The sequence below is a fragment of the Carassius auratus genome, chromosome 25, assembly GCF_003368295.1.
Source record: "Carassius auratus strain Wakin chromosome 25, ASM336829v1, whole genome shotgun sequence".
Classification (NCBI taxonomy): Eukaryota; Metazoa; Chordata; class Actinopteri; order Cypriniformes; family Cyprinidae; genus Carassius; species Carassius auratus.
In genome coordinates this window covers 3366512-3510690 of record NC_039267.1, presented here as the reverse complement: position 1 = coordinate 3510690, position 144179 = coordinate 3366512, and the positions used below count along the sequence as shown (strand labels likewise).

At 35.6% G+C, this 144179-nt stretch overlaps 4 protein-coding genes and 1 long non-coding RNA gene across 5 annotated transcripts; 4 read left to right on the top strand and 1 right to left on the bottom strand.

The window, feature by feature from the left end:
- The first annotated feature begins 35755 nt into the window (after window positions 1-35755).
- On the top strand, window positions 35756-74274 carry spg11 (SPG11 vesicle trafficking associated, spatacsin). Its single transcript, XM_026202055.1, has 41 exons — window positions 35756-36080; window positions 36659-36822; window positions 37030-37257; window positions 37937-38108; window positions 39044-39181; window positions 39548-39924; window positions 41370-41515; window positions 41643-41775; window positions 42801-42956; window positions 43707-43870; window positions 45094-45270; window positions 45379-45450; window positions 45564-45691; window positions 46189-46364; window positions 48189-48384; window positions 49211-49405; window positions 50378-50484; window positions 50593-50738; window positions 52024-52176; window positions 53868-53934; window positions 54019-54184; window positions 55008-55225; window positions 55295-55403; window positions 56167-56326; window positions 56479-56751; window positions 56842-57042; window positions 58025-58132; window positions 58209-58377; window positions 59590-59804; window positions 60914-61063; window positions 62334-62871; window positions 64231-64376; window positions 64823-65027; window positions 66014-66151; window positions 67568-67701; window positions 67779-67886; window positions 68849-69017; window positions 69147-69223; window positions 71766-71921; window positions 72747-72898; window positions 73931-74274. Exons 1-41 carry the CDS (start codon window positions 35866-35868, stop codon window positions 74109-74111), a joined length of 7083 nt encoding a protein of 2360 aa, XP_026057840.1. The 5' UTR covers window positions 35756-35865; the 3' UTR covers window positions 74112-74274.
- A 2021-nt stretch (window positions 74275-76295) lies between these two features.
- LOC113043005 (neuronal acetylcholine receptor subunit alpha-7) lies at window positions 76296-102654 on the top strand. Its single transcript, XM_026202087.1, has 10 exons — window positions 76296-76542; window positions 79715-79854; window positions 82090-82134; window positions 85572-85681; window positions 87851-87930; window positions 90656-90823; window positions 93483-93677; window positions 95596-95682; window positions 97127-97236; window positions 101793-102654. The coding sequence occupies exons 1-10, from the start codon at window positions 76482-76484 to the stop codon at window positions 102369-102371; spliced, it is 1575 nt and encodes a 524-aa protein (XP_026057872.1). The 5' UTR covers window positions 76296-76481; the 3' UTR covers window positions 102372-102654.
- Window positions 102655-107232: 4578 nt separating this feature from the next.
- On the top strand, window positions 107233-111444 carry LOC113043001 (uncharacterized). The gene is made up of 2 exons (XM_026202080.1): window positions 107233-110069; window positions 110849-111444. Exons 1-2 carry the CDS (start codon window positions 107270-107272, stop codon window positions 110983-110985), a joined length of 2937 nt encoding a protein of 978 aa, XP_026057865.1. The 5' UTR covers window positions 107233-107269; the 3' UTR covers window positions 110986-111444.
- A 2863-nt stretch (window positions 111445-114307) lies between these two features.
- Window positions 114308-116982, top strand: LOC113043017 (uncharacterized). The gene is made up of 3 exons (XR_003275657.1): window positions 114308-114523; window positions 114785-114904; window positions 116835-116982. It is a non-coding gene; the product is annotated as an uncharacterized LOC113043017 (long non-coding RNA).
- On the bottom strand, window positions 114876-118402 carry LOC113043012 (uncharacterized protein CFAP97D1). The gene is made up of 5 exons (XM_026202104.1): window positions 118175-118402; window positions 117264-117344; window positions 116991-117109; window positions 115478-115661; window positions 114876-115085 (listed from the first exon to the last, which is right to left on the bottom strand). Exons 1-5 carry the CDS (start codon window positions 118367-118369, stop codon window positions 114951-114953), a joined length of 714 nt encoding a protein of 237 aa, XP_026057889.1. The 5' UTR covers window positions 118370-118402; the 3' UTR covers window positions 114876-114950.
- Between the last annotated feature and the right edge of the window lie 25777 nt (window positions 118403-144179).

Below are 144179 nucleotides of genomic sequence, written 5' to 3'. Positions count from 1 at the left end.
CATTTATATGCAAGTGACCAACCTTTGGTTCTTGACCAATAAATATGTGCACAATTTTCTGCTGGAGCCTTATTGAGATCCCAATAACCATGCAGTGCCTAGGATAGCAAAAGAAAAAGCTTTTTACGAACTAAAATCTAAAATATTTTAAATATATTTAAAACTTCTTGTGTCACAATCATGCAAAAAAAAAAAAAAGTTTCCCCCCCATTTTTGAACCATCACCTTTGGCGTGTAATGCAACGAAGATTGCTAAAATGTTGCTGCCATCTTTCTAAAGTCATTTTTAACCCTTTTAATTTGGCTCCAAGTCTCAGGTGAAAATCATAATTTTTCTGCCCCTCTACAAAATAGTGGATTACTCCATAAATACCCTTTGTATTTAATATTTTGGCTTTCATTGCTATTTATGTTTGAAAATAATAATAAAATCAACCATTTAGCCATGTTTTGATTAACACAACTACAGTTAATTGAAACAGTGATAGTATTTTACAATAATACTGTATTCATGGTACTTTTGATCAATTAATGCAGCCTTGGTGAGAAGAAAATACTTTTTATTTCCTTCAAAAACATCTTACCGACTCCAAACTTTTCAATGGAAGTGCAAAAACAAAACAAACAGCATGTCGTCCATTTGTCAAACACTTCATTAAATCAATTACCAGGAATAAATACAGATGTCTGTCAGCTCCAGGTCACTTTATGGTCTGCAGAGCTGATTGTGCCACCTGTTTGTGCTAATCACATATTTACAGGACCGAAGCTGATTAAAACATGAACAAACCAGCGTTATTAAACACATTATCTGTCCCAGTCTGTTCTATAATATATAACTCATAGTGTTTACTTCAGCTGCGGGGTCAGGGCTACAGCTGTGACCCAGTCGTGACCCTGAGGCTTTGCAGATTATTTGCAGGTCAGTGGTTGTTTTTTTTCCATCGTTTTCAGACAGAAAGTCCCATGTGTTGCTGTATTCACACTGACAGGCGTTGAGTTTATTCTTGTGCTTATTTATGTAATACAGAAAGACGTGGTGGGATTCTTCGAGCACTTGAGTCTGGGATCTGACTGTGCAATTAGCATGTGGCCATTCATTATTGAAACATGCTGTGTTCAGCCACTCAACGATTTTAATTTCCAAACAATAGCTCCTGCTGTGCTAAGATGGCAGACCTTTAATGGTTTCTCTCAGGTGGCATCATGGGAGTTTATTAAGACCACTGTGGGTTTCCACTATGCAGTTCATTTCAAGCGTATGCCGATGTCAGACCTGCATGTGCATATACTGCACACAAACCAAAATTAAATATTTATGCATTTAGCAGACGTTTTTATCCAAAGCGACTTACAGTGCATTCAGGCTATCAATTTTTACCTATCATGTGTTCCCGGGTAATCGAACCCCCAACCTTGCGCTTGATAGTGCAATGCTCTACCACTTGAACTACAGGAACACTAATTATAATGAGACAGAAAGCCCAACTGCATTTGAATTCTTGGATGCAAATAACTGTTTTAAGTCAAACTTTGAGTGTTGGATGGATAGATACTGTAGAGTAAGAAAAATATTAAGAGATCTACTAGTTGTGCTAAAGCATCATATGTTGTGCAGGTTATGAAATATCTTCAGGTCTCCTAAGTTCGGGGTAGAAACTCCGAGACCTTTACCTCCGGCGGTCCGCTTGGAGCCTCGTGTGTCCCTCATGTGCCTCCGAGGACATATAAAGTGGCGTCTTAAACTTCTCCCACCGTGAGCGTTGTATTGACATTCACCGTCCAAAGAAAAGCCTTGGATGAAGCACTGCCACTTACAATAACAAAGCACACACAACAGAACATAAAGAGACTTGTGTACCTTCAGCTAAAGCAATTTCCTGTAGAAGAAAATAACCTTTTGAAATGTTTCAAAGAAATGTTCATTCATTCATCAAACCCTAACCATAGCATACAGTATTAGTCATGTATATATTGCTAACTTTTTGTGAACAGGTTTACAAGTGTGTCCTCAGATGGACTAAAGGTCGTAAGAGTTCATCTCAACCCAATGGCAACCACTCTGTATTAAATATATAGTTACTTTGAAGTTGTAAAATAGATCAGTTATTAAAAAAGTCTTGATGGATGGATGCATAGATAGTAGGATAGATCGATATTTATTTATAAAAAAAATTGTGCATGCATTATTATCATTGCATTATACTGTAGCTATGCATTAAGCACATTATGCATTGAATTAGCTCACAGCTGACTGATGGCTAGTTGTCTGTGTGTTTACCACTGTACCTCCTCCTCTGTGAATAGCTGTTTCTCTCTGTATTTCTGGCTTTAACTGGCTCCGGGTGTCATTGTGCATGTAAAGCATCCACTCTGCTGCAGACGGTTAAGCGTGTCTCTCCGGGCAATGCAGCGGCACCTGTTCACCTCCTCGATCCCTCCAGCTCCACTTCAGCCTTTCATCATCCTGCTCTTCATCAACAAAACTGAAAGACTGCATAACAAAGCAAGCGTGTGTTTGTTTCGAGAGGGAGAAAAATGCATTTTAGTGTGCCCGTCTCCTGTCAGTGTCGGGGTAAAACTTAAAACACTGTTTTAATAAAAGCCATACTGCAGACAGCAGTGTGTGTGAGGACAGAGGATTGGAGGAAGAGAGAGCTATTGATGCTGTTTTTGACGCTGATCTCCATTGCTCTCTTGAAGGACAGTCTCTCCTCCATCCTTTCTGATTAGGGACCTTTGCCTTCATGGAGTTTCATTCGAACCATCAACTTTACCTCCTTGGAAGCACTTTCATAGTTTGGATTTGAGCTTTGAAAGTCATTGTAAATGAAGCACTGACATTTGCTGGCGATGTTGATGATAGTAGACAAGAGCACGATGTCTGGAAATAACAAACAGAATATAAATTAAAGGAATGAAAATGTACTGAAAATGTCCTCACCCTGAAGCCATTGAAGATGTCGATGAGTTTGTTTCTTCATCAGGTTTGGACAAATGCAGCATTGCATCACTTGCTCACCAGTGTGAATGGGTGCCGTCAGAATGAGAGCTGATAAAAACATCACAATAATCCACACCACTGCAGTCCAACAATTAACGTCTCGTAAAATCAAACGTATAGACTTTAGATTATTGTGATGTTTTTATCAGCTCTCATTCTGACGGCACCCATTCACTGCTGAGGACCCATACCTTTTTTCTGTATTTTTAATCAAATATAAAAAGCAAAACATTTAAAAACCTTACCCACTTTAAACATTTGAATGGTATTCTTCCTCCTACATTGTAAAATACACTTAATTTCACTTGGTCTCGGTCTTTTCTCTGTTATCGCTTCTTGTATGAAGTTTCGAGATTCTGAAACATTGTTTAGATGGTCGTCATCACCCAGACGGTGAAAAACAAAGACATTTAGTCAATCCTCTTTTACTACAGAACAGACAGACACCAGAAAACACTCAATTTAGAGCTGATGTGGAAATTGAGCATCTTTACATAGCCTCACGCTGGAATACAGAGCATCTTATGAAGTCATACATATTGAAACGTCTTTCCTGTGACAGCATCTGGTCACGATCACAACATTGCAAACCAGCCAGGATTCCTCCTTCTGTTGTTCCACTGGATAAAGAGCATCACACGGGTTTGGATGGACATGATAGAGCTATTGAAAAACCCTAAAGCATCAAACTTTCCCCTCTCCGAGTGTTTGAGGACAGTATCTCTGTTGCTCATCACTGCGGCAGTTTTTCTCTTAGCATGCAAACACTGTACTACACAAATGATTAAGTCAATGCACTGCTCCCCTCTGCTTGATCCATTTCAATTGCTATGACTTTTCAGTGCAATTAAAGGATTCTCCCTAGTGAGACGAATCGAGTCTGTTCTTATTTAAGCACAGAGATATAGACAGGTGCTCTGGGATTAGTATCAAACAAAGACAGCTAGGTTGGGATATACACTAATATTTACCAATGGCGTGTTATTTCCTGCTAGTTTAATGGGAATTTAATGAAACCCATTTTTCTCCATTGGCTGACTCAAGCCTAATTCTATAATAGACTTTAAACTCAGCAGGAGATAATATTTTCGCTGCACCATTAGCAAGATGATTGTTGGCACTTGGCAGGGTGTAAAATTAAGTCTTCGCCAATGGTGAATGAACTGAGAAAATGTAGCGGCCATAAATATTTTATACATCGCTGCTCACGAGTTTAATTCTCTCTCTATCTCTCTCATATATATATATATTATATTATACATACATTCTGAGAATCAAACTTGTGACCTTAGGGTTACAAATCTGGCTACACATAAGAGGCCTCATTTATAAAACGTTGTGCAGAAACCATCCTAAATTTGCTCTTACGATCATCTCTCAAATATGCGCACATGAGATGCACAGAATAAACATACACACAGAAAACACACGTACTGTACGCCTCTCTTTAAGACGTGAAATCCATGAATCGCAAATGAACGTGCGCACAACTGAAACGTTTCAGCTCTGTGCCTTGTAAATGACTCCTAATTAATGTCATTTACATATAAATCATCACAGTTGTCGTCCAAATTCTTTAATTTAATTTAGAACAGCGAGCTGCAAGAACAGCTTACATTTCTGAAAACCTGCAGTACTCCAACAAGAAAAAGTGTGTATGTCTGCTCAGTTTCTGACGTGACACTATGCACAGTTTTTAAAATATGAGCGTTGGCGTATATTTAAGTGTATGCACACTCTAAGATCAAATCTGAGCGTACGCACACTTTACAAAATGAGGCCTAAATTTCCATTTTAAATAAATGCTGCTCTTTTGAACTTTCTATTCATCAAAGAATCTTGACAAATAAAATGTATCACAGAATCCACAAAAGTATGCATAACTGCAAAACATTGATAATAATCAGAAATGTTTCTCGAGCATCAAATCATCATATCATTCTGATTTCTGAAGATCACGTGACACTGAAGACTGGAGGAATGATGCTGAAAATACAGCTGAGCATCACAGAAATACATTACACCTTAACAGAGATTCACATAGAAAAAAAGTTATTTTAAATTGTAATATATTCCACAATTGTAAAATTTTTCACTTTTTTTATTATTATCTAAAAAATGCAGCTTTGGTGAGTAGAAGAGAGAATTATGAGTAATCAACTACATTTAATTACCAATGGCATTTTATAATATTTTATTCAATTAGTTCTTGATAAAGGTTCATTTTAGACCCTGGTTGTTGTCCTGCTGATGAACCAGAAATCCTTTTTGTCATCTTCATTCTACAAGTTTTAAGACAAGACAAAAGATTTCACCTACCAAACCCATAAACCCTTCTCCTTTACACTAAGACTGAATGTTCTTTAAAAAGGATAACAACTTTAAAAGAGACAAAGCGTTTCCTGGTCAGAGAGTGGGCATCCCATGAGGCCGAGCAAAGATGGTAAACGGTTAAAATAGAGCCAGACAGTTTCCAGCCGTGTTTCTTTTCTTTACCTGAAAAGTAGACTTTACGCTTACATTTAGTCCAGAATGAGCCTGCAAACTGCGTCTGGTCTTTAGAGATGAGATCATCTGTTTTATGTGAGTTATATGACTATATGAGTTACACGAGTTATACAATGACTTGAAGATCAGAAATTATTATAATGCATTAAAAAATATTAACAGATCTAGTTGTGCCAAAGCATCATATGTTGTGCAGGTTATGAAATATCTTCAGGTCTCCTCAGTTCGGTGTAGAAAGTTTGAGACCTTTACCTCCGGCGGTCCCCTTGGAGCCTCGTGTGTCCCTCATGTGCCTCCGAGGACATATAAAACATTGTCTCGCACCGTGAGCGTTGTACTGGCATTCAACGTCCAAAGAAAAGCCTTGGAAAAGCAATTTCCTGTAGAATCGTTTTTTTTTTATGTTTCAAAGAAAGTTAATCCTTTCATTAAACACTAACCATAGCATATTAGTCATGAATGTATTGCTTACATTTTGTGAATAGATTTAAAATTGTGTCCTCAGATGGACTAAAGGTCATAAGAGTTCATCTCAACCTTTATATTTTGGGGGGATGTTTCGTAACATTTAAGTGAGACACAACTGGCACTGGGCCAAACCATGGAATAAGATCCAACAACAGTCAGGCAATGACATTCAAGGCAAAATCAATTTATTTTAAGAGGTGCAGAGTAGCACTCCTTAAAGAAAATGACTTTAAGGACTGAGGAAACTGAGTGATGCCAAAACTAAGAAATAATCAAGAGCAGAAACAACCCTGATAACTTAACCCCAACCCAACTAATCTTACTACCAAACAGAAAATGTAGAAATAAAACGGCAAACTTCTGCATATATCCGACGCCCAACATAAACTACCCTAATTAATAACGTAACGTACTGTGATTATTAATGTAATATTGTACAACGGAGATGTTCAGTCTAAGATTTTCTGCATCTTACCCAGTTACATCTCGACATAATGAATAAAAAACTGAGGCAAACACATTTGTCACTCTTTATATAGCACATAAATATATGTGTTATTCAGCGAGTGCTGCGGTCTTCACTCAGCTCCGGTGATGATGTCAGGATGTCAAATCATTCTCAGATAAACTGACATTTTAAAAGCCATTAGACCAGCCGACAGGACGTGATGTGTCCGGTTATGGTCCACTGCACATTTATGTTCACTAAACTGTAAAGCACTTCAGAACAAGAGTGGGTGTAAAATTCAAGACTGGGGAGCGTGATCAGCAAAGAGCACTCACCACAAGGATATCAACACCGACATAAATAAAAATGTAGTGTATGTCACTGAGTGCGAAATTACAACAACAGTGGAACCATATGATTCCCTAATCTGAATCACAAGATTCACAAACTCACTCAGAAGTTCAGATCGAAATCAAATGATCTGTGATACACGTTCAAAAATGAACTAATCTTTTGATCAGTTTTTGTTGCTAGTGAATTTCTTGACCTAATTATTGAAGTTATTAGTTTGAATTAATCTGATGTGTTTTAGCGTAAACGACTCATTCATTTGAATATATATTTAAAATTGATATAATCGTGTCCGAATTATAAAATGTTAAATAGTCTTAGAATAAAATACCTTAAGTTGTAAAATGTTAAATATATAATGAATGTATATATTTAATTTTATATAGTTAATGTTAAATAGCATTAATAGTTTTAGAATAAATCACATTAAATTGTAATTGTGTGCACATATAAACATATATAATATTAAAATTTGTAGAATTAAAAAAAAATGTATAGTGTATGTTCATAGTATAATTTATTTTATTTTTTTATGTTTAAACCAGGGGTGAGTCAGAAGTATAACTTGAGATATTAATTTAAAACGGGGTTATGTGGGTGTATTTTTGCATTGGTCTGAACAAAAACCACAGACTGGATTATTGAAAATGAACATCCGTTCTCTGCCACTAGGAGGCGCTTTCGGGAACATTTCTTTGGTAACGGCTGTAAACAAACCAAAGCATCTCTCAAAAACACTGCTTTATCGGATAAAATGAAAATGCCATTGAAATATTTTCTGAAGACAGTTGGTTCCATTCAGAGATTAATTCTTACGAAATCTTGAATTATTAAGTAGAAAAGTGTGAGAAAAAAAGCCTATGTTGATGAGGAAAGTCATAAGCCTGTGTGCAAAGGCTGTCTAATTCTAAACTTTAAAATACATTTATTTATACTACAAGTTTACATTAAACTGAAAAAGTAATGAAAAGGCAATTACACAAGGATTATATCAATCAAAAAAGTAACTGCGTATGTGTCCTCTACTTGGTTCCTTGGTTCCGGCATTTAAAACAATTATAAACATATTACACACTGTTTCTCAATATTTAATTACAGCTCCAGATGCAGGATATTTTCATCTTCAAGCACGTTCACCTCGTATGATAATCAACACGGCAACCGTTCGCGTGTCAGCGCTTAATGAGCATCTCTTTTATGTAAAGCTTTTTTTTATGTAATGCAGCGGTCGCCTACCTTTGTCTGATGGGTAAGTTCACCCCGTGTCTGTCTGAGTTATCTTGAGAAAATAAGAAGACTTATAGCTCCATAGCAGATCAGATTGAACAGACAAACATTCATAATGCAAATATAAAGCATTCTTGACCCATAAGCGCTTTATAAAACTTGACAGAAGCTCAGACAGAAATAGACGTGATCAACATGACATGAACCTACGCCCTCGACAAACACCATCAGATCTAAACGTGCAGCTGAGTTAAACAATGTTATTGTTAGAAAAATATTTTTTATGCATTCTCGAAGTATTCAAAGTGTCCTCGCATGGAGCTTTTCATCCGATTTAAAGTCAGCTTGTATAATGCATCAGCTTTCTGAATCATGACTTTATAATAACGACGGAGGATGTGACCGAAGAGCGGAGACGTCCCGTATTTTGACACCAAAACCTTTCTATGCCTGTTTTATTCAGTAGGAGGATCTGGTTGTGCTTCTATATGCTGATGTCCCTAAACCAACCTTGAAGGGCTTTTATCAGTGGCTTTGATTTGCTGTTTGGTTTCAGGGGAGTTTTGTTCTCTTTATACAGGACCTTGATCAGTCACACAATCAGGATAGACATTAATTAAAGTTAAGTGAAAGGAAAATGACTCGCTTTTAATCACGACTTAAACTTGGGTTTAATTTGTGTGAAATAACAAACCAAAACAACTGACAGACATTATATTCAGAAAATGTACACATTCGTGTTTCGGACTTTACTTTTGTCTTTATTTTATCTCTGAGATGTATGTTTAGACATAGATATGCAGTACAAACTATAATCTGTGACTGATTCTTAATCACATGCCATGAAAAGACACATAATCAATTAGAAAACATACAATCTGACCACTTGTAGGTTACTTTTATATTAATTTTGACCTTACTAGTTTATCATGATTTTAATGTAAAAACTACAAACCACAAAAAGCATTATATTATATTATATTATATTATATTATATTATATTATCAACATCTAAAGTGAAAAAAAAATTGTCCAAAAAAAATGCTGCCTTTTCTTAGGACAACTTTGAATTTTATTTTTTTTATCCATTTCTGATGTTGACTACAACATCAGAAAATTACTTTGTTGATTACCTTTTATAAAGAACTTTCTTTAATGTTTCCATTAATGCACTTTTATGCGTTATGGTCTATACAAACACAAAGTAAAACAGAAAGTCATTTTTAAACACTATTTTGATTAAGTCAGACCAGCACAAACTGAATATTGTATATCACAAGGATTTCTGAAATAAATAACAAAACACCTGAATAATATATTCAGAATCAAAAACTAAAGTGGCTTCTGCATCATAAAAGCTGTTGTGTTGAGCCCTTAAAAATGTTCCTTTCACAGCTTAAGTATGAAAACTATCAACAATGGACAACACAACACAAAACATTTTGAAATAAATAAATGAAAGCAATCTGAATTATTCAGAATCAATTTCTAGAAACATACATTCAGAAATTGATTTCTGAATAATTCAGATGCTTTCATTTATTTATTTCAATAAATAATCAAATCAAATCAAATCAAATGATTCACACTCCGAACTGCCAAACTGACTCGAATGATTCATACCCCGAACTCCCGAACTGACTCAAATGATTCGGGAACCCGCTATGAACTCCCGAAATGATTCATATGATTCACGTTCCGAACTCCTGAACTGACTCAAATGATTCGCGAACCCTCTACGAACTCCCCAACTGATTCAAATGATTCACGATCCCGCTCCGAACTCCCGAAATGATTCAAATAATTCACGTTCCGAACTCCTGAACTGACTCAAATGATTCGCGAACCCGCTACGAACTCCCGAACTGATTCAAATGATTCACGATCCCGCTCCGAACTCCCGAAATGATTCAAATAATTCACGTTCCGAACTCCTGAACTGACTCAAATGATTCGCGAACCCGCTACGAACTCCCGAACTGATTCAAATGATTCACGATCCCGCTCGAACTCCCTAACTAACTAAAATGATTCGCGAACCCGCTCCGAACTCCCGAAATGACTCAAATGATTCACGCTCCGAACTCCCAAACTGACTCAAATGATTCGCGAACCCGCTACGAACTCCCGAACTGATTCAAATTATTCACGATCCCGCTCCGAACTCCCAAAATTACTCCAATGAATCACGCTCTGAACTCCCGAACTGACTCAAATGATTCGCGGGTTTTATCGTTCTGGGTCTGAATTTAGGCTCATGGGGTCTCAAAAAAGAAAAATGTTCAATCTCCAAGGTGAACGTTATGACATAATATAATATAATATAATATAATATAATATAATATAATATAATATAATATAATATAATAAGCAGTAGGCTATATAATATACAACTTATTTTTTTTGATAAGTTGTTATACTCTGAACAAAGTCAGTAGGTTTTAGTCCAGTGTGATACATTATACTAGCAAAGACATAATAATAAAATGTAAAATTGTAAAACTAAAAAAGGATGGTAATCCTGTGCAGAATCATACCTAAATGCAGCGTTTAGAGTCACAGGAGGCAGAAATGATCCGGTCAAATATAAAGTCGTGGTTATATCTCTCTGTGGGATGGCGCTAAATAAGCAGTCGGCGGGTGTTCGAGGGCATAGAGACTCACAAAATACACCCATTTATCTAGATCTGACATTGGTTGACACACCACGGGATGTGATGAACGATATATATTTTTTTCTATAATGGTTTAATAATTTCTGCAACAAGACCTTCAAACCTTTAAAACATTTAGTGAATATTATAAAATAGTGTGACTTATTAATATTAATAGATTCATTGTCTTGTAAGCAATAAATATTTTTTAAATATTTTTGTTGTGATTGTTTGAATAAGAGTTTAAGATATGATTTTTTTTTACTCATGTTATTTAACATAAAAATTAAATAAGTATATAATGTATATGTTTTGCAACAAGAGATTAATATATATATATATATATATATGTTATGTTGCATCTGAAGTAAATGTAGACCTACCTTGATTTAAGATTGTTGAAATATTTGTACTGGAATATAAGACAAAATTACTGAGGAAGAACTATTTTTGACTGAAATGTGGCCATTTCTGATGCTCTCTAATTTGGCTTCTTAACAGAATTTGAAACAAGAGCAGAAACTGCGAGTGAACTATTGCAGTGATGCACCGTCAGTCACCGAGTGTTAAATGGCTGTCCTCTCTCATTCACCTTCTCCTCCTCCGTCTGCGCTGGAACGTGGGATGAAAACAAATCATACAGAAAACCCTGTCTGGAACATGTGACAATGAATTCATCTGAACCATCCGGTGACTTCCTGTGAGGGAATGAAGAGAGATATCTTTATCCAGAACCCCGACTGTGTGTGTAGGTGTGTCTGAGTGTGTGTGTGTGTGTGTGTGTGTGTGTGCTCTTGTTTTTGTGTCATATCAGGACACAACTCTGTATAATGACATGGGTGTGACACAGGTATTACAAGGAGAGGGTGACTTATGAGGACATAACCTAATATAATATATATATATATATATATATATATATATATATATATATACACACACACACACACACACACACACACACCGAAAAAAATTAAAACCTGTTTTTGCCCCATTTTTCATGAGTTGAACTCAAAGATTTAAGACTTTTTCTATATACACAAAAGGCTTATTTTCCCTATATTGTTCACAAATCTGTATAAATCTGTGTTCGTGAGCACTTCTCCTTTGCCGAGATGATCCATCCAGCTCGCAGGTGTGGCATATCAAAATGTTGATTAGAAAACATGATTATTACACAGGTGTGCCTTAGGCTGGCCACAATAAAAGGACACTCTAAAATGTGCAGTTTCACTGTATTGGGGGTCAGGTGGGGGGTGGGGGGGTCCACTATATGCCTCATGTGGTGCAACACGTGTCCTTCACATAGAGTTTGTCAGGTTGTCACTGAATGCATGCACGCTTTATTAAAATGTGCTAAAAGAAATATAAACAGATTACATAAATCATTCAGTCAGCTGTAAAAAAAAAAAAAAAAAAAACATTTATCAGATATTAAACCCAGGTTTACTTTCTTTTCTATGTCTACTGGCCAAATAAACAAATAAATGAAATATGCAATTTGAGTTCAATTTATTTTATCATCTTACCAGAAATTACCATGATGACGGCGACATGCTGTGTATTTGATAAAGCCGTCAGGAGGCACAATAGGTTTTGTAGCAGAGCTAATGTCTAAATATGGAATAAAACACAAAGAATATGCCAACAGCAGCATCCTATCATACATTACCAGACTCTTCCTCTTCTCTCGCTCTGGTCTGCTGAGACTCAAGAGCCTTCTGTATGAACCTCGAGGGCAATCTACAGCTTCACAGAGTCAAGCGGATGCCAAATGAAAACCGTGGCATGAGACATTGTTCTCCTGCTCAGGGTCAAAGGGCAAGAAAAGAATAGACAGGGATTTCCATTAGCATGACTGAAGAGCCATCATGAATGTGTTCATGTGGTGAGCATCCAAAACCAGATGCATTCTGGGCATTTTAGTTCACAAAACTCAATTAGGCTTCATTTAAGTATCAATTTTGGGTTGTTTCTCCCAACATTCCCAAATTCTCTTTAGTAAGAGTGCAGATCTGGAAAATGAATGTGAAGCAGCTCAGTAACGTTCGAGGTCATATCAAGAATCTTTGGTATTTTGGTGAACACTTGTAGGTATTTTATTTTTTAAATATCTAAAAATACACTTTTTCTGAAGCTCTAGAAGAGATGCATGAGTTTATGGGATCTTTTTCTCAGGAGAAACATCTAAAAAACAGAGGAGACCTACATTTTACCTTTAATTTATATTTTAGATGATTTAGTTTGTTTTATTCCTATAGGTGAGCCTACGATCTGTCTGGGCAAGCGAATTAAATCCCAAAGCATCACATTCGACGCGACTGATGAAAAAGAAAAAAAACTGGTTTCTTTAGCTAAAAAGCTCAACTCAAGATTAACATCTGGCTCTTTAAACTTAAAAAACTCCAACCCGCAGATCTCGAAGCTCTCTTGACTTGTCATCTCTCGGAGTCACACACCTTCTCCTCGAGCCGGGCTCCTCACACTAAAGAGGATTACTCAGTCATACATAAACATGTTTGCAGACGTATTAGATCGATTACAGCAGCGAGTCTCACAGAAGGGTAATAATTACAGTCATTCACATCAGTCACTCCCTGGGGGCTGGAGAAACACTTGTAGCTTTTACATCTTTCTAGAATGATATTTGAACATTATATTTAGACCCCTGTTGGATCCCCTTATTGGCTTTCACATCAATCTATAGAGAAACATGTGACTCATATTTGCAAATATAGCCTAAGCATATCCACCTTATTTTGCAATGCAGAAGAAAATGGTTTAATGTAAATGTATGTCTTTTACAGAATCAGACTTCCAATTCCAGTCCATTTGTAACTCGGCGGCCATCTTTGAAATGCCTCTCTTTGAATGGTAAAACATCAAATTCTCCAAAACTTACGATTAAATTTAATATTTAAAACACCAAAGGAATTTGATGACAACGGGACTTATATGGACTTATAAGGGCAGCTGCAATGACTCACTGACTTTACTGATTTGTGATTGGCTCCTTCATTCAGAAGGCGGGGCTTCCTGTGATTGAGTGGCCATACTAAGAGTTGCACTTTTCTCCATTCAAAACTATACGAGTGAAACATCTTGTAGTCTATACATCTAGTCACATTTATAGTCTTTAATAATATCTTAATAATTTATGTGATTATATTGTAAAATGTCATTTATAGCTATGTGCGCAGCTGTATTTTCAGCATAATTTCACATTTACGTTAATATAAATATGATTAAATCACCTGTTTATTTGGTCATTGTTGTCATGTTTAAAGCAAGGCAGAGCCTCCCTGACGCTCGTCTGACGTCCGACCGGTGAATCCATCTCTGTGACTCAGATTACATGAGTGACCTCGACTCTGGCCTCCAAACACATCAGTTTAACCTGTCAGAATCAATTATCCCTCGAGGAGCACGTCTCACACACCTGATGCTGCTCCTGCACAGAGAGACTCGAACACGCCAGAGATCTGCATCAGAGAGAAATGAAGCATCCGCATTTCAGCTCCAGTCCATCCTTATGTGCACTGATTTTCACAATGAAACCGTCAGAAAACTTCATCTGATAAATGCATGAAACACAAACTGCATGCAAGAATAAAAAACAGATTACAAAATTATCAGAAATATATTCACAAATTTACTCAGCTTGAGCCCATTCAAGATGTAGATGAGTTTGTTTCTTCATTAGATTTGAAGAAATGTAGCATTCCATCAATTGCTCACCAATAGAAGTGAATGGGTGCCGTCAGAACGAGAGTCCAAACAAATATCCCAATAATCCACAGCACTCCAGTCCATCCGATAACATCTTAAGAAAAGTACAAAACCATTCGTTTGTAAGAAACAAATCCATCATAAGATGTTTTTAATTTCTAGAATAAGAATACATACGTAATAACACTTCTACCAGTGGAAAAGTCCATCTCCTGTTGTCTCTCACATCAAAATCAAGCCACATATTGGTTCAGAACTGTGTTGTCTTGTAAATGGTGCTTGGTCTGTGCAGATTTCTGTATATATATATAATTTTCTCATTGTTTCTCACTAAAGATTTGGATATAAGTTATATCACACAATCATTTTGATAGAAAACAGTAATACCATCTATACCGTCCTCTACCATCAGCAAAATGAAGAAATTAACTGGAATACAAATATATTGTTGTTATTAGTTCCAATAGTCAGTATTTTTTCTTGTTTTGAGAGAATTTGTTTCCCTTCTGATTTCCCTAACCTGTTAAAAATATAAACCTCACCCTAGTTAAATGTGTTCCCTGAAAACACGTCAAGAAATTGACGGAGAAAATGACAGAGCTGTTTAGATCATTCACTCTGCTTGCATGGGATGTTGTTTCTGAGCGTTTCTGCTATAGCTTTGTAAATAATGGCACCCTGCACATGTTTGTGGGAGGTTTCTGTGATAGCTGTAGTTCAGCAAGAACAGAAAGATTATAGGGAACACTGAAGGGAATCCATCCGTGTGTGTGTGTGTGTGTGTGTGTGTGTGTGGTTCCGGTCAGACTGACCTCCAGAGAGAACAGATTCCAGATGAGGTCAGTGTGTTCACAGCAGCGGCGATGTCTCATGATGACTGAAGGAGTCGAGACACGTCCAGAGGTCGACGTTCGGTACGTGCATTAGCACGAGTCGTTTCGGGGGTGATTTTTGACAGCTGCAGAATTGCTGCATGTGATATTTGCATGTTTTGCCACTCTGATATGTTTACAATTGAAACAGGAAGTAGCCAATATCTTCCTGTTCAAATGGCTGCTGTGTTTAACCTGTGGCCCTGGACATCCAAACACTCCCAGCTCTTTCATTCTGCAGCAGGAAAATAGGCCACTTTCTGAAAATTGTTGTGCTTTTGTAGTGTGAATAAGTTTCTTATTCTGCCTTAATGCATTCCTAGTGCGAAGTCAAGTATTAGAATTATTATCATCTCTATTATTATCTCTGTTTTTGTGCAAATTTCAGCACAAAACTCACCCCACACTATGTATCGCAGACCCTTGAATGCAGTGTCAAATCATACATGTTATTGAAGACAACACTGCATACAATGTTTACCAATGGATGAAAAATCTGGCAAAAAAAAAAAAGATTTAAAAATGCACCAATTGTTGTTATACCCCTGCATCAGAAAGCTGATAAATTATGTCATTTCACACTAGCAACCAATTACAGCATCCTAGACTATTGAAAACGAATGAGATGGATATCTCTGGATCAGAACATTGTAGAGACATGAGGCAAATATCTGTGTTAAAGCTTAAACAATAATTCATATCAATAGCAATAATTATGTAACGCAGCAGATTATTCTTTTATGCTTGTTTGTAAATGTGTTTTATTGAGCTCTCAGGTTGTGCGGTTTGGAAACAAACAAAACATTTGTATTATTTTATTAACGCAGCACTCATAAACTCATAAAATGCAGCAGTATGTCTGAGATCATCTGCAGTAGTTCTCCCATCTTTTACTATTTTATTTTTGTGCACAGTTATTATTGACACAATTTATATATGTTTTCCAAACCTCTGACATTTGTTTTTTCTGCAGAACTCAAAAGAAGATACTGCTGGCAGAATACTGTACTGTAAGTCAGAGTAATTCATGTAGATCAGACATGTTTTATTTTGAGTTTTTCTGTCATCTGCACTAGTGATGCTGAGACGGCCTTCCTCAGTCCAAACCAAAGCCCATAATTATTCATCCAGAGAGCTGAAATCCAGCAGAACACTATTAATAGCTAACACCACACTTTACCTCTGCGATGCGAGACATCTCAAGATAATAATTTTTAAGAAGTGTAAGGAGAATTGATTGGATGATGAAAAGCAGGCTTTCCAAGAACCCTACATTATCCTGCTGCTTCCAGTGGTTTTTCATCAACAGATGGAGAAAAATACGCTTCTGAGGAGATCAGAAATGCTGGTGATGGTTATTAAGAATGAAAGAAGAAGATATAAACCCCATGACATGCTTGCTTGTGTCATTAGTGCTGCATCAAAACACTTCAGTAGAGGACAATGACTAAACACTGCCAACGACTGACACACAACACACATCAAATGCAAAGAGGATTTGACAATTAGACTATTAAGTGCTTGAAAGAGCACATCCCCTGCAGTCTATCATGGGCCATTTGAGTCACATGTTTCCATTTCCATGTGACGGCACTAACACAGACCTCCATCTTTAGATGTCTAAATAAATAAACCCTCACAAGACACAACTAACTCATTTAAAGCAGTTAAAGTACTCTGTAAAAGTCTTTTAACATCACACATAGATGGAGATTTAAGCTGCCTTTTGCAAGCATATTTGCATTTATGTTTAAAAAAAAAACAGTCAGGTTTGACTTCATTGCATCACATAAATTGGAAAAAAAAACTATTAAAATCTGATTTTAACTTCAACTTTGGATGAATTCGATCCACATTTGATTGAAAAAACACTTGTCAAACAGTGTGTGGGATCAAATTAACCTAGTACAAGAAAGTGCAGTTCTACTAAATTTAACGGTTATTTTAACAGGTCACCTGCCATTTATTTGTAATTATTTGTGAAATTAAACTTTTTCAACAAAAGAAACCATAGCAAATTTGACAACACTGAAAACAAACCTTAACCATATGCATTTAAAATACTGATGACATCACCATGTACTCGAACAACTCTGTCCAATCAGATGCTCTCTAGAACAAGAAAGCCCCGCCCCCTCACTCCACCTGATTCTGATTCGAAGAAATGAAGCGCGTAAAGTTAACGGTCATTTGTCTTGTTAGAGTTTCATCGTGGACATCTTCAGGGTAAGAATCAGTTTATCAAAACAGATGAAAGATTACTAACATGACACTCAGAGTCTAGTCAGATGTTAGATCAAATTTTAGTATTTTTTTCCATGTATATATTACTTTCCCCAACCTTTTAAGGGCATGAACCTTTTGCTGAGGACATAGAACATGTTAAATAGATAAGTAATATCCCAAATAAACCATGAACCACCAGAAACGTTCTAAAATAGTCAAACAAACATGAATCCAAAATATCTCCTGATATATCCAAGAGACGCATATATATATATATATCCTTAACTTCAGTTCGTTTCGCAGACAAAGCAAACATCTAAATGTAAGTCTAGTGGGATTTGAACGCTCCCTGGGGCGTCACGCGAGCTTCTAAACCACGCATGCGTGAAGCTCCCTAACAAGTGTGTGAGCGTCTAATGAACTCTGAGGGTTCGTTTCACGGATGCCATTTTCAGTGACATTTGTGGAGGTTTTGAGGGATTATTTGGCCTAAATACCATACGTGTCCATGACGTGGCTGTCTATCTTAGTGAGCGAATGCTTTCTAATTTCACATGCTAAGCTTAATGCCTGAATGCATTAACGATTTCCGGTTGTAATCAGCGTGACGCGCGTGCACAAACGTGTGTCATTAGAGCGGATTAAGCGCAGCACACACCTGCATGATTGCGACCCTGTCTTCATTATACATCACACGTGAAAATGAACAGGGGTCTTAAAATAGCACACAGATATATGGCTCTAAATCAGTCTGGATGGCATTCAGCGCAGTGTGGATTGATTGTCCTGAGACCAATGTGTTCAATTTACCAATACAGCTCAGAAATCAGGCTGTGATTGAAAACACTTCCTTCTCATCAACATTTCATTTCCTCTGATTTATTGGTATTAATTAAATCCAAAAAACTGCAGCTTATTCTGTCCAGCTGACCTGTAAACCACCCTTTTTTAACTTGTTCATAATAGAGCATGATGCAAAAAAGATGGTTTTAAATAAGGAAATAATTTAACATTAAAATATAGAAAGGTACTGATTAATTTAACATACAATTCTGCTTATAATAACAATGTAATTTTCATGCAATAAAAAGCTTGGGGGAATATGGTGAATTAGCTATTGAACTTATAAACCACAGTGTTTATTTTTATTATTATTATTATTGATCAAAAGATACTTTTTAACTATTCATCAAAGAATCCATGTAGATTCAAGGTTTCCACAAAAATATGATGCAACAAAGCTGTTTTCAACATTGATAATAATCAGAAATTATTATATTAGAGTGATTTCTGCAGATCATGTGACGGAAGACTGGAGTAATGACAGCAAAAAATATATAGTTTTGATCTAAAAAATTAATTACTTTCTACTAAATATTCACATTAATAAGTTATTTTAAATAACAATAATATATCACATTTTTTATGTATTTTACAGTATTTTTCGTAAAAATAAATATAGCCTTAGTGACCAGAAGTGTCTTCTTCAAAACATTTTAATTATTCAAACCCGATTGTATCATTCTGAATGTTGTTCTGTGTTTACATGCAAAAGTCTTTGAGGATTTCTTAATGTTTTAATGTCCTTTCTGTGGAACAATGATACCACAAAACAACATACAGCCTCTGGCCAATTACATAACGTATAAATATTATATGCTTCATGCTGAAAACCTCACTTACTGTCTAGTCCTGCTTTAAGAGACAAATCCAAAGCATGCAAATGCTGTCAGTCACATATCATCAAAGTAACAAGGAAATATTACGCACAAAACCTTCGAGATGAGTGGCAGTGGCAAGCGCTTTAGCTTCTTTAATGTCAAGAAATGATGTTTCATATCAGAATATGGTGTGAATGTGAGCGTGCAGTGATGCAGTGTAACCAGCTTTAAAAATATAGGTAGAATAATTAAAGAAACATGACCTACTACAGCAGCAACTTATTATTTACAAGTAAATGCAAATGTATCATAGTTCAATTGTATTTAATGCAATTAAAAAGTGTGAAAATAAGTGTACTGCTGAATGCACTGAGACTTTATAGTAAACTAAAATATACATGACTTCATTGTCATTTCAATTAAAACTTGTAGGCTAATTATGCATTTATAATGATGCACAATTTATAATTTGGAATGATGAAGTTGCTGTTTTTTACTCACAAAATATAAATTTGACATGTTATAGTCTAGAGTTCAATGACATGTGCCTTAGTTAATACTTCATAAAGCATAACAAAACATTAAAAAAAGATTTCAAATGTACTTAAACTTTTAATTTGACTTTTTTCCCAAAGTGAACTTCTTTAAAAGTGTTAATAAATTAGTCATGATTTTAAGTTCACATAAGCAACCTTTTATTTTATAAATTGCATAATCTGCTTTATAAAAAGATGCTTTTTAGGTGAAGTGCACTTGTTTTTCACAAGTTTAGTTTGTTCTCTGCAGTGCTGTTGTCTCTTAACATGAAGTTTATAATTGTTGAGTCTCACTTGTGAAAAACAAAACCCTGCTGCATTGCAGTACTGTAAGTTTGAGGTCTGTAATTATGCAGATTATAGACTGGGGCCATTCGCAGCATCATAATGAATCATATAACGGCTCTGTGCTGAGAGAAACCTGACAACGCATTCTTTCAGTGTTCACCATCCAGAAAAAAACCCTGGAAATCCAACTCCAATCCTCCTAAAACACGTTTGGATCAGGCGGTGAAAGCTCCTTTTAGTCTCATCTCCCAGAACTGGACGTCTCTTCTCAGCATGAAACTCACCAAACACTGCAGATCGATTCATATTATTAAGACTGGACTTTTTTTTTTCATTTGAGACACAATAAAAATATGATTTCTGCAAAATGTGCAGATTGTAAAAGACTGCCATCTAAAGAGAGACTGATTTTCATAAATCTGATGATATTACTGTGTTTTATTATCAAAGTTCACTCAAATTTGCTCTTAAAGCAGCCCATCATGTCGTTCATCACGTCCTCTGGCAAAACTACAAAACTAAACATTGAAGCATTTGTGGTTTGATGAATATTTCAAAACATGACCAAGATAAAAGTTTAGAGTTTGCATGATTTCATTGATTGCATTATTAAAACTTTTATTCATCAAGCGACAGCAAAGACATTTAAAATGTCACAAAAGATTTCTGTTTCAAATAAATGCTGTTCTTTTGAACCTTATTTTCATCAAATAATCATCATAATGACAAATGTTTTTTCTTCTAATTGAAAGATGGAGGACAATATATTAATGTTTTTTAAAATTTATTTACAAAAACATATTTTGATCATTTTAGATTCAATGTATATATGTTTTTAACATCTTAGCAAACTGTGTTTTGTATATTTGGAAAAAACTTTTTTTTAAATGATCACAGCAATGAATTACATTTTTAAATACTCAAATTGTTTTCAAGTGTAATATTTGATGTTTTTTCTGTGCTTTTGATCAAATAAATGCAGCCTTGGTGAGAACAGCATGACAGAGATAAAGGACAGTGTGAAATGAAAGTCTGCTCATGAATCATTTCTGATGTCCTCAGGTGCATCATGAATATCCTCCTCGTGCGCTTCTGAACCTAAAATCATCATTATGAATGTTTTCCTCAGCTCGCACCACACAAGCACGACACGGTAAATAAAAAAAATCGAAAAAACTCTATAGGGAACACGATTCTGATATATATTCTAATGCACACATATATCTTCACACATCCGTAATAAACAGCTCTTTAAACAACTCTTTGCTGTCACGCGCGTGTGATGAAGTGAAAAGCTGCAGTCGTGTGATTGTGAATGGACGCTGTCTGGGTCTTTGCTTTGCTTCTCAAACCTGTCAAACGAAGGCGGAGATTAGAGAGAGCTTTCTGCATAATAACAGAGCTGCTGTTTCACAACGAGAGGGGATGAGCGCTGGATCTCACTGCGATCACATTCATGAGGAAACTAACTGTGCATGTGAACATTCAAACCTGACATTTACTCTCTTAATTCATGTGCCTGGTCAGCACACATCACTGCAAACAAAAACACATGCCTTTATAATCTTTCATCCAAATGTAATAACTCTGAAACAACTTTACGTCATCGGTCACTCGTTTTCGTATGTTTATTTATTTATTGTATTTTACGTGCTAATAAACTGAGTTTTTTGCATGCATATGAGGGTGTATATAAACCTACCAATACGAATCTTATGCAGGCCACAGTTCATTTTCGCATATATGCCAGATAGAGACTGTAAATCGCGTGCACATTCATGAAATCGGTTGCAGTGCTCCTCGTATTCATTTTGGACGTGCACTCTAATGTAAACATGCATTAACATTAGCAAATAATAAATGAAAAACTGACCATGACAATAGCAAAATGCATCATCAACAAAAGCTTTTTGCCAAATGCATGACAGAAATGTTTGCAATGATCTATGTTCTTAGGGTTTCCGCGGGTCCTTAAAAAACACTTAAGTTAAATCGTTTCAATTTATGGCCATGCAAACTAGAGAATGATACAGAGTCTAAATTATAAGAGGTCTTAAATTCGGTGACAGAAACACAATAATTGCCATATAGATCAGTAATGTATGTTAAACTTCAAAAGGCTATGATTTCACTAATAAACTAACAATAGAGTCAGGTGCTGTATTTCTGCACTTCTGGAAGCGCCACCTGCTGGCAGACAGTGAATCTGCTTTTTCAATAAGCCCGTCTGCTTTTTGCTACTTATTTTTAAATGTGAACCAGTGCATCTACAAAAAGCTAACGCATTATAAAAATCTAAACAATTAAGACACTAAGATATATTTATATAATAATTGACTAATAATAGACTAATTGTTCAAATTAATATAATAATTTATACTTTTGACTCTTTCCTAATCTTAAAAATAGTTTAAAGGCTGAAATGTGAAGTGCAGATCTTAAAAGATCTTTAAAAGTCTTACATTTTATTTTAATAATTTGTCATTTACCAGTTATTTTATGGTACCAATTTGAATAACTATTTATTTATTTATTTTTAATAAGCCCTTTATAACTGTCCTCTTATGTAATATTGAGAATGTTCTTATGTTATAGTTTTAATGTCAGTTAAAAACATTTATAATTTTATGAAATGACAGTGCTGTTCTTTTGAACTTTCTATTCATCTGTGAATCCTAAATACAGTCTATCACCGTTTCCACTAAATATCGTGTAGGTCAACTTCGTTCAACACTGATAATAATCAGAAATGTTTTTTGAGCAGCAAATCATCATATTAAACTGATTTCTGAAGATCATGTGACACTGATGCTTAAAATGCAAATCTGATCACAGAAATTACAGTTTAACAGATATTCTCATTAAAAAAACAGTAATCTTAATAATTGGAATAATATTTCACATTTTTACTGCATGTCAATTTGTGAGATAAAAGCCTTCCAGTTTCTCATTTGCCAGTTAAAAAACGTGAATTTTCAAGGCACCAGGCACATAACCTTCAAGACTTTACGTTTAAGAGCACACACCAAGGTTTCCAAACTCTGACTGCGTTTCCAAACAAAGTTTCTTCAAGTAAAGCTCACCACAGACCTTAATTTACTCATAAATTGAAAAGCGCGACTCGAGGGAATCTCAGGCCCGCATGCTAATTCTCATCGGGGTTTAGGACTCAAAATCGAGCTCTGTTGTGCAGAAATATGCCGGCTTCATTTGTCATTCATAGTGTGTCTTACGAGATAATGTGTCTCTGTGTTTCCAGCCAAGGCTTTTTCCTTGAGGAGGAGAGACTGATTACCTGGAATTGGGAATGAGAGCACCGTCAAGATTCACTTTCATAAATTATGCAGAGTTTGTGACTCCAGACTGAAAGCCGAGGGTTATGAGACACATGAATCTAGCGCAGGAAATCAGTTCTGATTGCATAATGATCATCATCAAGCTTGATCGAGAGATGCATTTTGATGCAATGTTTCAAGGACATTTTCATTTATCTTGATGCACTAAAATAACTAAAACTGGCTTGAATGAATGCAAACTGTATAGATTTTTCTTGTTTTTTTGTAAAATGAGTGAAAAATTGGTCAAATTAACTAAAAATAAAATTTAAGAAAAAAATCCTAATTTAAAATATTAACAAACGAAATAACACAGATGGTTGGTCTTTCACCGAGACCAAGTTACTCCATAACAATAGTCATTTTTAATAAGAAATTTAATGACAAACAAAAAAGAATGCAACAAAAAAGAAATTAAAGATTACATTAATTTTTAAAATAAGATATAATTATATTTAACATTTAAATATCCTTGTTTATAATTTTAAATATTCCATTATTTGTCTATCAAATTAATTTGATCAAATTAATTCTGATGTGAAAAATAGCACAAATGTAACAAATAAAATAAACAATTTCTATAGATTTCACTTGTGAAAACTCACATCACTTCTCTTAAATGCACAAAGACATTTCCCTTCTGCAAATAAAATGATTTATTATTAAATGTTACATTTTGAAGTAGACTGAATCTGTATTTTCTTCTAAAATTACTGCAATAATATTTTAAACAAGGTGTCAATGTCTTCATTATTGATTTGTGTACAAGAATTCCTCAGAAATAGCCTTTTGCTCACGCTTTAAGATTGATGTGTGGCTAAAGACGCTAGAATTCACTGATTATGTTTCCATATGATCAATTATCTGAAACGCTGTAACACAATAGTGCTGTAATGTTATTGCAGACCTTCCCAGGCTTCTGTAGATTAGCAGCTATTAGCACAATCAATCTGGTTCCACATGGCTGCCAGCGATCGATGAAACCACTCAGACCGTAATAAACACATTCCTGTTGTTCAGCAGGAGGTTTCTGAGCAGTGCTGATGTATCTGTCTGTCTTCATCATTTATACTTCATCTGCGTTTATGTACATTTGATCCTAGAAAGTGCTGTGTTCATTAAAACAGCATTGAATCAGGGCTGAAGCCTGTTAAACACTGGATGCTTGACCTGCGGGCAGCAGAAGAGCTCTTTAGCCTGCAGTGTACAGTAAATCTGTGTGTGTGTGTGTGTGTGTGTGTGTGTGTGTGTGTGTGTGTGTGTGAATGCATGGAGAATGAGCCTGACACTGTGTCTGAAACTGATCAGTCAGACACTGATGTGCGAGGATGCAGAGCGCCACCATTTGGCATCTTGTGTCACTACAACATCTACCACAGAGGGAATAATATAAAGATCAAGATTAATTTTTATGTTTCAATTTCAAAATACATTTATCAATTTATTATAATTTATTATTATAGTAATTTAATTATATATCATTATCAAATTTAATATGATTTTGTAATTTACATTTAGAAATTTTATTATTAATGAATTAATAAAATGTTTGCCATTTATTTTTAATGTAAATATGCATTTACAAATGTAGTGTGCATTATATATATATATATCATTGTTATTATTAAAACAAGTATATAAAATAATTACCTTTTAAAATATTAGTATTACACTTTTTGTATTTAAATATACATTTAGAATTATTATTTGTAAATGTGTACATTAATTAATTATTTTTATTTAAATATACATGTTATTTTGTGTGAATTCTATTGTTGTTATTAGTTCCATTTAGCAGGTGCCACATCTTTTGACTAATAAAATAAGTTTTCCAGCCTGCTGGGATAATATGAACAAATAATTGAGAGATTTCACTCAGATTATACTCACGATAGACGCTGTGATGAGTTTATTAACTTCAGTGGCCTCTCAGGACCTTTACTGTATAAAACACTAATACAAACATGACTTCTCTGTGAAGGTTTTTAATCGAATTTTTAATTCGAGTTCTACAAATATTGACTTCTGCCTTATAAAATCTAATTATTTACAACTCACTGATTTAGTTTTTTTCTTTCTTTTTCTTTAAGTACTATTTTTTTAATTAATATTATTTTTTTATTTCATATATAACAGAGCTCATCGTGCTTAAAGGGGGGGTGAAATGCTCGTTTTCACTCAATATCCTGTTAATCTTGAGTACCTATAGAGTAGTACTGCATCCTTCATAACTCCAAAAACTCTTTATTTTTATTATATTTATAAGAGAAAGATAGTCTGTACCGATTTTTCCCGGAAAAACACGACCGGCTGGAGGCGTGACGTGTGGGCGGAGCTAAAGAATCACGAGCGCGAATAGGATTTTGAGTTGAGAGCGTTTGGAAGCTGTGACATTACCGTGAGGAAAAAAAAACATCCAAAACAAACCATGGCTAGCAGTCAGATTCAGCGTATATTTATGATCCAGAATCAGATCCCGAGGCTGAAATTTAACAAGAGCAGCATCAGCAAAGGCGTCTCTATGTGGTATGTACTGAAACTGTATATATTTGCTTAGCGGTTTTGGAAAATGACTAAGTTCCACTTTGTCGTCTTTTTTTTTTTTTTTTTTTTTTTTAAGCTGTACATGTGGAAAGTGCAGTTTGATGACAACATCGCATGTTGTTTACTTGATGTGCTTACGCGCCGATAGCTAAGTTAACAACACAGAGATATTTGAAGCAGTTTTACTCACCGCCTGCGGTTCCAACACACGATCGTGACCCTTTTTCGTTGGGATTGCATCATCCTTAAGAAATAAACGATGTGCAAATCCAGCGTCAAACTGGGCCTTGTTTGTAAAACAAGCATCTTCGAAATGCAGGGAACAAACACAAACACTTGCACAACTCCGTTGATGCTCTGTAAAAATAAACTCCATCCACTGGTCCCTTAATGCTGTTTCTCTTTTGGTAATCTGTGCAGGGTTGTCTTGCCCTGGCAACCAAAAACACACTCCTTTTGTGACATTTCGCGACGCTCTCGCTCTGATCAGTGAAGTCTGTTGTGCTCTCAGTGCTCTGTTATACGGGAGCGCGCGCTCTTCCGGCAAACGTGCCCTCAGGACCCATATAAGGAAATTCCGCTCCATCTAACGTCACACAGAGCCATAGCCGAAAAAAACTTTCCGAAACTTGTGACAAACCGGAAGAGGTTTTTTTGGAACAGAAATACTCCTTCAAACGTACAACTTAATTTTTGAAACTTTGTCCATGTTTAGCATGGGAATCCAACTCTTTAACAGTGTAAAAAACTCAGTATGCATGAAATAGCGTTTCACCCCCCCTTTAAGCACCTGGTCCTTTGCCCCTTGGTGCCCAAAGTGCCTTTTTGTCAAAGCAAAATTTCCTCTAATTTATTTTTCTGTAATAACATGCCTTTTTGTGAATGCCTGTCCATGTCCAATCTAAATATAAGTCAAATGTATGAATAATAATTTAGCCGTAAATAAAATGACACACATGATGACCTTTCACCTGACAACGACGACTTCCGGTCGGGACGATTCGTCACGCCGCACGCGCGTTTTTTAATTGCTAGAGGCCGTGGCAGCTGGTAAGTGGCGGTAATGCTCTTTTTAAGAATGCGAACCGCCAAATTATTTTACTGTCTATGCAAATAAGCACGGAGGCCAACCGCCAATAAACACCAAAGAAGAAGAAAGAAGAATAAGCACGGAGAAGAAGAAGGAGCTGGTAAGTGGTGTTTCATTCTCAGCGAAGTGATTTTGATGTTTATATACTTATTATTATTTTACAAGAACGATGTGATGTGAGAACATGCAGATACGTTGTTTATATTGCCGTGTGTAGCCTGTAGTGTAGAAGTAATGTTAGCGTGCTGTTTGAGGGAGAAAAGTTTCACAGGCATCGAAGGGTCTGGTCTTTTTTATGTTATTTGACTAAACTATTATTATATTACAGTACTTTTTTTTTTTTTTTTTTTACTTAGAGTGCCTTAAAAATAATTATCACAACACTGGTAAAGCTTATTCATATTTGCTCATTCTCTGATTTATCATTATAAAAATAAAAACTATTCAGAAATGAATTAAAATATAATAATATTTTAAATGTGACACCATTTTTTTTTTCTAAAATAGCAACAGGGTTTACAACAGCAAGACCACTTTAGCCTGTAAACTCAATTATATCTCTGAAAATATTAATGTCAATAAAAAAAATGCATAATATACCTGACATCAAAGTGCAGTGTGAAGGATATGTGACCCTAGTAGATTTCAGGAAAAGGTATGAAATGTCCATTTGCATTTGTGTGTGTGTTGTGCAGTGCAAAGATGCCTCGCAAAGAGAGGACAAAGAAACAAAAAAAGAAAGTTCATGAAGAGCACAACAGGTCAGAATAACACATGTAGCCTTTCATTTGTTTACATTGCAAAGGTGTTCAATTTTAGACAACTACAACAGTAATAATAATATGAATCACTGTATTCCAGTGTATCGGTTGTTTAATGTTTTGTATCAATATTTAAGGTGGACTTATTGATTAGGTGCAAGAGTAGTACTGATGGTTAACATAATAGATTATTGCTTATTAAAATTGTGTCTTGTTCCTAGATGGACAGAGAGTGGAAAGTAATAGATCAGATGAGAGAGGAGATGGAGATAGAGGAAGAAAAAGAGGGAAATGTAGACGCACAAGCAACAGAAAGAAGCAAGCATGGAGAAAGAGGCTGCTACATAATCATCCATTCCATATCCATACACAAATCAGCAAGGAACGCGTCACAATGTATTGTTGTATTGATATTTAAAGCATTGATCCATGTGCCCCTTTTATACTTTGAGCACTTGCCCCTCCAAAGGTCTCTGCACGGCCCTGGTAGAAACTGAGTCTCAGACATTCTGTGGTTCAAAACAGAAAGTCAGATGAGATCACGAGGGTAAGTTCCTCTCTCAATTCCAGGGTGAAATGTTGTTTCTATTGTGGTTTGATGCAACAGTTTGCTCATCTGGTCAGGAAGCTCAGCAGGAAGTGGCTGTGTTTCGTCTCTCAGCTTGAGGAATGCTGTTCTTCAATGAGCCAAACGAACACAAAGACAGACGGAAAGACCAGAGAGCTCCGGTTTCGTCAGACAGTCTGCTGGAGAAGTCCGAGTCAGTCGTCCGGTTCGGTCAAACACGGCTCCAGTATCTCCCGCAGACCGGGGGTCTCCACAGCGCTCCTCATCATTGATCTGCTTGTTACCTGAGAAAAAAACAGCACCGACTCGTCTCACACTGATTAAATCGCCCTCTACACATGTGCATCTCAAATGATATTCAAAGAATATCTGGAGATTATCATCAGTGTCTAGTGATACAAGCCTTTTGACGGTTGCATTGTCTGCCAACAGGTTTCTCAACGGATAATAAACATCCATTAAATTTAATTTTTGCATGCATCATTTGCCATGATTCTATATTATAATATGCAATGAAATATAAAGATTTTATATACATCTATATATACAGTTATACATATATTTTACATACGTTATGTGATCCTGGAGCACAAGGGTCAATTATTTGAAATTGAGATCCACGCATCATCTGAAAGCTGAATAAATCATCTTTCCATTGATGCCTGGTTTGTTAGGATAAGATTATATTTGTCTGAGATACAACTATGTGAAAATCTGGAATCTGAGGGAGCAAGAAAATCTAAAAATTGAGGAAATCATCTTTAAAGTTGTTCTTTTTAAAGTAAAAGTTCTTGTAAAGTTCTTTTTACAAAAATTTACAAAATATCTTCATGGGATATGGTCTTTACTTAATATCCTGATGATTTTTGTCATAAAATAAAAAATCTGTACAAATATTTTTTTTAAATATTCTATAATAACTTTATATTACTCTAATAATAATAATATATCAGAATTAATCATTAACATGATTTAATTTAATTTTACTTTAATGATGAATGTAATGAAAATAAGTACATAATACTTTTTAATTGATGCATTTTTTATAGAAAAGTTATGAATACAATATATTACTTTATAACCTATTTATAAAATACATGTATAGTATATGTAGCCTGGTGAATACAATTCTATGAATGAATGACTGCAATAAATAAACGAATACAACATTTAGTCAAAAACTAAAATTGCATCAAAATCTCAGAAAAGCTTCGTCTACATAAATTTTACATGTTACATATATAATAATGAAAATTGAAAATTATTTCAGTAATTGTGTGTGTGTGTGTGTTATTTCCTGTAATGAAATAGTTTAATGAATATAGAGTTTATTATGAGCATCATGCCACCCTGCTTCTAACACATCAGTATTAGACACATTTAGAAACACATCGGCTGATGAACACAAGCTTGTGTGTTGTTCATGCACTTGAGTAGAGAGCATCTGAACCCGAGGCTGTCTGAGGAGTTCAAACGACAGAAACTGTTGTAATGAACACTCACTATCCTCCTCGGTCGAGTGCGTTCTCTCATTTATGTAAATCTCCAGCTGGAAGGGAGAGAAAATGTGATCAGAGGCCAGAACAGAGACACCAGGAAGAGACGAGATGCATCAGAGAAACAGAAAGCAGTCGCATGTGCTTTCATTTAACAGCCACATGGCACTCCTAAAAACATCCAGGGAATCGAAATCCAGATGTGCTGAATGAAGATGAGCTTTAATGATGAGGATGTGCCTTGTGCTTGAACGACAGGCAGCACTGAAGCTTGACTTGTAAGCACAGACCTGCAGGAAGAGGAACTTTTAAAGAGTTTAATTAGCAGTTCACCTTAGTTCAGACGGTCGACCGCATCAAAGCGGCTCTCAGGAGATCAAGCACCAATAATGAAGGGATATTTAGAGGTTCATTAAACTCTCCACATATCGACTGGAGCAAAGAAACAAGAGCAGCTCGAGTCCAGGAAAATATATCAACGTGTGCTTTCTGCTGGGAATTCTCGAAACCATTCCTTCTCACTTTGTGTCATAGAAAAAATTTCACATTTATTCTTTACGGGATATTTCTGGGTAATCACATTCTAACAAAATATGGATTCAAATTTCAGCATTTAATAAATTTCATTAATGGTTTTATTTATTTATTTAGTTTGCTGTCGTTCTATTAAGGTATTTACATTTTTATAAATGTTTCATGTGGATGTTTGTCTAGTATTTTTTTTTTCTTTAATGTTACTGTTTGTTTTCAAATGGACAGAGAGCATTCAAAAGTAACACTTCCATAATGTTTGCTAAATGATCAAATGGAATGTTCGCGTAACACTTACGGAGTGTTTAAAAATATAATAATAAATTATTATACACGTTTAAAGCAGAACCATTAAACGATGACGGAGGGAGAATGTGAACGCTGTCGTTCTCTGTGCCGTCAAAATAAAAGTCTCAAACACATCGGCCAAATAGGAAAACGCGAATCATTTGAGTCAGTTTGGGAGTTCGGAGCGGGATCGCGAATCATTTGAGTCAGTTCGGGAGTTGGGAGCGTGAATCTTCTGAACCAGTTCGAGAGTTCGGAGTGGGTTTGCAAATCATTTGAGTCAGTTCGGGAGTTGGGAGCGTGAATCATTTGAATCAGTTCGGGAGTTCGGAGCAGCTTCGCGGATCATTTGAATCAGTTCGAGAGTTCGGAGCGGGTTCGCGAATTATTTGAATCATTTTGGGAGTTTGTAGCGGGTTCATGAATCATTTGAGTCATTTCGGGAGTTCGGAGCTGGTTCGCGAATCATTTGAGTCAGTTTGGAAGTTTTGAGCAGGTTTGCGAATCATTTGAGTCAGTTCGGGAGTTCAAGTCATTTGAGTCAGTCTGGGAGTTCAAAGCGGGTTTGCAAATCATTTGAATCAGTTCGAGAGTTCGTAGCGGGTTCGCGAATCATTTGAATCAGTTCGGGAGTTCGAAGCGGCTTCGCGGATCATTTGAATCATTTCGCGAGTTCATAGCGGGTTCGCGAATCATTTGAGTCATTTCGGGAGTTCAAAGCGGGTTCGCGAATCATTTGAGTCAGTTATGGGGATCGCGAATCATTTGAATCAGTTCGGAAGTTCATGGCGGGTTCGCAAATCATTTGAGTCAGTTCGGGAGTTCAAAGCGGGTTCGCGAATCATTTGAATCAGTTCGGGAGTTCGTAGCGGGTTCGCGAATCATTTGAGTCAGTTATGGGGATCGCGAATCATTTGAATCAGTTCGGAAGTTCATGGCGGGTTCGCAAATCATTTGAGTCAGTTCGGGAGTTCAAGGCAGGTTTGCAAATCATTTGAATCAGTTCGGGAGTTCGTAGCGGGTTCGCGAATCATTTGAGTCAGTTCGGGAGTTCGGAGCGGCTTCGCGGATCATTTGAATCATTTCGAGAGTTCATAGCGGGTTCGCGAATCATTTGAGTAGGTTCGGGAGTTCAAAGCGGGTTCACGAATCATTTGAGTCCGTTTGGGAGTTCGGAGCGTGAATCATTTGAGTCATTTCGGGAGTGATTCTCTGTATGTTTTTCTCATACAGGTGAAACATTGTTGAAAACATGCAGCCTGTCTCTACTGTGGAGTCGCCTGCTTTCAGTCAGCTCCTTAGCATGATAAATTGTTTTAACAGCATTTATATATGTACACATATATATAAATATATGTATGTATTTATGTTTCTCGAAATTGATTCTGAATAATCCAGATTGCTTTCATTTATTTATTTCAAAAAATAAAAAAGGAACATTTTTAAGGGCTCAACACAACAGCTTTTATGATGCAGAAGCCACTTTAGTTTTTGATTCTGAATATATTATTCAGGCGTTTTGTTATTTATTTCAGAAATGCTTGTGATATACAATATTCAGTTTGTGCTGGTCTGACTCAATCAAAATAGTGTTTAAAAATTACTTTCTGTTTTACTTTGTGTTTGTATAGACTAGAGCTGAAACAACGAATCGATTTAATCGATTAAAATCGATTATTAAAATAGTTGTCAACTAATTTAGTAATCGATTCGTCGCTAAATAAATTTTATTTGCCATAAGCGGCTCATTTCGTGCATATTTCAAATCTGCGGTGACCAAAGTGTGGCAGTAATGAGCCACCGGAGGTTTTACTCAGCCAGTACAGCAGGTGAAGTAGCGAATAGCCAATAGCTGGCCTCGTTTTATGTCACGTGCTTCCCGAACAGCGTCTCTGCAGCATTCAGCGGGAAGTGGGAGTACTTTACTTTGAGCCTTCAAAATGAAGAGTAACCTGTAAACTCTGCACTACTGAACTGTTTAAGGGGCCGTTCACATATCGTTTCTTTTGCGTGCTCAAGTTCGTTATTTCCTATGTAGGCGCGCAGTATGCACTCTCATAATGGAAGCGACGCGGTCGCGACACGCACGCGGTGCGATGCGCCCGTTTTTCCAGGCGCGTCCACACCGCATCCATTTATCCTTTGCTGAAATTTCCGGGTCTTCATGGAGAGGGCACGTCATGGAGAGAGCACGTCATGGTTGCTTAGCAAAGGCAGACGCCTCAGGGGCGCTTCTGCCCGAGCGCTTTGGAAAGAAGGAGAAAGCGGCGCGACTAGCGTTTTCCACGCGTTTTTAGGTGCGATATGTGAACGGCCCCTAAGAATTTTATTTGTGCAGATTCTCCAGTACAAGGTTGTTTGCAAATGTTTAGTCGTAAAAGCTGATAACATTGCTTTTTAACAGTTAACATTTAAAGCTTTACAAACATGTTATGTGATCAGTTTGTCGTTTACCAGTTCATAATTCAGACTTGCAGCCTAATTATGACTGAATGAGAGAGGTAAATGTTTGAGTATATTTAAAATGCTCTTCTTTTCTAAGTATTCACTGCTCTTTTTCACACAGCAGGTTTTTTGTGTGTGTTCCAACCTTCTGATGGATTTTACTTCCATTCAGGTTTCATGCCATTGGCACTTTTTTTCGAAGGATTGTTTACAATTTCACAACATAAGCTATAAAGCTTTTTCCCAGTAAATAATAAAATACAATGCACTGCAATTTTATTCTGTTTTATCCTTATACTTCGTGAAAATATGTTCTCAAAGATTCCTTAAGCTTTGTTTGGGATGTTAAACTACTTTAGGAGCTCTAAGGACTGCCATGGTGAAAACAATATTTGAAATCTCCTTGTGAATTTTGCTAGAGTATGGGTCAGTGTTTTGATTGCAGAAGAGTTCGACAAAGGATTACTAACATAATAAAACAACTCCAGGTATATTTTTGATAAGGATATGACAATGCAAAATGGTTAAAATCTCTTAAAAATCTATGCTGAATGATAAAGACCCTTTATTAATAATTTACTTGGGGAAAAAAATGGAAAAAACTAAAATATAAGTACATAAACCGATTAATCGATTAATCGTAAAAATAATCGACAGATTAATCGATTATCAAAATAATCGTTAGTTGCAGCCCTAGTATAGACCATAACGCATAAAAGCGCATTAATGGGAACATTAAAGAAAGTTCTTTAAAAAGTAACATTTAACAGTAATGCATTACTTTTTGGTGTACGTAATCAACAAAGTAATTGAGTTACTTTTTGAATGAATTATTTCTATTAACTGCATATCAGGTGACCACAAAATATTAATAAAACATTATTAAGCAGCAATGTCTGATTGGCCAGGATCACACACACATCATGCTGCTGCTCAGAAAGTCTGATCAGACGGAGCTCTTAGGGGGAAAAGTCACAGATTTGAGGATCACAGTATCCCATGATGCCAATCAATAACGCTTCTGATTAGCAGTGTAGATCAATGACTGAATCACTGCAGGAAGAGCCCTGTATGTGTGAGGAATACACAATAACAAACCTGCCAAGAACATGCCCTCCTCTGAATCAAAGAAAAAAAATTACATTATCATTTACATTATGATAAATGGTTTGCAAGGCTTTCTCACTGATAATAAAAATATATTTAAATTAGCATATTATTAATTTTATTATTATTTTTAATACATTTTTAAATAATGTTTTATTATTATATATTATTATATTTATATCTTATATATATTAATACCATGTTTTATGATTAAATATTTTATTTGTTTATGAAATGTACTATATATTAATATTCTGTAATATAGTAATACTATATATTATATTTATCTATTTATACATCATGTTACTATTTGTTGTTTTTCCTTTATGCAAAAAAAAAAAAAACACTTAAAATATCATGAATGTACTCTATTAATGTACTGTAGAAAAATATTACTGTATTTGCATGTGTGTGTTATTATTATTATACATTAAATCATAATATTTTATGTTATATTAATACTTAATAAAGAGAGAGAGAGATTTTATTTATACATGAGAGTTATTGTTCTTCCTTTAATTTATGCAACTACAACAACAAAAAACTTCAGATGTAAACAGTTCATTTCATTATGCCCTAATAGGCTGCATTTTAATCAATAATAGTTTCTTTAAATATAATCTGTCTTGATACTGTAGTGAAATACGGCGCTTTGTGACATGCACCCTCTTATGCATGCTGTGGATTGAAATTATTAATAAGTATAATGATTTATTCATAAGGTCCGCTGTTAAAGGGTTAGTTCACCCAAAAATCTAAATTATGTCATTAATAACTCACCCTCATGTCATTCCCCTAAGACCTCTGTTTATCTTCTGAAAACAGTTTAAGATATTTTAGATTTAGTCCGAGAGCTCTCAGTAAGTGTCTGTTGTGAGACTTCAAAACACTGAAGTGTAGTGATATCCAGTTCACGAACAAATCATTCGATGTGTCAGCCACATTAAAAAAGTTAACAGCTTAAGTCATATGTGAATTAATGCTTATGCGAACCGTTTCAAACGATTCAGTTCGATTTGGTGAACTGGTTGAAGAAGATCCGGTTACATCGAATGATTCGTTCGCGATCCGGATATCAATACACGGATCGTCCAAATCACATCTGCAAGAACAACATCAACACAAACATCTGTGAATACCATGCTTTCCATCAATATATACCATATTTCATTTAGTAATACACTGTTTGTACTACTGCATAGTTACATATTATGGTAATGATTCTGTACCATGGATCTACTTTTTAAACGAGAAACTCGCAAAGATCTACCAAGTGACAAATAAATAAATAATAAAATGCATATTAATAAACAACAACAAAAAAAAGATTGTTGGGATGTATCTATATATGTGTATATTTTTATATATATTAGTATATTTTTATATTAGCTATTTATATGTAAAGTCTTCACTTATATGTGTATGTGTGCATATATATATATATATATATATATATATATATATATATATATATATATATATATATATATATATATTCAGTAACTTTTATTTTTTTTATTTTACACTTGAGAAAAACGAAATCGATGATCGGTTTTGTGTTGGATTAGCGCCGTGTTTGATTGGTTTTCCTGCCGTGGCTTTGATCACGTGACTGACGATCATGTGATAATCAGCTGTGGTTTGTTTGGCTCATGGAGGCTCGTGTTGTTGAGAGTTTGTAAAACAAACGCTTTCGCTCGGTCCCTGAGGGTTTCTCTGCGGCTGGCGATGCTGGGGACGCGGAGCAGCGAGTGCGGCGCGCTGGAGGTGCGTCTGCTGGCGGAGCGCGTCGCGTGCGGGGCGTTGGAGGACGCCGCGTCGCTGGAGCTCAGCAGAGGCCCGTCAGTGCTGTGCTGCTGTGTGAATACAGCTGGAGAAGTGAAGCTGAGCAGCATCTCTGAGAGTAGAGCAGCTCTCCACACTCTCCAGCACTCCTGCACTGAGTGAGTCTGAGCTGAGCATCCTAGTACACGATCTTCTACAGTTAACAGCAGCTGTTTTTTATATAGTTTTATATAAAATATAGTATTTTATATTTATATATAGTATTTTAGTATTTTATATTTATAAGTATAGTATTTTCCATTGTTTAAGTTATCTGCAGTGTTTTATGTAAAATATATACGTGTGTGTATGTCATATACACTTCCGTTTAAAAGTTTGGGATAGATTTTGAATATAAAAAAAAAAAAACACACCCACAAAAAAGTAGTTTCTTATGCTCAAGGCTGCATTTTTGTAATCAAAAATACAGAAAAAAAAACGTAATCTTGCAAAATGTTATTAAAATATAAAATAATGGTTTCTAGTTAAATATCATTTTAAAATATAATTTATTCCTGTGATGCACAGCTGTATTTTCAGCATCATTCCTCCAGTTTGAAATGTCACATGATCCTTCAGAAATCATTCTAATATGCTGATTTATTATTATTAGAATTGTCAGCAGGTGTGCTGACATATATCTATCTGTATAGTAAATGTTCTGTGTGTGTGTGTGTGTGTGTGTGTGTGTGTGCAGTGTTGTGTGGGAGCGCAGCGGTGCTGATGTGAAGCTGAAGCTGCTGCTGCTGGACTCTGGCTGTGCTCTGTGGCTGTATGAGCTGGATGCTCAGGGTCAGCCGCTGCTTCTGTGTGAGAGATCGTCTGATTCACTGCTGCAGTGTGTTCAGCACAAACACCCCGGTGAGAAAACACATTCATCCTGAAGATAGGGCACGTGTGACACACTCGTATCACACAGACTGTGCTTTGTGTTGAGAAAGACTGGCAGCAAAACATACGAGAAGATGGGCGTGTACTTCTTTAACTTGAGTGCAGTGTTTTTAGACTGACATGTGATGTGTGTGTGTGTGTGTCTCTCTCTCTCTCTCTCTCTGTGTGTGTGTGCAGACGTGCTGGAGCTGCTGTCTCTGAGGCCGCTGTGGTTCGCTGACGGCTGCTGTGTGCTGCTGCTGAACACATGTGTGCTGCTGCAGCTCCGCTGGACGGACGAGACGGAGCAGCTGGAGACCGTGTCCTGCGTTCGGCTCGCTTCACCCCTTCAGACGGAGGACGTCTGCGCCGACTGCCGGCTCTGTCGGGGGACGCTCTTCATGCTGCTCAGGACTGGACTCACATGTATCCTTCAGCACACAACAGTATAACATACAGTACATAGTTAAGAATAAAGAAATATATGATAACATTATTATAAATATATACTGTACATGTAAATATTTTCAAAATATACATGCATGTGTGTGTGTCTTCATATATTCATAATAAATATACACAGAACACACACATTATGTGAACAAAAACTTTAATTTTGGATGCGAATTATTGCAATTAATCGTTTAACACCACTGAAATATATATATATATATATATATATATATATATATATATATATATATATATATATATATATATATATATATATATAAATAAATAATAATAATAATAATAATAATATTATTTTTTTTTTTTCTTCAATTTCTAAAAAAAATTATATGAATAAAAAATATAATATAAAGTCTGCACTTGTATAACATTATAACTTGCATATTATTATTATTATATTGTCTATTGCTCTTAAATAGTGCGAATATTATATTAATATGAATGTAGTACATGCAATTAAGTTTTTTTTTTTTTTTTAAGAAATATCTGTGGTTTTTAAAGCCAGTACAAGAAATGCTTTAATTATAAATGTATAAATAGAGTAATAATTTATTTAGCGTTCCAGTATGAAGAGTTTGGCTGTTAAATGTGTGTAGTGTTCTGCTGCTGGTGTTTCTTTAGCGCTGTGTGTCAGATGTGTTTGACAGCACTGATGGGAAGCTCTTGGCGTCGCTGGACTTCGTCTCGTACTGCAGTGTAGCAGACGTCTCCTTCTGTCTCCTGCAGGTCTCTCAGGATCTCAGTACAGCTGTGAGTGTGACCCGGCAGAACCAGGCCCTCGCCGTCGACCTCAACCACTACTTCAGGTGCACAAGCCTTTCTGGGACACTTACTTCTTTACACTTTTCTGTATTTATTTATTAGTTGTTGTTTTGTTTTGTCCCCCCCCCTCCCCCCACACACACTGTTTTTATTATATAAAACATTGCAATTAATTGCAGCTTTATGACATTGTTTTGTTTTGTGTTGTTAAATAGATGATAGGTAAAAATTGGATAAAAGCGTCTGCTAAATGCATAATTTTAATTTTAATATCATCAAGTGAACTGCAGTAGATCTTCTGTTATTTGTTATATTTTGTGTGTGTGTGAGTGTGTGTGTTTTTCTGTTGTTGTGAAATGTCACAAAGTAAACTGCTATATGTTTTTAAGCATTTATTTTAACATTTTTTAAGCTTTTTTGATGGTTTAGGTATTTTGTTTATGTATTCATTTAAGCATTTAATTACTATTTTTATGATTCTTAAAACCAGCATTTTTTTAAAAAACGGTTTAGTTTTTTTTTTTTTTTTTTTACGTATTCATTTAATACATTTAATAACTTTTTAAGATTTTTAAATACAGCATTTTTTTTAATGCTTAGTTATTTTATGCATGTATTTTAATCACTTAAATCACTTTTTTTTTAATCCAGAATTATTTTAAACATTTAATTATTTTGTTTAGCATTTATTTATGCACTAAAGCATAAATATCTATTTCTTGGGATTTTTTTTTCTTCCCCATCCAGGATGATTAATTATTTTAAATTAACTAACTAACTAACTTTTTTTTTACTATAATTAATTGAAGCATCATGAGTTTGCGTGAAATCATATTGTCATTTATGAAACCGCTTTTGTCCAGATTGTTTTGTTTGGTTATTTCAAGTCATGTTTTGGACTTAAATCCTCACTTTCCTTAGCATCTTTCATGAAACAGACCCCTGATCTAGATCTTATTGGATAACTGTTTTTCTCCAGGAAGTATCCAGATCACCTTCATTGTCGCTCAGCCCCGAATCGGCCTCTTCTCAGACCCACTGAATCATGGGATCAGGACAGTCTCGCGAGCTCCGTCCACAGTCTGTCGGTCCTCGATAAACCTTTCCAAACAGACAGGTACTGTAGAAGACAACAGTTGCATGAAGCTAGATAAGCGTGATTTTCAGAGTAGGTTAACCCATAAAGACCTAGAACATTTTTGGGGCACCCGACACATGGAAAGATTTTTTTTTATTCCGTTTTTAGATGATGCATAAATCTCAACTTCAACAAATGTACCTTTATGATTAGTTTTGTGGTCCAGGGTCACACGTTAATATAAAAAATCTTGTATGTTTGTTTGTTTGCCTGTTTATATTGTATTTGTTATGCTTATATATTTTTGGAATTGTTTTTGCCATGAAAACAGCCTTCGATGGTGACATAGCATTGAATAAAAATCTACCTCTACTCAGTTTTCCGTGGTCGTTGTGATGTGTTCAGGTCGTGGGAGGCGCGTCTGTCTTCTCTGTATGGTCGATCTAAAGCTCCGGAGCGCAGGGGTCATCAGGGGTCACCCTGGTACAGAGATTTCCCTCATGTGGAGTGCCGTCGAGCGGAGGCCACCGCCAAACTCTCGCAGCCCTCCGTGAAGCCAGGGGGCACTGTGACGTGTTTCGACGTGCCGGACGGAGCGACCGCAGCAGGCCTGAACGTCTCGGAGTACTCTGCGCTCGTGACATTCGTCTGTCCCGGAAACACAAACACGGTTCTGGCGTACTGGGATCTGGAGGGTGAAAGCGTGACGTATCACCGCGCAGACGCCCCAGCCGCCCCTGTCCAGAGATCAGCCGAGGAGCACCTGTGTCTGCTACTGAAGCGTGAGTCTGACCTCTGACCTCACGAGACCAAGTATCCACCTATCATTTGTTGTGGTTCAGATGCACTGGATAGAAGGGTGACCAGTGATTTCTTTAGTCTAGGTTATAATTTAGCCCAAAATCCAAGAAAATTAAGCCTGTGTTTAGAACTGTGTACCCCCAAAAGTCTCATTAAACTGACTTTAAAACAAAACTTGTTTCAAGCATTCATAAAAAATATTTTTTATATTTAAGCATTTATTTACTAATTAAGCATTTTGAATCACATTTTTTTAAACACACATTTACTTATGGAAATAAGCATTTGCCTGAATGTTTAAGCATTTATTTATGTATGTATTTATTCGACAGTCTATTTAGGCTTTCTATTTATTTAAACATTTAGGCATTTATTTAAGCATTTACTTTATTATTTGTGCATTACTTAGTCATGATTTATTTATTGAAGTATTATTTTCTTATCTGTAATGTATTTAAACAAGAATTTCTGTATTTGTGTATTTAAGCAGTTATTTATTTAAACTTTAAATGCATATAATTTATTTGAACTTTTAAGCATTCTTTTAAATATTTAAAAGTTTATTCCAATTGACAATATTGTTATTGCTGCTTTTTAAAATAATAATAATAATTATAATAATTTGTACTGTAAGTCTACATTTAGATATAAATTGTATTACTAATAATAATAATAATAATATATACAATAGTATATAATTTTTTATACAAAATAAATCCCATTATAGTAAAAATTACTAATATGTCTTTTATATATAGATTTCTTTTTCTTTCTTTTTTTTGCTTTCAATTGATATGGTGAAAGGTAATTAACTATTTAGGCTTTCTAAATATTTCTTTAGTCATGATTTATTTATTGAAGTATTTTTCCCCCAGAAATTATTTAAACAGGCATTTATGTATTTAAGCAGTTATTTATTTAAACTTAAAAAAAAAAACTTTTAAGCATTCTTTTAAATATTTAAATGTTACATTTAAATTTACAATATTGTTATTGCTGCTTTTTTAAATAATAATAATAATAATAATTTGTCCTTCAAATCTAGATTATATATAAATTGTATTAATAATATTATTTTTTTTGTTATAAAAAATTACAAATAAATCCCATAATAATAAAAATTATTCATATATAGATATAGACTTTTTTCCTTGCTTACAATTGATATGGTGAAAGGTAACCTGGTTGTTTATTAGATTTAAAAATGAGATTCGAGTCTGTGGTTAAAAAGCATTGTGGCGGTGTTATGGTACAGTGATTGTAATACAGTGGTGCATTGAGCATTTATCCTATTAATGAATGAGGGTGTTTATCTCCAGTACACATCAAATAACACTGATGCGTGATCCAGACACATTGTAATGTATTTTGTTGTGTGTATACAATGGATTGGTCTTTATAATGTAATGTAATGTGTGTGTTTTAGCCTCGGGTCTGTCCGTGGTGTTGTTCTGCGTGACGCAGGATGAGCTGTTGAACCGGCTGATGATTTTTGGCACAGCTGGGACGGTGGACTCGCTCTGCCATCTGAACGCCTGGGGACGCTGCTCAATACCCATACATGCCCTACAGGTACATGCACACTATATAAGGCATCACGGCACTCAGAGACATTTATTGTGGTGTTTTATGGTTGAAAAGTAAAGCTTTGGCTGCATTGTGTCTGAGATGAGATGTTTCTGCTCGGGTGTGATTTCAGGCCGGCCTGAAGAACCACCAGCTGGATACGGTTGATTTCTTTCTGAAGAGTAAGGAGAACATCTTCAGCCCCGCGTCTGGGTTTGTTCTGCCCGATCAGACGCCGGCCGTCTCGACCCAGAGCCATCTGAGGAGTAAGACGCTTTAATGAGATCCTCTGATCCCTAACCACCTTCTCCAGCCGCGGCTCAATTAAATGATCTTAAGAAGTCTGCTCTCTGATCTTCTGGGTCATTAAAGGGCAGAAGAAACGGTGTAAATGTGAGGCTGGAGAGTCGTTAATGTGCCTCTATTTTAGCCCATGACCTCATTGGTTGAGTGTCATTAATCGCATCCAATCGAGTTACAATGAAATATAAATAAACAAATTATAAATATTAAAAAAAAAAAAAAAAAAAATATATATATATATATATATATATATATATATATATATATATATATATATATATATATATATATATATTCAAATTTTATATTTTACATACAGTATATATATACTTAAAATTACATAAATATTAATGTAATTATCAAAAATTTTGATTTTTTTGATTAATTATATTAATATATTTTTTTATTAATTATATACATTTTTTAAGAAGTTTTTTTTAAGATAAAATTTAAGATTATTTTTTCACAATATTACAGTTTTTCTGCATATATATATATATATATTTTTTTTTTTATCTTTAAAAAAAACCTTCTAAAAAAATTAATCTTAAATTTAAAATGAATGTTTTTTATGTAAATAAATTGTAAAATGTAATTTATTTCTGAGAAATCATTACTCCAGTCTTCAGTGTCACATGATCTTCAGAAATCATTCTAATATGATGATATACTGCTCAAGAAACATTTATTTAAAATAAACAAATACTTTTGTTCATCACGGATACATTAAATTGATCAAAAGTGACAGTAAAAATCATCATGTGACCCTGAAAACTGGAGAAATGATGCTGAAAATTCAGCTGCGCATCACAGGAATAAATTACATATTGTAATGTATTCACACAGAAAACAGCTGTTTTAAATTGTAATAATATTTCACAATTTTACTGTATTTGTGATTAAATAAATGCAGCCTTGTTGCGCAGAAGAGACTTCTTTCAGAAGCATGTAACAGGTTGTATTGATGGCAGTCTGTTGTGTGTTTCAGATGTGCAGGCTCTGTGTCCGGCTCTGGATCTGCTGCGATCTGCTATACATGACACACACACTGAAGCTCAGAGCCAGCAGTTCTGTGATCAGCTGCTGAGCATCACGCTCACCTTCCTCAACACACAAACCAAAGTGCTCCTCACCAGCTCACACGGTAAAACACACACACACACACACTGCTTTCAATGTCTTCTAGGGCTGCTCTCAACTAAAGATTTTTCTGGTCGACTAGTAGTCCTTCATTTGAAGCATTAGTCATCTAATCACACGTTTTTTTTTTTTATAAACTATTTAAATCATTCTACATAGCCTACATAGCCTAAAAAGCACTCAGGGAAGTCAGGGAGAAACAGTAAGGAGACTGCATTAATATTCAAATAACTTGCACTTTCTTTGTTTCCGGTATGAGAGATGAGCTCGACTCGTCATCTCCACAGTTGTGATGCATCTTGTTTCATACGGATTACATAATCTGAGAATATTTGTTTTCCATTTGAATTGGTTCATTTGAAAGTGGACATTTCTCGACTCTCTGTAGATATATTTGTAATGTCTGAAGGCAGAGAGTTACAGGCTCAAGTTCACGGAGACCGAGACGGCAGAAAGCATGTCCGGTTTGGTTTCTTTATTTTATAAAAGCACGTTTTGTTGTTATTGTGAGTGCACACAAATAAACCTGGAGTCTTTTACAGATTTGATGGATGAATTACTGTGAGGGAGTATTTTAAATGAGCGCACCAGCGCCTCCATCTGTCTGCAGCGAGCTACTGCGTGCAGACTTTACCTGTGCAATTATTGTTATTTAATTTTTTTTCTGTGACTTATAAAATTTTGGTTCTGGTTGACTAACGGTTAGTGGACTGTTTGGTGATGTCGGGTCTCACGTTTGGTCCTGTTGCTGTAGAGCTGGACGTGAACCTGCAGGAGTGTGTGCAGATTTTAGACGGCTACATCTCAGACCTGCGGCAATACATGAAGAAGTTCCCCTGGCCGGATGTGTGTGTGAGTCCGGACGCTCCGGTGTCCACCGCCGACACAGACCAGGAGTGGCAGGCGCTGTCTGATGAGGTCAGTCACCAGCAGTGCATCATGGTCCAGAACTCCTGCATCCTGACACACAGATGTGTTTGTGTTTGACTCATTTCATTTCCCCAAAACACTGATAATACTGACAGACCTCAGCGTGGATCTTTCTTTCTTTCTTTCTTTCTTTCTTTCTTTCTTTCTTTTTTCTCTTTTCTTTTTCTTTCTTTCTTTCTCTTGGTCTTTCTCTTTTTTCTCTTTTTCTTTTTCTCTCTCTTTTTCTTTCTATCTTTCTTTTTCTTTCTTTCTTTCTTTCTTTCTCTTGGTCTTTCTCTTTTTTCTCTTTTTCTCTTTCTCTCTCTTTTTCTTTCTATCTTTCTTTTTCTTTCTTTCTTTCTTTCTTTCTTTCTCTTGGTCTTTCTCTTTTTTCTCTTTCTTTTTCTCTCTCTTTTTCTTTCTATCTTTCTTTTTCTTTCTTTTTTTCTCTCTTTTTCTTTTTTTTCTCTCTCTTTTTCTTTCTTTCTGTCTTTCTCTTTCTTTTCTCTTTTTCTTTCTTTCTCTTTCTTTCTTTTCTTTCCCTTTCTCTCTTTCTTACTTTTTTCTTTCTCTTTCTTTCTTTGTCTAGAAATCAGAAAAAAATACATTTTTTAGGAACACAGTTTTTTTCTTTATAAAAAAAAACAAAAACAATATAATGCCAATAATTTTCCCCAAAACACTGAAAATACAGATAGATCTCAGTATGACTTAAGATATGTGTTTTTCTGTTCTTTCTTTTTTTTTTGCCAGCAGAATCATGAAGTAGACCTTAAGCAGATAAACGAGTGAATCACACACTGCTTTAAAACAGATCTCTGTTGGACATGATTCAAGTTAAACGCACAAAAGCCGGCACACAAACATTTATTAACATTGAATCTTAACAAGTTTAGGTGCAATCTGCTATCTCCAACTCTCTTATTATCTGTGTGTGTGTGTGTGTGTGTGTGCGCACATGTGATGGATGTGTGTTGGTTAGTGTGCATCATTTAAAGCAGTGCATTAATATAAAACAGTGATTAAACCGACTTGGAACTACTTGTGCGTTAAACAGTTTTACTGCATACCTGCCAGCCAATCAGAATCCAGCGATCAGACAGACCATGGAATAAATAATAACATACAGTATATAATAAAATCAATATATACGCAGTCAAATTATGCATGTATAAACAGTTATGAATGCATAAGCACATAGCAGATTTGTTGTGTGTGTGTGTGTGTTTCAGGAAGTTGTTCAGCGGGCTATCTTGAGCAGACGCATCCCACACGCACAGGCTTTCCTGCGCAGACGCGGCTGTGTTGAATACAGTCTGGAGGACATCAGGAGGACGGGTCTGAGACGCACCTTCACCTGTCTCACTCTCAGAGACCTGCAGCAGGCCAAAACACTGCTGACTCACATGGTACACCCTCCAGATCAACACGCACAATATATTCAGCTTGCTTCTTTAGAAGAGTCTTCTGCTCATCAAGGCTTCTGTACAATAATAAAACACTGTCTCTGTTTTTAGGGCTTCAATGTGAAGGAGCAGCTCCACAGCATCTGCGTTTTCACCGCCGATCGGGATCTAAGGGCCTTCATGGTGAAAAGAAACCCTTAAAGAGACAGATATGTTGTGTTTTGAGGAGTGATTGCTCCCTGTGGTTGAATATGTGAATCTGTGTAGTCCTACATCTGCTGTGCTGGTGTTTGCAGGTGGAGGAGCTGCAGAAGCAGAGTTTCCTCTCGTCTGAAGAGCTGCAGCAGGTGGAGTTTATTCACACCATTAATAACTTGTGCTCCACACCTGCCACGAGATGCTCCAGCCGTCTGGACACCAGCAGGCAAGCCTTTCTCTCTGATTTTCCTCTTCAGATGTTGTTTCTCATCTTTTCGTCGGCAACATTTTCCAGCAACTAAATCTCGTTTTGAAAAACTATGACCAAAATCTACTGACATTTTCATCAACGAATAAACATGAGACAAAAATGCATCTTACTATTCACGTGAACACAGTCGATTATGTCTTCAGTATTTAATACTGTAAAGCTTTTCTGACACGATCTGTGTTGTTAAAAGCAGTATATAAATAAAGATGATCTGACTTAAACGTAAACTTAAACGTGAAGAGAATATGGGACATGTATTAATGCATTGCATCCATGCATTCGGTTTTAAAGGGACAGCGGCCTAATTTAGTTGCTATTGTCCGAGTCACTGATGTTAATCAAGCAACAAAAGACAGAAAATCCCTGACTGCTCTTGACTCAATCACTTTAGTAGCCCTAATAAATCAAAGCTATGCAGTGAGTTTGTAAATGGCAGGTGATCGTGTTTCCAGGGTTGTTCAGATGAGCCGGTCTGATCCCGAGAGCAGGCGTCTGCTGCAGGATATCACGCAGGAGCCGGACTCGTCCTCCTGCAGCTCTCTACTGGATCCTGTGCGTCTGGACTGGGTCAGATACTGGGACAGAGACACGCAGAGCTCCATCCTTCTGTCCCGACTGCAGCCGTCCGGTCAGTTCATCACCGCTCCACGCTTCAGTGATCACACAAACAGTGTCGGGGTATAAAGCAATAACCGCTGTGAAGCTGTGGTTAACAGTGAATTTAGAACCGCGTCGTAACATCGCATCTTAACTGTTATAAATTCACTGCAAACTACAGCTTCACAGGGGTTATTGCTTTCATAAAGCTGTTATTCCATATACGTAGTAAGGTTTCACAAAATAAAACGGAGCAAATAAAGTGTAGTGATATTAATAAAAACAGTATTCTTCCACCAAACAGTGTCGCTCCTCAGAAACAGCTGAGGTTCTAATACAGTGGTTGCCGAGCAACACACAGAAGTAAACAAAGGTGTGTGTTACTTTGTAGCTAATCTACAACAGCTTTGAACACGGCTCAGCCAATCAGAATCAAGGAGCGGAACTCTCGGCTGTATAATGTTACGTTTAAAAGTAATGCATTACAGTAATGTGTTACTCCCTAAAAAGTAACTAGTTGCATTGCTTACAGTGTTTGAGGACACGTCATTTCATTTATAAAATAAATGTAACCGTGAACCGTTAGTTATTGAGAAAATGTGTAATTGAATTAATAACGAAAATTGTAACGATTTAAACCGCAAATACACGTATAGATTTATTTGATTTCTTTCAGAAATTTCAGTGACTTCAATGTTTCAGGAGTTTAAGAAGACACATGCTCATTCAATAACTGTTTTGTTTGTTTATGTATATGCTTTATATTTTAAAAATATAGCTAAAAATATTAAATATATTTAAAAATATTCCAAGGCATTGTAAGATGTCGGTGTGTCTGTCATAGCTACGCAAAGATTTTAATTTAAAAACAGTATCATAGCCATTAAACTACTTTATGGTATGATATTAAACCTGTATTTAACCTCAGAACGGTCTCGAAGTGTGAAGAAGTGCTAAAATCTTGTGGTGGCTGTGCTTTAATATTACAATTTTAATAACTTAATGCAAGTTATGAAGGATTTTAGTAATCAGTGTTGAGTACTATGGTAAACCGCATGATTTAAATGTTTCAAAATGATTAATTTTTGAAAACATCCATTAGAAATGTAGAAATGTAATCAGTTGAAATAGTTACACTGCGGATTACGTTTTAAACAGGGTAACGTGTAATCTGTAACCTATTTCATGTCCAAAGTTACCTTCTCAACACTGATTACTTCTTATGGAAAGTAATGACTTTTTCAGGTTAAAATAAATTTCTGAAACACAGAACTCTTTTATTTATTAAGTTTTTTATTAATTTCTCAAAAGATGTCATAAATCATCTCAAACTCAAAAGCAAGAAATAATAAAGAAATATTTTTTTTTCACGGAGGACTTAAAAAAAGTAAGGCAGGTTATAAAATTAATTTACATTTTGAAAAAATGAAAGACAATTTTAAAATTAATTACTAATTTGATTCGTTTTAATTTAATTATTATTAGTATGAATTACTTAATTTTATTTAATTACATTTTTTTATCAAGCTTATTATATTCAAATAGGATCACAAACCTGTCAATAACGTATCCAGGTTTCATTTTACCTCAAAATAAAAAGAAAGAAATAATAAATAAAATTTTGCATAAAGCGAATTAAGCTTTTTTTATAAGCTTAATTTCTTTATGTAAAATGTAAATTATTATTTCTTGGTTTTTATTTTAAGGTGATATTTATATGTATGTAAAATAAATGTACATAATATGTAAATATATGTATGTATTTGGATCAAAGCGTCTGCTAAATGACTATATATGTATAAAATATAGTCGGTTTGAAGGAAGAGATGTTAAGGATGTGTTTGTTGTGTTGTAGCTCAGGGTTCGTGGGATGCCTCTGTTCTCTGGTCGTATCTCACCTCTCTTCACGATGGTGTCCGAGCCTCGGCGTGGGTTCACAGCTCGACCGCGGCTGACGCCCCCTGCTGGCCTGCGCTCACACCACACATCATCAACCACCACAGCCGCTGCGGACGCTACCTGCGGGATCAGATCCTGGACCTGCTCGCCCGGTCAGAGCCGCTCACATTCACACCAGATACAGACCACAAGACCAGTCATAAGGGTTAATTTAGTGAAATAGAGATCCATTCAACGCCTGAATAAATCGTCTCTCCATTGATAATGTGTGGTTTGTTAGGAGGACAATATTTGTCTGAGATCTGGAATCTGAGAGAGCAAAAAAATCTAAACATTGAGAAAATCACCTTTTAAAGTTGTTCAAATGAAGCTCTTAGCAAAACATATAAGTTTTGATATATTTACAGTAGGAAATTTACAAAATATCTTCATGAGATGTGAGTTTTACTTAATATCCTAATGATTTTTGTCATAAAAGAAAAATGGATAATTTTGACCTATATAAAGGATTTTTGGCTATTGCTACAAAAATATACCCCAGTACCTATAGACTGCTTTTGTGCTCCAGGGTCACGTTTGACTAGGGCTGAGATGATAAATCAATGCAGAATCGATTTGTGATTTCTTCTGAATGCATTGTGATTTCAATCTGATTCTGAGCTTAGCTTTTAACAGTAGATGGCGCTCTACTCTAGTTTTTATCCGCACACTCAAATGCTCATGAAGAAGTGCGCTTGTGTAATTTCACCAAGGCTCAGAATGCTTGTAATTTGCTTCAACCTTTTCAAATTTTATGAACGGTTATTTAAGGATCAAGTGTATGTAAGGATTTGGAAACGAGCAGAGTACGGCCGTATCTAAAGCATGCAGCGCCATCTGCTGTTCAAAACTAAGCTCAGAATCGATTCAAGAAAGAGTCGCGACACATTTTCACTATATTTGACCTGAAAGCACTGATGTTAGTCTGTTTGTGTTCAGTCAGGGCCTGTTTGTGCAGTCCGAGTTGGAGGACTTCCAGCAGTTGCTCTGGCGACTGGGTCAAGCCGGAGGAGTGATGCATCATGGGAAGGATCCTCCTGTGCCACAGGAGCAGGAGTTTCACCAGCGCTTCGTCCTGCACTGTCTGGAGAACAGCCTGCATTACCTGCTCTACTGTTACCTGGAGCACTACAGGTGAGAGAAGCAGGGCTGGGATATCCAGAATCATCACCGTCAATCTCCAATCTTCTTTTGTTTCAAGCTTAAAGCCAGATTACTGCTCAGGAGTGAAGGTTTGTTGAAACCAGTCAAAATAAAGATAAAATAAATTAAAAATCAAATGTATTTCATAGTTTATGCACGTTCTAATGAGTGGCATTGCTTAAATCAAGAAACCGTTTTTTGTTGCTTGAGAATAATAATAATAATAATAATTTTAATAATATCACTTTGTTGAAATGCAAATGTCATAGTAACTTGTGTTAGGATGCAGATTTCTGTTCATTATCAAAATCAGTAACATCTGTAAACATTGTAGCAATTGTCATTTTTATTAACTTCTATGTGTGTGTGTATATACAAATTTTTTTATTTATTTGTTTTAGCTCTACTTTTGATATCTTTTTATAAAAATAAAAAAAACAATTTATATGTTAGTATTTATTGCATTTTCTATGATGCTATGAAATATAACATTTATTTTGTACATTGTTTTATATTAATGTAATAAAAAAAAAATCAGTATTTTAAATTGATATTATTAATTCATTTTTATCTCTTTCATTTATTTTATATTTTATGTCATGCATTTATTTTGATTTTACTTATTTCTGTTTATTTTTCCCCTTTATTATTATTTTTTTAATTCTGTTATTATTAATTTTCTGAAGATTTTTCCCGAAATACAGTGTGCATAATTATTTGTTTAATTTTCTTTTTTTATTAGTTTTTATTTAATACATTTTTGTTTAATTTCATTTTATTTTTATAATTTAATTATTTTGTAATTCATATTATTATTAGTCATTCATTTTAGGAAGCTCCTTTCCATTTAATTATTATTATTATTATTCTGATTATTATTTAAATGAAGCTGTTTTCCAGAGATGAATAGATGTATTTCAGCAGGGCGTTCGGGCCTCGTCTCATTCATCTCATGTCGTTCAGGTTAACTCCCGGGAACTGCCCGCTCCTGACCGACAGGAACCTGTTGGAGAGTTTCCCCTGGTTTGAGATGATGCTGAAATTACAGAAAATCACCAGAGACCTGACAGGTGAGCGTGTTCTTATGTGATTCTGTTGTAGATGACTGTGAAGCGAGGCTGTAGTGTGTGTTGTGCAGGAGTTGATCGGTGCGGTGCGGTGTGTGTGTGGTGTTTCAGAGCCGGAGCGGGTGTTCGGGGCCAGTCTGACAGCGGCGCAGGTTCTGCTCCCCGGGAGTCAAGCCAGCATCAGCAGCATGTTACTGGAGGGTCACAGTCTGCTCGCCCTCTCCACCATCATGTTCAGACCGGGCGGCATCGACCAGGTCCTCCTGATTCTGTCCTTTAGTGTTCGACCATTCATCCAAAAGAAATCGAAACATGAATTTTCCTATGTTTTTTTTTTTTTTTTATCCTGTTAAAGCGTATCTACTTGCGTATCGTTGCTCTTTTGTTGATTTTTACTACTTCCATTGTCCTCATTTGTACGTCGCTTCTGCTAAACGTCTGTAATTGTATTAATGGACCCTTTTCACAAGTTTGTGATGACACGTTTGACAGTCATCAGCGTCGTAAATCCTCAAGCTTTTCATATTTGTTACAACTATTTGTTGCGCTATATCCTCTTTGCATCAAATTTCACTAACACTAGTTAAGGCTAATGCGAGGGTGTTTCTAATGCAGCGTCTATGGGAGGGGACGGTAAATCATCGTTTTCTCTTTTGATATCAGTCGCTCTCTGTTTTTTCCCTTTTGTCATGTTATTTGAGCTAATGGGGATGGACAGAATATATTTGTGGTACTCTCCCATTCATTGCTCTTTAAGTTAACCCAACTATGACGACTTCCACTGCTGAGGAACCTGGAAATTTAAGTGTAGCCAGCTTTTGTTTACAGTAGCAGGTTGGCATCGCAACGTTTGGATTTGATCAGCAGTGTTCTGTTTACATTTATAACACCGAGAGTTCCGCTTCTCGACTCTGATTGGTTGAGCCACGTTCAAAGCTGTTGTAGATTAGCTACAAAGTAACATACACCTTTGTTTACGTCTGTGTGTTGCTCGGCAACCGCTGTATTAGAACCACCACTGTTTCTGAGGAACTACATTGTTTGGTGGAAGAATACTGTTTTTATTAATATCATTACACTTTATTTAGTCTGTTTTATTTTGTGAAACTTTAACCGTTTTATAATAGCAATAAGCCCCATGAAGCCGTAGTTTACAGGGAATTTATAACAGCTAAGGGCTGATGTTACGACATTATTTTCTACTTTTTAAAATATTTAAAATGTGTTTTGTTTGTAAGAGATGCTGGTTATTATCTACTATTCTTTTTTTTTTTTTTTTTTTTAGAAAATACAAATAAAAGGAATCCATTCTTTCATTAATTTTTTTGTATAAATCACATATTAAAAGTCTGGTATATTTACAGTGCAAACCTTACAAGGACAAAACATTTTTTTAAATAAAATTCTCATAATGGAGATAAAGTGTTTGATTGATTGGGGTTTTGATTTTAGGTCACATCACCCATGAAGATAGCATTGGTCTTATTCTTAATCCGAGAGTGTCTTCTCATCTCCGTGTGATGTTGTGTGTGTTGTTGGCAGGCCGTGCGCGAGGGCGAGCGCGGTCAGGATCCGCTGAGCAGAGTCGACCCCCAGCTGCTGAGAATGGCCCTCGGTGCGTATCCCAAACTCAGAACGGCCCTGTTCCCTCAGAGCGGCCCGCGCTGCGATGTGTCCCTCTACCACCTCCTGCAGGTACTGCTGCACCCCTCACAGCTTTTGACACGTTGTTTCAGATAAAATACGGTACTGCAGGTATTGCAAGCCTGTGAACGGTGATTTGCAAGCGAAAACAACAGTTTAAACAAACACACACACACACTTACAGTAGAAAAACAAAAAATAAACAAATGTATAAAAACATGAAAATGTATACACTAATAAATAGTATATAGGGCTAAAAAGAAGTTGCGCATTATATTTTTTTTATAATAATTTATCATTTAATTTCGTTAAATTACACACACACACACACACACACACACACGTGTGTGTATATATATATAATGTGCAAATTAATTTTCAAGAATTGACCTTTATTTAGTTGTTGAGCCTTGAAAGTGAATTCTTTGCAGAAGTATTTCATCATAATTGCATCTTTCTGTTGTTAAAGTGCTCAGAAACAGTATTTGTTTAATAAACCGAATCGAGTCGCAAGCTGCTCTGAAGCATTTCTGCTGAGCCTGAAGTTAATGTTGATGAGTGTGAATGATCAGACACAGTGTTCTAATGGACACTGAGAGTGAGAGTGAGTCCATCTGTGTGTGTGTGTGTGTGTGTGTGTGTGTGTGTGTGTGTGTTTACCGCCTGCAGCGTGTGTAATTCATTCTCGGCTCATTACTTTCAGCAACAGCACACTCCATCCTCAAAATAATCTTCAGCAGATTTTAGCAGGTATTTTTTGGAAACAGATCCATGTCTTCCACTCAAATCAGCTTCAGTGTTTCTCAGATCGCTTGCATTTTATATATATATATATATATATATATATATATATATATATATATATATATAATTAACATTTAATATAGTGGAATTTTGTATTTTTTAAATTAACATTCAGTAAATTAACCAAATACGTATAGAATTAATATATAGGGGTATATGTAAAGAATTGTATATAATTAATTAAATATATAAGTATTAAACAGTTTTTTTAAAAGGCTAATTATTTATAAATTTCATATATGAATAGACACTATAATAAATTTACTGGAAATTCATTCATTTTCATTAATTCTTGTAATTAATTTCCTTAAAATAATGAAATATTTATTGAATTAATATCTAAAATTGTGTGAGCAATTCTATACAATTAAATAAATATTTAAGCATTGATGCATTTCTAGAAAATGTTAATAATTCATACAATATATAGATGCACATTTTACAATTAATTTTTGAAATGAGATTCCAGTAAAATAACCAGACATTTATTGAAATATATAAAAAATATCTGTCAATTAATTCAATAAAATTAATATGAGTATTAGTATTAAAAAAATATAATTTTATTAAGTGTGCATATGCAAAATATTCAATAAAAATCATAAATAAAATAGATAGATATAAAATTAATTGATATTTAAGTATCAATACGATTTTAGAAAATGTTAATGATTTCTAGAAAGTATAGAAACAAAGTGTAAATTATTTTAATTTTAAATGTGTGTGTGTGTTTATGTGCATGTACGCTTCATCTCACTTAATAATTTTTTCTTTTCACTTGGATTTCGATGGTCTCAAACCTAGAGATTTGATGGTTTATTGAACATAGTCAGACAAGCGTGCAGAAGCACGTGAATCTGAAGCAGCAGATTGATGCTGTGAGATGGTGAGGAGATGACAGCAGGAGTTTAATGCATTGTGTGCTTTTCCATCGGCAGGCTTTGCATCCTCTGGATCCCTCCAGACTGTTCGGATGGCAGTCGGCCAACGCCACGGGCGGCAGCGGTAGGAGCTCCACACGTTACTGTGAGGACACTGTGAGATGCTCCTGTTTTACTGACTGAGGTGTGTGTTCCTGATGTTTTCCAGAAGCGTCCAGCGAGCTGCCGCACTTCTCCAGCTCTCAGCTCGTCAGTAAGTTCGCCGTCGTTGAGAATCTGGACTTCCTGTATTACCTGAGTCACGGCCGGCCGGCGTTCGCTTTCGGGGTTTTCCTCACGCAGCAGCTGATCGACTGCAGCAACGTGAAGCTTCAGTGAGTCCAGCTCTCAGAGACACAGCTGACCGCTCAGACCACACACGATGCTCTCCTCAGAGTCACGCTTTCACTGTAAACTAGCATCCAAAACATCCCAACTATACAGTTATATATATATAACATTTAATGTAATGTGTAATTATACAGTTATATTCAGAAAACTTATTGAGAATATTTAAAATTCAAAAGTTAAGGATATGTAAATGACGCAGAATATGTCAAATATTTTTTCTATAAATACTAATTTTGAAAAAAAAATAGTGCAAAATATTGTGAAAATTAATTGTCTCTGAAGATTTTTCCCCAAATAAACTAAACATTTTAACAATTAATGCATATAAAATATGCATGTAAAATAAATATAAATACATGTTATATAAATTGTATAGTAATTAATGCATATAAAAAATAAAATATTCATGTAAAATAAATATAAATAAATGTTGTAGAAATTGTATATTAAATTATATTTTTATTTATATAATATGTGTTTATACACACATATATTTATAATCAATGTATATTTTTTTCTAATGTGTTAATAAATTATTTTAGCAAATTAACTACAAAACATGTTTTATTTATAGAATTTAAATGGGATTAAATATAGAATTAAATATTTTTTATTAATGCACAAATAATTTAAATAATAATGATAATACTAATGTAACAATTTCTAATATGTTACATAAAATTTATATAAATATTAAAATGTGAAGAAAATAAATACAGCGAGAGAGTGCATCTGTGCACACTAATTATCATCACAAATTAGCAAAAACAAACATGTATAATGCAGTGTATTTGTGTGTGTTATCAGGGTGTCTCTGGCTGCGGATCAGGCGTACTCACTGGCCCTGTTGAACTTCAGCAGTGCGTGTGTGTCGGCGGCGTGTGTGTGTTTCTGCGAGCTGCTGGGTGTGTGTAGCCTGAAGCTGAGGGTGGATCTCTGTGTGCTGAACCTCATCCTCAGACTCTGGACTCAGACGTGCACAGAGGAGGAGCACAGAGACGTCGCTTCACTGCGGCAGACGCTCGGTACCTGACGCACTGCATCTCGTCTCGTCTCTGTTAGAGAGCGCTCGCTCACTTCTCTCTCTGTTCCAGTGGAAAAGGCCGGGAAGCTGGTCAGCGGTGAGAAGCCAAGCGCTCAGGAGCTGCTGGTTCATCTGGAGACGGCCGTCAGAGACGCTCTGGAGAAGAAAGGCATCTGTCGGTCAGTGTGCTGCACACAAACATGTTGAGGAATTGATTTTTGTTATTTTATTAATATGGAATTTAAAGGGTTAGTTCACCCAAAAATGAAAATTCGCTTATGTTTTACTCACCCTGAAAGCATCCTAGGTGTGTTTGATTTCTTTCTCTTCTTCGCATACGTCCAAAGACATCCATCCGAGAAAACAGAATTTATAACATTTGCAAATATGGATATTTTAATTTACAAAAACGCATGGATTCACTACAGGAGGTCTTTATTCACCCCCCGGAGCCGTGTGAGGGACGTTTTATGACAGATGCGCTTTATTTGATGTCTTTTGGACTGTTGAACAAAAACACACTTTCTTTTTTTATTGCCATTCTGTCCCTAATTCCACACAAGGAAATTATTTATTTTTGATTTAACTTATTTTTATGTCATTTATTTTCTGGAATTTCTTTTAATGAATCTAAACAAAATAACAAATTTTATTAATAAAAAATAAAGTGACATTTAAATGAATTTTCTTCAGGCCAAAATCATTGTTGAAAATGCAAAAGCATTTAAATTTGTTGCATATATTATTATATATTGACTTTTTTTTAGTTTTAGTAATTTTATCATGTTGTTTTGTCATTTTTAGAATTTTTTTTCATATATTTATACTTGGTGTTAATGTATTTTTATGTCAGCTTTAGTACTTCAACTTCAACTCATTTTAATTAATTTAGTTGACAAGGCAGCATTTCTATTTTTGTGTGTTCTTCTGTGTTTGTATCAGATCGTCGTTCGAGGCCGCGCAGGAGTGGGCACTTCCTGTCCAGTTCTGTCATCTGCACGCTCTTCCTCTAAGCCCCGCCTTCCCACAGGACTGCGCTCGTGACGGACAGTGGCTCAACTTCCTGTTGTTTGTACAGCTGCACAATTATCCGCTACAACAGGTTTGTCCACTACACCTGTATTTATATGTGTATATATATATACGTGCATATATCATTATATTGATTTTATAAACAGTGTGATTTAAAATAACTACCTTTTTTTTTTTTTACATCACATTCACAACTCCCAATCCTTCTGCTGGTTGGTGCAGGTCAGATCTCTGGCAGCTGGTTTCAGTCCGGCTCTGCAGTCGCACATCTCTCTGGCTTTCCAAGATCTTCTCCCGACCGGCTCCCATCAGGCTCTGGAGGATCCAGGGAGCGTCACTCATGCTCTCCCCCGAGACGAGAGCCCCGAACCCCCCAGAGAGCTGTTCCAGGTGCTGCTGGAGAGCCAGGAGAAGCCCAGTCCCTGGAGGTTCCTGCTGTCTGAAGCGGTCCGTCAGCGCAGTCCTGCTCTGTCCGTGCTGGCGGCCTGCCATCAGGTCTGAGCTCCACCGATCCCATGCTCTCAGTGTTGGGAAACAACTAGTTACTTAGTGTGTGTGTGTGTGTGTGTGTGGTTTGATTGACAGGCCGCCGAGCTGCTGCAGTGTCTCTGCGTGTGGATCCTGGCGTCTGTCGGCGATGATGTCACTCAGGAAGCCACCGCCCACATCCAGGAGAGCCCCGCCCATCACGTGTGGAACCTCCACGATCTCTCCGTCCTGTGGAAGACGCTGCTGTGCAGGAGCAAGATCAGGCCTCTGATTCGTGGATTCCAGCTGTTCCAGAGGGTAAGAGGCTCTCTGATTGGACAGATCTACTGGTCTGGAACTGAAATGCAGAGCACGAGGAGTTTCTTTGCCATGCACAACAATTTTAGCATCTATTATATTTTTCATCTATACACTTTATTGGCAACAATATATTATTATATTTTATGTAAAATTATCATATTATTTGTTTGCAGGCGTCCATGTTTCTTTCACAAAATATATTGTTCAGTGCCTTTTAAGTGTTATTTATATATTATTATAGTATTTATTTATTTAGAAAAGTTAATTTTAATTACAGATTTTAATTTAGTTTACATTTTAGTAATCTTATGTCCTTTGAGTACCTTTTCTGTAATATATTTTGTTTGGCTTTGTTTTCGTTTTATGTATGTACGTGTGTGTGTGTGTGTGTGTATAAATATATATATATATATATATATATATATATATATATATAGGTAATTGACTTTTTTCCATGTTACTTTTTTACATAAATATGTATTTTAGTATTATATAATATAGAATTTATATATATTACGTTTTAGTAATGTATTGTTTCTGTAATTTATTTTATTCTTTTCTATTTAGCTTAGTTTTTTTATTTATAAACCTTATATTTATATAATTTTTTTAAATTCAATTTTCACTTAAGTTTTTAAGATAAATAAATTGGCAGGTGTTCATGTTACTTTTTTACAGAAATATGTTGTTCAGTGTTATTTTAATATTATGAACATTTAGTGTTAATAGTATTTTTTTTATTAATTATACTTTTTGTTAAACTTATTTCAGTCAATATGTTTTGTAGAAACAATGCTACATTTTATATTTCCGGATTCTTTGAAGAAAGTTCAAAAGAACAGCATTTATTTGAAATAGAATCTTTTGTAACATTATAAAGGTTTGTTACTTTTGATCAATTGAAGTATTAATTTCCTCAAAACAGAGAAGGTTTTGAAAGGAAGTGTGTCAGATGTGATTTCCCGCTTGTCTCTGGCAGGAGTCTCCGCTGATCTCCATGCTGCACATGTACGAGTTCTGCTCCGACTACAAAGACTATCAGCGAGCCAAAGACAAACTGCTGGACTTCCAGAAGTGTTTGCTCAATGTAAGTCTCTCGGCTGTCACTCAGGCTCCGTCTGCTGGTCCCTGCTGACCCCGTGTGTGTGTGTGTGTGTGTGCAGTTGCGCAGCAGCAGTGTGGTGTTGAGCTCAGACGTGCTGCCGGTTCAGTGGGTGGAGTCTCAGGCTTCGGTTCTGCTGCTGACGCTCCTGAAGCAGAGCAGGACTCAGTACGAGCTGCGCCGGCTGCTTCAGCTGCTCGTGGACATGGAGCGCCTGCTCAAATCCAACGGTCAGACCCTCACCTCCTGCTCTACAACACATTCAGCACTGGGGAACAAGACGTTTGGAAGAATTAGGACTTTTTTGAAAGAAAAAGTTGTGTTTGAACAAAAAAAAAAAAAAAAAATTATTACAATTTAAATTACGTACCTCGGTTTTGACGTCAGGGTTCAGTTTGTTTTCGGTACAGCAGGGAGAAAGACTAGTGGTTTACTGAAAAAGTTGCTCTTAAAACGAAAATACTTAATAATTAACTTTCAATTTTAATAAAAAAATCACAGTATTACCGTTTTTACTGTATAAATGCAAAGTTTTTAAATTAAACCGAAAATGTAAAAAATAAATTACAACTAAAACAGAAAATATAAAAAAATATTAAAACTAATAATAATTAAAAATAATTTAAAACTGAAAAAATAAAAAAATAAATTAAAATGAAAACCGAAAATATTAAAACAATTTAGATATATAAAATTAAAAGGAAAACAGAAAATATAAAAAAATTAAAAACCAAAAGTAAAATATTACATTGAAATGAAAACAGAAAATATATATTTAAAAAATCCAAAAATAAAACAAATAAAATAATTAATTAAAATGAAAACAGAAAAAAAATAAATTAAATTAAACCAAAATTATATTAAAAAGGAAATATTAAAAAATCCAAAAATAAAACAAATAAAATATTAAATTAAAATGAAAACAGAATTTTTTTTAATTAAATAAAAACCAAAATTATATTAAAAAGGAAATATAAAAAAATTACAAAATAAATATTAAATTAAAATGGAAATATATAAAAAACTAAAATATTAAATGAAAATGAAAACGGCAAATATATAAAAAAAAAATTTAAACCAAAAATATAAAAAAAGGAAATATTTAATCAAACGAAAACAGGAAATATAAAAAATATATATAACATTTAAATGACAACAAGAAATATAAAAAAAATAAAATATTAAAAATGAAAACAGAAAATATTAAAAAAACAAAAATATTAAATGAAAGTCAAAACAAGAAATGTTAAAAAACAAAAATATTAAATGAAAATGAAAACAGGAAAGGTTACAAAATGAAAACTGAAACTATAACAATATGAAAAGAATGTATTTTCAATCTAAAATGCGATAACGTTTCGGAGTATCTAGATGCAGTCTCGGTGAGCAGCAGAGACCATCATCAGATCACAGTGATGATCCAGACGTTCCTCTGTGTGCAGGTCCTGACTTCAGGAAGCTCAGTCAGCTGAGTCAGGTGCTGTCAGACACTCCTGTGCCTCTGTCTGCGTGTCTGCTGGAGCAGTACTCCAGCGCAGGTCTGCAGGACGAGTGCAGGACCATCATGCAGCAGCTGCAGGACCTCGGCCTCTTCACACAGGCCAGGAGCGTCGCACAGCTGGCCGAGCTGCCCCTCGACTGCCTGATCATTAATGAGGTCAGCCACCAACATCATACTCCTACAAACTACTTTTCCCATAAATCTGTGCAAGAACAAATAAAATACACAGATAAAACATCAGTCAGTTTGCTTCTCATTTGGATGCATCTGCGTTAAAAAAACCTTCCTGTGAAATATCATCAAAAAGATCATTTTGTGACTATAATCACTTACAAAGCACATTACGTCACATCACAATTTGGCTTGGTGCGATTTATCACGTTTTAATATTGCCATGTGGTTTTCTGCCAAAATATAAGCTCAAATGTTTCACGTTTAAAAAAAATTGAGACGTAATTTAGATATTGTCTTTTCACAGTTGTACTATTAAAATTATTCTTCCCTTTTTGAGTAAGATTTAGATTTTTTATATTTTTAATAGTTAAATGCTACTTTGCAAAATTCGTTTTTTCTTTGCATAATTTATTTTTTTATTTTATTTTATTTGTAATAATATTTCCTAATAATATTATTTTTTTACATTAATAATGTTATTATGCTTGATTTTTTTTTTCTTCAATATTAGAATTTAGTTTTACAGCAAATTATAGCAATGGCAATATTGCTTTATTTTAATAATAATAATAATAATAATAAGAAGAATATGAGTAAGATTTTCTTTCTTTATTATAATAACTTTTTTTTACAGTGAAATATTACAATGGTAACATTTTGTTTGTTTTTTAGTACTAGTAGTATTTATTTATTTTTGTCGTCAAATTATATTATTCTGTATAGTAAGTAATATAGCAATAATTGTAGTAAATGTATTATAATTTATATTAATATTATTAATATTATTTTTTTATATTTTTAATAATATTATTTATATTTTTTATATTTATATTAAATGTCTTATCATTTATATTAATACTATTATATTTTTCTTTTCTTTTATTAGTTATTTTTTTGCAGTAGCAGTGATATGAAGACATGAATTTATTTAGTTAGTGGTCATATTGAGAGATAATCACAGGTTTGTGGTGTAATGGTGGATCTCTGAATTTTTTAGATGAGCTCCAGAAGCACAGGTTGTCATTTAGGGGGCGTTATAAGCTGCTTCAGCAGTGTTAATGGAGGAGCCTCCTCTCTGTTTGTGTGCGCAGCTGCTGCGAGATCTGTGCGCTCACCAGCAGAAGAGACAGTGGGAGAGACAGGAGACACGGCTGGCCTTCTGGAGAAGATGTCACGAGCAGCTGGAGACGGACCGCGTCCAGCCCGAAGCTGCCTCTCAGTTCTTCCTGTCTCAGGCTGAGGTCAGGCTCTCTCTTCTGTTGCTCAGACGCTCATATGATGCTTGCTTCACCTGTGATATGAAGCTGTGCATCCACACTACACTTACCATGATCCTCTGTGACAATACACAGATCATATTGTCAATCGTATGCTTTATTTGCATTATTTTGTTGCATCGGCACTAAAAAGCTTCTTGTGTTTGTGTGAAATATGAAATTATTCTAAAATCATGTCATAATTTACATGTTTATGTAGGGATGCACGATAAATTGTAAAGTGTTGCAAAATGGCTTTACTGCTGTCAAAAATAAAAACATGATTTTAGTCAGTAATTAAATGTTTTATTAAAAATACAGTTTAATTAAATTAGAAATTGTTTTAAAATTTTGTTAATATTTACATTGATAGAGGGAAATTTGTTATTGGTTCTTTTATGATTATATTAAATATTTGTTGTTATAATTTTTCATAATTTTTTCATGTTGCTTAAATATTAGATTTTTTTCTTTCACAATTATTTTTTTTATATTTCTCTAGCAATAATAATATGTACTAAATAGTATATTATATACTAATTATTATAGAAAATATTATTATTATTATTATATTAATATTATTATTATTATTATTATTATTATTATTATTATATTAATATTATTATTTTATTTTTCTTTTGTTTATTTTACATTGAAATTTTACATTAGCAATTATATTGTTAAATGTTTTGGTATTATTTATTTATTGTTATTTTCTTAAGTGTTAAATGTTTATTTTACAGTGAAATCTTGCACTATTAATTTTTTTTAATGTTTTGGTAATATAATTATCATTTGTTATGGTAGTTATAATTATTTTAGTAACAATTAGTAATAATAATAATAACATTTTATTAAGTGTTAGATGTTTATTTTACAGTGAAATCTTACATTGGACCTTTTTTTTCCGTTAGATTTGTTTTTGTAATAATAAATTATTATTATGTTAAGTATCAGATATTTACTTTTACAGTGAAATCTAGCATTAGCAATTATTTTGTTTGATGTTTTGGAAATATTTGTATTATTGTTTTTGTTTGTTTTGGTAATAACAATTATTTTAGTAACAATTATTTAATAATGACATTTTGTTAAGTGTAAGATGTTTATTTTACAGTGAAATCTTATAACTATGATAATTATTTTGTTAGATTTTTTGGGGGGGTCAAAATAATTATTGTAGTACTAGTAATAACAATAAATCTGATTATTATTGTGATGATCATTGTACTGAATGCGGTGTTGTCCCGCTCAGGAGCCGCTGGAGTCCGCTTCGGAGCTGGATCATCTGCAGGAGCGCTGTCTGCTGCTGGGTCTGGCGGGTCACTGGCTGTCTCTGTGTGATCCTCCGCTCCCCGTCTCTCGTCTGGCCGCGCTGGAGAAGCGTCAGTGGCAGAGTCGAATCCGCTGGCTGCTGCTGCACACGGCTCTGGAGCGCCAGAGTCTGTTCGCTCCCTCGGCTCTGTCCCACGACTCCTTCCAGAGCCTCCTCAGGGAGTTCTCCTTCTCCAGGATGGCTGCGCTGGACGACCCGCTTCACCTGAGTGTGTCCGAGCTCCCGGCGGCCGAGGACGAGTGTGTGCTGTCCGGGGACGAGCGCCAGGCTCTGACCGCTCTGGTGGCGCAGCTGCTGGACGAGGGGGGCGTGAGCGAGGCCAGCCGCGTCTGCAGGTATTTCGGGTTGTTTCACAGAGACGTGTGGCTGGTCCTGAAGTGTCGTGGTCTGGCGAGCGGAGAGCTGCAGCCTGAGCTTCACAGCCCTGATGGAGAAACCAGACGCAGTCTGCCATCATGTGAGTCATCTGCTCCCATGATCTCGTTTAAAACACTGCTAGCTAATCAGTATTCTATTATACAGCCGAGAGTTCCGCTCCTCGACTCTGATTGGCTGAGCCGTGTTCAAAGCTGTTGTAGATTAGCTACAAAGTAACACACACCTTTGTTTACTTCTGTGTGTTGCTCGGCAACCACTGTATTAGAACCACCACTGTTTCTGAGGAGCGACACTGTTTGGTGGAAGAATACTGTTTTTATTAATATCACTACACTTTATTTTCTCCGTTTTATTTTGTGAAACCTTACTACGTATATGGAAACATTGTTTTATTAAAGCAATAATCCCCGTGAAGCTCCGTGTGTAGCAACAACGCCCTTTAGCTGTTATAAATTCACTTTAAAATATGGGTTTTTGCTTTAATATTACATGCACTTTCACAATTCAACAGTTGTAAATGTTTTATGGTCATCAGGGTTACACTTGTTTGATCGAAAAATACTACAAATAGTGCGAGATATTATTACAATTTAAAGTAGTTATTTTCGGTGTTAATATATTTTACGATGTAATTTATTCCTGGGATGCAAAGCTGAATTTTCTTCATTTTATTTAACACTGAAACATATCATTAATAATATATGCAATTTAATCAAATGCACACATTTTTTATTAGTGTCCAATTAGTGTTTAATTTTTTTGCTTTATTTATTAAAAGGTCTTATTAATAAAATTTTCTATTCATCGCTGAAATGTGTAATTGAGTACCTAGTTTAATCTAATTAAAAATGGACTGTTTTGCCCTATTTTTGTATACATTTTTGAACCAAACATTTCCACTAGTAATTGTGTATTTTTATGTATTTATGTTCTTATGAGTATTGAGGCATTACCTTGTAGCTTAAATGCTAATGGAAGACTATTATTTGCAACTATTAATTGTAAATATCACAACTTATTCAGTACTGAAATAAAAATATATATATTTACTGCAAAAACATTTCACTCAGCAATTGTTTATTTGAGGTATTTTTATGCTTATTAGTTTTTAATTAGCATGTTGCTAAGCTAACGACTTAGTACTCCATTATTTTAGTCACATTTTATTTAGCAAAAAAAGTTCCATCTTATTAAAAAGCCAACATTTCTCCCAGTGATTCTGTGTATTTGATGTATTTTTAAGAGTATCTCGTCATTAGCTTAGCGATGTGCTAACGGCAAACTATTGTTTTATTTAGCCCTGAAAAGAATCTACTGAACATTGTTCTGTGTTATGACAAAGAAAATGTTTCACTCATTAATTTTGTGCATTTTATGCAGTTTTGAGAGTTAGTCTTTAGCTTAGCGACATGCTAACGTCAGACTCTTCTCTCTGAAGCGCCCAGCATGAGCAGCTTGTCGTCGTTCGTGGTGGTGCCATCGCCGGACGATCAGGTTCTGGTTCAGCTCAAACATCTGGTGGATCAGTGCTGCAGCGGCAAGAGTTACTGCAAACAAGTGCTGAGCCTCTACGAGCTCTCCAAGGTGCGTAACATCGGTCAGACCTGACCCTGCAGCTCATACCCAGTCTTAAGTAGCAATAGACAAAAACACATTGTAAGGGTCAAAATAATACATTTTAATTTTATGGCAAAAACCATTAGGATATTAAGTAAAGATCATATTCCATGAAGATATTTTGTAAGCTTCCTATCATAAATATATCAAAACTTAATTTATGATTAGTAATTTGCATTGCTAAGAATTCATTTGGACAACTTTAAAGATGATTTTCTCAAGATAGAGATAATTTTTTTGATCCCTCAGATTCCAGATTTTCAAATAGTTGTATATCAGACAAATATTGTCTGATTCTAACAAACCAGACATCAATGGAGAGATGATTTCTGAGTGGATTTGGTGTCCAGGGTCGCAGATACAGCGTGTGTGTGTGAAGCGTGACTCTGGTGTGTGTGTGTGTGTGTGTGCAGGAGCTGCAGTGCTCGTTCGCTGAGATCTCGTCGGAGGAGCCCGAGGCGGTTCTGAGGAAGGTTCTTCTGTCGCAGCAGGTGGACCGTTATAAGCGTGCTCAGGCCTTCATCAGTGTCCAGGGTCTGCAGCCGGACACCGTCGCCCGTCTCGTCTCCACCGCTGTGCTGGAGGGTCTGCTCGCCTCGTCTCAGGAGGGAGAAACCGGTGAGGAGTCAGCTTCACTTCCTCTGGGATTATTACATTGTAGTTCTGTTTTAAAATATGATGACCATAAAAAGAGAAGAAGGGCTTCTGATTGATTGATTGATTGAGTTTTATTTTATTTTTAATAAGCTGAATGTATTTTAGTATCATTTGATATTGTTATATTTTCGTTTCATCATATTTTTATAATTGTATACATTTTTCACAAATATTTTCTGTTTTTATTTTTAATTGTTTTTAGATTTTCTAATTTCAGTAAAAAAAATCATTTAAATTTAATTTTTGTTTTTTTTTTCATTTAAATTGTAAGTTTTATGAATTATTTACATTTGATATATTTCCAGTTTTCATTTTAATTTTGTTTATAGTTTTATTTTAATTTATTTTCATTAAGTTAAACTGTAGTTTTACATGTTTTAATTTTTTAAGTTTAATTTTATTTTAGTGCTCGTTTTATTTTTTATATTTTATTTTCTTTCAGTGCATGTTTATTTATGTTATGTATATATTTTTGTGGTTTTCATTATTACATTATTAAAACTTTCTGATACTTTCATGCAAATACATACATTACTGTTCAAAAGTTTGGATTTGGTAATTTGGTATTTTATTTTTTCATTTTGAAAAGTTTTTTCTACTCCGCAAGGCTGCATTTACTTACAGAAACAGTAAATTCGTGAAATATTATTGCAATTTCAAACAACTGTTTTCTATTTTAATATATTATAAACTGTCATTTATTCCTGTGATGCTCCGCTGTATTTAGCATCATTCCTCCAGTCTTCAGAGTCACATGATCTTCGGAAATCATGAAAATATGATGATTTACTGCTTAAGAAACATTTCTGATTATTATCAATGTTGAACACAATTGTGCTGCACAATATTTTTGTGGAAACTGCTGTTTTTCAGAATTCTTTATTGAATAGAGAGCATTGATATGTAATGGGAAACTCGTGTGTGTGTGTGTGTGTGTGTGTGTGCAGGAGAGCGGCTGATGTACGGCCCAGCCGACGGGAGAGAGACGTTCCTCCAGCTGGCCAAACTGTGTGGAGACCCAAACCTGGTCGGCACCAATCTGATGGACAGCATCCCGACCGTCCCGCTGTCAGAGCTCAGCTGCAGTGAGTCCTGACCCCTGCACTCATCACGATTACCCACAATGCTCTAGTCTCTACAGGGACATTGACACACATAACTCTTCCCATTTGTGATTAGTTTAGATTTTATTTGACTATTTTTGTTTGTCTGTAATGTACCGTCAGTTTAATTTAGTTTTAACGGTAGTTAACAATTTAATTTTGATTAGTTCATAGTTGTTTTATTTTGATTCTGTATTTTACTGTCATGTTATTTGATTACTGTAGTTGCAGTTTTTGTAATCCAGATTTTGGTAAATTTGGCTTAGTTACTATTTTTTTGTGTTGTTGTTTTATATTATAATATTGTTTTTATTTTTTTATTTTAAGGTCATGTAATTTGATTTTTATTAGATTTTTTTTTTTTTATTAAATTTTAATTTAAATATTTTTTTATTTATTCTTTAATGCACTTTCACATAAATTGATTTAGTTTTTTACAGTTTTACTGTTATAGTGTTCGTATCCCATTATTTATTATATTTATATATAGTTATATTTAAAAAATGTATTCTTGATTATTATTTTGTTTTTATTTTTGATATTAGCGTAGATTTGATAGTTTTCTATTCCCATTTTTTATTAGTTTACATTTATTTATATGATTTTGTGATAGTTTTAAATTATTTTATTATTTAGTTTTAATTTATTGTTTATTTTATTCAGTAATTTACCATATAGTTAGTTTTTTCCTCCCATTTCTGTTTTACTTTTTATTTATCGATTGTTGGTTTTTTGTATCATTGCATATGTAACATCTATTTTAATACTCCATGTACTGTAATTGAATGTAGTTTTTCGCTTTAGTCTTACACAATTATTTGTGTCCCTGTAGCACAAAAGCAGTCTTGCGTCTCTGGGGTACATTTGTAGCCATAGCCAAAAAAAATCATTGTATGGGTCAAAATGATAGATTTTACTTTTATTCCAAAAATCATTAGGATATTAAGTAAAGATCATGTTCCATGAACATATTTAGTTAATTTCCTTCCTTAAATGTATCAAAACTTCATTGTGATTGGTAATTTGCATTGTTTCATAATTAAGTTGGACAAATTGAAAGGTGATTTTCTCAGTACTTAGATTTTTTTGCATCCTCAGATTTTCATATCATTGTATCTCAGCCAAATATTGTCCGATGTTAAAAAAAAACACTTTCACTAATCCTCAGCTTTCAGATGATACATGCATCTCAATTTCGTAAAATTAACAGACAAGACTGGTTTTGTGCCCCAGGGTCACATTTTTCTCTGAATCCCTTTGTAATTAGTGTATTTCAGTTTATGACCAGTCTATTCACATTATATGAAGTTAAACTGTGAATGCTCGGGCAAAAGAAATGTCCTCGTGAACATATAAGTATGAAGTGGTGGTGGATGTGAATGGTCTGTCTGTGTGCAGCTGTGGAGATCTTGATCCTGGCTCACGACTGCTTCAGTCTCACCTGTAACATGGAGGGAATCGTGAGGGTCCTGCAGGCGTCCAGACACCTGAGTCACTCGCACCTGGCTCACGGAGACGGCTACGGGCTCCTGGTGAGGTCATGAAGCCCAGGACTCCTCTGAATCAGTCCCAAACCTGGAAGATCACTAGTGTTCCTCTCTCTCCACAGGTGCGTCTCCTCACAGGTATCGGCAGGTACAATGAGATGACGTACATCTTTGACCTGCTCCATCAGAACCATCGCTTCGAAATGCTGCTGAGGAAGAAGGTGGAGTCGGTGAGAGATCGAGTGTCAATCTCATACAAAATACAGAAATTATGGAAATGTACAGGATAGTTTCCACCAAGGGACAGTAAAATGAAAAAAAAAATATATATATATATCTTACAATTCTGACTTTTTTGCACAATTCAAATCTCAAAATTAATAAAACTCTCAAACATAAACTCAATTCTGAGAAGAAAAGTCAGTTACCTTTTTTTTTTTTTTTATTCTGTGGCAGAAACAAAAAACATAATTGCAAAATATAATCTCAGAATTGCAAGGAAAAAGTTCAGAATTTTGACTTCAAGTTTTTGACTTTTTTGTAGCAATTTTTAGTTTATATTATGCAAAAGAAAAAAGAACAATTGCGAGATATGAACCAAAAATGTAAAAAAATAATTGAAACTTACAATTGTAAGAAAGTCAAAATTAAATATAGAATTGTTAGAAAAAAAATCGCAAGATTACATGCTAAAAAGAACAAAAACTCTTGAAAAAAAAAATTGTGAAATATAAAGTCAGTATTCCGAGACAAATAATATTGCAAATTGCAACAAAAAAAAAAAAAGGTGAAATTGTCATATAGAAACTAAATAGCAAGCTATATGTGTAGAATTGCGAAAAAGTCAATTGCAATTGAATTGCGAGATATTAACTAAAAAGTCAAAATGGTGAGATCTAGAATCAGAATTGTGGGGGGAAAAAACTGTGAGATACGAACTCAGAATTGCTAAAAATGTAAGAATCGCAAGGGCAAAAAACTGAAAAAAAAAACAAAGAAAGAAATTGGGAGATAGAAATTTGGATGTGAATATATTGTAAAATGTAGTTTATTCCTGTGCTCAAAGCATCTAAACTTCAGATACTGAGGAAGAAAGTGGAGTTATGTTACTGAATTTTCTGACTCCATAAGTAAATGTCCAGCACATTCAGATCTGAAACAGAGTGTGTGTGTGTGTGTGTGTGTGAGACAGAACGTCAGGCTGAAGACGGCTCTGTTGGACTACATCAAGCGTTGTCTGCCGGGTGACAGCGAGAAGCACAACATGGTGGCTCTGTGTTTCAGCATGCGTCGAGAGATCGGAGAAAACCACGAGGCAGCGGCTCGAACGCAGCTCAAGATCATCGAATCACAGCCCTGGGGTGAGAAAACACTGCAAAACTGGAGAAGGCTTGTGTCTATTGCTTGTTGCTTCATTAAATGTGTTTGAGTTGTTTTTAACGTCACGCCTGTGTGCGTCTCTGATGATGTTTTTGTGTGGTGGTGAGCAGCGATCACTGCTGATCTGAAGAACGCTCTTATGAAGGTCCTGACTTTACTGAAAGACGCAGCTGAGAGCTACTCGAAGGTATTTCACCGCAAATCATTTACAAACCTGTTCATGTGAACAGATTTTTTTAATGAAGTGACGTCAAATTTATGTTTTTTTTGTATTTTTTTATTATTGTCGTCAGGGGCGTAGCAAGCTTTTCAAAAGTGTGGGGGATGGATGTGGTTTGTTTATAAACAATAAAAATGATGAACACATTGACAGAGGGGTACAAAATGCAGGGCTTAAAGTTCTCTGGCACTGTGCGGGATTTCCAGCTTGCAGCGTTTGGCTAGGAAAAAAATAATCCTACATTAAAAAAAAGAAAAGAAAAAAAAAATCAAAAAAGGGGAGAAAAAAAAGCAAAATCAGAAAAGGAGAGAAAAAACGCCAACACAAAGCTTTTTCTCTGGTGGTATAAATAATGTAACAATTTTTTTTTTTAAACATTAATATACACTTTAATTTCATAGTTCTTCAACAGGTATGCAAACAATATCCCAATAATAGCAATTAGCATTAGTCTAAAAAACGAAATATAATAACGAAAACACTCGACATGTCAACAAAACGATTAACAGAACATCTTCCCAAACACATATCAAGCTTATTTAAAAACCTCTAAAGCATAAACACTCATTCAAAGTACCTGGAAAAGGGAGATGTAAATAACCATAAGTTCCCGCCTCCTCAGCACGAGCTGACCGATAACACCCCAAGAGAGGCGGGACTTAAGGCAAAACAGCCAATCATCAGCCGATCTCACTCAAAGCCGGTGTCAAGTTTGAGAGGGAGGGGGGAGGAGGCAGCCGCGGCGAGCGCAGACACAGAGCGGTCAGAGAAACGGAGGAACGACTGTAGTAAGGCGTTTGTGCAAAACTGCGGAAAAACTGCAGAAAATGTGCGGGTGTCGAACCCTCTCACCGGGAAAAGTGTGGGTGTTAAAACCCCCACATCCCCCACGGGTGCGACGCCCCTGATTGTCGTAGATAAACCTTTTAATACCCTTTTTTATGTTTGGTTTATTTCTCTTTGTATTTTTATTTTTTGTATTTCTCTCTATTTTTTCATATTTATGAGTTTATTTCTCTTCATATTTATTCTTCTTTTTAGAAATATTTTTACATTATTATAGGTGTTCTAGCCTATTTAAATTATTTTATATATTATTTTACATTTTTCACTTAGTTTCATTGTTTGTTGCATATTATTTTTTAATTCTGTTACTGTTGTACACTTAGTTTTCTCTTCCCATTTTTTATTAGTTTAAATTATAATCTAATTAAATTATATTAAATCTAATTAAATTTGTTTTAATTGAAATATTTTTTAGGTTGCTTTGGAAGTCGGCACATTGTGAACCACTGCTTTAAATGCTTTAAATCAACATGAGATCAATATGATTCTCTATCTTGTTTACATTCCTCTATTAATGCTCCTAGTTTTATTGGGCTTCATTCATCAGAAAGAAATCTTTTGTGACTTCAGGGAAAACTTACAATGATCAGAAAGAGCCTTTAAAGGGTTAGTTCACCATCTTCTACTCACCCTCGAAGCATCCTAGGCGTGAGACTTTCCTCTTTCAGGATAATTCAGTCAAAGATATATCAAAAGATATTGTCCTTTCTCTTCCAAGTCTTTCAATGGGGGTAAGCGGGTGTTTGTTGTCAACTGTTCAGAAGTCGTGGAATAAAGTGTGCGCATCTTTAATAAAACATCCCTTATACAGCTCTGGGGGGAGAATAAAGTCAGGTCAGTTTTATTGTCACATCACTAAAGCACATGTGCCATGGTGAGTGAAATTCTTGGGAGCTTGTTTCAGAAATTGCAGAAAAAATTAACATATAACCTGTACAGTCACTTGTACAGGGAGAACAGGAGCGGGCTGAGGACATAGCCCTGAGGAACACCAGTGTTGAGTGTCAGCAGGGATGAGGTGTTGTTGCCCAAGTATGGTCGACACAGAAGCATATTAAATGCCAGATCAGGGGAGCAGAAGGATTTAATAGAGTGTAGTTCCTCTCATCACACCACGAGTTGTTGATAAAGAAACAAACGCCCCCACCTCTGCTTTTCCCTGTGAGCTCTTTCGTTCTGTCCGAGTGGTGCACGGAGAACCTCGGAGGGGACGACGTCTGAGTCTGACAAGGACGCTGGCTCTCTTCCCTCTTTTTCGGCGGTGTTTCCTCGGTCGCGCCCGTACAGCCCAAACAAAGGGCCAGCGTGCAAGAATTCAAAGTCCAGTTTGCGTTTCGCGACGTAGGAACCTATGCTTAGAAGTGTGTGTCTGTCGTAGACAGTTATACAAACAACCTCCAACTCGTAGAGCAACAAAAAAACAAGTAAAAAAAACTGAGCTCGCAACAGCCACAACTCCTTTAGTGAATCCATGTGTTTTTGTAAGATAAATACCCAGATTTCAAACGTAATAAACTATTTTAATATAAGTTTGATTGGATTATTCTGAAAGAAGAATGTCACATACACTTAGGATTCTTGGAGAGTGAGTAGAAGATTAATAAATGTTCCTTTAAGATGAGACCTGATTTTGTGTGTGTGTGTTTGTGTGTGTGTGTTTCAGGACTCGTGTGTGCGTCAAGCTGTGAAATGTGTCAAACTGGCCAAACTGGTGACTCTCCAGCTGCACTTCGTGTCTCAGGGACAGGAGCAGCGCGTCATCAACCTGCGTCTGCCAGACCTCCAGAGCACCATTGTGTCTTTACCGCGCTGTTACCAGGTTTCACTCCTCACTCTCTGATTATTCCTGTAGAAACACTTCTGCTGCTCTTTAACTCCTTCATTCAGCCGTGTGTACGGAAATCCTGTCATCGTTATACTTACAGCCTTACACCTGATTCATTTCCTTTAACACATTAAAGATTATGCTTCGCAACATGCTCACGTTAAAAAAATATTTATTTATCTATCTATCTGTCTGTCTGTCAATCTCATTTCTCTTCGTAAATGTGTTTAATTATTTTTACTACTTTTTGTATTTATTTATCGGTCTATCTCTTATTTCTTTTCTTAAATGTGTTTATTTATTTCTGTTCATAATTATTTATTTAGTTTCTCTTATTTATTCATTTCTATTTCTGTTTTTATTTATTTACTTATTTACTTGTCATATTTATTTCTCATCTATCTATCTCTCTCTCTGTCTCTCTATCTCTGTCTATCTAATTATTTTAAATCATCTTATTTAGCTATTCTCTTATTTATTTTTATTTCTCTTCGTTATTTGTTTGTCTTATTTATTTTTTTATTTTAACGTGTTCTATGCCATGAAAATGATAATGATTGGTTGCAGGTGTTTGTGTTGGCCAATCAGCATCAGTGTGACCGTAACGTGCTGGACTGTGATTGGTTGCAGGTGTTTGTGTTGGCCAATCAGCAGCAGTGTGACAGTAAAGCGCAGGACTGTGATTGGTTGCAGGTGTTTGTGTTGGCCAATCAGCATCAGTGTGACAGTAACGTGCTGGACTGTGATTGGTTGCAGGTGTTTGTGTTGGCCAATCAGCATCAGTGTGACCGTAACGTGCTGGACTGTGATTGGTTGCAGGTGTTTGTGTTGGCCGAAGCGTACGACTACAGTCCGGACTGGGCCGAGCTGCTCTATCAGAAGGTCATCCTCAGAGGAGACTTCAGCTATCTGGAGGAGTTCAAGCGGCACCGAGCGCTCAGCGCTGGCCTGTTCGAAGACATCTCCAAGAAGTGAGCTCACTGCTGTTACACTGTTTCTCTGAGCCTAATCATGCTCTACTGATACATTTAGTTTCGTTATGGTAGGAATATTATATTATTGGACAGCTTTCTGCAATGCTTGATTGTAATTGGTCAATATTGGAGTCAAATATATATAAATTAAATTTAAAAAAACGCAACACAAAAAAAATTCAGCTGTTAAAACTATTGTTTTATGTTATTAGATAATGGACATATAATATTATTGTATTACGGTAATACAATGATTTTGACTTAATTTGTATTAGGTCCGTAGTGTTATTTTAGAGTCAGATATTTTTAAATAGAATTTTTAATAGTTATAAAATACCAAACATAATTAACCAAATGCACAACAAATGGATTCATATGTTCTTTTCTATTATTTTATTAATATAAATGTAATATTTGTGTATTTTATTTTCCTGCTTCATTGTAATTGTTCCGTGGTGTCATTTTGGACCCAAATATTAGTCAACTAAATTAATGCAAACAAAATTATTTCACTTTACATATTATATATTATTATATTATATAATATTATTTTATTAAAATTAAGTTTTTGAAATAATAAAGATAACGTTTTCGAATAATTTCTCATATTTATGTAAAAGTCATATTTGTAAATGAAATAAAAAAATATTATAATAAAAATATAACATACTAAATGAACTATAATCTTTTAATATAATATAAATGCAATATTATTTTAATATAGTCATTTTTAGTTAAATTTTAGTTGCTACTTATTGATTGTAATTGGCCAATGATGTATTTTTGATTGAATATTTAGTGTGTGTGTTTATATATATATATATATATATATATATATATATATATATGTGTGTGTGTGTGTGTGTGTGTGTGTGTGTGTGTATATACTGTATATGTTTGTAGGTGTGTGTGTGTCTATACAGTATATATGTGTCTGCACACTTATTCCTTCCTTGTAATATAAATCACAAGGAAACAACCTTCCTTGTTTCTAGAAATGTGTTGATTGGTTGTGTTGTTTTTTGTCAGAATGTCTCATCACAAGGCTCCGGCGAGCTCCAGTCAGAATCTGAAGAAGCTTCTGTCTCACTGCGAGGACGTTTACACTCATTATAAACTGGCTTACGAGCACAAGTTCCTGGACGTGGCCAACATGCTGCTGCAGGACTCCAAGACCAACAGCTTCCTGAAGGACCGGCTGGGCACCTGACCCCCCGGTGACCCCCTGCTGACCCTCGCCCGGGGCGCTCTATACTGTGTCCTGCTCTCGCTGGGCAGCGTTTAATCATGTCTGTTCAGTGTATGGAGCTTTCTAAACAAGCCAAACTAACACGTGTTTGATTGATTTCCAGTAAAAGTGATTCTTTACCGTTTTCAGGCGTCTGTGTTTATGTCCTGATGGATCACGGTAAAACACTGTTTTACTGCAAGACCTTTGTGTGCTTGATGTAGAATGAGATGTATATTTGCAACATATTATATTTTTAGTGCTGAGATTAATACTGGAGACACTTAATGAAGCACTTTAAGAGGCCATGTGAAATCGGTTTATTTTTTCACATTTTTTTTAATTTTTTTATTGGTCTCCATTTTCATGGTTAAATTGAATGTTAGTAATCAAAATGCATGTCTGATTACTTATAATTATGAATATTTTTTTATGAAGCAAAAATTACATTTAAAGAGAACTATAAAATCCATTTTATTTTGTTTTAAATTCTTAAAAATTTAATCTTTCTGGAATAAATTTTAGTAATAAAAAAACATGTTTAATTAACTCAAATCACAAAATGTACACAATTTAACAACAATGTATTAAAAGATTAACAAAAATTACTTTTTGTGGCCTACAATTTAAAAATAACGTATACAAATCCTATTATTATTATTATTATTATTTTTTTTTTTTTTTTTTTTTCTGGATTCTAGTTGGTCTGTTTGTTTTCTTTGTTTATTTTAATGGTTTAATTGCATTTTAGTAATCAAAAAGCATTTCTAATTAGTTGAAATCATAGAACATACCGTTTGACAATTTATTAAAAGTTTGTGGAATGTTTATTTTAGGGCCCTCTAAATTTTGTTTTATTTTTTACATTTAATTTTTATTGACTTCATTTTAATGCTTCAATTACATTTTACACATTACGAATTAAAATCATACACTTTAACAGTAATTTATAATTTTTTATTGTATTTTTAAGGACCTATGTAATCCATTTCCTGAAATTCCCCTTTTTTTCTTAAAACTCAGTTTTTTAGTTTTAATATTTGATTAAATTTTTTATTAAAGCTTGTATAAGCCATTGAATTTATCACATTTTGTAAAGTAATAAGACCCTATGAAATGTTTGTTTGGCGTCTAAATTTTTCTGGATTTATAATTAAGTGCAAATTTGTTACCCAAAGCTATAGGATCTTTCTTGATGTCTAAAGAGTGCGGATGCTGCTGTATTTCCTGGTGAATCTGTGGGGTTGTGTTAGTGCTGCAGTCTCTGAGAGTGTGCACTAGATGTCTCTGGTGACTCTGTCACTTTATATCACTCGGCCGTCCCTTCAGTGTGTGTTTAGTGCAAATACAATCTGAATGGATTTAATCACAGCTGCTGTGAGTTACACAAGTTATGAGCCACACACGAGAGGATGAAGTGAATGTGTTGTGGCTCTGATCAGATGATCTTTTGACACAGACTGTTGTTCTCTAATGGACCGTTCACACACTTCACAGCAGCAATGAAACTCCAGTGTCAGAACAGAAAAGACCCAAAACAGCAGCAAACTCACATTTACAGCACTTAATGATCTCTAACAGAGTTTATTCATTCTGTTTGTGGCACTATTATAGTTAACTAGAACCATAAAACAGTTGGTGTTACTTGAAATCAAATTCACTGAAAAAATAAAGTGTGTGTGTGTATATAATTAATATAAATAGGTGTATTAATATAAATTAATTATAAAGAAATTCATATTAGTTTAATTTATTGTTATTTTTGTATATAAATAAATTCAATTTATAAAATAATACTCATAAATTTATGTTTTATGAATATTCATGAGATTTGTTTCTAAGGAGCTTGACACTTAAGTGGTTTGAATTCCGGATTTAGTTAATTTTTTATCATATTAATTAATTGAAATTATACAAGTCAATTTATTTTATTTGAGTTTCTTTTTATTTATTTTTATATACTATAAATTACATCAAGTAATTACAAATAGTATTTTACAAAATATATAAGAAAAAATCCTTCAGCCACAGATTTTCTTCTTCTTTTAATTTAAACCTCGAAATAAACAACGTGTTTTATTTTGCAACATTTTAAAGAAACGTTGAGTAAATAAATAAATAAACTTAACGTTAATTGCGCATAACGTTAATGTAAATTCTACGTGGGTGTCCACATGAGGTATTTTTGGCTTGTTGATTTCACAGTGGACTAGTTTTACTCCAGTGCCCCGGATTGGTTGGTGCGCGCGTGCTCTGGAAGCGTCGCGTGGCGGCGTCACTGCGCGTTCGTTGAGCGGCGCGTCTCGCTGAGTTCGTCCGTTTCTCCGGTGATTCTGCGCCGGTGTGACGGTCATGGGCTCCCGGGACCGGACTCTGTCTCTGTCTCTGCTGACCGCTGCTCTCCTCCTCCACGGTACGCGTTCATTCATGAGTCTGCTGTGTTTCTACATTGTGTTGTTGTTCTGTTGTCTCAGCTCTATTACTGTGTTAGTGTGTTGTGTACAGGATTTACCATGGCACTTTGATAGTAGGCTAAAATAAAATAACAAATACTTGTATAATAATAAACCCATGCATATAAATATAATAATAATTTATAATTGATTTACTTGCGAGTTATATTTCTTGTGACAGATATTCTACAGATGGATGTGATTCTTATGAAACTAATGATGCAGGAAACTCTTTTCAAGCGTCCTTTAACTTTCTTTTGCGGTAAAATGCCATGGATCTCTCAAAGCGTGTGTTGTGACGGTGTCGTTCTGTGCTGCTGACCGAGATCTGAGGTCACTGGGATCCTCCAGCGTTTCAGACCGATTGAATATTACCGTACGGTCACTCTGGAGGAAAGGATTGATGATTGTGCGTATGAATCCTGATCAGGGTCAGATGGGCTCCTCGGGAAGCCGTCGGTGTAATTGAACCTTCTCCTGAATACAGACTCAATTACAGCTTCATTATAGAGAGAGATTCACTGTCTGTCTGGAGTACAGTGAACAAACGAGTCAAAGACCTTCGAATGCTCAGGATTCTGGGATGATACTGTTATTACTGTTTGTAGAGGTTTATGTTCGTATGATCAATAGATGCTTGCTTACCAGCAGTAGTTAAAATTAACTAGTGATCTAATTAACCAAACCTTCAACCCTAAACACAGATGATGAATGGAAATGCAGTTGGATTGAACAGCTGTGTGTTAAAGACAAGCATCACTTTCTGTGGGCTTGTTACAAATTTAGTTCATTTTACAATTTCAGGATGTTTTTCTTCATTATAGCCCATCTAAAAATAATTTATGAACATATATGGGAGTTAAACCAAATTGCACAATTACTTTTGGAGACCATAGTGTTTTTATACAAAAACACTCAATATATGTATATATTAGAATATCATCAAAAGTGTCATTATTTAACCAATTCCATTAAAAAAAGGGAAACTTGTATATTATATTCATTCATTACACACAGACTGATATATTTGAAATATTTCTTTTAATTTTGATGATTATGTCGTGCTAGTTACTAAGAAATAGTAACTAGTTACAGTTACTAGTTACTTAATTCAAGAAGTAACTCAATTACTTTGTTGATTACTTACACCAAAAAGTAATGCATTACTGTTAAAAGTTACTTTTTAGTTCCTTTTTTTAAAGAACTTTCTTTAATGTTCCCATTAATGCGCTTTTATGCGTTATTGTCTATATACAAACACAGAGTAAAACAGAAAGTAATTTTTAAACACTATTTTGATTAAGTCAGACCAGCACAAACTGTTTATTGTATATCACAAAGATTTCTGAAATAAATAACAAAACACCTGAATAATATTCAGAATCAAAAACTAAAGTGGCTTCTGCATCATAAAAGCTGTTGTGTTGAGTCCTTAAAAATATTCCTTTCACAGCTTAAGTATGAAAACTATCAACAATGGACAACACAACACAAAACATTTTGAAATAAATAAATGAAAGCAATCTGAATTATTCAGAATCAATTTCGAGAAATATATAGCTATATTTGTGTGTGTGTGTGTATGTGTGTATATATATATATATATATATATATATATACATATATATATACATATAATGTCAATGATATATATGTCAAATGATTCGCGAACCCGCTACGAACTCTCGAACTGATTCAAATGATTCGCGAACCCGCTCCGAACTCCCGAACTGACTCAAATGATTCGCGATCCCGCTCCGAACTCTCAAACTAATTCAAATAATTCACGCTCCCAAATCCCGAACTGACTCAAATGATTCGCGATCCTTCTCCGAACTCTCGAACTAATTCAAATGATTCACGCTCCCAACTCCCGAACTGACTCAAATGATTCGCGATCCCGCTCCGAACTCTCGAACTAATTCAAATGATTCACGCTCCCAACTCCCGAACTGACTCAAATGATTCGCGATCCTTCTCCGAACTCTCGAACTAATTCAAATGATTCACGCTCCCAACTCCCGAACTGACTCAAATGATTCGCGATCCTTCTCCGAACTCTCGAACTAATTCAAATGATTCACGCTCTCAACTCCCGAACTGACTCAAATGATTCGCGATCCCCAAACAGACTCAAATGATTCGCGGACCCGCTCCGAACCCCCGAACTGATTAAAATGATTCACGCTCCGAACTCCCGAACTGACTCAAATGATTCACGCTCCCAACTCCCGAACTGATTCAAATGATTCACGCTCTCAACTCCCGAACTGACTCAAATGATTCGCGATCCCCAAACAGACTCGAATGATTCGCGTACCCGCTCCGAACCCCCGAACTGATTAAAATGATTCACGCTCCGAACTCCCGAACTGACTCAAATGATTCACACTCCGATCTGCCAAACTGACTCAAATCAGTACTCGTGAGATATCTTATGATATGAGTCAAAAAAAAAAAATACAGGGGAATTTTTTTGTTGCACCACTATCTTGAATTTTAGGGCATAAATGTGTTTGTGGAGTTGTTGCCCTGCATCATATTTGTCAACAGTCAGCTATATGAAATAAGATGATGATGGCCAGTGTGTTAAAATATTGTAATTGTTTTTTTTTTGTTGTTTTTTTTCATAACTAATTAATTTAACGTTTTAAACTGACATCCCAATATCTAATATTAGGGCTGTACATTTCTGTGTGTTCCATAGAGAACTGTGTTGTGTTTTGCAAAAAGTCTTTTATGAAATTGAAAACTGAGAATTAGTGTATAGTATAATAAACAATAACATGCCATTTTCATGATACCTCTCATTTTGTTAAAATTATTAACATTTTGAATATTCTGCAAGGGGCATGTACATTTATGAGCATATATGCAGTATTTTTTTTTGTGCAAAATATGTACATATCACAAAATATTTATTTACATATGACAGAAATAACTATTATAAATATTATATCAACTTTCATTTCAGTTCTTAAATTCAGTAATTTATATAATTTATAAAGTACAGTCGGCCTATGTATTTATATATGTCATAAAAATATGAAAGTTAAAAAAGTTTAAATAATAAAACAAATGTTTTTTGGTCACTGCAGTTTTCAGTTAATTCTGTGTGTGTGTGTGTGTCAGTGTCTCTGCAGGGGGAGCATCAGCGACGTCTGTACAAAGACTTAATGAGAAACTACAATCCTCTGGAACGACCCGTTTATAACGACTCGCACTCGCTCACCGTTAAATTCAGCTTCAGTCTGATGCAGATCATGGACGTGGTGAGAAAACACACACACACACACATCCACTTCACATTTAACGTGTAGCCTGAAAAATGTGTGAATGAATCAAAAATCGTGATGTAGAATGGGACTTTGTTTTACACAATTTGATTGGATGTTCAAAAGTGTGCTATGATGTTATTGGCTGATATAATTTTGCTCCGCCCTCTAGGCGTTGATGATGTCAGCAGAAAATAAGTTAATCTTACTGCATCTGTTTCAGACTGAAAGTCCAAAGTACTTCTAATTCGATATAAAAACTAAATGTGATTATGAGATTCAATTATATATGAAACTGATTTGTGATATCATGATGAACATACAGTTCTGTCTGTCTTAAAACAGGCATGCAGTAATAGAGAAATGGTCTTTTGGTGGCAATTTTTGGACCATTGTTGTTATTGCTAATTAAAAGCTATTGAAAATTATTTCTTTAAATTGGAATAAAGCTGAAAGAAAAGAAAATATAAGTAATGTATGAAAAATATAAGCTTAAACGAATGTAAAAAAAAAAAAAAAAAAAAAAACATGTTTAAGTTGAACTACTAGAATTAAAAAACCTGAAATAAAAATAAACCTTAAAATAAATATTTAAATAAAAAAATAAAGTTTTTGTTCAAGTGCCAACATTACTAAAACTAGTATTCAAATTATAAATAAAACTAAATGAAACCTTTAATTAAAATAAATTGTTACCAATATAATAGGTTAATTTTACGATGTTGGTGTTTATTATTTTTAAATAAATTAATTCAAAATTCATTACCTGAAATTTTCTAGTGTTCTGTATTTAATAATTGATTTAAAATGTATTTATTAAAAAAAAATATATATATATATATATATATATATATATATATATATATATATATATATATATATATATATATTATAATAAAAAAAATACTTAAAATACTTAAAAAGACAACAAAATTACTAAACCTTAAACTAAAATTAAATCAAAACTGCAAATATAGAAATAAATTAAACTGAAAATATGAATTAATGCTGTAATAATAAATAAATAATACTAAGATAACACTGAAAAACAGACCCACTGAAGTAATTGTCCGCTGACCTTCACAGCAGCTGAACTGACAGGAAAATGAGAGATGAGAATAACAGTGAGATTGTAGAAGAGAGACGAGTGCAGCTGAGGAAACTGTGTGTGTGTGTGTGTGTGTGTGTTTGTGTGTGTCTGAATATTAATGAGAGAAATGAAGTAGATCTCATGACAGACTCCGATATTACAGTCCAGCGCTCGTGTTCATAATGAGTTTGCTCAGCACTCTATGAAGTGACTCATTAATGTCTGTGTTTAAAGAGCTAACGCTAATATGATAATGATGAGATCTGCTGCCAGACTCAGGTTTGTTCAGCTTTAAACCGCTGGCAGACACTGCCCTGTACTGTACTGTGTGTGTGTGTGTGTGTGTGTTCAGATGTTTAGATGAGTGTGTGATGGCTGGAGATTGCAGATGTTCTCACATGCGGTCAACAGCTGTGTTTCATCGCCTCACAAACAGACAAGCATCACCTCATTCTCTATCACTTCCTAGTTTTGGCTACATACAGTATATAACTTCGAACTTGTATCACTTGATATAATTTTTTTTTTTAAATTAGCTATTTTATACTCATTTATCCAAAATGATTCCCAAAATGATTTTGTTTAAATAATTGTATATATTAGTTTTGTCAAACGATAAATCGTGATTAATCACTTTCAAAATAAAATATTTGTTTACATAATATGTGTGTGTGTGTACTGTGTATATATAAATACACACACATGCATGTATATATTTCAGAAAAACTCTACATTTATATATTTAATATATTTATCTTAATATAAATTATATTAAACACATTTAAATACATTTAAATATTTTCATAATATATTGTAAAATATTTTCTATAAATCACACAGTACACACATACATATTATATAAACAAAAACTTTTATTTTGGATATTTATTTATTTATTTATTCTGTCCCAAAAAATACACCTAATGCGACGCCTGCTCAAATCACATCACAGAAAATAATTAAAAACCCACCGAAATCCTCCCAAAAAATGTCAGAGAGAAAATGTGTTTTCTATTATTATCGTTCGATCTCAAGCAGTAAGTCATGAATTGCATCCGCTTCTTGAGACGTAAAGAATGAAGCAACATTTGGAGTTGATCTCAAGCGCTTTCTGTCTGATCTCTGCTGTGTTTCATTTTCAGGATGAGAAGAACCAGGTTCTGACAACCAACATCTGGCTTCAGCTGGTGAGACACACAGCATGTGATCCTCATCTGTAAAACCCTGCTCTCAGCAGTTTCTGATTTATTCACATGTTATATATCAGATTATTCTCTAACTTTCACAACATTACACTCAATAGTGTAGCACCACAAGCTGATCGTTTCATGAACGAATGATGCATTTATAGCCTCAAGAACTTTTTGGAGGAGGATCCTTGGTTGGACTTAGCAGCAAGACAAAAATTACACTGAGTTTGATTGATTTTAGGTGTGACACATCTTACCCCGCTCTTCTAACCCTGTTCTACATCATCATCTGTGTGGCTGTTCCTATTGGATTAGGTGGATCATGTGATATCAGTCTCTCCACTAATGAATGTGATTTGTCCAGGCTGTAATATCACGTCTAATCAAATAATCCACGTCTGCCATGTGTCTCGCTGAAGAGCTGGAGTGGCTTTTGTCTCTGAAAGCATGATGGGAAAGAAAGGCAGTTATTTTGAGTAGATGTGGAGGTAACCCAATGGATCTGGCTTTCTCTGAGACCGCAGGGGCGTTTAATCCGGTTTGCTCTGCGTAACCTCAGCTCGCGGCTTTAGCATTTCTGTTCCTGATCATTCAGACGTAAATCCAGCCTCCTACATCTGCAGATCTGCTTAGCTGGAGAAAACAACACATTTGTCCCACTTCTGATGAAATTATATATAATGATTATCTATATAATATAACCCTGTGTGTGTATATATAATATTGGTAATATCCAAAATATTTGTAAATATAGACAGGAAAAAAGCGAACAAAATGAATAAAATTTTATTAATTAATAAACTGGGGGATCTTTGGGCAACACAGAAGAGCAAATGATGAGTAAAGAGTATTTCAGGCCGAGGGTGAATTTATAAAGGTGTGTTTATTCTGAGGAATCGCTCAGGGTATGAAATAACCTCCGAAATGACAGAGAGAGATTACAGAGAGTTTGCAGAGTGAGCGGCTTTCTAATCTTCATGAAGAGCGAGGGCGTCCTGTTATTCTCCTGCAGAGAGCACCGATAACAGCCTAATTAAAGATGTGCATGCGCGACTGATTGGAGGAAAACAGCTGACACTTGAAGCCAACAAACGCCCTCTGCCGAATGTCATCCGCAATCTACCGCATCGAAGGTGACCTGTATAGTCTAAAATAAAGTCTGGGAACCTCAAGACAACTATGAAGAACAGTTCTAAAGGGTTTTTAAGTTAGCAAACTGAAAAATGTTGATTGTCTCATCACCGTGTCATTAAGACATTTCTGCCACTGTAAACAATACATTTAAAAAAAGGTAATTGCAACTTTTTGTCTCACAACTTCTTTGATAGAATTTCATGATAGAAAAACTCACAATTCTGAGAAATAAAGAAGCGATTCTGAGAAATAGACACAATTCTATGAAACTACATTTGTAATTTTGAGAAATAGTAGCAATTCTGAGAAATAAAGACAATTTCTGAGAAATAAAGCCAATTCTGAGAAACTGTCACAATTCTGAGAAATAAAGACGCAATTCTTGTAAATTAGGTTGCAGTTCTGCGAAATATTCGCAATTCTGCGAAATAAAGTTGCAATTCTCAGAAATTGTTGCAATTCTGAGAAATAAAGTTGCAATTCGGAGAAATAAAGTTGCAATTCTGCGAAATATTCGCAATTCTGAGAAATTAAGATGCAAATCTGAGAAATAAAGACAATTCTGATAAATTGCCACAATTCTGAGAAATAAAGTTGCAATTTTGAGAAATTGTTGCAATTCTGTGAAATAAAGACGCGATCCTGAGAAATGGTCGCAATTCTGAGAAATAAAGATGCAAATCTAAGAAATAAAGAATCAATTCTGAGAAATATTCGCAATTCTGAAAAATACGCAATTCTGATAAATGAAGATCCAATTCTGAAAAATAGTTGTAATTCTGAGAAATAAAGATGTAATTCTGAAAAATAAAGACGCGATTCTGAGAAATAGTAGTAATTCTGAGAAATAGTCAAATTTCTGAGAAATAGTCGCAATTCTGAGAAAAAAAAGTTGCAATTCTAAGATTTACAGTTGCAATTCTGAGAAATAAAGATGGAATTATGAGAAATAGTCGCAATTTTGAAAAATAAAGTTGCAATTCTGGGAAATAAAGTTGCAATTATGAGAAAGTAAAAGTTCTGAGCTATAAAGTAGCAATTCTGAGAAATAAATAGCAATTTAAAGTTTGTATCTGAGGACTCATAATTGTGAAATATAAACTTTTTGGATTGACAGTAAAATATAAAGGTCAGTATTGACCTTTATATTTTAACATCTGTCCATGGTTGAAACAAGATACCTTCTGATGTTCATTCATGTTTATTTCAACTACAACTAGTAAAACGGAAGAGACGATTGAGATTGAATTGTTTTATTTGTTATTCAGTGGTGAACACAGGCTTCCACGTATATTTCTGTGTTTAATGGAAACTAGAGCCGAACATTAAGATAGTTCTGGTAACATTTACTCAATGTTCAGTTTTCAGTTTTCATCTTTCCGTCTCATCTGGCCTTCATCTTATCTGTAATGATTTCTGATAGCGAACTTTAATTTTGCTAATGTATGATTAAAGAAGGCCGAACGGAGCCGCTGTAGATACACATCTACTGTAATCCAATATGAGACGAGCTACGATTAACAATATGTGTAATGGCACGAGTCCAGCACATCGATATCTGCTCAAACCAGCAGACAGAGAGAGCACAGAGACGTCTGGTGTGATGCACACAATGCTATTCAAATGTTGTTTAAAAGAAATTAATACTTTTATTCAGCAAGCATGCATTAAACTGATCACAAGAGACAGTAGACATTTACAGTGTAATGTTGCAAAATATTATTTTTTTAAAAAAATATTTTAAATAAATTTTGTTCTTTTAGAACTTTTTCAAAAAAAAGAATCCTGAAAAATTTAAATATGACGACACACATGGTTTTAATATAGAAAAAACTGTCAGAAAAAAGGTACAAAAGCTTTCACTAGGGTGGAGCCTTTTTTAAGATGCATACTTTTGCACCTTATTTACCCCAAAAAGTCCATATTAGTGCCTTAAAGATACATATTAGTAATCTCATTTTCTGAGATTGAAAAATAAAAATAAAAAATAATTTGTGTTTAACATGTAATGTGAGTGTACTAAACCATATAGTCATCTAAAAAAGCCAAAAATGGTTCTTGATTACCTTTTATTATTATTTTTATCCCATTTTTATTGATATTTTATCATCTTCTAAACATTCAGAATAACTTAGGCAAACAATCAGTGGTAAAAATTGACATTTAAACCATTAATAAAACACTGAAAGAAGTGTAAGACAGGTAGAAAATAGCTTTTTGAAGCAGTAGTGCACCCAGAATGTGATTGTTTGGTGAGCTTCATTCAGACTTGAGCTGGTGAATGTGTTTCTGTGCCGCAGTATTGGAGCGACCACTATCTGCAGTGGAATACGAGCGATTATCCCGGCGTGAACACGGTTCGGTTCCCAGACTCCCTCATCTGGAGGCCCGACATCCTGCTGTATAACAGGTACAGAAACCAAAGCCTGATCCCAGACACAAGGCATCACAGCATCATTAATGCTTTAGTGTCTCTGCTTTAGCTCAGATCATTTATTATTTGAGAAAAAGATTTTGCAAACTCTTTAAATCTTAATGTGAAACACCAGTGAGAGATTCAAATTCATTTGTACAGTGTTTAATGGTATTGTTGGTATTTTCTGATCATTTTTCTCCTGCTCTCAAAGAAATGCTAATTTTGCGTCAACAAATATGTGTAAATATTGATTGTGTTTCTGTTTATACCCATCCCATGCAGGAGGAACAGCTAATCAGACTCAAGCTAGATGCACTGATTACAGTGATATAAGGGAATAGTTCACCCAAAAAATTTACATTTGCTGAATATGCACTCTCAAGCAACCAAAGATGTAAATTAGTTTGTTTCTTCATCAGATTTGGAGAAATGTAGCATTGCATCACTTGCTCACCAATAGATGTGAATGGGTGCCGTCAGAATGAGAGTCCAAACAGCTGCTAAAACCACTTCAGTCCAAAACTTTGGAAAATGGATTGGATTTCAACTGTGGGTGAACTGTTCCTTTAAGAGAAGTCAGTGAAGAGTGAGAGTGTTATTTCTCTCTCTCTCTCAGCCTCAGTAAAGATTACAGAGCAAATTAGCTGGTCGTTTTTTTCCACAGTGGCTTTTATTCTCAAAACTTCTCATTTATTTTGACCTTCACGTGTTTGTACTGCCTGCTGGACCTTTATTATGACTTTACTGCTTTTTTTTTTTTTGTTACTTCTTTTGACTCGTATGGGCTAGAGTCTCATATGGCATAAAATAAGTCTTGCATGTTCACTCAAAAACAGTAATTATTTCATAAACGGTATGAATTTGAATTGCATATGAATTTCCATGCTTTTACACCATTTTAACACAAACTAATAAGTAATAATGTGATGCATATTTGTCTGTTATGCATCATCGTTTTTATTAATTTTGGAATATGTATATATTATTTTATTTCTTTTTTTAAGTTTTATTGTTAATTATTTAGTACTTGAAGTTAAACTACATAAGAAGTGTTGCCTTGGCAAGTAGCTGAAAAAAAATAAATAATTTTTTTATTGTTATAATTTCAATTTACAACTTTTGTTTCACGGTTTTAGTTGTACTTAACTATAATAACCTTGATTATTTAAACAAACTACTTTTTTTTCAGCTGTCAAGGAAACATTTCTCATTTTCATTTAGTTTAACTGCTTAAATAGCTAATCCTGAAATAAGTTAATAAAAACAAAAAAACAATACATTTTTTAAATAATAATAATAATAACTAGAATTAATAGTTAGTGAACTAACTTTGATGTTGGCTTGGCCACGGGGCAAAAGAGCCACAGTACTTGTGTGCCCAACATGCTTGAGCTGCCCGGCTGCAAAAAAAAAAAATATATATATATATAATAATAATAATAAAAAAGCCCTAGGAGGAGATACTTTTGGAATTTTTATTCTCAGAAAAATAATAATAATAATAATAAGAAGAAGAAGTTTAAATAGCATAATTAAAGTGGCAAAAATACAACAAAATTACTACTAAATTAAAAATAAATCAAATCAGATGATATAGAAAATAAAAATGAATTCAAAATATTAATACAAATCCTAATAGAATAAACCTGGGGCAGGAATCTGATTATAATCTTAATAATGTATGACTGAAAAATATGCATCACAATAAGTTTTATTAGTTTGATTCTGTCAAAGCTGTTTCTATATATTATAACCGTTTACAGAGTTATGTACGAACAGAGTTCATGATCAGACAGCATTGATTATAACAGCCTTTTCTGCTTGCGATGCAGTTACCCAGCATGCACCTCTTTGGTGACTGCAGTCTCTTCTTGCAGAAGTTCTCATCATCTCTCTGTGTGTCAGAGACTCTGGGCTGTGACCTGGACGCTCTGAACGTCTCGTCGTCACTCACTGTGTCATCTCCGGCAGTTTTGTGGCGTCTTAAATATCCCTGATTTACACGCTGACTCCAGACACGCACCGCTCGTGCTTTATAGACCTGTTTGCTCCACTAAAGTTGCAGGGAGGTGCAGTTCCAAACTGCGACACGGCCGTCAGAAGTTTGGAAATGTCAAGTGTGTTTGCTGATCATCTACAGTGATCATCTTTTGTTTCTAACAGTGCGGATGAGAGGTTTGACGCCACATTTCACACAAACGTGCTGGTCAACTCCTCTGGATACTGTCAGTACCTGCCACCAGGTAAAACACACCATGTCTGCCTGTTAAGATGGGATTACGGCTTCATGTATTCATGCAATTCTCTTATAGTGTTTATTTATATTTAGAATTAGTTATATTTCATATATTTTTCAGTTTTTATACACCTTTTTGGAAATTGACAATAAAGCAGACTTGAACTTGAACTTTTTATTAAGTTAACATTTATTTTATAAGCTTTTTGGTTTTACAAGTTAGATGTATTGTTAGTTTTTTTTTTTTATTCAGTTTATTAACTTAAAAAGTATTTCTAAAATAATATAATCTGTGATATTACAGTGTGCAATTTTTTTCACATATTCATTATATTTTTTCAATAGACCCCCATGAGATAATTTTGTAAATTTATCAAGAATGTAAAGTTTTTTTATATATAATAATAATAATAATAATAATAATAATAATTAGTAGTAGTAGTATAAGTATAATTTTAAATATAATACTATTTTTATTAATACATTTAAATATATTACAAATTGATGGTAATGCCGATTCTTTATTAATAATAAACAAATAAACACAGCAAGTTTTTTTTTACTAATAATCATGAATAATGAATGTGTATCAGGTGATTTTACTTAGTTTTTATTAATTTCATGAAGGTGCTAAAAGCAAATCATTATATATTCTATTGTAGTTTTACAGTATGATTGTAATTTGTGCATGCAATTTTGCTTAATTTTATATTACACTCTGTTTAGCTGTAATGGGTTAAATAGTACTTTAGCTTAAGTCTTAGCATTTCTAGTCACTTAAACTGTCTAAAGGTTATAAACATGAATGTTCTCACACATCTCCAGCCTGTCCTGATTTATTTTGTATCATCTTAGTTGTGGCTCAAAGTAAATCCTGAGTTAGTGCGGCTCAGGGTGACCTGGACTCTCCTGTCACCTGGAAAACACACACACACACACACACACACACACACACACACTCCCACCTCTTATTCTGCTGTTTCAATTACTGTCCGTCCGTCCGCTGACAGGATCAATACAAACGCTCACACACAATGGGCTCAGAGTTCAGAAGGAGAGGCATGATGGGATTTATGTAAATCAGCAGGAGACAGTGAGCGATCTGTTTTTCCCATGAGGCCGTGTGGAGCCGTCCAGAGGCTTTATTATGGGATGGGGATGGAAACTGAGTGGAACCACTTCAGACTCTGAACAAATTGGATTCACAGAAGTTTGTGTTGAGAGGGACTTTCCTGTAGTTCAGTCGATGGGGAATTATTTAGGGATGCAGGATATTATCAGAACGCTATCCAGTGTGGTCATTCTTCACCGTTGTAAATTAAAACATTTAAAATATTCAGATTTATTCATTAATAAGTCATTTATATTTTTCTAAATCTTAAATACAAGGTGCTGTAAAAGAGGTTTAGAACTTGTACAGTTCTTTTAATTTATATCATCTATTAATGATAAGTCCATAAATACAATTTTAAGTTATCGGTGACATCTATCTGAGAAAAAAAAAAAAAAAAAAAAACGCTGAGATTTATTACATTTGTTTTCAATGCTGTCAGTGTACTCTCATTGGAAAAAAATAACTTTATAATGATTATTTATTACTTCTGCTAACTCACCGAAAAGAAGAATAATTTGTTTTTATTTTAAGCACAGGAGAGACTTAGTGTTGTTTTAAAATAAAGGGAAATATATATATCGGTATCGGCCAAAATTATTTGAAAAATATCAGCGTATCAGATATCGAAAAATATCTAATATCATGCATCACTAGAAGGATATTCAGCTCTTTTTTGTAATAGCATATAATCAAAGTATTCAATTGAAACTAAACTAAACCACACTCTTAATATCTTCTGCCATTTTTACTGGTTTCAGGATGTTAAAGTGTCAAGAAAATCGTGTTATGTTTGATTCTTTCTTCATGAATTAGTTTTTGATTCTGTCTGAATCTGTTGTGTTTGATTTGTTTGTTTATTATTTTGTTCTGTTTGATTCTGTTTGATTCTATTGTGTTTAATGCGTTTATTTGTAATTATGTTGTTTTTGATTTGTTGGCTTTTGATTCTGTTGTGTTTGTTTTACATTTTTGATGTGGTTGATTCTGTTTGATTCTGTTTTGTTTGTTTTTGATTCTGTTGTGGTTCTGTTTGATTCTACTGTTTTTGTTTTTAATTCTGTTCTGTTTGATTTTATTTTATTCTGTATTGTTTGTTTTGTTTGTTTTTGATTCTGTTGTGGTTGTGTTTGATTCTACTTTTTTTGTTTTTGATTCTGTTCTGTTTGATTTTATTTGATTCTGTTTTGTTTGTTTATTTGTTTTTGATTCTGTTGTGTTTTATTTTTTTTTATTCTGTTCTGTTCGATAGATTCTATTTGATTCTATTGTGTTTGATTCTGCTCTGTTTGATTCATTTGTTTTTTTTATCCTTTTTTATTCTGTTGAATTTTCTTTGTTTGTTTTTTATTCTATTCTGTTTGATTTTATTTGATTCTGTTTTGTTTTATTTGTTTGTTTTTGGTTCTGTTTGATAGATTTTATTTGATTCTGTCATATTTTATTTTATTCTGTTCTGTTTTGTTCTTTTGTGTTTGATAAATTTTTTGTTTTTATTGTGTTTGATTCTGTTGTGTTTAATTTGTTTATTTGTGATCCTTTGTGATGAAATAACCCATTTTTTAAAGCGTCAGAGACTAAACTAATACAGCATGCTTCCCACAATGCTTCTGTTGTTAAGGTATCTTTAAGAGCACCTGCTACATCGATGTGCGCTGGTTTCCGTTTGATGTTCAGCGGTGCGATCTGAAGTTCGGCTCGTGGACGTATGGTGGATGGTCTCTGGACCTGCAGATGATGGAGGCAGATATTACCGGATACATCGCTAACGGGGAATGGGACCTGGTTGGTAAGTTTTACACATGGTACAGTGATATATGATACTGTGGTACTGAATGAATTATATAATCATATACCATGTTATTTCTGTGGTAATCTAACATCTAAAAAAATACCAGGCTAGTACCATGATATGTGCATAGTAATGTAGTGCCATTGTACCATGTCCAAAACAGCGTTATTTTAGTATTACTTATTTACTACTACAGTATTTAATAATGTTTTGAATTCGTTTTAATTTTCTTTTTTTTATTCACGATTTGAAATTATTAATTTTTCTTGTGTATTTATGTCATTATTTTAGCTTTTTATTTTATTTGTTTAATTTCATTTTTTATGTAATTATGTTTATGTATGTATATCTCCAAAGTGACTTACAAATGTGGAAAGAAATACAGATGGAATACAAAAAGTTTAGAAAGCTAGTTAGATTTTATAAGTTATTGGAAGCCAGTGCAAATTGATAAACAGAGGTTTGACGTTTATTCTTTTCGGCTCATTAAAAATTAATTTTGCTTCCGCGTTCTGGATTAATTGTAAAGGTTTGATAGAATTGGCTGGAAGGCCTGCCAAGAAAGCATTGCAATTGTCCAGCCCTGACAGAACAAGAGCTTGAAAAAGGAGTTGTGCAGCATGTTCTGAAAGAAAGGGCTTGATCTTCTTGATGTTGAATAAAGCAAATCTGTAGGATCGGACAGTTTTAGCAATGTGGTCTGAGAAAGTCAGCTGATCATCAAACATAACTCCAAGGCTTCTAGCTGTTTTTGAAGGAGTTATGGTTGATGTGCCTAACTTGATGGTGAAATTGTGATGGAACGATGGGTTTGCTGGAATCACAAGCAGTTCTGTCTTGGCAAGGTTGAGTTGAAGGTGATGGTCCATCATCCAGCAAGAAATGTCTGTTAGACAAGCTGAGATGCGAATAGGTACCGTCGGATCATCAGGATGGAATGAGAGGTAGAGTTGAGTGTCATCAGCATAGCAGTGGTATGAAAAGCCATGTTTCTGAATGACAGAACCTAATGATGCCATGTAGACAGAGAAGAGAAGTGGTCCAAGAACTGAGCCCTGAGGCACCCCAGTAGTTAGATGTTGTGACACCTCACCTCTCCAAGATATTTTGAAGGACCTATCCGATAGGTAAGACTCAAACTACTGAAGTGTGGTTCCTGAGATGCCTTTCGCCAGTAGCGTTGATAGGAGGATCTGGTGATTAACCGTGTCAAAAGCAGAGGAAAGATCAAGCAGGATAAGTGCTGAAGATTTGGATTCTGCTCTTGCCAGTCTTAGAGCTTCAACAACTGAGAGCAAGGCCGTCTCAGTTGAATGTCCACTTCTGAAACCAGATTGGTTGCTGTGTGTGAAATGTAGAGACTTGGTTGAACACAGCTCGTTCAAGTGTTTTTGCATTTCTCTAAAAGAGATGAGTTGAGTTAATTAGAATTAAAATAAATTAAATATTAAAATTAATTTTGAGTTGGGTTATTTATGAATTAATATATATATTTATATTTAGAATTTGTATTCAAATACATTAGAATTTATTAATATAAAATTGCAACTTGAATTATAAATTCATATATTAAATATTTTAAGTTCATTTTCAATTAATTTCTGTACTTTTTTTAAATTTTAATAATTTAATCTTTTTTTATTACAATTAATTAATGAAATTAGCACACACACACACACACACACACTGATTTTAAACCCTCTCGATCCCTCATTACTGCATGTGAAATCATCCATTTGTAAATAATCAGCATTTCACAAGATCCCCTGATACAGATCTGACATTTCTGTCTTCCAGAACATAATTTGTCCAGATAATCACCACCAGAAGCTGTAGAGAGCCTGTTTCATTTCAGAGTTACTTAAATTAAAAGAAAAATAATTAGCTGACCTCATTAAGCAAATGCGTGAAGATTGGAGTTGGTGACCTATTGCTATTACACTTTGGCTTGGCTCATGAATATTAAATAGGCGACACAACAACTGATTCTGAATTTGATTCTGATTTGCGAATTATAAGTGAGCATTAGGATTTATGTCCTCATGAGCACAGTATTTCCTTAAATTAGGCCAAAAATTAAATTGATTAAAACACGGTCCCTTACTCTAAGCACATTTGTTCTTCTTTTCAATTCTGTTGTTATAGACTCTTTGATTCAATTTAGCCTGAATCGGTTGTGTTTAATTCTGTTGTTTTCTTTTTGTATTTGATTTAGTTTGTTCTGTTGTATTCTGATGTTTTTGATTCTGTTTGATTCTACTTAATTCTATTCTGATTCTGTTTCGTTGTTGTTTTTTGTTTTAATCGGTTGTTTTTGCACACTTTTGTTTTAATCTGTTGATTTGATTCTATTGTTTGATTTGTTACTTTTTTTTGATGCACTTGTTTTTGACTGTTTGATTCTACTTGATTATATAGTAATTCTTTTTTGCCGTTTCTTTCCCATTTTATTTGGCTCTGTTCGATTTTGTTTATTTTGTGGTTTGTTTTTGTTGTGTTTGTTCTATTTGACTCTGTTGTTTAGAATAAACACTAAACAGACATTAAATTTAAAATGCATCTGTGTGTGTGTCTGTGCATTCATGTTTGTGTGTGCGTGTGTGTGTCTGTGTGTCTGTGCATGCATATGTGTGTGTGTGTGTGTGTGTGTGTGTAGAGGTTCCAGGCAGGAGGAATGAGAAGTTCTATGACTGCTGTAAGGAGCCGTATCCTGACGTCACCTTCACTGTGGTCATGAGGAGAAGGACGCTGTACTACGGCCTCAACCTGCTGATCCCATGTGTCCTGATCTCCACTCTGGCGCTGCTGGTGTTTCTGCTGCCCGCTGATTCTGGAGAGAAGATATCGCTGGGTGAGACGCACACAAAACGTTTGAATGCACTTTGGTTCCACGAACAGCCTTTAGCATCCATGGAAGGCTTACAAGGTTTACAAACTTAGAAAAAATGGCTCTTCTATGGCATCGCTGAGAAAAAAGATTCATTTTTAAAAGTGCATCTCCGTCATTTCATCCAGACAATAATAAGATTCCATGGAGCACAAATGTAGACTTGTGCTGAAGTTTTCCAGCTTCTTAGATGTTCCTCCTGAGAAAAAGACCCCAGTTATCTCACTCACGTCTGCTCTCGCTGATAAATGGGTTTGAATGCACCAAACAAGAGCAGCTGATTTTGCAATACAAGATGCTCAGTGTGTGTCCTTAATTTCATGGTGTCTTAGTTCCGCATTTCTGTGTGTGTGTGTGTGTGTGTGGGTGGCTTCCCTCGACTTTCTGTTTCACATTATAGCATTTAAAAATCATTGGCTCCATCCAGAATTAAATACTAGTGCGTTGCATACTCCACAGTCTACACTCAGTAATGCATACTACTGTAAACAGCATGTGAAACCATGTGAATGATGCATGAAGAAATTTGGTTTCTACTCTAATTTTGTGTTAACTTTTGGCAATCCATTCAAATGATGCTATACGTATATATTTAAAAGCCCATTTGACATTGTTTCCAGCTTATTTGAAATCACAATCCAGCACATTGCATTGTGGGATCCTGAATTTCCAACTAATTTAAGTCAAAATATAATGACAAACGGCTATATTTAACAAAATGTTTCACTAAACAAGATGCAAGGGGCACCACTGAGTTGTGTGTTTGGTCAGTGAATTGTTTATTTATATGAATGATGCAAAAAACAAACAAACAAACAAAATACCATGGTAATGTAAATGTTTTGCAGTGGAAAAGCGCATGTGTGTTTGGATGCAATCCAGTAATTTGAGAGATTGGTGAGCTTTAAGAGACGCTCTGGAATCAATAAGCACCAAGACAGAAACACACAGACTCCAGATATTTCATCCAGTCTGAAATCACAGCTCAAACACTGAACATGACAAACAGCCGGAAACACACTTCCTTCTTAATGAGTGTGTGATGGGGTCACTGTATTGATCTCTGGGCTTCATTAAGACCCGGTGTGTTTCCAGACTCTGCATCACGGATATTATTTGATGAGACTGATGTTACACAAGTGAGTTATTGGAGTGAGAAGCTTCGTCTCTGATTTATCATTCCCCCGAATCAAGGGTGTAGGTTTGATTTTGGCATTGTTGGGGAAATTACAGCTAGGGACAATTTAGTGGCTGGATATTGGTCTCTACTAAACTCTACACACTTGAAAATCATAACCATCAAAAACTATAGTTCTTTCATTAAATATGAAGAGATCAAGTTAATCCAAATTACACATGTATGTCATGATAATATAACTCAGACGTTTGAAGTGAATTTTTGTTTCTATCCCTCTTTTAAAGGAAGATTCATTCACTTCTCTCATTTTGTAATAGCTATTTTCCTACTAGCGAAAATTCACAAACACAAACAAAATCTGTCTCTAAACCTCTCTTTTCTTTATTCAAAGTTGATTTGGGAAAATATATGGAAACTAACCAAAGTTAGTTAGCTCTGTTAATCCTAAAGAAGTGAAAAGTATAGTTTAACCATGGTGTATGTAGTAAAACTCTCAGTTTTACACAGTCTGAATGATTTTGATTAGGAATATGCATTGGTAGAACTTAATTCAGACATTTTTAAAGGTCAAAATATTGTCATTTTATAATGGAAATCTTATTTATTAAGCTTCATCTAAAAAAATTGACCCTTATGACTGATTTTGTGGTCCAGGGACACATTGAATTGATTTGCAGTCCCAAACAGTGGCTCATCCGCTCAGATTGTAATGTATTTAAAGCTGATTTTGTTGTTCCCTGACAGGAATCACTGTGTTGCTGTCGCTCACCGTCTTCATGCTGCTGGTGGCCGAGATCATGCCTGCCACCTCTGATTCAGTGCCTCTGATTGGTAAGTGCAGCTGTCAATCACAGCGTGGGGGCGGGACTGATGAGAGGGTTTAACGGATGAATGAGTGACACAGATGGAGAGAAATGACGACGGCTGCTTTAGAGACCCTGAAAACTGAGCTGCAGAAAACTGCATTCATCACATCCATGGTTATGAATCATCCAGAAATGGGCCGCTTAGAAAGAGCGCGATCGCTCACTCTGAAACCGCTTCCCAAACGGACCATTACAGAGGAAAACCCATCCAATAATGTCAGAGGAAAGAGCTCTTTCATATTGAGAGCTGCTGTTTAATAACTTCGATCTAAATAGTGGTTCAGAAAAGGAGGTATTTAGTTGAATGTTCCTGCTGTTAACTGATAGATAAAATATCGAACATAAAATTAACAATACATTGATTTTAAATGCATTAAATGTTATTTACTGACTGCTTTATTTATACACATTTTTACTATATTTAATTTTTATTTAAAATTCCAGTTTTGTTTATTTGTTTGCATTTATTTGAAATAAACACTACATGAAAAGTGCCTAATTTTAAATACAGTAAATAATGGTTACTGTTATTTGGTGACAGCTTAATTTATTCTACATCTAAGTCACTAATTACTCTGTATTTTCTCTTTATTTTATTTATTTTACTTTATAGTCCAATTCAAATATATTTTATATTATTTTAATTGCATTTAATAAATTTTTTGTATTTATTTATGTTTATTGCTATGTAAAATAATGACATCAAACTAATTAAGTTTTAAACTATTCAGAGCAGTTGTGAGTATGAATTCTGCTCTATAAATCACTTTGGACAAAAGCATCTGCTAAATGCATAAATGTAAATGCAATGTAAATGATAAAAGCTAAAATTGCAAACTAAATAAAATAAATAGTAAATCAAATCAAACAGGAATTTATTCCATGTATATTTTATAATTTTATATAATTTTTATTACATTTAATTTTAATAAAATTTTGTGTTTATTTAACATTTAATGTCATAAAATAATGAAACCAAACTCATTAAAAAGAAATGTAAACTTCATTCAGTCTTGAATTTGGATATTTGATTGCTAAATGCATAAAGTAAACATCAACATCGCAATTAATCATTTGGCAGCACTAGTAAATAGTAAATATAATTTTCTATTAAATGTGTATTTTTATATAGAAAATGTAAAATCCTATACATGATATCCAGCTAATGATAAATGACTTTATTTATGTAGTGTGTTTGTGTCAGTGCAGGATGTGCGAACAGCTCGGGTGATTCAGGCTCTTATTAGATTGTGTTTACTGAAGCCTGGCGGTTTGTAATGCTACAGTAACTGTTCATAACACAATACTGCATCTACACGCAGAGATGTCTGTAGATTCAGTTTGAGTAAAGAAGCCCTTTCAGGAGATACATGTGTGTGTGTGTGTGTGTGTGTGTGTGTGTGTTTCAGCGCAGTATTTCGCCACCACTATGGTGATTGTGGGTCTGTCGGTCATCGCTACAGTCCTGGTGTTACAGTATCACTATCATGATCCAGACGGAGGAAAGATGCCCCGATGGGTGAGAAACACACACATCTCCATCCGGGACAAGCTTTATCATGACATCACCAAGCCATGCATATAGAGCTTTTATCTATTTGTTTATTTTTTACCAATTATACCAAGTATTTTTTGTTTTAATGTTTAGTGATTCATTGTTTAATTTTTGTATTTTAAAAATATGTTTGTTTGTTTGTTTGGCATTTTATTTAGTATTTTGTTATGCTGCATAATCTATCTATCTATTTATCCATCCATCCATCCATTCCTCTATCCATCTATCCATCTATCAGTCTATCCATCTTTCTATCTATCCATCCATCCATCTTTAATGACATTTTTCTTTTCTCATACATTATTAATGCATTTTTAATTGTGTGTATATTTTATTTATTTTTTTCACAAGCATTACCAAAGCTTGATTGTTTATGTATTTACAACATTTGTTATCAACATTTGTTATTTTTTTTATCACATTTTGGTTTTATTTCATACATACTATTTTTATTTGTTTTTGTGACCAACACATGCATTTATTTGATTGTCCGATTGTTTCATTGTTTTATTTATTGAGTATTTCATTATTTTATTTCATATATTATTAACAAGTTTTATTTATTTATCACATTTTGCTTTTATTTCATACATTATAAATTTATTTTTAATGGTGTGTGCATTTTATACTTTCGCCGAAAATATTTACATTACCAGTGCATTTTTCAGTTTGTTTTATCTTTATTTAACTGGTATTCAGATATAAGGTAAACGGTAGGTCCCTGACTCTCTGTGGTTTGTCAGTAAAGTGCTGAAGGTCAGTGTTTCTTTGCGAGCGTCTCTCGGCGCGTGATGTGAATCAGAGTCAGCTGTGGACAACAGCTTTACACTAAATGCATGAGACAAGCCACTTGTGCTGTTTTCAAACAAACCTTGTCCAAACAACACATTTGTCTTCTAGGCACAAGCTTAACACAGCCAACATGAAATATTAATTCTCATTTTTGCTTGAAAAAGACGTTTCATGCTTTTGTTGTCTAGAATTACAATAAATATCCCAGCACCAATTAGGAGGAAGCAACGAACCCCTGCGGAAAGCCAACAGCATTATGATGAGCCGGCATTGATTCAGCCCTATTGACTCTTCACTGAGTTATGCAAATACATCATTAAGTGCTTGTTAAGTGCTCAGCACTGAGTGAGAACTAACTAATCATACAATACAGTAGTCTTTATATCAGAATGAGCTTTATTGCCAGATATGTTATTAATTTTATGTTATTTATTGCTAGATAGTGTTCCTGTAGTTCAGGGGCGGATCTACCGGGGTGGCATAGGGTAAAAGAAAGCCTTGCCAGTTGCCACCCCTGCTGCCACCCCAGTTGGCAGCAACGAATTAAAGGTTATGGCCAATTTGAAAATTTACAAGCGCGAATCTTTAGTGATCCCGCTCCGGACTCCCGAACTGATTCAAATGATTTGCGATCCCCAATCTGACTCAAATGATTCGCGAAACTGCTTTGAACTCCCAAACTGTCTCAAATGACTCGCGAACCTGCTCCGAACTCCCGAACTGATTCAAATGATTTGCGATCCCCAAACTGACTCAAATGATTCGCGATCCCGCTCCGAACTCTCAAACTGACTCAAATGATTCGCGATCCCCGTAACTGATTCAAATGATTCGCGAACCCGCTTTGAACTCCCGAACTGACTCAAATGATTCGCGATCCCGCTATGAACTCCCGAACTGATTCAAATGATTCGCGATCCCGCTATGAACTCCCGAACTGATTCAAATGATTCGCGATCCCGCTATGAACTCCCGAACTGATTCAAATGATTCGCGATCCCGCTATGAACTCCCGAACTGATTCAAATGATTCGCGAACCCGCTTTGAACTCGCGAACTGACTCAAATGATTCGCGATCCCGCTCCGAACTCCCAAACTGACTCAATCTGCCTAAGGCACCAACTCCCAGAGGGGGCACCATCCCAGTTGCTCCAAAAAAAAATAAATAAATAAATAAATAACTTCCTCCATTCTCCCATCCGCTCGCGACCGCTCGCACCTCAAGTTTGCGGCTGAACGTTCATAATTGATGGATGAATCCAATCCAGCAGGAAAAAAAAGAAAACTAAAAGTAAAAAAATAAATAAAAATAAACCTTGGTTTAATAATAGAAAAACTGCTTAGTTTCCTTTTGCATGATTTCTGAATGCTTGAGACTATAAAATATATTAGGGTCATAATAAAGTTATAGCCACAGGTAATTGTAAATTGTAAATAATACAATTTATTCATTTAGTTTTTTTTTTTATTAAAGTTCTTTTTTCACCCCTATGGTAGGTGTTTTTCCATCATCATATTTGAGGAAGGCAGGCACAACAATACAGTCCTGCTCAGGACACACATCTGTCCAGCAGCGGCCCTGAAGCTGTTGTTATACACGTCTCTGGGAATGTGTGCTCTACCACACACACACACACACACACACACACACACACACACACACACTGAAGCACGCGTGGAGTTCAGCTCTTCACTATATTGATGCATGATGTATGCTACACATGTGCACAGCGCTATGAGAGAATTTCACCATTTCATTTTATAAAACTATCATCATTCATTCGTATCGTATACACAGACTGACAGAAACGCCAATGTCTTTATGACAACCTGTCAAAATAAAATTTCGGAAATTATGTAAGAAATTGCTTAGTAACATATACTTAAAAAAAGATATACTAAAACATTATTTTAAAGGAATATCACACAAGTTTTCATAAAAGTTTTAATTTAAGCTTGCCAAAACAATAACACCATATTTTTCAAAAACAATTTCTAAAAGTACATTTGTATTTGTGCCTATAATGCTTATTTATTTATTATTATTGTCAGCTAATAAAACCTATGCTTCAGGGACCATATTCATATAACATCTAAGGTTAAATGTAGCTCTTGACTGGTTGAGTTAGATGATGATTAACACCAAACAGTAGAAAATCAGTTGAGTCTCCCCAGCTGGAAATGTCATTGGCTGTTAAAGTCTTGTGTTTCTTATAATAAATTGACATATTGATAACACTGAACCTTTTATAATGCTCTTAATTACATGTGGATGCACACTGTATGCATTAGTGAGTGTGAGGGGCTTATGGGGTATGGTCACTTATTCCTTATATGAACTGTTTCAAATGCAAGACATTGATTGCATGAGATTAAGTTTGTAAATGATAGTCTGTGTCCTTTTGTAGTGTGCACATATATTTATCATCAAACTGTGATAACTGTGACTAAATTCAGTATATATACGTCTGCCATATGTTGCCACCCCTCAAAAATTCCGGCCCCCTTCTCGCCACCCCATCAATATTTTTCTAGATCCCCCCCTGCTATAGCTCAATTGGTATCGCATTGCGCTATGTAGCAAAAGGTTGTGGGTTTGATTCCCCGGGAACACATGATAGGTAAAAATTGATAGCCTGAATGCACTGTAAATATCTTTGGATAAAAGCGTCTGCTAAATGCATTAATTTAATTTAATATGTTTACACATACGAGGTATTTAGGTCTAAGTTCAGACTCACTAATCATTACATACAATAGTCTTTGTAGTTTTTGCATGAATGGGTTTATTTTTATTTTTATTTAGCTTTTTATTTATTATTTTATTTTTATTATATTCATATTATTAATATGTGATTTAAATTTTTGCTGCAGAAGCTACACATTTCCTATGCATTTGTTTTTTTTTTCAGGTCAACTAATCATGAAATAATGTACAGTAGTCTTTTAAGCGTGCTTAGGTTATTTGCTGATTCATGCGTTTATTAATTTATTTAGTTTAAATGTCATTTCCTTATTAGTTTTCATTTTTAATGATGACTATTTTGGTTGTTATTACATTAATAATATATATTTATATTTTTAATTCTGTTTTCTATTATAATTTTTATACAAAAGCTTTAAATTACCAAAGCAAGCAACAATTTGTTTGTTTGTTTGTTTGTTTTAATTTTTAATAATGACAATTAAGTTTTTTTTACATAAATAATGTATTACATTTTTAATTCTGGTTGTTGTTTTTTTTACATTATCAAAGCATTTATTTATTTGTTCATTCATTTATTTATTTTTAAACGTAATTTATTTATTTCTTTGTTTTCATTTGAATGATAATGAGTGTCTATTTTTTTATTACAATAATACATTTAATTATGTAGTATATAATGTATTAATAATTTTAGTTACAAAAGTTTTATATTTCCACAGAATTAATTTTTTATGTTTTTTTTTTTTTATTTTATAATTAATATATCTGTAACTGTGGATTAGGTTTTCAAATACTTTTAATTTTTAATGGTAATGAGTATTTTGATTTTATCACATGAATAATATATTTATATTTTTGAATCCTGTGTGTATTTTTGATTTTAGATACAAAAAGCGTTTCCGAAGCATTTTTTTTTTTTTTTGTGAGTTATTTTTATTTCATACATAATAAATTTTGAAATGTGGATTAAGTGTGAAAATGCTCTGTTGGCGCACTGTATTGTTGTGTTTTGTCGTCTAGACCCGTGTTCTGCTTCTGAACTGGTGCGCCTGGTTCCTGCGCATGCGCCGGCCCGGAGAGGAGCGCATTCGACTGGCCTGCCACAACAAACCCCTTCGGCGCGGGAGCGTGTCCAGCGTGGAGCTCTCCGTCAGCCAGGGGGCGCTGCAGCCCAGTAACATGCTGTACATCGGCTTCAGAGGCATGGAGGGAGTCCACTACGCATCTTCCCACGAGTCGCACAGTGTCCTCTGCGGTCGAATCATGGCCTCCGCCGAAGAAGACGTGCTGCTGCCGGGGGCCACCATGCCCTCACTCGGGGGCGGGGCCGGGATCGGGGGGCGGGTCAACAGTGGCATTGTGGGCGGGGCTTTGGAACTGGAACTGGCAAAAATTCTGGAGGAGGTGCGATATATCGCTAAAAGATTTCGCAACCAGGACGAGGACGAGACCGTGTGTAACGAGTGGAAGTTCGCGGCGGCGGTGATCGACCGCTTGTGTTTAATGGCGTTCTCCATTTTCACCATCCTCTGCACCATCGGGATCCTGATGTCGGCACCAAATTTCGTAGAAGCCATTTCGAAAGATTTCTTCACTTGATGCTTGACGGACTTCGCTGTTTTTTTTTTGTTTTGTTGTTGTTGTTTTTATGTCGCTCAGCCGCAACTGAGATTCTAGTCTTGGAGTGCGCTAATAAAACATGCTAACTAGAGCTGAGCGATATATATCGAAAGCAAGCAACATGATTTTAAATTTTTAATTTACTATTTATTCTTCACAATTTTTCTTGTTCGTTATTTGCTATAGCATTTAAAGATGTTTTACTACACTGAAAACATTTATTTACCTCAGCTGCAAAAAGATTAATCACGATCATATATGTGCGCACTGTGTATTTATTATATAATACAAATTATATATATATATATATATATATATATATATATATATATATATATACACAAATACATTTTGTACAGTGTCTATATTTATATATACATAATAAATAAATATATATATATATATATATATATATATATATATATATATATATATATATATATATATATATACACACAGAACACATTAATTGCGATTAATTGTTTTGCAGCCCTACTTTGAAACAATTTTCACATGGAGATTGTCATTAAATTTCACAAATAGTTATAAAGAAGTGGCAATAATTCAAATTAAACGTGTAAGTTTGAAGTAAAAAAAAAAAAACTGAAAATGCAGGCTACTGCAATTTCTACATATTGCTGTTTAATATTTATAATATAGTACATAGTATATAGTATATGTCATTATTATCCTTAACTAAAATTAAAACTATTAAAAACAAATAAAATAAATAAAAATTCATACTTAACAAAAATAAAAAATTAGCCACTTAATATAATTGCAACTAAAATATAATAAATTAAATATAAATATAAATAAATAAAAATTATTATAATTATTATTATAATAAAAAAAATAATAAAACAATTTCAAAATGCGTTTAACACTAACCAAAAATTTGATAAAAATGGAACAAAGGAAATTAAATTGAAATCAAAGAATAATATATATATATATATATATATATACACACACACACACATATATATATAAGTGGAATATAAATAAGACTAAAATAGCGTGCATATTTATTCAAATCATTACATGTCATTGTTCCTTTAATTCTAGATTTATTTTGAACCTGCTTCATGTGAAATGATGGCTCTACTGATTGACAAAAGAAACCTTTTTATCATATTTTAGAGCAAAAGCAGGTATTTTGTTAGCTACTGTATATTACTCAGCCCTAAGTATGTTAACCATGTGGTGTTTAATGTGTAAATCAACTGACAGGACTCAATGAATGAATATAATGATTCAGTAAGAGATGGTCATTAAACCTGTAGATCTTTGAGAGTTAATAACTCATAATAAGCTGCAATACAGGTTTTAATTGTGATGTGTGTTGTACGTTGTTTCCCTGTGTAGTACGTTCTCAAGTAGAGTCCTCAAGACTATGTTGAAATTAAGTTTTCGTTGAGTTCTGTGGGGTCCAATCGCCTGAAAATGCTCCTATTTGGAATTATTTTCTAAATCAATTCAGCTTTTTCATTACAAATTGTATTGACGATGTAATAATCAACTTTCTCATTCTTCGAATTAAAAGTGTTTTAGACCCCGAAGCATCATGTTGTGCTTGTTTTTCAGGCCTGACAGACTCAAAATGTGCTTTTTCATGAACACGTGTTCAGCAAAGACTCATTTTTGGGGTGAACAATTCCTTTGAAGGTTCAGACTTAAGGTTGTCATTCAGAATCAAGTTTGTGCCTCGGTTTCTCAACATCTCATTGTATTTCAGGTCTCCTGTGCCTGTACTTTCTGGTTTGTGAACCCTGTATGAATAAATGTATTTTTCTATTATTATATTCTGTTTTATGTGACTGTTTTTGGTAGAAAGGATTTCAGAAGCTTTTTAGGTTATTGCATTTCATACCAAGTTTGTCAGATGCACAGCAATATTGTATACACCAATGTTTGTGTTGATCAGAAGATGCAACTTGTGTCTGCTTATCAAGACAAATACCATTTTTTTGATAGTTTAAGTGAGTAATGGACTGAAATTCAATGCACTGTTCATTGTTCAAGGCAAAATCTCCCCATCCATAACATGAATGAAGCTCAAATTTAAGTCATTTCCAACACAACAAATCTATCTGATGACTACTTTTTTAGGAAAAGATATGCAACTGTATGTATAACCATTCTGCATCATTAACTCCTGCTGAACGTCTGATGAATCTCGTGGGGGAAATAGCAGAGAGGATCCAGATTTTGATGAAATCTGCCAGAGGGGGCCGCAATGGGCATCTGTTCTCCCGAATAATCCATCAGAGCAGTTAAACAGGCGAGAACGCTCACATCAACTCAGTCTGGCGTCATTAGCTCCTTCAGTTATTGTCCTACACGGCTCTGGCTTTATGGACCTGAAGGAGAACGACACAGACATTCAGAATGAGAGACTGGCAGAAAGCTGGAGTGATTGGAGAAGCACTGAGAGAGAGAGAGAGAGAGAGAGAGAGAGAGAGAGAGAGGAAAACCAAGGTCAAGGAACAGACGGGAAATACTGGCTCGTCCTCTTGGAGGATGGAAACAACTGCGCTTCCCAGATTTTAGGAAAGCATTTTTTCTGCCTTACAAGCAAGTGTTGTGTTCAGCTGGCTAAAGTTTTAGCGCTCAGAAGAATAATTGTCGCTTAATTAAGTAGCTAAATTTGGCATGTGGCCTCCAAAAACTGGCTCCAATAACAAAGTACAATAGTATTACCATGGATTTACCATTTTGCACTGGTAATCCATGTAAATATTGTTCATGAACATGGAAATCATTCAGTTGAGTTGCTGGTATTAACTGTCCACCAGACAGATCAGGTTTGGTTAAGTTAATTAGTTTTAATGAGGAGATTAAGTATTGTTGTGTCAATTCATGGTTACAAGTTGTACTGAGCACTCCAGCCTAGATTCACCCAGGATACTTAGAGCACTCCCAAACTGAAGGGGGCAACCATACAACAGTGACAGGAAAAAGTGACAGGAGGTGGAACCAATTTCTCGGAAGTGCTCTTGGGACTATATTTACCGGCGCACCCACAGGGAGTGCATGGCATTGAAATGTTTGGTAAGAGCTCAGTTGGCCCTCTCACCCGTTCCTGGAAAAAGATACCCTAACCACAGCTCTTGATCATCCAAAGACGCAACTGGTAGGACAGAATGTGATTGCGTTTGAATGTGTGGAGTTCAGACTATATGATTTTTGCTTGGTTGTAATGTGCAATTTAAATTAAATAGCGAAGACTTTATTATGTGAATGTAGAACTTGGCAGAAGTAACGTTACTCTAAGCATGTGTATTGTTTAAATTATATAAGTTTAATTATGGGATTGCTATTTTAATTAACTATTAGAGATCCTAGGTTAATCAAAATTACTTTGTCTGGTTTGGTTTGAGGATTGTGTAACATCTATTTATTATTACTTTGAGAAAGTGGTATTGAGATTTATTTGTGATTTATTTGTAATTAATTTATGGTTTTGGTTTGTGTATCTTAAAGGTTATCAACCTATTCTGTTCCAACCCAATCTATCAAACCATCTTTAAGAAAATAAAAGAAAAGGAAAGTGAACAGTTTTGAGTTATCCTTTGCGTTCATCGGAGATAAAGCCGTTTTCAAGTTTGGGCAAAGCTGTGGTCCGTCATCAAACACACAGAACTTGACAGTTGATAACCAGCGTGGCAGTGAGAACAAGGATCAAAGGCCTGAAGTCAAGCTGTCGACGCAAAGGGAGAATTGACTGGAAATTCTTCACCATGGCACAGGAAACTCTTGGGAAAACAGTCAAGCAACTGAAGCAAGAGCGGACCTTAGCTAAATCTGCTTTCACAAAGCAAGCAAACTACCTGAGCAGAGCTGCAGATGGTATGATTAAGGATGAACTACAAGAGGAGTTCAGCAAGCTCAGTTCCCTGGCAAGGTATGTTAGTGATTCAAATGATGACTACAGGGCTGGCCTACTGGCTGAAGCGGGAACTGAGGAAGGTAAAGAAGTCAAGCTCGACAAGCACCAGCAGGCTGAGCTTGAAAGGACAATGGAAGAGTGCGACATGAGACTGGGTGAAATCCGTAAAGCAGTTCAATCCAACCTCTGGTCAAGATATGGTAAAGAGGAGGTAGACTTTGCAATCCAAGAAGCGGGAAAAGCTTGTGACAGAGCCCAAACAAGCCCCATCACTGCTATCAATAGAGATGGCTATGAACTGCAGCTGGAAAGAGTGAGGAAGCTAATTCATGATGCAACTGTAAGCCTGAAAGACTGGGAAAAATGGATCTCACATGATCAGACAGCACACTGGAAAGGCAGGTTAAAAGACCTGAGAATATTCGGCAGCAACCTCGAGGCCAGAAGAGCAGAATTCCTCACTGCACAAAAAATTGCAGAAGAGGAAAGAAGAGGTCCAGAGCCTCAACCAACAGCAGTTCCACAACCAGTGGTAAGAATAAAGCCAACTAGTCTACCTAAATTCACTGGATTTAAGAGGAATTTCCATCGATGGAAGAGAGACTGGGAAAATCTGCAAAAGCAGGGAGAGCCGACTGGCTCAGTGGAAGTGAAGAAGTTCCAACTCCTTGACAGTGTGGACGAGAGAATATGTAGAGACCTGCGCCTGCCAACATACAACAGTGCTGATGAAATATTTAGAGTACTTCAAAACCGGTATGGAGATAAATCAACAATTGCCTTGGAGATAATTGAGGACCTAGAGAGGATCCCTCCTTTAAAGCCACACCAGCCAAGGAAGGTAATTGACCTAATTCAAGCTGTGGAAAAGGCCCTGAATGACCTCACGGAGCTCGAAAGTACTTGAGCCATAAAAAATCCCCTTGTGATCCGATCCATAGAGAGCAAGCTGCCAGATAATATAAAGAGGGACTGGCTGACATTCATGGTCAATCCAAGAAATGGAGTCACACTTGACAATCACTTTGACATCCTTCTAACATTCTTAAAGACACAAGAGGACATTCTAGAGAAACTAGACCAATTGGGTGTTGGTGAAAAACCTGAAAAGAAAGCCACGTACCTGGAGAAAAGGTATGCCCTCACAAAGTCCACGAGGAAAGGAGGATGTGTTGTCTGTGGAGATGAAAAGCACCGTGAGAAGATATTCTTTTGTAAGCAGTTCAAAGAACTAAAGCCTGGTGAGAAACTGAATGCTGTCGAAAGGCTGGGAGCATGCAGAAGATGCCTCCGATGTCATGCAGAGGATGATGAATGTACGGACACATACCTGTGCAGGAACAGAGACTGCAGGAGAGGAAGCTCTTCAGATCACCATTTCTTTCTCTGCCTGAAAGGAGGATTCAAGGGGAAAGAATCTGTGAAAGTGGGAAAACCCAGCACTAGGAGGCAAACGTTCACAGAGGAGCAAGAGGAATTAATATCTGAGCTTACCCCGGATATGGCAGAAAAATTCAGGAGAGCCTTCACCAATATGGCTGCAAAATCACACTGCACTGGAAGAAGCCTTCCTGGAGTGATGGACTCAAGCATACGTGAGTTACCAGTTATTCTTATGCTTCTCGAAGTAACCACCAACGCAGGACAGAAAATTGGAACTCTCATTGACTTAGCATCAGATACCAACTACATCACTCATATAGCTGCCAGGAGACTGAAGCTTCAAAGTGAAAAGATCACACTTGTCATCCATGGAGTTGGAGGTATGGCCATGAAGGTAAAGACTAAAAGATACTTACTCAAGGTAAGAGTCAAGACACCTAGAGGCACGGAGAAAGCTCATGAGCTGATCTGTTATGGGTTGGATGAGATTGCAAAAGTTCACAGAGTAATCAAAGCGCAGCAACTCAAGAAGTTCTTCCCCGATTCCAACCTGGAAGATCTTCACAGACCAGAACACGTGGAGCTTCTCATAAGCCACCGTGAAGGAAGACTTGCTCCACAGAGAGTAAAGGTAGTAGGAGATCTTGTCCTGTGGGAAAGCCCTTTAGGAAAGACCGTTGGCGGAGCACATCCAGACCTCTGTGAAGTAGTGGACATGGCCTTGCACAATTCTGAGACTCACTTTGCACGATCGATGAGAATCACAGCAGTGAAGTATCAAGAAATTGCTGGGATGCAGGAATCTAGAGCTGAAACCAAAACCACTGTTATTGGCAGAGAGTTCTTGGACTGGTGGAAGTGGGACAGCATTGGTGCGGCCTGCGAACCCATGTGTGGAGGATGCCGGTGTGGTAACTGTCAACCAGGAGGCAAAGACATGACTCTGAGTGAAGAAAGAGAGCTTGAGATGATCAGGCAAGGCCTCAGTTATATGAAGTCAGATGCGCATAGTCAGGAGCCTCATTGGGACGCAAAATACCCCTGGATTGAGGATCCAAGTTCCCTCCCCAACAACAGAAGCGCAGTGGAAGCCACATTTCTGAGGATGGAGAAACAGCTCAAGAAAGAACCAGAGTGGCGTGCAGCATACACAACTCAAGTCCACGAGATGGTGGAAAGGAAGGCAGCAAAGAAACTCACTAGAGAGACCATTGCTGACTGGAAAGGACCAGTATGGTACGTCAGTCATTTGGTGGCGCCAAACCCACACTCTGTAACAACACCTGTCCGACTGGTATGGAACAGCAGCCAGAAGTTTAGAGGAATCAGCATGAATGACCTTCTCCTGAAAGGGCCTGATGTACTTAATCCCATCCGAGCAGTGCTACTAAGGTTCAGGAGAGGAGTCCATGCTGCCCTCGGCGACATCAAGAAGATGTACAATTCTGTGTGGCTTGAAGACCTGGAGATGCACCTCCATCGATTTCTCTGGAGAAACAGTGAAGATGAAGAAATTGAGGAATATGCCATCACCAGGGTCAACATTGGCGATCGACCAGCAGGGTGCATAGCACAACTGGCCATGAGAGAGACAGCAAAGCTGCCAATGTTCACTCATCTGAAGGAGGAACGGAGAGTCATTGAAGAGGATTCCTATGTAGATGATATCCTGACATCCCATAATGACCTGGAAAAGCTAGATGAAACCACCAAAGGAGTCGAAGAAATTCTGAAGGCAGGTGGATTCTTCCTCAAGCCGTGGGTCCGATCAGGCCAAAGTGGGAGGCAGACGTCTACATCCGAACATCCAGCATCGTCAGATGAAGTCCTCATTCTCCCCAACCAAATGAGAGAAGGAGACAACAAAGCCCTTGGAGTTGGTTACCTGGTTGAACCAGACAAACTGTATCTTATGACCTCGATAAACTTCTCAAAGAGAAAAAAGAAGATGAGAATCAGCCAAAATCTTGTCGGAGAAGAGGTAAGAAGAAAAACTCCAAACCCACTGACTAGAAGACAATTGCTTAGCCAAGTAGCTAGTTTGTATGACCCAATAGGCCTTGCAACACCGGCCAAACAGAAAGGAGCCATTCTAGTCAGAAAGGCATTTCAAGAAGCTGGAGGCAAAACTCTAACACGAGACACATGGGACACACCTCTGTCTGAAAGACTTAGAGAAGAAGCCATCCACCTTTTTGAGGAATACACACGCCTCAACCAAATTACCTTCCATAGAAGCCTAACACCAGTCAAAAGGATTGGAGAACCCTGGGGAATAACATTCTCAGATGGGAGCGACCAGAGCTATGGAGCTGTTGCATACTTCAGGTGGGAGACTGAGCAAGGCATCCTGGTCCGGCTTGTTGAGTCCAAAGCCAAGCTCACACCACTTGACCAAAAGGGAGAACCAGTGAAGGCTGAGGTCTGTGGTGCTGTGTTCGCTGCAAGACTCAGGAAATACATTGAAAAGCACAGTCGGATGCAAGTTGATCGTTGGATCCATCTGTTGGACAGTCAAACTGTGCTGGGTGCAATCCAAAGGGACAGTTATGGGTACCAGACCTTTTTTGCGAACAGAGTAGGAGAGATCCAGAAATCCACATCAGTTGAAGATTGGAGATGGATTCCAGGTGAACAAAACATTGCTGACCTCACAACAAGAGGAGCAACCCCAGAAGACCTTAAAGAGAACTCTGTGTGGCAAAATGGCCCAGAGTTTCTGAAACGACCAGTGGAGGAGTGGCCGACAAAGTCAGCCAAAGATGTCGCTGCAGATGCCAAAGAAGGTATAAACAAGCTCCAAAGGAAATGTTTTACAGCAGCACTGACCCGAGCACAGGTTGAAAAAAACCAACATGCTCCACCTGCCACTGCAATGCAAATGTCTCCAACCTCTGACCAAAACAAGGACCTGCAAAGCAGCCCTAGCAGAAAAGGGCACCAAATCCAAGTCCGGAGGCCACCTTCTGGTTCTTCAGTGGGGAAAATCCTTAACATCAGTAAGTTCAGCAGTTTAACCAGGTTGATGAGAGTCATTGCCTGGGTGTGGAGAGCTGCCACAAAGTGGAAAGAAATGCTGGCCAAGACCTCAACCACAGACAAGTCAAAGAGAAAGGAGATTCCTTCAGCTCTTGAGATCAAGTCCAGAGTCAAGGAAGCTACACTTACCATCATGGAGTGTGAAGATGCACTCAGGGATCTCTTCCTTGCAGCTCAAAAGGAGGTAACCTTGCCAGACACCACACTCAGCAGACTTGCTGTGGTCAAAGAGGAAAGCACTGGACTTTTGCTCTGTGGAGGAAGATTCCAAGTCTTTAATGAAGAAAAAACTGCAGTACCAATCTTGCCCTGCACATCCTGGGTATCCACTCTTCTAGCTCAAGAAGCCCACAAGGCAAATCATGAAGAAATCGCAGGCACACTCCTCCGGATGAGAAGGAAAGCATGGGTGGTAAGAGGCCGGAAATTAGCTCAGAAGATCGTTGATAATTGTGTGACATGCAGGAGACTTAGGGCCCGAAGGTGCCAACAGATTATGAGTGACCTCCCATCGGAACGAATAACACCAGCCAATCCATTTGAGTACACGACAGTGGACTTATTTGGACCTTACGAAGTGAAGGATGAGGTGAGAAAGAAGGTGAAACTCAAAGTGTGGGGAATTGTCTTCTGTTGCATGGCGTCTAGAGCTATGCACACAGACCTTGTCAGTGACCAGTCAGCTGAAGGCTTCCTGTTAGCCTACCAAAGATTTACAGCACTGAGAGGACATCCGAGGAAATTGTGGTCGGATCCTGGAAAGAACTTTGTCGGAGCCAGACCTGCCCTCAAAGAGCTCTACATGTTTTTGGACCGACTGGAGAAATCAAAGCTTGAGTATGAAGCCTCCAAACATGGCACAGAATGGAACTGGAGGATCCATCCAGCAGACTCACCTCACAGGAACGGAGCTGCTGAAGCTGCTGTCCGGACTGTGAAGCGGGCTTTGCACAATCTGGGGGGTAATGGAGTCTTCACATGGGGTGAGTTTCAGACTTTCCTTTATATGGCTTCCAACCTCGCCAATGAACGACCTATTGATGCCAAGACTCAAGGCCGGGAGGACTGTGTAGAATACATTAGCCCAAATTCACTTCTGCTTGGAAGAACTGGACCCAGAGGAGATCCAGGGACTTTTGACTTTGAAGGCTACTCTTACAAGAGATTAAGAAACATCCAAGTTGAAGTTGACCGGTTTTGGAGGAAATGGAGCCAGTTAGCCGGACCAAACCTGTTTGTCCGGACTAAGTGGCACACAGCTCACAGGAATGTGGCAATTGGAGATGTCATCTGGCTGGCTGACCAGAATGCCTTGAGAGGTCAGTTCAGGCTTGCCAGAGTTATTGACGTCAATACTGACAGAAAGGGAATTGTGAGGGATGTATATCTCCGATCCTTCCCCAGCTACCCAGTTGCAACTGTGAAGCCCACTAAAAAGGGGAAAAAACACTCAACCAAGATACCTGCAACAGTTCTTCACAGGGATGTCAGACGAATAGTTGTCCTGCTTCCAGTAGAAGAACAGCAGCAGCAACAGGATCAAAAAATAGAGTAACTAAATCCAACATATCACAGTACTGGTGTGACCTCCTTGGGTTGAAGAACCAGGAGGTCAAGTGGGAGGTGTTGTGTCAATTCATGGTTACAAGTTGTACTGAGCACTCCAGCCTAGATTCACCCAGGATACTTAGAGCACTCCCAAACTGAAGGGGGCAACCATACAACAGTGACAGGAAAAAGTGACAGGAGGTGGAACCAATTTCTCGGAAGTGCTCTTGGGACTATATTTACCGGCGCACCCACAGGGAGTGCATGGCATTGAAATGTTTGGTAAGAGCTCAGTTGGCCCTCTCACCCGTTCCTGGAAAAAGATACCCTAACCACAGCTCTTGATCATCCAAAGACGCAACTGGTAGGACAGAATGTGATTGCGTTTGAATGTGTGGAGTTCAGACTATATGATTTTTGCTTGGTTGTAATGTGCAATTTAAATTAAATAGCGAAGACTTTATTATGTGAATGTAGAACTTGGCAGAAGTAACGTTACTCTAAGCATGTGTATTGTTTAAATTATATAAGTTTAATTATGGGATTGCTATTTTAATTAACTATTAGAGATCCTAGGTTAATCAAAATTACTTTGTCTGGTTTGGTTTGAGGATTCTGTAACATCTATTTATTATTACTTTGAGAAAGTGGTATTGAGATTTATTTGTGATTTATTTGTAATTAATTTATGGTTTTGGTTTGTGTATCTTAAAGGTTATCAACCTATTCTGTTCCAACCCAATCTATCAAACCATCTTTAAGAAAATAAAAGAAAAGGAAAGTGAACAGTTTTGAGTTATCCTTTGCGTTCATCGGAGATAAAGCCGTTTTCAAGTTTGGGCAAAGCTGTGGTCCGTCATCAAACACACAGAACTTGACAAGTATGTAAACCAGCAGAATAATAGCTTTCCTTGGTTTTAAGACTAGCTTGATTAATTGTAAGCTCTATTTAGGCTATTTTTCGTTTATTACAATGCTTTCTGAAGATCATGTGACACTGAGGACTGGAGTAATGATTCTGAAAATTCAGCTGTGCATCACAGAAATAAATTATATTTTACAATGTATTCACACAGAAAACAGCTATTTTAAATGTTAATAATATTTCACGATTTTGACTGCATTTTGATCAAATAGATGCAGCCATGGTGAGCTGAAGAGAGATTTATTTTTTCTAAAAACAGGAATAGTTACATATATCACATAGTATATATATATCACAGGAAACAACTATTACATTTTAAATTAAAGACTATTTCAAAGTTAATGATGTATTACAGTATTACTGTTTGTCATTAATTCATAACAGAAGTCGTATGTTTTTTTTCAAGAGAAGAACAACGCATATTTGGAATCTTTTGCCAAAAAACTTTTAATAAATGCTTTAATTAACCTCACATGCCTCCTGGGCAATAAACCACAAGACCAAACTTCATCAAATACTGTTATTTTCTGGTATGTTAAATGAATAATAGAGATGCTTGACTATTCTGCTTGACTGTTCTGTCATCGATCAATCCACACAAACCGTACGAACAGCAATATCTAGGTCTGTTCATCTTGACACGATTTCTGCTGTACTCCTCTTTCTTTTTCAGGCTTCAGCAGAATGTGGGAGATTCAATTTGTTCAACAAACATGCTTGTGTTGCCATCCAGTGGATGAGAGATGATCTACATTTGCTCTAGTCTTAGTGTGCTATAGTGTACAACGAGGAAGAGGTTTTCAGCCATAACTCAAGAGATGGATGTCTCAGTCTTGTGTGTCTTTTAAGTATAAAGAAAATATCCGCTGTTAAAACAGACCTTAATTGAGTTCCCGCCTTATTTTTAGCGTAAGAGCTAGCGCGGTCATTTATGTTCGCAGCTTCCGGTCTCATTATCTTCAGTTATTTTAATTGTACATAAGTCCGTTATGTTGTTTTATACTGAAAACTGATATTTGTTAATATTTTATTTTAATTTATATTCCGAACCATACACAAGCTGATTTGTAGCGCAAATAATTTTACAATTCACTTTACTCTTCTAGAGTAGCGGCTAATGGACCGGAAGTCGCGCACAGGCAAGTAAAGCTTACTTCCACGCCACAAAAATAAGGAGGCTAGTGCTGTAAATTTAACGTAGAGCAACTCAGATCATATTGTGATATATGTGTCTTAATTGCAGATCCTGAGCAAGTTTGAGATAATTTTTGTAACACCAGAGGAAACCGGAAAAACGCCAGAAATCGAACTTGGTCTGAAGTGTGTAAACGTGGTTGACACAACGTGAGATCCTATTTATTTTTCGGATGAGTATTATGCAAAAAAAAATAATAATTTGGGAAATATGTCACTTTCATTGGTGAAAATTAGGATAAATAGATTTTTTTAAATAATTAATTTACATCATAATTTAAATGGGTTATATATGCTATATAGCCTACTGTACGAAATGGTTCATGTCATCTTTAAGTGTTTTCTTTTAGTCACAGTGTGTTGTTAACTGGTTTTGAGTTCTTTAAATCATACTGCATTTACATTCTTCAGTCCAGCAAGTGTTCCAGTATCAGTGTAGTGAATGGATGAACAAATGAACGTGGCTTTGAAAACCGTAGAAAACAAAGACAAAATATCAGCACTTCACTTCAAGGGCTTCATTTAACCCAGGTGAGTTTATTTCACAGGTGTCTGGTGTTTAGTGTAACTCTTGAGTTCATGTGGCTGGTTGTGGTGAGGGTTGTGGTGTTGGATCTTCTGTGGTTTCTCCGCTGTCGTCTTCAACACCGCTGGACGAGCGCTGACTCGGTCCAGATGTCCCTCCAGAGAACTTCACACACTTTGTAGATTTCTAGGACAGAGAAAATTCACATTCATTTAAATTTAAAGTCGTTATGAAACGAAATGGCGACTGATCTTTTCTTCTGTATTCTTTCAGAAGATTGTAAGAAAAGGGCGGAGTTAATGAAGACTAATTTCATTTTAAGATTTAGTTACTATATGGTTCAATTCAAAACAAACAAAAAAAAAACCTATGAATCACAATATCATTTTTATATGTGAATATTCAATTAATGTGCACTTTAAAAGAACACTTTGGCGTCATGTATTTTTTTGACATATTGTTCCAAGCTCAAAAGCAGATGTTTACAAGAGCCATATATTTGAGTAAGTGATGACACCATTGAGATTTTAAAGAGAATGAACAGTTTTAACCCTTATAGGTGTGAATTAGGATCAGACCTGTTTATTGCTCACTCCTCGTGGGAAGCGTGCGATGTCGTCTCTCCTTCGCTCCACTCTTTCCCAGTCTTCTTCCCAGAGTTCCCTCCTGTAGTCGGATTTCTGCGTCGTGATTCGCTGATAGATCGCCTGGTTTTCGTGAGTCACCTGAAGAAGCCTCTCCCTCCTTTTCTCAGCATTCAGACTGTAATACAGGGTAAATAAATCTATTAAAACATCATATTTGTGTTACTGTAAATATACTTTATATGAATTTAAATAATATAAAATATATACCACAAAAACAGTCATGAGTTTTTTTTTTTTTTTAATTGACAATATTTGTCTGAGATACAACTATTTGTAAATCTGGAATCTGAGGGAGCAAAAAAATCTAAATATAGAGAAAATCATCTTTAAAGTTTGCTACAAATAAACCTGTGATACTTATGACTGCTTTTATGCTCCAGAGTCATATATATAAAGACATATTTACAAACAAAAACCTGCTGAAAAATCACAAAACTACCATAAAATTACTAAAACTGAAAGCATTAAAATAATTCTAATTACTGTAAAAAATATTATAAATGACAAGTATTAAAAAATTTATGAAACTGCTAAAAAATAAAAACTACTTAAACCTTAACTGGAGAAAGAAAACAGAGCATATAAAAAAATACAAAATATGAATAAAGGTTAGAAATAAAAATACTATATAGACATATTTAAAAAGAATAAAGAAAATTAGGGGGGGGGGAAATCACAATACGCAACAAAATTAAAATTAAAGATGAAATAAAAACGAATTCAGTATATTATAAAAAATATTCTAAATAATAATTTATACAAAACACTATACAGATATTAAAAACTGAAAATCACAAAAACAACAAAATTACTAAAACTTTAACTATGAAAACACAAAATATGAAAAATAATTCAAAATGTAGTGCGTCTGGCCATTTCTTACTAAAAAATTTTTATCAATAAAAAAATTAGGCTATACTATATAGACTCAACAAAATAAAATCACAAAATAACTTTTTAAAATAAAATAACTTATAACTTTAACTAAAATTGAGACAGAAAATGAAAAAAAAAATTATAAAATAGAAATTGTTCAACTAAAGTACAAATAAAAACCACTTTAAAGTATTGTATTATATTAATTAAACTAAAATAACACTGTATTAATTATATAGTTTTTACATATTGTGCATGGAACTGAAGTCAAACCTTTTTTAAACAGTAAAACAGTTCACCAGTTCTTCCATCATAGTGTACAAAAAACACAAGCGGTAAGGCCACAACCCATCCACCGAGCAGATCCCTCAGCTTTGATGGAGAATAGCTTATGTGTCTCTCAATAATTCAGAAAGGCTTTGTCACCAGCCCCCATGAATAATTCATCCCGTCAGTTTGCGATCGCAGATGACATGAGAAAGACACCAGAAACCCTTCTCAGATAAACCGCTGGTAACCAGGTCAGTGTGTTCCTGTGTTTACTAAACACTGACAATCACACAAACACCTGCACTCTGGGTAAATGTTCCTGTGGTCCACCAGGCCTTTGGAGCGAGAGATCGCCGCCAGTTTGGACGCCAGGAGATGATTGTCTCTCTCAATGATGAACATCCTCTCTTCCTGCACCTGGAAACCACACAAACTCATTTCATACATTTGAATGCATGCATCTGAAATGTTTTTAAATGCATCTATAAATTGACATATGAGTGCATTGTAATTAGTTGCAGAGAAATAAATGTATAATACATTCTTGTTTATATATGGATTAATGAGTCACCTGGAATTTCTTCAGTTTGTGCTGAATATGTGCAGGCGTTTGGATGCCCTTGGTGTCGACCACCGGTTTGGCCTCTCGCACCTTAGAAAGAAATAGAGAGAGAAAATTAAACACTAACTGTAGATGTAAATACAGGAAGAACATAATTTCAGCGGTGCACCTGTATTTCAGATTGCATTTCTCTATCAGGATTTCAGTCTAAATTTAAAAATAAACATTTAAGTTGAACACACCACTGGTCAAAATGTGGAATAATATTTATGTTTTTGACTCTTCTGTTGATCGAGGCTGCATGTATATGAATCAGAAATACTGTAAAAAATGTGAAATATTTGTAACATTTAAAATAAATGCTTTCTATGTGATTATCTGTTAAAATGTAATTTATCTCTGTGAAAAAAATCTGGATTTTCGGCAGTCTTCAATGTCACATGATCCTTCAGAAAATCATTCTAATATGCTGATTTTTAGCATTTATTTTTATTATCAATGTTGAAAACAGTTGAGCTGCTCGTTATTTTAAGAAACCGTCATGCATTTTATTTTTCAGGATTCTTTGAACACAAAGAACAGCATTTATTTGACATTGAAAACGTTTGTAACATCATAAATGTCTTTACTGACGGTTTTTAACATTAATTTTACTTACCCCAAACTAAGTGCATCACAGTTTCCACAGAAATACTGTCCAGCACGTGTGTTTTCAACATTGATAATAATCAGAAATGTTAAAAATCATCATATTTTCATGATTTCTGAAGATCTGTGACACTGAAGACTGGAAGTATGATGCTGAAAATACAGCTGCGCATCACAGAAATAAATGACACTGTATAATAGCTGCCCAAATTCGTTTTAAAGCAATACCAGACAGGATAATGAGAGAAGCGTGCACGTGGAGCGTCAGAAACCTTGCTGCGGTGGTCCTGGTAGCGCGTCTGGTCCCATCTCTGCTGCAGGTATTTGTTGGTCGCAGGTTTCAGCGGCTCGTAGGATCTGTGCATCTCTTGACTTCTGTTTGACAGACTCGGACTGCTTTTGGCTGGTCTCTGTTTATAAAACAGCACCTCGCGTCCTGGATGCTGATTGGTAGATAGCAGTATCATATTAAAAGATGTTTATCGTCCCTAGCAACCACCTTTAGCGACAACAGAAGTGTTTTTGTTTGTAAAACTAACGGACCAACCGGTTTAAAAGTACATTTTATTTAAAAAACTTGAAAAAGTGTCCTTAGAAATTTAGTTGTGTAGTTGCTATTTTATATGCATAACAAAATATTTATAAGCTAACCATAATGTATCATATTATTTAAAAAAAAATATTTTAGAAACGCTTTAAGAAGATTAAAGGTATTATTATTTCAGCGAAATTTCTGGTTTGTTAATAATTGACTGAGGTGTTTGCCCCCTGCTGGCGTAGTAAGCAATGAAAGTGCATGCACATTATAATGCAACCCCTTATTGTGCAATCATTTTTTTCTCCGTCTTTGGGAGACTTACTACAACCTTAAATCATTAATCTGAACTGTGCACGTATATTTTAAACACTTATATACTTATGTACTTAAATGTATGTCATGAAAAGCATATTTACTTCATCTTCTCAGTAGTGTGACTTATTTCAGATGCGGCCCAAATTGGTTGCATGCACACACAGTAGGCTATATAATTTTTTTATATATATATAAAAATTATTGCTAGGGACAATTTAGTAGTTGCTGTATTTGTTAGGGACATGTCACGAGCATCTCTGCTAAATTCTAGTCCCTTTGGAATTTAGAGTTCTGTTTCCGCTTTTAGAATCTTTGAGATGTTATAAATCGGAATGTTGATCCCTTCAGCAGTCAGGGCTCAGCTGTGCTTCAGAGTTCAGAAGGTGTGCTGTTGTATTGAGATGTTTCTCACAGCAGATGGTCTGGAGCGCCTCCAGAGACCCCTCACGGCTCACCTGTACCTGCACCTGTATCCCAGCAGAAGAGATCAGGTGTCTGTGAAGTCCTCAGCCCACTGCCTTCACTGAGCGCTGTGAGGTGAGCATCTGGCATGAGAAGCACAATGGGAATACGGTGAAGAAATAGGGCAGACCAGGACTTGTAGTAGGTTTTTTTTTTTTTTTTTACCTCAGTGAATATTTAATATTTCCCAGTGGTGTGTGTGTGTGTGTGTGTGTGTGTAATGTTGAATACTGTGAAATATGGCTTTTTTAAATGGTAATTCATATTCCAAAACAAATCAGTCCCTCTATAGAGGCATATTGTCACAAAAATGTGACAACTAGCCCCGGTCTCTCTTCTGCAGTCTCCCAGAGTAGTGTCATGTCTATCTGCAGCTGGTTTGATTCTGATGCGATTCAGATGATGCTTAATTGCTCGAAACAGCTGAATAAAACAAGTCAGAGTGAATTCGATTTTGTCCTTCTGAACAGAACAAATTGAAACAGAGTTGATCCAGACCCAAGGAGAATGAGAGGTGCTGCAGGAGAAGATGTTCGTGTTCCTCTGATGACCACCAGATGGTGGGATTCCCTCATCTGTTGATCTGAAGGAAAGCAGCCATGGTTTGCAGGCCAGTAAAGTGTGCAGAGTCCCAGAGAAAAGCAGCAGCCTCTCCTGATTATACTGCTGCATTTGACAGCTTTCCATGCAGTCGTGCTGTTTAGCTGAATGACAAACATCTGCTCAGCAGACAGCACAATTATAACGTTAACAGGAAAGCATTCGAGGCATGTCAGCCACGGTTTTTTGTTAAAACAGTTGCAAGAAAAAATATTGAAGTCGTGACATGCAGATTGTTCCAAAGCAGCTTGACATTAATAACCAGAAAAATAACAGTCTTTGTGTTGTAAAATTAATCAATTATGGAGTAAATTCAATTTTAGCTGTAAAGCAGGCAGCTGTACAGAAGGTAACAGTGTCGTTATTCAGCTAATTAAATGTAAGCTTGTGGAATAAAAAAAAAAATTAGACTTTAGACTTTATTTTAAAAACATAATTGCAACAACTTTTCTCTCAAACTTCAGAGTATCACAATTCAGATTATTTTTCTCTCACAATTCCAAGTTCTCATAATTAAAACTTTTTTTTCTCCAAATTTGTCTTTACATGTCGATTCTGACGTTTTATTTTTGTTATAATAAATAGAATAAAAAATAACTTTATCACAATTCTGACTTTCTCACAGCTTTAAGAAAAAGTCTGAATTGTGAGGTAAAAGGCCACAGATAGCTTTTTATTTTATTTATTTTTTATGACCGAAACATGCTTCCATAATATTATGTTCATTAACATTATAGGTGTTACACAGTTCTTGTCATAGTGTTCAAGCAATAATTTATAAAAGAGACAATTCTATGGTTTATTACTCCTGATGTGTAGTGCAGGTCTTTTCTCTCAGTTTATTTTTTCTAGATTAAAAGAGGAGTCGTTTGTTGGACTCCTTATACATCTCTCCTCAGGAAAAGACTGGAATCTCACAGATGTCTCTTCTAGAGTTTGTGCTTATCTTGTGAGTTTATGGATTCTCTGCATGTAAAAATAAAAAACTTGGGTTTGTGATCTAAAATTACTGAACTTTGCTCTGATTCGCTAAAATACAAATATCTGCAATTAAAAGTTTAACTTCAGATCCTCTTCCACAACGTCACTGTTTCCTTTTCTTTAAACTGAGCTTCCCATGTGATTTCTGCCCTTACAGTTTCTCTCACATGGAGAATGTGGTTTTGACAGCATCACACACACTCGCGCTGACCTGAAGAGGGTTTGAGGAGGATTCGTGCGTTGGGCTTCTGTGTGCTGATGTCTGCTGCTGTTTTACCAGCATCATAAAGGTGCTTCTGCAAACACATCTCGCTCGCCTCATGTTTGGAGAACAAGCACGTCAGATTGAGGTGACCGTGAAACCATGCTGTGATTGCCAGAGGCTTGTGATCGTTTGAGGTAGATTACAACACAGTTAGTGAGCTTAGTAGGCAGCATTTTAAGGCATCATAAATGCTTCAAAATCTAGGTAGCATAATAACGCTGCCTCATAAGATACATCAGAAATTATCAGGCAGAATTGCATGTATTCATCAAGGTGAAGGCAATCCCAGAATGCATTGCAAGATGGTGGACACCTTGAGAGGAATACCTAAATCTAAATTAAATGAACTTAAATTATGCATATGTATTTATATTTAATTAGAGCATCATGGCACTCGTTATCTTAGCAGATATTGCAAATATTGAGTCTAGTCTCTCATGCAGAGCTCCGTTGTTTTTCTGTCCATGCAGAGTGTTTTTAGATCACTCACTTATGAGGCTGCATTTCAGAGATGCTGCCTTAGAAACTGCTTTTGTAGATTTGGGAACAGTGCCTTTCTTTTTGTCTCAGACTCTTTGTCTTTCCGTTGTCATAAAATCAATTGTTAGGTTTCTCCAACTGCTGCTCCTGTGTGTGTGTGTGTGACTGTGTCTGTGTGTGTGTCTGTGTTTGACTGTGTGTCTGTGTGTGACTGTGTCTGTGTGTGTGTCTGTGTTTGACTGTGTGTCTGTGTGCGTGTGTGTGTGTGTGTGTGCATGTGTGTCTGTGTGTGTGTGTGGGTGTGTGTGTGTGTGTGTCTGTGTGTGTCTGTGTGTGTGTGTGCGTGTGTGTGTGTGTGTGTGCGTGTGTGTGCGTGTGTGTGTGCGTGTGTGTGCGTGTGTGTGTGTGTGTGTGTGTGTGTGTGTGTGTCTGTGTGTGTGTGTTTGTGTGTGCGTGTGTGTCTGTGTGTGTTTGTGTGTGCATGTGTGTCTGTGTGTGTGCGTGTGTGTGTGCGTGTGTGTCTGTGTGTGTGTGTGTGTGTGCATGTGTTCGTGTGTGTGTCTGTTTGTCTGTGTGTGTGTGTGTGTGTGTGTGTGTGTGTGTCTGTCTGTCTGTCTGTCTGTGTGTGAGTGTGTGTGTGTGTGTGTGTGTGCGCGCGTGCGCGTGTGTGCTGAATAAACTGATAATTCCTCCTGAGAACAGAGAACTGCCCACCAGCAGATAATCTGGGCTTCTACCATCTAGCAACCACCCTGAACACCCTAGTGATGCTTTATGAATAAATAAACTTAAACTTGATGCCTTAGCAACCACCTTGAACACCCTAACAACCACTGTGAGCATCCTAGCAACAGCTTTATCTTCCCACACAATACCTTAGCAACCACCCTGAACACCCTGGTAATGGCCTTAGCATCCACTCACAACACTCTAGGAACAGAGAAACCACATTAAACAACCTGGCAATGCCCCAGCAACCACTGCACTAGCATCACACTAGAAACAAACACAAATGTCTTGGCAACCACTCTTAGCTCCCACCAACACCCTAGCAATCATCCACAACACTCAAGCAATGCTAAAGCAGCCATTCATAAGATACCCTAGCAACTGCAACTGTAATGTACACCCTAAAATTGGCCACACAACTGCCTTAGCAACACCCTAGCCTCTAAACCACAATATCCTAGCAACTGCCATGAACACATTAAAGGTGCTGTAGGGAACTTATGTAAAAAAATATTTTTTACATATTTGTTAAACCTGTCATTATGTCCTGACAGTAGAATATGAGACAGATAATCCGTGAATAAATCAAGCTCTGGCTCCTCCCAGTGTCCTATTGCCATTTGCAGAAACTCCATCGCTCCCGGTAAGAAACAACCAATCAGAGCTGCGGTCCGTAACTTTGTTTGTGTTCAAAATGTAGAAAAATGAACATAATAAGCGAGTACACCATCAATCCATTTTCCAAACCGTGTTTTTGGCTTGTCCTGAATCACTAGGGTGCACCTATAATAAGTGTTTATATTCGGACTATTTTAGATTGCTTCGGGGGTACCGCGGCGGAGTAACCCAGTACCTTTGTGATTCTTCATAGACATTAACAGAGAGAAGTAGTTCCGGCTACGATGTTCTTCCGCAAGACGCAAGCAGTTCTGTTTATTAACCGCTAGAGCGTCAAAAGTTCCCTACTGCAGCTTTAACAATGCCTACCTTAACTACTAAACAATTTCCTAGAAACCAAATAAGCATCTTATCAGCACCCTAGATACCACTATGAACACCCTAACAACCACCGATATCACCCTACCAACCAACATGTAAACAATAGGAATGTCATAACAATCGCTAAGAACAACATAGCAATGTCCTAGCAACCACCACAAACTTCTTAGTAATGCCCTAGCAACTTTTATCTACACCCTAGCAACCCCCATGAACAGCATAGCAACTACCCACAACACCCTAGCAAACATCATGAACACCCTAGTGATGCCATAGCAACAGCCATAAACACCCTGACAATGCCCTAATAATGCCTAAAGCAAACACTATGAACACCATAGCAATGCCCTAGCAACCACTTTCCAATCAACCACCACAAACGTTTTAGCAATGCCCTAGCAACCACTTTCCAATCAACCACCACAAACGTTTTAGCAATGCCATGGCAACTGCCATGTATACCCTAGCAACAACCCTTAATACCTTAGCAACACCCTAGAAACTGATGTGAACAATGCCCTAAAAAGTAATCACCACAAACATCTTAGCAAGGTCTTAGCAACTGCTATGTACACCCTAGCAACCAACATGATCAGTGTAGCAACTACCCACAACACCACTAGCAACCATAATGAACACCCTAGTAATGTCATAGCAACAGCCATAAACACCCTGACATTGCCCTATTAACCACTATCCTGTAAACACCCTATAAACCACTTTGAACACCCTAGCTATATCCTAGCAACCCCCCATCGCACCCTAGCAACCAACATGTAAACCACAGGAATGCCGTTGCAATCGCTATGAACACCATAGCAATGACCTAAGAACCTCCTCCCAAGCAACCACCACAAACGTTTTAGCAATGCCCTAGAAACCGCCATGTATACCCTAGCAACCACCCATAATACCCTAGCAACACCCTACAGACTGATGTGAACATATTAACAATGCCCTAGAAACAACTATTATAACTCTAGCAATGCTAACACCAACACCGCCTTAGTAACCACCACAAACATCTTAGCAATGTCTTAGCAACTGCTATGTATACTCTCGCAATACCCTAGCAACCACCTATGACACATTAGCAACCACTAATCCAGCAATACCTTAGAAACTGAGATAAACACTTAGCAATGCCCCAGAAACCACTATGAACACTCTTAAAACCACCCATAACACCCTGAGAAAACCTCCTAGTGATCTCCCTGAATACTGAATGAATGAATGAGGCATTTACACACACTCACACACACACACACACTCACACGCACGCACACACACACACACACACAGAGCTGGAGTGTTTTATAGACGCTGCTAGTATAACATTGATCGTGTCAAACGGAGCAGCCTCCCTCACACTGGGCCGGACAAAAGCCCTGCTCTCTATTGATTGGATAAAAATAATAACTGACAAGCGATTCCCTGCATTTAATCGATGTCCTTGTGTTGACCCCGCCTCCTCCGCTGGGGGTCAAGGGTCACAGCAGATATTGAAAAACGATCGCAGCCGCCCGCGGGGCAATTTGTCCAGGTCAGAGGGGTGTGGAGAAAGCTCAGATTCTCCATCTGTTTGCGGGAGATCCCTGGAGAGTCGATCCCAGTCATTGCTGATGTGTATTTATTATTATTATTATTTTATGTTTTCATTAATTGGTCACCTGAGCATGAAGTTATAATTACACAAAACTGACATGAACGCAACCTAAACCTGGATGGGCTTTTTGTTCTTGAGTTGGGGAAGCAGACACAATCTTTCCCATGATGCACCAGTAAACTGAACCGTGACCAAAATCTCATTATGTCGTCTGCACGTACAAACATATCCTGTGATCTGCTTCCTCCGCGCGTTGGAAAGATGTCCAGTGGAGAGACTGACTCGAGCTGGCTTCGGATTCCTCCGGGATGAGGACGCTCTGTTCATTTGTCTCTGTGAAAATATCCAGCTGCTCTCCCTCGCACGCTCTCGTTTGGTTTCTCCGGATTGATTTCCCCAGCAGTTGGCTTGTGATCTGCTGGCCATGAAGACTCGTCCTCCAACATCTCTCCTGGTTTTTCCAGGCTGGGTGTTTTTCCACAGCGAGGAGGTCACAGGCGGAGAAGGAAAGGCCAGTTCCTCGTGATACCGAGAGCGGTTTGTCCTGACATCTCTGGCCTTTCTCCTGTAGACACTGAATGAATGTTTCATAAGTGCATCACTGGGAATCACGCTCCTCTCTAAAACTCCAGATTAACAGCGTTTCAGACGCATTACAGCATGAGTTTAAGAGGAGCGTTTCCTATTACAGAGGTATTGTGATAAATGATGACAAGTCTGAATAGATGTAGTCAGATAGTGATGTGTAGTACTCTGTACTGATAGTGATGTATATTGATGCATAGCACTGTATAGTGTGTTATAGCTATTTACAGCTAAATGCACAGCTGAGCAACTTTTATTGTTTGTTTGTTTTTAATCCAATTTGTTGTGCTTTTTTGTTTTTAAATAAATTAATATATTTTTTTAGACGTACTGCTCAAACTACAAGATGTTATTTATTTTTATTATTTATGTATAATTTATTAATTGCAGTGGTTGATTTCTTTATATTCATGCAAGATACAAGAGAAAATGTTTTTTTAATGATACTGATTTTGTTTTTAGATGGACTGTTCAAACTTCAAGTTTTATGTTATATTAAATGTTTCATTTTATTTTTTGAAGAGGATGATTATGCAACATGCAATTGACAAAAATATTTTTTTAGATGGACTTTTCAAATGGAAGTTATTTATTTTTTAACTATTTTAATTTTTATTTAAAAAAAATCGTGCAACATACATGCAAGTTGTAAAAAATATTTGTAAAATGTTTATGTATTTTTTTTATATCACATATGAGATTATTATTTTTTCATTAATTAATTCATGCATTCATTCGTTCATCATATTTTTTTCCTGAGAAAGTCTCTTCACTCTCTGAAACACACTTCTCATGGCTGGAAGGTACAGAATCATTGAGAAGCATCATTCTTCATTCTGATTTTTCTCTTCATCTGTGAAAGCTGAAGAGCTTTTGCTTTGTGATTTGCCAGAGCAGATGTTTTCTAGTTTTTGTTTTATCAGATACCCCCTAAAAAAGAAAACTTGGGACTGATTATCTGCTGTTGTGTGGCTCGTCTCTCTGTAACAGTGCTGCAGATCGCAGGCTTTGACGGCTGTTAATGGGGCAGAGAAGAGGAATAAATCAAGAGTTTTATGTGAGTTCTGCGTGACTTCCTGTGCTTTTCTACACAGACACACGCGTGTTCACACACACTCTCCTCGCCAGGCCTTATGTTGAGCTGATGAAGTATGCGCGGGGCTTTTGTGCACACATTTCAATCTGTTGTGTATTTAAAACCCATCATTCAAAACTTGATGTGGAGCATTTAGCTGTGATATCTAGGAAAGGGTTTCATTTTCATTGATTATTATTAGTATTAATTTAATTAACATTTTCTCATTGGATTGTTGAAAGGAATTAGCATTTAATTATTCTAAAGCAATTAAATGAATGTAAAGCCAGTATATATATTATAATGTATACATACTAAATTAAAATGTATTTAATATTTAAAATGTAATATAACTGTAATTTTTGATTAAATTATAATTATTTAAAAACGAAAAAATACAATAATTATTGTAATATATATTACAATTACTATTGCATTTTTAAAAGATTTTTTGAATGAATTAAAATGAAGTTAAAATATTTTTTTTTCTTATTTAAAAAAAATAGTGAAAATGAAAATAATTTTCAAAAAAATCTGTAATAATAAAGTTTTTTTTTTTTTTTTTTTTTTTACAAATAATTAAGCTTACACACACACACACACACACATATATATATATATAGTGTGTGATTCAGTATTTCATGAGCTGCTGTGTGTTGAGGAGGGAAAGTGCTTCTGATTCATGTGTAAATCTGTTTTTTCTCCTGCTCTACTTCATGTAAACTCACAGAAAGGAGTGTAACTGATGTTATTAGGGTTTTATCCTCAATGACCCCTGAGTTTGGGCCCCTGGAGGAACGGATGAATGCATTCCTCCAGTCTTTCTGTGTCTCTTCAGGAGTTCATTTGCACTTGTACATGTTTGCCATTCATGCCTGGTCTCTAAGCTGAAGGGGGGCCCGATTTTCGTCCGTTTTTACCCGTTTTTTATCGTTGGTGTTGGAGGTTTAATAATCAAGACATGTACACTTCTTCACATCTTAACGTCAGCTCAAACCCTCCTCAACACGATTCAGCAAGCCTCACTCGAGTCAGTGCATCATTATTCTGCGTCTGTGTTGTTCGTAGATTACACTCATGTGCACTGCTCTAGATTGTGTTGGTCATAAGTCTTCGTCTGTGTTCTTTCGTTTGCTCAGTGTAAGTATCAGTACTTTTATAGGATTGTAGTCTCACTATTGAGTAAATCTGGCCTTTAGTTCCCTGTCTGTCTTGTACTGCCATTGCTCAGCTCTTGAAAGGTGCATCTTGCAGCGTTTTTAATTTCTAGTATTTCACAGTTTGTATTTGACGATTTTTTATTTATTTAAATTTTTTTTCCCCTCTAAATTTCAGAATTAACATTTCACATTTTTGACTTTTTCTCACAATTATAACTTTTTTTGGAATTTGAAGCTTATATTAAAATAAAAATAAAATTATAATTCTCTCTGAATTCAGGTTATATATCTCGCAATTCAGACGTATTTCATTCTACGTTTACATCTTGCAATATTTAATTTTCTCTGATTTCAGGGTTTCCAGGGGGTTTTTTTCACAGATTTTTAGACTCCTTAAAATTTGCAAGATGTGAACTCCAAATTGCAATTGTATATCAAACTCAATTAACCTTTTAAACTTTCAACTTTTCTGGTTGAGTAGTTAATGTGTAAAAAGTAATTTGTCAGAGACAGTTAAATGTGCAGAATGTTAGTTTTATACTCAGAATTGTGCATTAATCCTGTAGTGTGTGTGTGTGTGTGTGTGTGTGTGTGTGTGTGTGTGTGTGTGCGTGTGTGTGTGTGTGTGTGTGTGTGTGTGTGTGTGTGTGTGTGCGTGTGTGTGTGTGTGTGCGCGTTTGCGTGTGTGTGTGTGTGCGTGCGTGCTTGTGTGTGTCTGTCTGTCTGTCTGTCTGTGTGTGCGTGTGTGTGTGTGTGTGTGTGTGTGTGTGTGTTGCTGGAGCAGGTTCGAGTGCTGGAAGTGTTTTTCCTGTTCTGGGGAAACACGGTCGTCTTTAATGAGTCTTATGAGGCGTGTTGTGGAAAAAGCACTTTTATTCTGCCAAACTTCCCTCGAGCTCCACACAGTCCTGCCAGGATTCCTGCAGCACATACACACCATCACTGAAACAACACCATCTCAACACAACCTCCCAGCACACAGAGATCTGCATCAGTGTGCACTGCATAGACAGAATACAACACAATACACTCTACACATCTCTGTATTCAAGGGTTTCGGAAGCCACGGAATGAAATAAAATCAAAGGTAATTGTGACTTTATATCTCACAATTCTGAGTTTTTATCTCAACATTTGTTTTTTGTTTTTTATTGTGAGATATTAACTCAGATTTATTTTTAATTCTGTTGCGTGAACAAAACAAAAAAAAACATTTAAACTCAAAATACTGATAAAAAAGACAAAGTTGTGAGATATTAAGATATGAACTTGCATTATGAGAAAAAAGTTAGAATGGTCAGATCACAAGTCGCAATGACATTGTTTTCTTTTAAGTCGATGATGATAGTAATAACTTTTTCAGCTTGTATTGTGAATGTGACGGGTTGAAGCTGTGGTGTGTGATTGTTCAAGCACACACAGTGGTGAAGGAATCATGTGTGTTATCTCAGGCTGGACGCTCAAGGTCATCAGGGTAAACGCCTCTGGGAAAATGAACAAGGCTGTAAGGTGAACATGATACTCTCTCGCTTGGATCTACAGAAACATGAGAAAAACGAGACGGCTGTTTCAGTTCAGTAGGTTTAGCTGACGCTAACATCATGCAACAGTGAACCAGGCTTTCAACTTAACGTCTGAAAAAACACCTGACAAACTTTAACAGAAGCAGAAAGTGAACTTCAGGAGGGTCAGTCTTACAGTCAGCATGAGAAACTGACGTAGAATATAGTCCAAATAAGACAAGTATTTAATATTCAAGTATTTACTTCACTAATACATAGTCTTATTTTCAATGATTGATCAGAACACTATTTTATTTTAATCTTTTTTTTTTTCTTTAATGCATTAATCCATTTTCCAGAGTGGGTTGCAGGTTTTTATTTTACTTTATTTTATTGTTGTTATCCATTTTGTATAAAAATGTTTTATTTTTATTTTTCCATCTATCCATTTTATTATATATTTTGAATTCATCCATTTATTTTTTCTTATTTATCCATATTTTTTTTTTCCCCATTTACTATTTCTTATATTAATCATTAGTAATAATTTATTTTTTATTACTATACTCTTATTGTAAACAATCCATCAGAAAACTTTTTATTTGAATAATTTTATTTTAGACTTTATTTATTTATTTGTTTTTATTTATCCATCCATTTTCAAAACTGTTTGCCCCTGGTAGGGTTGCGAGGGTTTATTTTATTTTATTATTTTACTTGCATTTTATTTTATTTTTTATACATCCATTTTATTTCATTATATTACTTGCTTTTTATTTTATTTTATTATACATCCTTTTTATTTTATTTTATAATTTTACTTGCTTTTTATTTTATTATACATCATTTTTATTTTATTATTTTACTTGCTTTGTATTTTTATTTTCCATTTAAATGTACACTAATACATTTCCTAAATTCTCACAGATTAAATCAAGTCCCATTCTACATATATTCTTGTTGAATACCCCGTTTCACTAGAAAATACAGTTACAGAAGTAAAATCATTTGCAAATAATGTTAAATGTTGACTTTTTATTAGAATCGACCCTTTCTGTTGTAAGTTTATCCTTTTGTACTAATTATATATCCATGATACATCAATAATAGTTCAATTTCACGAGTTTAGCATTCACATGATCACAAACCACCAGTTTGCTGATGTTTACTTGAGAAAAGCCCAATCAAAAACCCTTCTCTTCCCTCTCTTCCTGTGCTTCTCTTCTCTTCTCTCCTCCTCCTCTTCCTGTGCTCCAGCTGTTCTGTGGTGCTCATGATTATTTATTCATCAGACCTTCTCTCCATATTCATGTTCTGTATCCAAGGTGATCTGTGAAGTGTGAGGAATCTTCAAGACGCTAACATCATGTTACGGATGGATCCATGTGTGTTTCTGCTAAGCATATGCTGTTTTAACCTCAATCTACTGCAAACTGCATTTAAAACATATCTTATTTACATAATCTAAAACAAATCAAGACGGGCCTTTTATTTTGAACTGTGTTCATTAGAAATCAATTGGATGCTGAAATGTGTTTTCGAGCACACTGAACTGGTTTTAAGCAGCATGTGAGGTCAAACTGTCTGCAGGATCATGAATGCACTCGAGCGTTGAGGAAACCCAATGCAGTATTCATGTGTGTTGTGTCTGTGTCCAGCTCAGCCATCGATTCCCATCCATCGCCTCTGAGCAGCACTATCTGCTCTGTGTGTTATTGTGTTACGTGTTTTATTTCTATTTCAGACAGCGATCAATTCTGGCCAATCTCACTCCACTTTGTCTGAATCACACCAGCTGTTTATATTTGATTGAGATTGAGATGACAGGTTTATTTCTGGGATCTTCTCTACACTTTAAGCATCAGTTTATTTGTGCATCCTTCATGAAACAGATAGTGTGTTGACATTTCAAAGACCAGATGAAAGCAGCCTAAAGGCCTGATCAGACCAGCACAAGTGTTCGTTCTGAGCAAGCTTCAGGAATCCCTGTGCGTGAGTCACACTCATCCACCTACAGACACAAAGGTTGTTTTTCATGAAGAACAGTGAGATATTTCCTTAAAGATCAAGTAGTTCACTCAAAATAGCTGAAAAGGTCCTCACTCGCAGGTCACCTGAGATGTAAATGAGTTTGTTTCTTTATCAGATTTGGAGAAATGTAGCATTGCATCACTTGCTCACCAATGGAAGTGAATGGGTGCCGTCAGAATGAGAGTCCAAATAGCTGATAAAAACATCACAATAATCCACAAGTAATCCTTACTACACCAGTCTATCCGTTAACATCTGGAGAAGACAAAAACTGTGTGTTTGTAAGAAATAAATGTGTTATTATCATGCATTTAACTTTTAAACCCTTGCTTCCAGCTAAAACATGAGTTTTATAATCATAATATTGCTTACTCTAGTGAAAAATGGTCTTGTCTGAATCAGGAGAGAAATATGCACATATCAAGCACTGTTTACAAGCCAAAACACGCAGCTTTTGGCTTCTCAAGATGTTAACTGATGGATTGGTGTAATGTGGATTACTTGTTGATTATTGTGATGCTTTTTTTTCCAGACGGCACCCATTCACACAATACACTCCAAAAATATTTAGCCTTACATGTGTTTTAAACACACATGAATCATATACATTTCACTGTTCCACAGCAAGCCATAATTTTACCATACTTTTCGTACTTACCTGAATTATTTGTTTTTACAATGAACAGATTAATGCAGATTCTACGCAATGTTAATAAATGCATTTTGAAAGTAGGATTATTTAAATAAAAATAAAATTCCTGTTGTACAGGAGTGAATATTATTCTCTTTTAGTCTGATGAATATTCATTTTAATTGATTTGTTGTGCATTGGGCGTGAAATGCTTGTCGTAGTTGGTTTAACCTGATTTAACTATAGTCTCCTAAGATTCTACCTGGTCTTCAAGTCTTTTACTCTCTAAAAACCCTGAATTCACTCATCTGGAGAAGTGAATTTCAGAATAGTGGCTAGAAGAGACCAGTTAACTACCTTAGAAAGTTTAAAGAGAGAGTTCACCAAAAAAAAAAAAAAAATTCTTCAAAATATCTTCTTTTATGTTCAACAGAAGAAAGAAACCCATACAGGTTTGGAACAACTTGGGTGACTAAAGTGAGACCGTTGTCATTTTTGGGTGAACTGTCTCTTTAAGTTGGGGTTTTGAGCTCATCCTAATGTGTGTGTGTGTGTGTGTGTGTGCATTTGGGTTTATCTGTCTCTCATCTACCTCATTCTCTGGCCCACTTCTCCTCTCGTTTCAAGTCTTTCACCCTGATGATGTTTATTCCAGTGTTAAACAGTCCTGGCCTACACACTCCGCTCAGCGTTACAGCATCTGCTAAGCATCTGAAATGCAACTGTGTGTGTGTTTGCCGAGTGTCATTACACGCTATAATTACACCAGCATCTGTTCACTCACTGCCAGCTGTGGGCTCTTGGGAAGATGTGAGCGTGTGTTTGTAGTCGCCCTCAGCGCTCAGATCCCAGGCCAGTTTGACATTTCACTCATTATTCTAAGCGTCTCGCTCCTGCTAGTTCCAGATCACTCGGCCTCTGGATGCTCAACAGCGGTTAAATGGTTGTGCTAATGTGTTTGGGTCTTGATTAAGCATCCTGAGATCGCGTCTAGCAGCAGGTTTCCATCTGCATGTTAACCTGAGTCTGATTCTCCAATCACAGTCAGCAGCTCGTCACAGATAGAGGCTTTTGCCGCTTGAGGTGTCTGGTTTTATTTACTCGTGCTTGTGTGAGTGTTCGATACACGCAGCTCTTGAACAAAGATATCATTCAGCTCCAGAGATTCCAGAGCCTTGTTTTCCACAAACACGTCCAGGCAGTTTCCTTCGTTTCACACACTGTTGTGTAAGTGTTGGAAAAGCTGAGCGCCTGAGACCTCTCACTTACTCATTTGTTCTGCTTCATTCTATCTATCTATCTATCTATCTATCTGTCTGTCTGTCTGTCTGTCTGTCTGTCTGTCTGTCTGTCTATCTGTCTGTCTGTCTGTCTGTCTATCTGTCTGTCTGTCTGTCTGTCTGGGTGGCTCATATGTATTCTGCATCAGTGATTGTTAGGAGCAGAACTGATCATATATTGAGTATCTGCAGGGGCTGATCTACCAGGGGCTGGAATAGGGTGGCAAATGCCACCCTAAAAGAAAGCCTTGCCACGCCTGCTCCTGCTGCCACCCCAGTTGGCAGCAACTAATTAAAGTTTATGGCCAATTTGAAAATTTATGAGCGCGAATCTTTTGTGATTCGTGATCCCGCTCCGAACTCCCGAACTGATTCAAATGATTTGCGATCCCCAAACTGACTCGAAAGATTCGTGATCCCGCTCCGAACTCCCAAACTGACTCAAATGCTTCGCGATCCCCATAACTGACTCAAATGATTCGCGATCCCGCTCCGAACTCCCAAACTGACTCAAATGATTCGCGATCCCTATAACTGACTCAAATGATTCGCGATCCCGCTACGAACTCCCGAATTGATTCAAATGATTCGCGAACTCGCTTTGAACTCGCGAACTGACTCAAATGATTCGCGATCCCGCTTCGAACTCCCAAACTGACTCAAATGAATCGCGATCGCCATAACTGACTCAAATGATTAGCGATCCCGCTACGAACTCCCGAATTGATCAAATGATTCGCGAACCCGCTTTGAACTCGCGAACTGATCAAATGATTCGCGCACCCGCTTTGATCTCGCGAACTGATCAAATGATTCGCGATCCCGCTACGAACTCCCGAGCTGACTCAATCTGCCTAGGGCACCAACTCCCAGAGGGAGTGTTCATAATTGATGGATGAATCCAATACAGCAAAGAGAAAAGAAAACTAAAAGAAAAAAAGAAAAAAAAAAACAGACATAAAGTTGGCTTGAAGTTGAACGTTCGAGAGTCTCAAATTTAGGGACCGTCTCTAAAGTTACATGCGATATTGGTTTACACTTTTCTAATGTCAGTAGCATTTGATGAGAATGACTTATAGTCATAAAAACAACTGTGATTGTTCATGTAGGTGTCAGCTATAATGCACAATTGAATTAAATGTTTGATATTTATTAAAATAATCTGTAAATCATATATAAATTATTTTACTCTTTCACATGGGCTCAAACGCAAATTTGAAGCTCAATAGCATTTGAGGAGAAAGACTTGCAGTGATAAAACAACTGTAATGTGTTCATTTAGGTGTCAGCTACAATGCACACTATTAAAATAAAATATACATCATTTAGGTAAAAATGAGGCCCGTTTATCACTTTCAGGCACATTCCTGTGAAAGTTTTTTTTTTTTTTTTAGGTTCCCTTACGAAAATTACCCATGGTTTTATCAATAACACCACTTATCATGGTTCTTGTAGCCATGGCAACTGCAAATTAACCATGGTTTTGTTACTTCAAATAATAATTTACAAAGTATTAATATACTGTATTTTTTATTTTTTTATTTTTTATTTTTTTTTTGCTATAAAAGCAGACCTAGGCCATCAATAGCCTTTAAAATGCATTATATAAAAAAATGATGCAATAATGATTGGCTAATAATAACACTGTTACAATACACTGTTACAAATGTATGTACATGTTATTACAAATGCCGTGTGATTGCTGCTGTTACACTTACAGGACAATCAAATCCTTATTTAGGCTACTGACCAAACATTTCATTCAAATATTCACCAAATCTTTCATTTTTGGACACTTTTTTGCTATAGATGACACAGGCTTTATAAATTCTTCAACAAAAAAACGTGCATATCACAACCCTTACAAAAATAAACCATGGTTTTATCGTAGTAAAACTGCTTAATTTCCTTTTGAATGATTTCTGAATGCTTAAGACTATAAAATAAATTAGAGTCATAATAAAGTTATAACCACAGGTAAATGTCGAGAGCTACAATTGTGATTTGTAAATAATACAATTCATTCATTTAGTTTTTTATTTGATTAAAGTTATTTTTTCACCCCTATAGTAGGTGTTTTTCCATCATCATATTTGAGGAAGGGGGGCACAACAATACAGTCCTGCTCAGGGCACACATCTGGCCAGCAGCGGCCCTGAAGATGTTGTTATACACGTCTCTGGGAATGTGTGCTCTACTACACACACACACACACACACACACACACACACACACACACACACACACACACACACACACACACTTACACACACACACACACACACACACACACACACACACACACTGAAGCACGCGTGGAGTTCAGCTCTTCACTATATTGATGCATGATGTAGGCTACACATGTGCACGTCAGCGCGCTATGAGAGGATTTCACCATTTCACTTGATAAAACTATCGTCATTCATTCGTATCGTATACACAGACTGACAGAAACGCCAATGTCTTTATGACAACCTGTCAAAATAAAATTTCGGTATAATTTGAAGAAATTCAAACAGAAATATAGTACTATTGCACAGTAGAATAGCCAAGTAGGCTTATTAGCTAATAATAATAGTTAATTAAAAAACACAGAAACTCTGGTTACAACCCTCCAAAATAAAAGTTTGGTCTAGCTCAAAGAAATTATGTAAGAAATTGCTTAGTAAAATATACTTAAAAAAAGATATACTAAAACATTATTTTAAAGGAATATCACACAAGTTTTCACAGATGTTTTAATTTAAACTTGCCAAAACAATAACACCATATTTTTCAGAAACAATTTCTAATAGTACATTTGTATTTGTGCCTATAATGCTTATTTATTTATTATTATTTTCAGCTAATAAAACCTATGCTTCAGGGACCATATTCATATTACATCTAAGGTTAAATGTAGCTCTTGACTGGTTGAGTTAGATGATGATTAACACTAAACTGTAGAAAATCAGTTGAGTCTCCCCAGCTGGAAATGTCATTGGCTGTTAAAATCTTGTGTTTCTTATAATAAATTGACATATTGATAACACTGAAGCTTTTATAATGCTCTTAATAACATGTCGATGCATACTGTATGTATTAGTGAGTGTGAGGGGCTTATGGGGTATGGTCACTTATTCCTTATTGAACTGTTTCTAATGCAAGACATTGATTGTATGAGATTAAGTTTGTAAATGGCAGCCTGTGTCCTTTTGTAGTGTGCACATATATTTATCATCAAACTGTGATAACTGTGACTTAATTCAGTATATATATGTTGCCACACCTCAAAAATCCCTGCCCCCTTCTCGCCACCACATCAATATTTTTCTAGATCCGCCCCTGAGTTTCTGAGTAGTAAACAACAGCTCCACCTCTGCTCATCTCTACTATTGAACACACACCATCGGGTCACACGCTTCAGCCTGGGCAGAGAAGTGAAATTATGCCTCGCAAACCGCTGAATGCACAGGTGTCTCAGACAACAGAAAAACCTGTACCAAGCACAAAATGGAATTCTACAAAGAGGAAATAGTTTATTCATGAGGTCATGCCAGAGCACTGACAATACTTTGACTTTCTTCTCTGTGCGGCCAAACTCTGGAATCGCTGACCGCGTATACTGTTCCCCTCAGGCTGTTGTTTGGCATTGTGATGTGAAGTGTGTACGTGATCTGTGTATATTTCTGTCTGCTTCAGTCTGCTGATGCTCTTTCCTTTCTTTTTTCTTACTTTCTGTTGAGTGAACAGACTCTTTTCTCTTCTTCTGTTTTTGTAAGCATGTTTTCTCCATCGGAGATTGGGAAACCTGCAATATCCCTGTCAAATCAGCGTTGACCACCTGCATAGCATCACCCTGGCAACCACTTGGAACACCCTAGCAACCAGTCACAACATCTTAGCTTTGTGAGGCTGTTTTTCATCAGGAAACAGGGCAGCATCGCTCCCGCTGGCCTTTAAATTTTCACATCCTATTTCTGTCCGTCTGCTCACCTCTGATCCACACAAACCCCTCTGTTTACTTCCAGTCATCTTCCTTTCCATCTTCTTTAAAGATGCATCAGTGAACCTTACAATGTTCTTCCCAATCTCTTAGAAAAATCCTCCATCTTTGAAAAAAAAAATTCTTATCCAATGACGTCACATAGGATCCATTTGATGTCAAACGGCAGAAAGAAATCATGCAACATAAGGGTGAGTAAATTATATCATATACATGAATGTTGAAAACTGTGATTTTACCTTTTTTTCCTCCTTTTTTTTTTTTTAAATGTATGTATATAAATGTATTCAAGTATCAGATATTTGTATCCAAAACGACTCGGGGCCATTAACACAGAAGGCAGTTTTGCATCTAAAAACACGAGATGCAGTATTCAGGAATGGATTTTTTAAGAAGCACAGAAGAGTCGAATGCCTGCTCTGTCATGTCGCCATCAGATAAAACCATGCCAACTTGCCTCTGTAAACAATCTTGACATTACTGTACCTAACAGCAGACAACCATCCCTTAAATATGCTTTGCATACAGTTTTTCTCAGACACTTTGGTGCATTTCTCAAAACAGAAATGAAATTCTCAAAACTGCTTGTACAACCTCCATATCATCTAGTCATTTATACACATCATAAAACCAGTTTCTCATTCTTTTGTACAAGTTGCGATTGCTTTTGTACATTCATGCAATTGATTATGTACAATTCTCTGTTGTTTCCTACATTATCAGTTGCTAATGTCATGTTGCTCAAAATTTGTTATATAGCTTTCTGTGCACTAGTCTTACCCCTCAAAACATCTAGTCTTTAGTTCATCGTATAAGTCATTAAATGCAAAATGATTAATCTAGTTGTCAAAAACTGCCAAGCACACTTTTTATTTTATTTTTTACACATTATTATTAGACTTTTTGTCAATTTGGCATGAATTGTGCAAGTGAATCTTGACTAATGAAGAGAATGTAGATGATAAACCAATGTTAAACCATTTCTCTGAAATAGCTCAAAGGTTCATCTCATGAATCTTCAGTTGGAAAGTTTCTACTGTATAGACTGAGGACAACACAAGAGTTACACATTCTGACAATTGACTTATTTTCATCTTTGTGTCCACATTTCTTTTTCCTTTTCTATATCACAATGAGATTGTAAAGGTTTTTCCTTGGGTCAGACCACTAGTAAAAGTGTAACTGGGAATTCTATCCAGTCTCTTTCAGTCAATACCCCACATACAGTAATGTGTAAATGTGTACTTTTGAAATCATTATATGGCATACATAAGCATATGGCATACTGTTCAATACAGTAACTGTCATCCAAAATGTTGCCATAGATTACATCAGAACATCCCTCCAGAGGACACTGTTATATTGACAACATGACTAAGCGATTTGACTGTCTTATCCATAAACTAAGACACAAGGACTTGTCATTCTGATGGCACTGACATGTTCATTGACACAGATATTTACTTTTGATAGATGAACTAAGGATTTTGAGCAAGACACAATGGAAAAGGTAATCCATGGTGTTTTGCTATTTGTACAAGTTTTTTTTTTTAGAAATGCATATACTGTTTTGTAAATCTCAAGGATGATTCGGGAAATGTACCAAAGCAACTCAGAAAAATATAATAAATAAAACCATGGTTCATTTTCTGTAGGGATTTGAATCTGTGTATAATTTCTTTTATTTCTTCCAATCTGAATTGAAAGATTTGCAAACCCACTCCAAAAGCCTGATCTGAATCAAATGATTCACAAACCCGCTCTGAAGGTCCAATCTGAATCAAATGATTTGCATATCCGCTCCAAAGGTCCAATCTAAATCATATGATTCGCAAACGCACTCTAAAAATCTAATCTTAATCAAATGATTCGCAAACCCGATCCAAGATCCGATCATATTCAAACGATTAGGGAACGAACATTTCAGAAGACATACAGTTCGGGAGATCGGAGCAGGTTCGCGAGAGTCAGTTTGGGAGTTCAAAGAGTGATCTGCTCACCTGGTTATGTTCGTGGATGTTTCGACGTGGAAAGCAGTTAGGAATGGAAATATTGAAATTTTATTTATGATGATATTTTGATATTGATATTTTATTGCAAATCATTTGAGTCAGTTCGGTAGTTGGGAGCGTGAATCATTTGAATCAAATCGAGAGTTCGGAGCCGGTTCACGAATCATTTGAATCAGTTTGGGAGTTCGGAGAGGCTTCGCGGTTCATTTGAATCAGTTCGAGAGTTCGGGGCGGGATCGCGAATCATTTGAGTCAGTTCGGGAGTTCGGAGCGAATAGCGAATCATTTTAATCAGTTCGGGAGTTCGTAGCGGGTTCGGGAATCATTTGAGTCATTTTGGGGTTCGCGAATCACAGCTGTATATGGATAGGCATTTTTAACTAATTTAGTAGCTAGTTCTAATTACGTTTTCCACACGTGTTTAGGTGTGATATGTGAACTCTTATTTTTTGTTTTAATGATGTAACTTTTAACAGTATCAAGTATATTCAAAAACTAAACAAATCGTGCCTAAAAAGTGCAAGAATCTAGGTTAATGTAAAGTTACATGATGAAGTCATACTAGTGCGTGTGGCGCGTGTGCACTTTGAGTGCGTTCTTTCACTGAGTTATTCGGTGTATTCAAATGCATTTATGAATGCATGTGAATAATCACAAAATTCAAGATATGGGGGTTAGAAAATGTATATATTTATTTCATTTTATGTAGTTAATCACCACACGAAGAATGCCATTTCAGTTTTTCTCCAAAAATCAGCATGATTAAAATGTGATATTAAGTTACTACAAACAATAATTTAATTACAAATACAAAATGTTGCAGAATAATGTAATATATGAATGAATAATAGCCTAAAGAACATTTGTGCCAAAATGGATCATTCTTGTCATTAGAGTTGAGTAAAGAACCGTATGGTTCTATACAGAACCCCAATGAACCCTTTTTTATAAGAGTATTTTCCAGTGTTGGGCAGTAACGTGTTATAACGCCTTACTGTAATACTGAATTACTTTTTTAATAAATTAACTGTTACAATTACCACATGGTGCATTGTCCGTTACTTTTTTTTTTTAATTTATTAATTTTGACTGAAGTGCAGCCTAACCTGTTTGCAGCAGCGACGCATTGTCACTGTAAACACGAAGACGCACTGTGGGCGTGTTTCCGTTTATTCAAGTATTTGCGGCAGTCATGGCGAGTCACGGCGAGAGCAACACGAGTTTCTCAAAGTGCAAATATGCTCATTATTTCACTTTATTTGAGAATAAAGACAAAAACCTTTTAGTCAAATGTAAGCTGTGTCTTTCTGGTTTGAATGTCCTTTCCTAGCCCATGAATTTTCTAATCCATGCGCTCAGATTTTGCAAACTGTACCCTCGGTTTTTGAATCTGTACCCACAAATTCATATTCTGCGCGCACACTTTGCAATCCGTTCCCATGGATTTGTAAACTGTAGCCTACTCACGGATTCATGCAGCAAGCTCCTACATGTTAACATACAGTTTTAATGAATATTATTATGTGGAATGGGTCTACAGCAAAGTGTCTTAAGTGATTCTCTGTATGTTTTTCTCATACAGGTGAAACATTTTCATTTATTTATTTCAAAATGTTTTGTGTTGTGTTGTCCATTGTTGATAGTTTTCATACTTAAGCTGTGAAAGGAACATTTTTAATGGCTCAACACAACAGCTTTTATGATGCAGAATTCACTTTAGCTGTTGATTCTGAATAAATTATTCAGGTGTTTTGTTATTTATTTCAGAAATCCTTGTGATATACAATAAACAGTTTGTGCTGGTCTGACTTAATAAAAATAGTGTTTAAAAATAGTCAGTTCTGTTGTTCAAAGCGGGTTCGCGAATCATTTGAGTCAGTTCGGGAGTTCGGAGCATGAATCATTTGAGTCAGTTCGGGAGTTCGGAGCGTGATTCATTTGAGTCAGTTCGGGAGTTCGGAGCGTGATTCATTTGAGTCAGTTCGGGAGTTCAAAGCGGGTTTTCAAATCATTTGAGTCAGTTCGGGAGTTCGGAGCATGAATCATTTGAGTCAGTTCGGGAGTTCGGAGCGTGATTCATTTGAGTCAGTTCGGGAGTTCGGAGCATGAATCATTTGAGTCAGTTCGGGAGTTCGGAGCGTGATTCATTTGAGTCAGTTCGGGAGTTCGGAGCGTGATTCATTTGAGTCAGTTCGGGAGTTCAAAGCGGGTTTTCAAATCATTTGAGTCAGTTCGGGAGTTCGGAGCATGAATCATTTGAGTCAGTTCGGGAGTTCGGAGCGTGATTCATTTGAGTCAGTTCGGGAGTTCGGAGCATGAATCATTTGAGTCAGTTCGGGAGTTCGGAGCGTGATTCATTTGAGTCAGTTCGGGAGTTCAAAGCGGGTTTTCAAATCATTTTTACCTATATAGGACTATCACAAATCATCCATCACTGCTTGCTTTTTAAAAATGAATGTTGAAATTTAAAAACTAATGGCTTTTTTTTGCTAGTGAATCGCTTGAATTTAATGATGCAGCATAAATGACTCACTCAGTTGAATTATTACTTCTTGCGATAAAATGGCATGAATAGTGTCATACACAAACATGCAATCAAATGCTTGAGAATGTGAAAGTCTTAATTTGGTCTCTATCTGATCTCCTTTCAGAAATAGTCGAGAGACAGTGTGTGTGTGTGTGTGTGGTGTTTGGTTTCTGTGAGAACTGATTTTGTGGAGATACAGCTTGTCCTCTAGTGACTCTATCCGTGTGTAACCCTGATAAACACTGCTATAAAGAGCTGCTTCATCTGTGTGTCAGATTAAAGAGCTCCTCAGATCCTCTACGGACGCATTACCAGGCCTTTTCTTTCTCAGAGGGTCATATCAGCTATTTTTACTACAGCTGTGAATGTGATGCATTCATTTACTGCAGTCAGTTAGACTATATATCATATAAAATAAATGATTAATCATGCCCTCTGGACTGCACATTAATTCAGTTATTATTCTACCTATTTTAGCAAAAATGACTAATTGATTGTAAATTGTCCCCTTAAATATAAAGAAATAAGAATTACAAACTGTCATAAAAATTACAAAATAATTACCATACTTAATAATATTAATGTAATACTTGAATGTATTAAAAAACAATACTTTTTTTTTTAATGAAAAATAATTGTATATGAATATTTTTAGAAATAATGAAAATAAATAATGTTTTATTACGTATGATTCATTTAATTTAAATGACTCATTTTTATATTATTTGATTATAATTATTATGGATATTTTTAGTAATAATGTTAATTATTTACAACTTTTTGGAATATAATGTAAATTTTATAGCATTGTGATTTAATACTCATTTTTATTTTGATAATTTAGTAATAATTTAAAATAAATAACATTTTTATAATACATTTTTATTATATAATAATGCCTGTTTATTAAATATAATGTTTTATAGAAAATGTGAAATATATAATTGTATAGAAATATTTAAGAACTAATCCAAATTAGGTAATTATACATTTATCAAATGTAATATATATTTTAAATTTTTTTAATTTATTCTAATTAAATAATTCAAAATCATTTAAATTATTTAATAATACATTTTATAAAGTATAATATATTTTTATTATTTTAAATTAATATTTTTTATAAACATTTTAGTAATCATTTAAAGCATTTGTAACAAAAATAACACATGAAATATATATTTTTATATTATTTTAAATTAATAATTTAATTTCCTTATTAATTTAAAGCCCCAATATACTGTATACGTTTTACCAATATTTTTTTTAATTGTATATAATTAACATTATATATAATTATATATTATATATAATCAATAATTTTTTCGAATTTGTTTTATTCACTGCATAACAATATATAGTCAAATAAATATTTTTAAGCAAGTTTTCCTTTTGTTTTGTTCATTAGATAACAATTTAAACAAATAAATATATTCCAGCAAATTCCTTTATTCCCTCCTTTGTTTTTCAATATATGTAATCTATTTATTTCCAGAAAGTATTTGTTTTTATTTTATAGAAATATTTTTATTATTATATTAGTATTATTATAAACATTCATTGCATAATTTAAATATACCCTTCCTTTTTTTAAATTTATTTATTTACATTATAATGTAAAAAAAAAAAAAAAAAAAAAAAAAAAAAAAAAACATTACAAACATCAGTTTAGATTTTTGTCCATCATGAGGGTAACATAAATATTAATTTGTTGTATTTTAAAATGTTATGACTATTAATATTGAATATTACTGTATAATATAATGTTATTCAGATAGTATTTTATTACTATAAAATCACAAATAGTTACTCCATTTGAATGTTAATATAACATCGGCATACCTTGAAGAGTATGAATGTTATGAATATTCATAACTAACAGCAGGCATCATTAGCATGCAGTGATGAGCAGTTGTGTGTGTTTGTTGTGCTGAAATGCCAGAGACGGTATTAGGAAGCAGGATGAGAGTATTATGGGTAATTATTGTGTGTGTAGGTGTGCTGTCAGAGTAATTACCGCTGATGTGCTTAACTGTGAGGTGTCAGAAATCCAGAAGTGTCACCATATTCTCACAAACCCTCCACCTGCATCAGCCAATCAGAACGCAGGACGGCCTGGCGTGTGTCATTAGTTTGGGCCGTCAGACATTCGCTGTAACACAGACCAGCATGGGTTGTATCATATGGCCTGTAGTGAGGTCACTAAATTCTAACACCAAGAATTTATCAAAGTCCACTAAAGGAAGCAAAACCTATTGGTATTTTACTTTGAAAATAGCCTTCCAAATAATATTTGGGGCTCGGACACACTTTTTTGTTGTTGTTTAAATTAAATTAAAACAACACATCTAATAACCATGCACTCCAGTTATATGTGATTAAATAAATAATATTTTTTCTGAAATAATATGAACAGCAGCAGCTATTCTAAACTTTCTCCTTTTTATTTCCTTTTTCTATCTCAGGATGGCCATCCCAAGGTTTCTAGAGATTACAGCAGCTCCAGACTGAATC

What these genes read in the sequence shown, in the direction of transcription:
- spg11 (XM_026202055.1), top strand. Translation starts at nt 35,866, where the DNA reads ATGCTGGGGACGCGGAGCAGCGAGTGCGGCGCGCTGGAGGTGCGTCTG. An exon ending in TGTTACCTGGAGCACTACAG is followed by an intron (nt 49,406 to 50,377) that starts GTGAGAGAAGCA and finishes CATGTCGTTCAG; the next exon opens with GTTAACTCCCGGGAACTGCC. An exon ending in ACAATTATCCGCTACAACAG is followed by an intron (nt 56,327 to 56,478) that starts GTTTGTCCACTA and finishes TGGTTGGTGCAG; the next exon opens with GTCAGATCTCTGGCAGCTGG.
- LOC113043005 (XM_026202087.1), top strand. Translation starts at nt 76,482, where the DNA reads ATGGGCTCCCGGGACCGGACTCTGTCTCTGTCTCTGCTGACCGCTGCT. An exon ending in GACATCCTGCTGTATAACAG is followed by an intron (nt 85,682 to 87,850) that starts GTACAGAAACCA and finishes TGTTTCTAACAG; the next exon opens with TGCGGATGAGAGGTTTGACG. An exon ending in TGATTCAGTGCCTCTGATTG is followed by an intron (nt 95,683 to 97,126) that starts GTAAGTGCAGCT and finishes TGTGTGTTTCAG; the next exon opens with CGCAGTATTTCGCCACCACT.
- LOC113043001 (XM_026202080.1), top strand. Translation starts at nt 107,270, where the DNA reads ATGGTCAATCCAAGAAATGGAGTCACACTTGACAATCACTTTGACATC. An exon ending in CACACCACTTGACCAAAAGG is followed by an intron (nt 110,070 to 110,848) that starts GAGAACCAGTGA and finishes ATCATGGAGTGT; the next exon opens with GAAGATGCACTCAGGGATCT.
- LOC113043012 (XM_026202104.1), bottom strand. Translation starts at nt 118,369, where the DNA reads ATGATACTGCTATCTACCAATCAGCATCCAGGACGCGAGGTGCTGTTT. An exon ending in ACAAACTGAAGAAATTCCAG is followed by an intron (nt 117,110 to 117,263) that starts GTGACTCATTAA and finishes TGTGGTTTCCAG; the next exon opens with GTGCAGGAAGAGAGGATGTT. An exon ending in GAGGAGTGAGCAATAAACAG is followed by an intron (nt 115,086 to 115,477) that starts GTCTGATCCTAA and finishes TCTCTGTCCTAG; the next exon opens with AAATCTACAAAGTGTGTGAA.